Source organism: Leptidea sinapis, chromosome 18, assembly GCF_905404315.1.
Source record: "Leptidea sinapis chromosome 18, ilLepSina1.1, whole genome shotgun sequence".
Taxonomy (NCBI): Eukaryota; Metazoa; Arthropoda; class Insecta; order Lepidoptera; family Pieridae; genus Leptidea; species Leptidea sinapis.
The window spans coordinates 13,896,053-13,998,236 of record NC_066282.1 but is presented as its reverse complement, the minus strand read 5'-3'; the positions used below and the strand labels follow the sequence as shown (position 1 = coordinate 13,998,236).

General features: G+C 35.2%; 3 protein-coding genes across 9 annotated transcripts; 1 reads left to right on the top strand and 2 right to left on the bottom strand.

Moving 5' to 3' along the window:
• Positions 1-3,707: 3,707 nt before the first annotated feature.
• Positions 3,708-9,006, bottom strand: LOC126969362 (14-3-3 protein zeta). Of its 4 annotated transcripts, none has more exons than XM_050814741.1 (5): positions 8,845-9,006; positions 5,969-6,304; positions 5,167-5,290; positions 4,867-5,030; positions 3,708-4,313 (listed from the first exon to the last, which is right to left on the bottom strand). In XM_050814741.1, exons 2-5 carry the CDS (start codon positions 6,266-6,268, stop codon positions 4,158-4,160), a joined length of 744 nt encoding a protein of 247 aa, XP_050670698.1. In that variant the 5' UTR covers positions 6,269-6,304; positions 8,845-9,006; the 3' UTR covers positions 3,708-4,157. The 4 variants fall into 4 exon arrangements, with proteins under 4 accessions (XP_050670698.1, XP_050670699.1, XP_050670700.1 ...); XM_050814742.1 differs by lacking the exon at positions 4,867-5,030 and adding an exon at positions 4,602-4,765; XM_050814743.1 differs by lacking the exon at positions 8,845-9,006 and adding an exon at positions 8,541-8,721.
• Positions 9,007-10,765: 1,759 nt separating this feature from the next.
• Positions 10,766-13,116, top strand: LOC126969363 (mRNA turnover protein 4 homolog). The gene is made up of 4 exons (XM_050814746.1): positions 10,766-11,043; positions 11,123-11,367; positions 12,173-12,421; positions 12,903-13,116. Exons 1-4 carry the CDS (start codon positions 11,016-11,018, stop codon positions 13,107-13,109), a joined length of 729 nt encoding a protein of 242 aa, XP_050670703.1. The 5' UTR covers positions 10,766-11,015; the 3' UTR covers positions 13,110-13,116.
• A 5,518-nt stretch (positions 13,117-18,634) lies between these two features.
• On the bottom strand, positions 18,635-101,965 carry LOC126969349 (phosphatidate phosphatase LPIN3). 4 transcript variants are annotated; one of them, XM_050814706.1, is made up of 17 exons: positions 90,195-90,529; positions 67,465-67,739; positions 49,767-49,999; positions 48,810-49,271; positions 48,474-48,569; positions 41,845-42,218; positions 40,529-40,685; positions 38,622-38,814; positions 37,198-37,322; positions 35,106-35,317; positions 32,341-32,453; positions 30,554-30,702; positions 29,070-29,208; positions 28,448-28,663; positions 27,133-27,236; positions 25,717-25,827; positions 21,512-21,661 (listed from the first exon to the last, which is right to left on the bottom strand). In XM_050814706.1, exons 2-16 carry the CDS (start codon positions 67,642-67,644, stop codon positions 25,761-25,763), a joined length of 2,820 nt encoding a protein of 939 aa, XP_050670663.1. In that variant the 5' UTR covers positions 67,645-67,739; positions 90,195-90,529; the 3' UTR covers positions 21,512-21,661; positions 25,717-25,760. The 4 variants fall into 4 exon arrangements, with proteins under 4 accessions (XP_050670661.1, XP_050670660.1, XP_050670662.1 ...); XM_050814704.1 differs by lacking the exons at positions 25,717-25,827; positions 90,195-90,529 and adding an exon at positions 101,668-101,965 and having other exon boundaries at positions 18,635-21,661; XM_050814703.1 differs by lacking the exon at positions 25,717-25,827 and having other exon boundaries at positions 18,635-21,661.
• Between the last annotated feature and the right edge of the window lie 219 nt (positions 101,966-102,184).

Here is a 102,184-nt window from a genome sequence, read left to right as displayed (position 1 = left end):
ATCATAAACTCTATGTGAGTTTGTTAGGCTTTCTCGCTAGGGCGTGTCTACTCAAGCGATCTACAAGAAATTTTGCACACATATTAGGTAACGGATACAGAAAGGATACACTGTGGGTACTTTTTATCCAGATATTTTTAACTGCCCACTGCCACTAGTTTCGCAACCATATGGGCTATATCGATGACTGGTTATCCTACGCATCTCCTCATTTCTGATTCGATCTCGCAGGGAAACTCCCAGCGGGCTATGCTAAGGGACCATGAGATTTCTTATAAGGCCCATAGTTGGCGACCTCGTTTGCGTTCCGTATATCATCGTGGGCGTTTCCATAAAATCACTTCAAAGCTATCGATAATCAATGTAGCACCTCTGGAGAGGCTGAAACACCGCGCAGGTCTCGATCGAATCAAAGGCTTTGTCATAGTCTACGAACGCCAAACATAGTACCTGGTTATACTCCTCCTTCTTCTCTATAACCTGCCGCAGCAAATGTACCTATGTGGTCACCGGTAGGCAGAACAATTAATTTGGGATAAATGTTTACGGCGCCTTATCCGTTTTTAGGGCGCTGCGCAACATTATTACTTCGATAATGTGGATATCGTTTTCAATATTCTATATTAAAACACAAACTGTTATTCCAGTTTATGATATCTGATCTCTGCAGTGACCTCTTATATCTCCAGCTACATACAATAGGTACTACTACTACAGTAAAAGATAGCCACTACTCATCTGGAATCATAAAACACGTCGACATAAGTGCTGATTTATCTACAATGAAAATGTTTCGGCTCTATAACCATCCTGACTCTAGGATTAATTAACTACCTATGAAAACAACAAAAAAAAATTCAAAGAACATTTTAGTTTTTGAGAGTTTTGGGCAACTTGCCGTAGTTATATGCCTAATTTGGGAGACATTATTAGACTTAAGAATTAATTCAAAAGCTCCCAATTCAGCTCTAAAACTTGAATAATTCGAGGATCCCAAGATAACATATTCTTAGGCATCAGCTATTCCATTGCTAAACGATTTACTTGCGATAATTCAGTTATCTTGTTTCCAGAATAATTTTAAAATTGGAAAAAAAAATACTATAACATCATGGAAGGCTAGGAAGAAAAGGACGAAGTTTGCTTGTCTCTAATGAGGTAAGTAGCTCTTTTCAGATAGGTATCTGTGCACAACAAAATATACACATACAACATAGCTTTCATTGACATTGGACGTTTTAGAAAAACAGAACAGAATTTTCCAATAAATGGCCATACATTTCTCGCACACTACAAACACTTTAAAGAAATGCTGTCGAGTACAGAAACTTATGGAAATAATCGTATCATCTAGCATGCGAGTATGACGCCATAGAGCCAATGACATTACAATGTCATTGCATAGAGAACAAAATAATGAATTTCAAAACGACTGCTCTATCCGAGAACAGATAATGTAATTTTCAGTATCCAGTTCCATCACCCCCACATAAAAAAAGTTGGGAGCGAGGTGCCAATGATAGCTCGGGAACGTACCTTTTGATTGGTTTTGAAGAAGCGGCCAGAGGAGTTAGGTGTATATTATAATGCAAAGATGGAATATTTGAAAAAACGTGTTTTGTTTGAACCTCCTACAGTGGAAAAACTCTCATTATCCAAAATAGAAAATATTGTATTTTTCTTTTATATGCGCTAAAATCAATATTTTCACGTATGTAGGCACGTATGCACGTTTGGTCTGAAGAGGGTTTTCACAATCATGTATTTATATTTGTATTTTAGCGCCTGTTTTGCCTGTAATGCAATCGCTTTTTAAAATAATAACTATAAATCTACCAACAAAACACCATAGGCGTTTCGGTAGGTACGCGTAAAATGGAAACGTAACATCCACATTACATACCTACTTCTTTTGAAATGTTCAAAATAATTTATATTCCTATCAAAATATATTTCTTTTCAACAAAATTTTTGGTACCTTCACCTTTTTTTCACCATTTTTTTAGTTAGATCGTCCGGCACGAAAAATCAATAAAATTTCGTTTACTTATTTTTGCTTCCCTTCGTTTCACATCGGTTGTGGATAATCATAATCACCGCAACTAATACTTCATTGCAACAACAGAGGAAAAACAGGTATACATCATTTGGTAAACATATTCTATCGAACTGCAAACACCAGAAAGAAGTCCAGTCTAGTCTTTTCCAAAGTACAATGTGCTAGTTAGGTAGGTACTTGAAAATCGTATTATGGAAGAACGCCAAACATCAAGCTGGTAAGGATATTATGGATTTCCAAAGAGGGGGGGATATAGTGTTTAGTCTTAGGTACCTCAGTTATTGCCCCGACAACGAATGAACATTTCGGTGACAACCACTGTCTTATTATATTATACTAACGAATTACAATTTACAACTTACCTATACAATGTGTTATAAACGCAAAGTAAAGTTATTTTCATTTTAACTTTCTTTTTATATAAGAGGGGGCAAACGGGCAAGAGGCTCGCGGGATCGGGAGAGGTGAGCCAATCGCCTATGGACATCAGCAACAACAGGTGTCAAGAAATGCTTTGCCGGCCTTTAAGGTATGGTATTTTCTTGAAGGTCCCTAAGTTGTATCTGTTCGGGAAAACCGCAGCCGGTAATTTATTCCATCATTATGCGCGAGGCAAGAAATTTCTAGCAAAACGCGCGGTTGTAGAAGCCAGACGTCAACGTGATGCGGGTGGTACTTTGCACGTAATGTCCGGTGGTGGAATTCGGTTATTTTAAAGTTGGGAGTAACTTTACAGTGCGTTTATTAATAAGACAGCCTTTCGCGTGGTTATAAGACAATACCCTAAGATTAACCTTTTGTGTAATACCTACCAATTGCACAGTGCATCATTTCCATTCTGTAACGAGGAACGAAATAGTTATCCTGTATTGGCAATAAATAAGTAGCTGTAAGTGTAAGTCACAACTTACTAATTCAAGTCTCTAGTCCTAGGCTGTAGCGCCTAGGCAGCAGAGGTCATATATCATAATGCTAATTCAACATTTGAGATATCTGTCTATAAAGCTGAAATGCCTCTGAAAATCTCTAGCCAAATTTTCAGAGGTTAGCAGTGAAACCTAGAGAAAGAATCCAATTTTTGAACACCACCAACAGGTTCAATGAATACTTTGAATGAATCGTTTGAGTACATCAAATTTTTTGTTTGCTTAATGTGACAAGTTCTTTTAGACTAGTTTTCTAATTTTATCAGTAATAAATTTGGCTTACGAACTTGCATTTTTAGTAACTGAGATATCTATTATCTCAATGAGAAAGAAACATAAAAATCTTTATGGGGTTAATAAGGAGGCTGTTTATTCAAATATTGATTTCTAAAACTAAAAATTGTATATTTTAATACAAAAGTTTATTGGTGAAAACATGAAAAATATAATAGATTAATGGCTGGTAAAATGCAGCAGAAATGTTACAATATATTTTTTGTCCATCACAAAATCATAATAAATGCTTGAAATTTTAGAATGCTTAGTGATGGGCACAACAAAGTGGTTAATGTCAACAATATTATAATAGAATTCCTTTGGTGGAATATTAACAGTCCAAGGACATCACAAAAACCACATAAAGACACTAACAAGTTTTTTGTGCCCCAAAAATTAAATTTATAGCCATTATTTACAGTTGTGACTTTGATTTAATGAAAATCTATCTTTTATCAGTATATTGGGTATAATTTAACAATTTTCATACAACTAATAATTGCATAATTTATAAAACATTCACCATCTTTGTATCGACTCACTGCTGACAATTGTCGAACGGAATGTTATTCGGGGGCCGACCGGGCTGTTTGTTACACTGTATTATAAAGGAAAACACTTTTAACTTAAGAAACCGTAATTTTAATAACTTAAGTTATAAATATTTATATTCATCAGGTCAGCTCGATATCTGTAATACAGTTTAAATACAGAAATACAAAACCGTCAAGGGTGACACATAACATTTAATTTTAGACGGATCGCAAGGTCCGCTGCGTACGACATTTTTAACATTATTTTACAAGCGACGGCTCGCGCGGCGATCTCGAATGTTACTCGTTAAACACCGATGAGAACAAATGCGTGTGGTGGGAGGGTGCTGCGGCGCGGCGGCCTTAGTTGTCGCCGCCCTCGGCTGGCTCGTCACCATCCAGCTGTGTGTCTGACGTCCACAGAGTCAGATTGTCTCGCAGCAGCTGCATGATGAGGGTAGAGTCTTTGTACGAGTCCTCGTTCAACGTGTCCAGTTCTGCGATCGCGTCATCAAACGCCTGTAATACAAGCCATTCTCTATATTACATACCCCTGTTAATAATTCACTATGACTGATACATTTACAATACATTGTTAACAGGCCGATGCTGGCTGGTTCGAGTATTAAATTGTTAATAGCAATACATACATGCTTATATTAACAGGAATTTATTAGTGTCAACTGTGGATCATTATTAAGTGCCATGCGGTAATATAGTTGGGGGACAATCTAGATCACTGTTAATTGTGTAATAAAAAAAACTACATTTTGGTACAACAAACTCAGATCAGATTGTGCAATAAACCTGTTTGGCTAAGTGACACGCCCGGGCAGGTGAGTTGATAATCTCGTAATAGAACACGGAAAAGTTGAGTGCGAGACCCAGCCTGATGGGATGAGTCGGTTGCATTTTGGCTTTGGCAATGTCGAATGCCTCCTGGTAGGCCTTCTGGGAGTCATCCACGACGGCTGAGGACAAGTTTTATAATTACCAAATATGAACCCTAACTGTTCGCCCACCTCGCGCCAGCCAGCAAAGTCCCTATACATAACTTGACACAAATAATGACCTGTTTGGCGAGCTGACACGCTTTTTCTGGTGCATTTAAAATCTCATAATAGAAAACTGAGAAATTTAAAGCGAGACCCAGCCTGATTGGGTGTGTGGGTTGCATTTTCGCCTTGCTAATTTCAAAGGCATCCTGGTATGCTTTCTGTGAATCCTCTACAACAGCTGTAATATATAATTGGTGGTTAAATCAATTTCAAAAAGTAAATTTTACAAAGACAATGAAAAAATAACTTAAATTAAATATTAATATTACAGAAAACATATTTAACTCTGGACAGATTTAATAGTAATAGCTTACATGTTCTGGTTTCTCCTGTGGCCACTTCTGCGAGATACCTGTAGTAATCACCTTTCATTTTAAGGTAAAATACTTTACTTTCTGGATTACTAGCTTTAGGGATAAGGTGTTTGTCCAGTAAACCCTGCAAAATAAAAACCCTTGATAAAAATATAAATTTAAATACTATTTTATGTTATACCACTACTAACTACACAATTTTTTTTTAATAAAAGAATGTTAAAATTTATCTATGGATGGTGCAGCCTCCACTATTTTTTAAAATATATATCCCGGCCATAAAACTAAACAGCATATTAAAAGTTAGTTAAAATGTTAATTTTATCCTCAGATACATGACCAATATTTTGAATGCCTATGAATTTATCACTCATCATACAACTATTATTTTAGTCTTTATAATATAATTCTAAAATATCTGAATAAATAGCTGAAGGCATGTGAACTGTTGAATCTAGGTGGAGTGAGTAAGGCGGCGCGCGCAGTGACGCGGCGCAATACGTCACCCACCCACCCCCACACCATTCCTCGGAAAAGCCGCACCGCGCCCCATAGCCTTCACAAATCCCATATTCCATAGCCCCAATTTATTAATTTACTGCCCAATTTACTTAAGGCCCAATGATTGCATCATCGAATTGGCAATGTGCAAATATGATGACGTCATTCGCGTGGGATGACTTAGCTTGACATTACGCTCAATTTACTACGTTCACACGATATTCGTTGTATCCTCTGTCGTTAATTAACAAAACTAGCTGAAACTACTAAAATATTTTTTTAAGAATACATCCCGACTTACCAGAACATCGTAGCAGATTTCTCTGAGTTCCTTTTCTACTTTAACCCTATATTCCTTTGCCATTTGTTGTTTTCTTTCTGATCCCTCGGTTTTCTGTTCGATTGAGGATATTACCCGCCATGACGACCGCCGGGCGCCTACGACGTTCTTGTAGGCAACAGATAGGAGGTTTCTTTCTTCATTGCTGAGCTCGACCCCGGTCTCGGTGACTTCTTTCATCGCAAGCGCCATGTCGTCGTATCGCTCAGCCTGCTCCGCAAGCTTGGCGCGTTGCACCAGTTCCTCCTTGTCGACGGACATGTTTAATGCTGCGTGAGGACTATATTACTGATGCCCCTGCAATTAATTTGAAAAATTAAGTAACACGCAATGATCGGGAGTCACCTCTTACGCATTACGAACGTCCTCAGAAAGACTAATCGTTAAGCATCACTTTCACTTAAGTGAATCCAATTATTGGGTATGAGTCATCATGTATAAAGGCGCACCTTTATAAAGAGGTAGACAAGCGCACTCGCGCTGCGGTACAACTTTGCGTAGCAAGCTCAAAGAGCAATATCCTCACGCCAAACGCGACATCGACTCGGCGTCCGATCGGTTCGACAGCATCTCACAGACTCGATCGAGTGAGGTGCGCGCCTTCCTCCAGCGCCCGACCACTGCGCCAACAGTATTGATCCGCCGCGCCGACGGGATAAACACTCCAGACGAACTTCGACCAGCGCGACGCGAGCACACACCCCCTCGACCCCCGCCCTCACCCCATCCCACAGTCGCCGCCACCCCGGCGCCTACCTACTCTGCCCTTATTTAAGTACCTACTACTAGTTTTCTCTGTTCAATATCCTGTTGCTAGGTGACACTCCATTTTTAATTACTAGTAGTATTATACTGTACAAATTACTCTAATTAGTCTGAAATTCAATCTTTAATTTCCCCCTATAAAATATTACTTTACCTAAGAGAGGGTGTGGCATATTGTGGTAATCAATTGGAATATAACATCAGTATAGTGATGTATAACAAACAAACATTTTACCCCATAATTATGTATTGAAGGATAATCAAATGCTAACCACTTGTTATTTTAACAGGATAAGAACTGACAAGTTGGAAGAATTTAATGTTCAATCAATAAGTAATTTAAAAATTCTATTAAGAATGAAAATATTTGAGTTTCACCATACCTTGTCCAAGCAAGGGGTGTGTTTGAAAGCCTAATAGGTCACCTGATTTGACACAGACATGCCAATTCGGCCATAATAATAATTAGTATTCATCAAAACTTATTAAAGAAACAGTTGGTTCACAATGCTATTCAAATATAGTAAATCATTTAGCATTTATTGCAGCTAAGCGGCTTTGGTTATGTCAACATAGTGCAAAATACATAAATTTTGAGAACTTGAATTTGCTACTTAATTCATAGTGGCAATTGAGTACTAGTAATCTGTACTAAATATAAACATATCTGGTTTTAAAATCAGGTGAACTGGCATTTCATCCTATATTTTGTAGAACACTTGAAAACAATATACATCAAATTCTAATTATTAAACTGCTAAAATGTTAAAAATATAACTAGCTGAAAACAACCTGTCTTAGTACTAAGGGGACTTTTTATACCATATAGTGTACTGCTCACTAATACCTATTCTACACTTATACCTAGTTATATAACTAGAAATTGAACAAATTATAGCCATTGTAACACAGCATTTTAACATACAGTAAGATTGTATTGAAGTTATGACAATATTTAGCACTTTAGTACCATATTTATATGCCACACAGCACTTATATACTATATTTATATAGTCTCAATAACTTGTAGTAGTGTCAATAACCAAACATTGTGCATGATCAAATTAAATTAATTTTTTATCTGTTTTTTGAAAAATTCATTTCAATTTTATAACATTATTTTTTTATATAAATTATTGATTTATTAGGATTTTAGTAAACTATTAATAATATTGAAACAGATTCTACACAAAATTTACTTGAGTAAGTGACATTTACAAGATACTAAAAGTTGATAAATGACTCATTCTTTTAAAATGCACTTCCCTGATTGGAAGGGATGGTGTTAGCAACTGTAGTATTTACTACAAATAATACTCACAATTCAATTCACAAATTCTAATCAATATTGTTTGGTTATAGTGTACTAGTATAAAATAGGTGGCCACTATATATCCACACGTGCAAATCTATGTGATCTCACAGGGCGTAAATGAAAGAGACCAGAACAAGGTTATAGTTATCTTCAGACTAGCATAAAATAAAGTAGGTGTTTAGAATGTGTACACACATAATTACAAATTACACGACCAAATTCGGTTCAGGAATCTTATGACAATCGTTATCGTAAAAGATAACGGCGTGACTAGAGATATGGCAACTTACGACGCATTAATATATTTTCGTCATTTTCTACATTATATTCACCGTCACGATTTGTTTCTTAGGTTACTAATTACTATTTGGTTTTTAATTAATATTAAACACACATAGCCTAACATTACGCGAAACTATTTACTGTAAAATAAAACGTTTCAGTATGACTTACGCCTCTTAGTAGAAAGGTCACGAACGTGATGTTAGTCTTGCGATTTATATAAAGAAAGTATTTTAATTTTGTCCCAAAATTAACTCAAAACCACGAATATTTGTAATGAATACTGGAATAGTTAGTAGCTATAACCGCAGTCCGCACCGCAGTATCGTGGTACCGGTAAAGGCAAAATGGCTGCTGCACGAGACACTCCTTCTAATGCGTCACATTCACATTTGATTCAGTTATTAAATGGAACCAATTCTTTCTTGTTATTCACAAAAATATTACCACTCAATACTAAATCATAAGCACTTACTTGTTAGAAGGGAAATAAAGTAATTTAGCCAGCGATAGCTACACAATATCAATTTTTCTCTTCGGTGAACGATACACTACACTGACGATTGCGGGGCCAGAGGGGAAACAAAAACGGAACGGGGTTCTCAAATTAAGGCAGCCATATTGAAATAAACCATAAACATAATAGCACTCAAAAATTATAGACACCATCTGAAACGGAGAAATAATAGTATTTTAACGATATAATATTTTCTGCCGAATTTCTATATTGTGATATTATTCCAGGAGTCCTGTCCAATGGGGTTTTCACTATCCGAAGTTCTAGTGTTTGTATCAGCTGAGGTCATCCAAGTTGCGTGGGAGTGATTATATCTGCACTAGGCGTAAAGAATTAAAATGTGGGTGCATATGAACCCTTATGTCGAATATTGTCTTTCATTTCCCATCCTTTTCTCCATTTCCTATTCCTCTGGTGTCATCAAATTATGCACAAAATTCTTTAATTATTCGGTTACATAAAACTTAAAATAACTCCAACTCAGTAAAGTCAAGTTCAAAAATGAAATATTACGCATTTTAGTTGACACATTATTTTATTAACATACTTAATATCATGTTAGTTATGTATCTTTCCATAGTTTAAATTCTGTGTTTTATCACATTAAAAAGAATACACTTACACACGCCTATAGGTATATAGAAATAATTTATAACCTTTACCATTCTAATGAGATTTTTATATCTCTGAGTTCGAAACGATTGATTTTCGTACTCACATGGAAATGATTACCTCGACGACTCTTAAAAACTCTTTCAGAGACCCTGTCTTGTATGTTGATTTACATAATTAGCTTAACAAAAGTTCAGCCTCTGTCTAAATATTCTTAATAAATTTTTGTAACTCTAAAATCGAATTTTTGATGTGAAACATCTATAGCCACACGTAAAACCGATTTCTGGCGTGGCGACGCATGCCGTGGCGACGCATCGCCTTGTCACAGTAATACCGTCCTCAGAGGCAATATCGAATATAACTATTACCGAAGTCACTGATTAAACGAATTAAGTAGTCACGATTTGAAATAAATTCGTAAATTTTTGTATTTAATGAAAATAAATGTTTATTCAGTAAATAGTCATCGTTATCTGAAAAAAAATCGTAATATTTTATGTTATCATTATGACATATTTAGTTCCTATCACAATATGTTCTTTTCTGCATATTACTTTTACAAAATAATGTCGATGTTTCACATCTGCCAGGCGTCCCGTGACGGCTCACATTTTTTTTCATAAAATAATAAATTTTCAAAAATATTCTAATCAAACAAAAACACTATTTCAGCAATGCACAGTACATACACATCACATTGAACTTTTCACTAAATCCATTCAATTTCACTTATAACATATACACAGCACAACAGCTGATATGCTGCTGTAAGCATTTCGGTTACGCGATTTCACAAAATTTCACCCATCCAAAAAGTGCAAGTCTTACTTTATACTTACATTTATATGTATTTTTTAATTATTTATTTGTCGCGTGCGCCATCATGAGCATGTCGGTGACGCGAACCTATAAGATTTTCTCTACCAAAAGTGTCCAACGCAGCTAAAGTAGTTTTCACTTCAATAAATTGTACAGCGTTCACCTACACATAATTTTAAATTGGATCGAAACATTCATTGCTTGTGGAATGTATTTATCGACTTTGACTTTGAGTGAAGTTTGAATTATAAATTTTCAGGATATTGTGTTATCTTTTGTCAACATATGTTTTATCAACGTATGTTATAATAAATACTTAATAGAGGTTAATGAAAGAAACGCTATATCACAGTAGACATTTGTACTATGTCTACTGTGGATATATTCTAAGGAACGAAATGATCTAAGTTGTCTTTGACAAGTACAATGTTACAAACTTTAAACTTCAAAGAAAGCATGAAGGAAGTAGCGTAGCAACTAGCAATAGCAATTAGTATTTAGCAACTAGCAAGTACCAAGTGGCAAGTAGCAACAGTCAACACAATACACATGAACTCGGCATGGTATTTTAAATGATGAAAAATAAATAGGTTGCAACTTGCATTCTTATTTCTTAAACTTGTGTAAACTGTAAGGTATTTTATAACATAACTAGTGTGTGAATTTTTTTTAAATTGTAATTCACAAATCACAAGATGCCTAAATCAAAGCGCGATAAAAAAGGTATGTGTAAATGGTATAACCTAAGTTAATTTTTTAATTTCCTATTGATAATAGCAAGTAACATTGAGCCTGTTTTCAGTTTCACTTACACAGACAAACAAAAAAGGTCTTCTTTTAAAACAGAAAATGATTGAGGAAGTTAGGTCTTGCCTAACAAAATATGAAAACGTTTTTGTTTTTTCTGTTGATAATATGCGAAATACAAAACTTAAGGATTTACGACACCAATGGAAGGATTCCCGATTCTTTTTTGGAAAGAATAAAGTTATGGCTGTAGCTCTAGGCCGAACAAAAAGTGATGAAGTTGATGATCAATTAAATATGGTAACATAAGTCTATAAATATAAATACTTTAACTAACAATCAGTGTGGAAGTATAATTTCAAGGAAAATAATATTTGGCGAATTTCAGGAACTTTTTTGTGGTGAAGAATCTATTTAATAATATACCCTGCCCATTACAATACAGTGTCACCCAGGATTCATGAAAACCCAAAAATTCTGAGCGGCATTACAATGGCGTTCGTCACCTTGAGATATTTTAAGTCTCATTTGCCCAGTATATGCACTAGGTATGGTTCATACCGAAACACAATAATGCTTACACATTACTGCTGCATGGCAAAAATAGGTGCTGTTGTGGTACCCATAATCTAGCCCCCATTCTGTGCAAAGAAGGCTTCCACTGTTGAAAATGCTATACATTACAAAAATTCTTGAGCCACCTAAATCTTTTTTTTATTTCTCATGAATAGGATGGCCAAAAATACCTAGTTCACCTGGTTGTAAGTGAATACAACCACACACACATGAGTGTGCATGTGTGTGTGGTTGTATGAGCATCATAGGATGAACAAAGGGAGTTTAAGATGAAAAAACATAATATTAAAATTATCCTGCAAAATAGCAATATCTTTTCAAATCATGTATAACTCCTTATATGTGCTTCAATGTGATTGATAAATACTAAGTATCATACCCAAAGGTGGGAATCCTTTTAATTTTCTACTATAAAAAATAACATTGGATCTCTTATCTATTCTAAATAGCTTGAACCTTTTTCAGCAATTAAAATTAAAGGTATTTATGCATGTACATTACATGTATTTAAAAATTGCTTTGATTTTAGCTATCAAAAAAGTTAAAAGGACAATGTGGCTTGTTAATGACAAATAGAGATGTCATAGATGTACTGGAATGGTTCAAAACTTTTGATGATGCAGAATATGCCAGGTCAGGCTTTATAGCAACAAAAGATGTTATATTACCCAAAGGACCACTTGAAGATTTTTCCCATACAATAGAACCCCACCTCAGAAGACTAGGTCTTCCAACATCATTGGAACGTGGAGTTATTCATCTGATAAAAGAGTATCAGGTATAAATATATCTTGATTATTAAATATATAATGGCTCATTGGCAAAAACATCATATAGTATCTATAGCGCTTACACATACCTTGCTAGATAAGCATGAAATACTATTTAAAGTAAAACTTCTTTAGGTCACAACCTCAATCAAACACTTAAATGAGTAGGATTTTTACTTACCAAGACTACTTATACCAAGTACCCTTATTCATAACAGATAGTATAGAAGTACACTCAAATTCTAAGTTCACTAAAAGTCTATTTTACACTTTTTATGGAAGTAAACAGAGTAGCTTCAACCAAATTCATATGTTTTTATAAAATATTAAAATCAAAAATGGGCAAGATCCTCATGTTATGGGAAGTGGTGAAGGCAACTGCTCATGGATATCCACAATATCAGTGGTAAAGTGATGTGTTAAATAAAAAAAAAAAACAAACTACTAATATGTATGAATATAATTTCTTGATAATTTATTGAATTTCAGGTATGCAAAAAAGGTACCCCATTGACTCCAGAACAAGCAAGCATACTGAAGCTGTTAGGTATTCAAATGGCAAAGTTTAAAGTTGTAATGAAATGTCATTGGACTAAAGGTAAAGGTTTCTTCAAAGATGTCGATGTATCAAGTGATGAGGAAATTACAGATGGAGAAGATAATGAAAATGATGTTGATATGGAAAATAAAACCTAGTTCAAAATTTGTTTATATCTAATTCCTATTTTTGAACCATTATAATGTTATCGCTATTAACCCATACTATAAGTTCTTCATAGTATTCACTTTGGTGATCTCACCATATGTGGGCAACATGGGTATCCAATTATGCCTAAATTAATATTTCTTTTGCTATTTTATGGAGGCAAGTGGTAGGTCATGACAAAATTAGTAAAATATTTACTGAAGTTTTTGTATGTTTGATCAGATTTCAATTTGCTTTTGCAACAGGTATGCTCATACACATAAATTTATTTATATAAAGAAACCCTTTATGAAGTAGGGTTAGATTCAATAAGAAAAATATTTTTTTGACATTCATAAGTGTAATTTCCGTGACCTACATGAATATAGTGATTTTGATTTGATTTGAATCTGTTACACTCTTTTAAAATGTTACACTGGGCAAAATAGTTCCTAATGATACTTATTACGTAGTAAATTCTTAAGACTTATTGAAAGTTTTTTAATAATAAATTCAAATGTCCCGATATCGTCGACAAGACCAGGAACAAACTTGTGTCTGAAATCGAGACTATGGAATGGGGCTGACAAAATTTAGTCCAATTCAACCCCAAGAAGACAGAAGTTTGTGTGTTCACCGCTAAAAGGTCTTCCTTTGTCATATCCCCCGGATTATGGATCACTACACTTATTTCACTACTACTTATTTCTTTCGAGAATAAGCAAAATTCATAATATGTATTAAATTTTCTTAAAACTGCCGACAAAGTTCAGCAGAATTAACAAAATCAATCTTTGTGTCATCAGCATAAAATAAAATTTTGAAATGAGATGAAGAAAAACGTTGAAAAGAAGTGAACCAAGATGAGAGCCCTGAGGCACACCAGATGTAACTGGTGTGCCTATAACATAACTAAACGTATATCCCTATACTGCTACGGCTTGTAACCTATCGCGTAGATATGAGGAAAATCATCTCAAGAGGTCACCATGGATACCGATGTTATTAAGTTTACTTATTAAATTTGTATTAAATAGATAATGTGAAATTTTGTCAAATGCTTTAGAAATATATACACAACTTCCAACTGATATCCCTTCTCCATTGCATCTAATGTCAATTATAATAACTCACATAGGTTTGATTCGCTGAACTGCCACTAATTAATCATGTTGATTAGATTTAATGAACGATCTTATTGGTAATAATGAATCATATACTATTTTTCAAACAGCTTAGGCACAATGTGATGCTTATCACCTTATTTAAAAATGGGGACTTATTCGGCGTTACACTCTTGTCAGAGTGGTCGTGGTCGTCACGTCGAGGTTAGTGGCCTGTTTCACACTGCGACGCCACTCTTCGCGAACTGCCATTCTTCTCGTACATTCATGCAGAGAAACGTCGATAGCTTGGCTCACTTGGTCCGTCCACTTCATCGGGGACATGCCTCGTGGTCTAGTACCCTCGACTTTACTCTGCACTATTAAGCGTTCTATGGAATCGCGATACATGGCCGAAAAAAGTGAGAATGCGAGCTTGTAGGGTAGCAGACAGTCTCTGTTTGATGCCGAGCTACCGAAGAATGGACTCATTCGGAATTCCGTCCACGATATACCGAGCATTTTTCTCCAAGTCTCAACCACCACCAAATCTCAAGTGTTGATCTTTTTCTTCTCACTTTCTCGTAGGGTCCATGTCTCAGCAGCATAGAGGAATATGGGGAATATGAGAGCCCTTACAAGTCGTACTTTGGTGGTTTTGGTGATATTGCGATCCTTCCATATTTTCCTCAAGTTATCCATAGCCGATCTGGAGATTTCCATGCGTCGTTTGATTTCGTCTATGCAGCCGCCATTATTTGAAATCAGTGCCCCCATCAAGACCAACGTTTTCCATCCTGTGTAATAGCACTTCCATATGAGGCATGCTACTTGCGAAGAGGGTGGTATCATCCGCGTAGCGTAAGTTCGATATTTTTTGTCCTCCAATCGTGATACCTTCCAAAGCAATTCTCATAATCAGTTCTGTGTAGATGTTAAACAGTAATGGAGAAATTATACATACTTGTCGGACTCCTGCACTGGGGTGGAAACTGTTAGATAGAACCTCATCGGTTATTACTGAGGCCGTACCATCTTCTTAAGGTGCTTCCTAAGAAGTGATACCAGATGTTTTGGGGTACCCACTTCTAGGAGAGTATTCCAGAGCTTCGGCCACTTGACAGAGTCGAACGCCTTGGAGAAATCAACAAAACAGATATGTGTAGGTTTATTGATTTCTCGGGATTTTTCGATTATCTGGCGTACGGACAGTATCTGCTCCCGTTTACCATTTAATTTTACGAGCCCAGCCTGCTCTGGCGATATTTCAATAGATAAATAGGATTTCAGACGCTCATTCACGATGTGAAGAAGGATTTTGCTAGCATAGGATATCAGAGCAATCCGGCGGTAGTTGCTGCAGGATTTGGTGGAGCCTTTCTTGTGTAGTGGAATAAACACGGTATGCGCCCAATCGCGAGGCCAAGCGCAAGTCCTCCATATGTTGTTGCACAGCGCGTGGAAGATTTGTACACCATACTCTACAGACGCCTTAATTGTCTCTATAGGGATATAATCTCTTCCTATTGCCTTGCCATTTTTGAGGATGTTTAATGGCTGCTCTTAATTCATCTTCCAGTATGTCAGGGCCCAGTTCATCGGTATTAGGCTCAGTTGAAGGAAAAGATTTCGCCTGCGGATCATTAAGCAGAGACTGACAGTACTCCAAGTCTCGGAAATAACGTCCAGTTCTGTTGCCGTTTCTCCCCGGGCGTTCTCTATAGCCCACGTTTTGGACGAGAGGGTTTTCGTGATGGACTTGATCTTGTGGTGGAGGTCTCTGGATTCTTGCTTATCAGCATGAGCTTCTACTTCGGTACATATTTTTTTAAGATGAGTGTTCTTATCTCTCCTGCATGCCTCCTGAATACGCGCTAACTTTGCGTTAAGGTCTCTCACGTTAGCTCGAAGTCTTCATCAACATTATTTCCTCAACAAGGGCTAAAGTACTGTCACTCATACAGTGCTGTCGTTTTTTATTGACAGCTTTGGATATGAGAGCTTTCGCCTGATCCCAAAGTATGTCTGAGTTCTCTGTATGGGGATTCAACTCCGTCCATTGACTCTAGTTTTGCTCTAATACAGCTGAAAATTTTGAGACATTGTCTACTGTTAATAGCCTTTGATTGGATGGTTTTCGAGCTGCTCTTAGTTTCAGCTTTATTTTGGAGAACAAAAGTTGGTGGTCAGATCCACAGTCAGCCCCAGGAAGCGCGTGGGCGTTCCTGATTGAGGTTTTCCATCGTGACCTGATTAAGATATAATCTATTTGATTGCGATAATTCCCGTTTGTCGTACTCCAAGTATACAGTCTCCTTGGGTGGTTTTTAAAGAAACTGTTCGCTATAATCACGCCATTTTCTGCCGCGAATTGCATCAGACATTCTCCTCTCTCATTGCGCTGACCCAGTCCATACTTCCCTGCACCAACGCTTAGTTGATGGGCATTCATACCTATCTTTGAGTTAAAGTCTCCTAGTATTTGCAGAAGTTCTGTTTTGGGTATATTAGAGGTAGCCGATCCCAGCTTTGTATAAAAGTTCTCCAGATCTTCTTCACTCGCAGTGCTAGTGGGAGCATATGCCTGTATTATGTTTAAGTTCACGGGTGAAGCTTTTAGTTTTATGGTTAGGATTCTGTCACAAATGGGTTCAAATCCCGTTACACAGTCTTTTTGGTCTTTTGGTAGGACAACAGCGACTCCATTCCTGCTGTACGTGTCGTTCCCGGATAAATAAACGACATGGGTGTCTGTTGTGAAATGGCTGTTTACTTTCCAGTGGGTTTCACTTAGACCACAGATGCTGAGTTTGCATCGAGTAATTTCTCTTTCCAAAATGTCAAGCTTTCCAGGTTGGAGTAATCCGCGCACGTTCCAAGTACCCATCGTTTGGATGTGGCACATCTTCACTGAGTTTCCAGTAGTCCATTTTCCATGTGTTGCGTGGTTTCCTACATTCTCATGGCCGGTAGTCCATTTCCCACCGACTACCCCGGGCGCAGCACGGCGCCGGTTGCTAAGCGGGTCGCATGGCCACTTATTAGTCTATGCTTGTACTGACATGACGACTTACATGAACAAAAATGAACATGAAAAATGGGGACAGTGATAGATTATTCCATAATCTGGGCATAAATAATAATGAAAAGTTGAAAATAAAAGCGAGGTGAATTGCTAGCTGTTTTCGGCCACATTTCAGAAAGGTTGGATGTAAACCATCGGAACCAGTCAAGAATCTTTAGATATTTTGCAAAAATGGAGTTATTAATATAAACAGAATTTATAATACAATCCTTACATCCCGTACCTATCTATGGGTACGTCGCCAGTTGAAGAAGGTTCAAAAACAGTCTCTAAAATTGTATTTAACATATCAGCATAATGACTGTCACTTAAGTAAAGAGTATCAGGTATACCGCTGCTGTTATGCCGTGTAGATTTAATGAATGACCCGAAATACTAAGTGGTTGAATATATTTATCATTGCACTGAATCACATATTCTTTGACTTTTCAGCATGAAATCGAGCATTAGTTATAATCATTCCGCCTACCGAATGTTTTTCATTTGGTATGATGTTTCATTTTCTTATTTATTAATTTTACCAGATGTTTATTACCTACTTATACCAAATCGGGTAAGTAATTGTTGTTATTTTTAATCACTCTATAAGGCACATAGATACTTGTCTATTTTATAGGATACTACATCATCAATGTTATTTGAATCGCGATGAGTTGACCAATCAATATCCGACAGTTCCGAGTTACGGAGTTTATTTTGTCATAGTCAGCTGCATGCAAACGTCGTATCACTCGAGTAGCTGGGCGCAAACTCGACGCATAACTAATATTGAAATCTATAACAGAAAGAGGGATGATGACTGTCTTCAGGTAGTGACAACGGGTCAACACGTTGTACCGATCTATACATTCGGGCTTAAATATATATAGCGTACTTAGTCTTCGCTCACGTAAAATTAAGCAGTGTAAACTGAGCATAGTCTTTTGACAGTTGAAATTATGCTGAGTTTAAGCTGTGATAGCCCAATGCAAAAGTTAAGTTCGTGCTTATCAACCTCAGCTAAGTTTCGCGTAAGTAATATCTGAGCAAAATTTAACTATACGTTCTCTAGAGAATCTATAGAGTATATATATAGAGATATCTAGATATCAGCGAGATGCAAGGTCAAATTGTCGATTATTCTTATTGTTAATATAATTTTAATGTGACCACCTTAAAACATAAAAACTCAAAATCCTGAGATGTTAACGAATCAAAGTTATGGGTAATTAGAATCTGGCATCCATTCATTATTATTGTGATACTTGCCTATTTACTATATATAACAAAAACATGTTGATAACATGACAGTTCGGATTGTATTTATTACAAATAAATATGTATTGGAGACTTAATAAAATAACAAGAATTTATTCCATCAAATTTATTTTACAAGAAGCATAAATTGTTTGCAGTTCTTCTATAGTTCTATATTATGTTCATTAATCACAGAAAAATAAATTACAATAGTATAAACAGTTTAAAGTAAAACATGAAAAAATAATTACTAATCTAGCAAAATCAATTCTAGTAAGTATAAAAATAAACTCTAATCATTCCTGGCCACATCAGCTGGGATGAATAGAAACAAATCAATCGCAAAATGGACCCTACCAATAATGTGTAACTAATTATTGACATTATTTGTAAAAAATTGACACTGACAGCTTGTTTCTATACATGCCTGGGTCTTTCAGATGACTGTATATGAAATGTGCAATTTAATTTTAAGAAAAAAAATTGACACTGACTTGTTTCTTCCATGAAGGGTCTTTCAAATGGCTGTCTATGAAATGTGTAATTTTATTTTAAGAAATAAATTGACACTGACAGCTTTTTACGATACATGCCTGGGTCTTTCAAATGGCTGTCTATGAAACGTGCAATTTTATTAAGAAAAAAAATTGACACTGACAGCTTGTTTCTATACATGCCTGGGTCTTTCAAATGGCTGTATATGAAAAGTGCAATATTATTTTAAGAAAAAAAAAATGACACTGACATCTTGTTTCTATACATCCCTGGGTCTTTCAAGTGGCTGTATATGAAATGTGGAATATTATTTAAAAAAAAATTGACACTGACAGCTTGTTTCTATACATCCTTGGGTCTTTAAAATGGCTGTCTATTAAATGTGCAATATTATTTTAAGACTTACATAAGATAATCACAGTACAAAAGTAAAGCATCGCTTCATCATCAGACGACATCACAGTTAAAACAATCATCAGCAAACTTATAATCAACAACACTCAATCTAATATCAACTATGGAACTGCAGTCTTTGAGATGCAAATTCATTTGTTTACTCTCACACTGTCCTCCTCATATGTATTAATGGTAATACTCGTAAGGATAATTAAAATATAACATTTCTAACTGAGCGCAGGAACAGGTGTTTGTGTCTTGAGCATTCTAAAAAATATTATGTTGTAGTATTTAAAATCAGTCAAGCTGGTTTGAAATTTATAAACAAAATTGACAACCAAAACATTTGAAACCTACCATAAAATACTATTTCTTAAGTGAATTTTACATAGGAAACATTAACAAATTCATAAAAAAGAAAGCATCCACTTGTTTATTTGTATTATGATTTTGAACAGGAGTGGCTTGCAGTAAAAAGGTAAATTTAAATTATTCACGTAAGAAAATTCTCATTTGTTTTATTTAAATAAATATTTTAGTCAGCTAAAATATACATTGAAACAAAAAAATTATAAATCAATTGATACTTTTTGTCAGGATTGTGCAGCAGAATTCATTTACTTTACGAGAAGCGTAAGTAAGATTTAATCAGAATATTAATATATAATTCTCCATACGGCCTTCTACTGAACCACACCCTACTACATGTTCAATAATGCCTTATTTAGGGAAGGGGACCCAACCTACAATGACTAACAACTTTATGAAATAATGAGGTAAAGAAAACCATCTCGGCGAATAGTTTCAATTATTGTCCCGCAGAAAATAATAGTTCCATATCCCACCAGAATGGCGCTTTAGTAACAAGTTTTATTTTTAATTATTGCTTGACCATGGATGCTAGTCCTTCAGATCGAACAATAATGAGCTGAGTAGAAACATAATATTTTTGATGACATAACAATAAATGAACATTAATTTATTTATAATACAATATACATAATTTTAAATTTAGAGATCTTGCTTCTATAGCGCCACCCTAATTTTAGTCGTTTTTACGTCAATACTTTTGATACATGAAGGCTAATTTGATTATGTCCCTCCATAAACCAGGTTATATAGCAGGTTATATAGTGAACGGTGAGGTATTTATGCCAAGCTTCGTTGCTACACAAAAATATTAACTACAAAAATCTACATTACATACACTCAGAATTTTCATAATAATCAATGATATAATTTTCTAATCAATATAGTCCTTAACGAACTAAGTTTAAGAGCGAGGTTCGTGTGCTGAGTGTTGAACATGCGAAATAAGAAGTCTTGTATTTTGATTACTATTGAATATAAATAGTGGGAAAGCCGTCTTGTTCATAATAACGCCATCCGCTCATTAAGCCCATTTCAACCGTCGAACTTAATTTTGTCAAACAGCAAATGATTCTTAAACTAAAGATATAAACTAATTTTAACTAAACATAGATAATTTTAATGAGCTGATGGCGGTATTATGAATATGACTACTAGTAAGGCCAACAAGACGAGACAAAGAATGTAAACAAAGTTTCAAGGGTCCAAAACTGTTTCATCGATATCTTTGAATATAAAATAACTGATATATTTCAAAATGTTGTCTAGAGCTGCCAGGTTGTGATTACTTAAATAAAATCAACAAATACAATAACAGCAAAAATTTTCAAGAAATAAAACAGTAACAGATAAATAATAACAAAAAAGTAAAAACGCAAACGAAAAATTACGTATCACTTCGAACGCAATCTGAATGATGAATCAACAGAAATGAACTTGTTCGCAAAATGGCGGATCAAATGTTGACAACTGCTGTCATGTACCACGAAATACGCAACGATAGTCGTATCGCTAACTATCGTCGACCAACTGACGCTATTTCTGCGTACGAGTGATAGGACAGACATAATAATCGCTCCTATCGCAATGTAACTCAGTACCGGTCCGTTTTGTTTACATTCTTTATCTCCTCTCGCCGGCCTTAGTATACTTTTACACAAGACATGCTAGTTACACGAGCGGGGAGAGTTTACGAGTACAATTAAGGATTATCTATGGTTTGGTGGCTGTCTTCGGTTTGGAGGCGGGAGGTGCGGGCAGCGGCAGCTCCATGTCCAGCAGCGGATCACGCCAGTACACCACCTGGCAGAACTCACCGCTGGGCTCGCACAGCATCGGCGGGAACACCTGGTCCACCAGCACCGTCATGTGGGAGTACCTGGACGTACGACCAGTTAACATGAATTGAAATTAATACTTAATGCACACTATACAGTTTATAAAGTTTATTCTTATGCCGCATCAAAAGCAAATCACCTTACAGCTCCTTTGTAGGTATATTTTATCTCACACATAATCGAGACAAGTTTAGACGATGCGATGTAACAATTTTTACACATTATAGCAAACAAACTACACAGGAAACACCGAAGTGTCCGTTTCAACCTGAGTGACGGATGGATTACATTTTGTAAATAATTTATATTAAAATAGTAACTTGACTATGTACACTTACGGCCTTACAAATAAACTCGGTACAAAGTTATACTGAGAATAAATCAAGAATATGCAAAATGTTGACTATATCGCTGACAACACTGTCAATAATATAATTATGAAGTTTTCCGAATATCAAGCAGCCTTGCGAATAAACGCGGGAAACGTTATACGTCCGATTTAACCAATCACAAGCAAAATCGCTATTTCTAAACATTTTGCATATACTTGGTTTATTCTCACATATAGCTATAAATCAAGTTTATTTGTAAAGCCGCTAGTGTATATTATTGTAATTATGTTAATAAGTATCATTAAGTTGTTAATATTGATGTTAGTAAGGTTGATAGTTTTTGTTGGTTTATTAGCGGCGATATTTACATTCAAACTGTTTACTTCTTGGTTTTTAAACCTTATCAATATTATCTTTTGCTTTTATTAATATTTTCGTTTTTAAGGTAGGGTTCTTCCAAGCAGTACTTTAAACGGCTTCATCAAATAGACCGAAACCAGAAACCTATTATACAAATCGAGTTAAAAAGAGGGGAAAAGTTAAAAGAGTCCGACGCAGAATATTTACATTATGTCTTATTAATAAACGCAGTTACTTCTAGTTTAAAATTACTTCTCCCTGTATGTAATTCTGTAGTGATAAAGGTAAGCTAAGACAAGCAGGGTTTAACCTTAGAATAACTTTAATTCGCGTTTATTAATAACACAGAATGAGTTCGTTAAATATAATGACGTTTGGTTAAGTTTAATTTTAGGATAAGGATATAGTCGAGAACTAAACTTGATTAATGAGTTTGTACACAAAAATAATTTGAAGAACAAAATTTTATAAACGATGTGGGACTCGAACCCACGACCTCCGGCGTTCCGTGCCGGTGCTCTAACCAACTGAGCTAACCGTTCGAGTGACGTATCGTTATAAAATCTTGTATGCTCTGTTCAACTCTCAGGTAGTGGCTTCATTTACAGGATCTACTTTACAGTTAATAACCTGCTTAATCCTTAATATTTGCATATTAGGAAATTGACTTGAGATGTCGCTCTTGTAAATCTAAACAATTTGTTATGTTTTTAAATTGATAACCCACACTTCTAGGATTAATACAAAAATAAATTTTGAAAAACAAAATTTTATGAACGATGCGGGACTCGAACCGACGACCTCCGGCGTTCCGTGCCGGTGCTCTAACCAACTGAGCTAAACGTTCGAGTGACATATCGTTATAAAATCTTGTATGCTGAGAGTTGAACAGATGTTCATGAGTTATTGTCCCGACTACGTTAGCGCAACACAAATATTTAAGTAATGATAAAGTTCTTAGCTAATATTACCTCCTAAATAAAATGAACACTGTGTAGAACATAATAGCACATAAAGAAAAGTGTAAAGGCCAACCAAATAAAGCAAAAACATTAAAATGTGTACAGTCGTCGAATTGAAAGAATTTCGGACATTGACCCCCGTTCCTGTTATTCGCTTACGAAGAGTGGTTTGTAGGCTATAGTGGTATATAGGGCGCCGTAGCTAGTGAAATTACTGGGCAAATGAGACTTAATATCTTATGTCTCAAGGTGACGAGCGCAAATATTGAGCCGCTCAGAATTTTTGGGTTTTTCTACAACCCTGAGCGGCACTGCATTTTAATAGGCAAGGCGTTTCAATACTCATCAGCTGAACGTCCTGCTCGTCTCGTCCCTTATTGCCAAAAATAAATAAAGCTTGACGTCTTATTAGCTGTCAATTAATAAGGCGTTGATTAATAAAAACATGTTCGTAATTCAGACAGAAGACATAAATTCCTATCAGAACATGAATGATATACAACGATAACAAAAACAATGTACATAGAGTATTTTATAATTAATCAACATAATTATATGTAAGGTTAGCCCCCTGTACACACAACCACCAAGAAAACACGAGACAATGACATGTCGATGATTCAGTTGATTTGTATTAAAAAGAATATTATTAGAAATCAGTCCAATTTGCTGCCGGTAATTAAAAATTAAATCCTAATACTATATATGCCTATTATTTATAACACAAAACAATTTTACTATGAAACGAATTGATTCCATCCATTTATGTTACGAGAAGTTTGAAAATAGAAAAAAAAATACTTTTCTAAAGGACTAAAACGCGTGTAATTGTAGGTAAATGTATTATTACAAAAGTTTTTTGCGTAAAAGTTATATTTTTTATTATTATTTTATATATTTTAGTCCCATTGAAAACGTGCTCTGAAAAGGTTACGGAACTTAGGTTTAAATAAAATAATCATATAACTTAAACAATTACGCAAAAATAGTTATAATTATACGCGTTTTAATCCTTTGCAAAGTATTTTATTTAAATAGAAAAAAAGTGTTTGAAATGAGGATGGCCACAACATATAAGACGCCGTCGTCTTATTTTCATATTTAATTTAACGCATCATACATATTATGAAGTAAACAACAATAGTACTGTACGTATATTTACGTAATAAAACCGTACGTGCAATTCGCAGTCACGAGTCGAGGGCCTCAATTACACCCGGGTAAAGAAATCGCACTTTGTTCCGAGTGAATTATTAGAGTGCTGTATGCTATATATATAAACAAATAACAAAGAGGATGTAAGTAGTATGTAAAAACAGGCGGACTGCCTAAGTAAAAATTGCAATTTAGTTTAGTATGAAACGTGCAGTCATTAATAGTAGTAATTACAGTATCGCGATTGGCCACGAAGTATAATCCGGCTAAGTCTGAAATGGAACAGTTGCTTAAAACGTGGTGGATTTCGGTTATCTCCTTATTTACAAGATTATAGCCGTCATCTGTTTCCGTCGACTGCACGTTTCATACAATCGAGTGAATCCCTTTTTTAGAGAATATCGCTAGGCTGCAAATTATTATAAATTGACAGGTATTTGAAGACGTTTCGACAGCCTTTAAAAAAAAGACTAATACTGATATATAGTTTCTATTTACAATGTAACAAGCTATTAATGTTTACCGCCACAATATTCGATATCCAAACAAAGAAAGAACGCGTTAGAAATTAACTTTAATACAAAATCCGCCCGCTTTATTGTACGTAATAAATAAATAACGCACTTTTGAACCGGCTGTCGAATCCATACACACATATTCGGAGGTGTAATATTAGTTATTTATGCAACTGTTGTGTAATAAGGGGTATTAAAACACGTGGGTTTATCAGATAATTGTATCACATGAGAGTTTTAATATCAAATTATCAACAGTTGCGTACAAGACTTTATCTACACCCATAATATGAATACTCTACAAAAGATTCTGAAACAATTAGCTTACTGCTAACATTAAAAAAGCCAGCCCTAGTAACCATTACATCATCCAAACGAGTGTTGTAATGTTGCACTGAATTTCATTACAACTCCCGTTTGGATGATGTAATGGTTATTAGGACATTGGGTGTTTTAATGTTGGCATTAAGCTAACTGTTTTAGAATCTTTAATAGAGGATTTAAAGCATGGGGTAAATAAAAAATATATACCTACGTTTTATATATTTATACGAGTGTTTAAGTCAGTACTGTCGGCATAATAAGCAAGAAGATATTAATTATGAACGACTCACCAAAAAAACCGAGTTAAATATATATTTTAGCTAACTGAACCGAGTATAACAGGCACTCAAATTGGACTATCGGAAATGTTAGTTGAATGAGAGATTAACGTGATGGATTGCGCGTTCCGTAAGCAACAAGAACCTACGCAACATGCCGCCCGGCTTACCATAGTGGCGTCTCTCTAATTCCATTTATTATCTACAAAACGCGCTAGCTAACACTATCACTATTCATTGGCGGGAAGAAATCATCGACCATGTCACTTTGCACGTGGTAGCTGAAATAAAAACATTCATTTAGTTGGACAATGTTCACAGTTAGCGTAGACAGAGAACAACGTCATGTCCGGTGTTCATTAGTGTACCCAAAACCAGGCGTTAGCAACATTGTATTTTGGTCAATTTATTACAATTGATTTAATACAAACATTTAATATAATATGGAAAGGAAATTTAAGCAATATAATTAAATACTTATATGTGGATATTATATTATTTTAAATTTTCTTAAAGTCTCTATAATGCTGACGCATGCGAAACTTTCTTTGATCTTTAGTAAATTTTCCAGCATGAATGTTTATAAAACCTAAATGTACTGGACTGTGATGGGGTCTTTAATAGATCCAAACAAAATTAATAATTGTATATTTGCGTATTAAAAGCTTCGGTTAGAATAAAATTATACAAAACGAATAAAAAGCAAAACTTTTCTGGTAGTAACAGTGTACATTTTTTAAATATTATAGTATTATTTATTATATTATAGTATTATTTATAGTAGTAGTAATAGAAATGACATCGAAAGGAATTCTAAAGGAATCAATTTTGAGAAAATAAATGCCTTTTATAAAAATCATCTTCAATTTCAAATCGACTCTTGCAGTTGTAGTACATACATATTTACAGTATACATACGATATTTCAATCTCAAAATTGAGTCAATCTGTCTTCAGACACAAACTGAATATTAAAAAAAAAGCAAATACTACAAGTAAGACTACAAACGTGTCCTAATATTTTAAAAGAAAAAAAACTGGGTTACACCGGGAAATTAATAAAATACTAGATTTTATTACATAAGGTAATTCATTTGATAGTAAGTTTAAATAGGGCTTAATCATGTAAATCTTCACAATTTTTTCCAGAATATACACTTACTATCTGTATAGTGTTAAAGAGAAAAATATTTTAAGATAAATGGGCGCGACATTGATCATTTATACGTCAAGATTGACTGTGGCAGCTGTGAAAACGTCAAAAACAATGACGTTGACAGTTAAGTAACCAGTTGAGCAATGCACGCACACTTACACAAGTGTAAGTATGTAAGACGTAGCTTTAGGACACTAAAGTAATAAATCTGGTCTGTTTTCATCTAGCAGCATAAGGCTCTATCTCGACGTATAAATTATCTTAAGGGCGCGATGCCACATTATTCGAGCGGTATTTTAGAGCTGAACGCAAAAGCATAAATCAAAATAATGTCAAAGCACTGTGCATTCCTACTATATACTATACTACTGTGATGATTCGTTGCATAATGCCAGTAAACTGCTTACGTCATTGGCAAATATAACACTTACGTAGATTGGAATGTCTGCGTGAGCTCGTGCTTCAGTTCGCCTTTGTAGTTAATTGTGAATATCCTCACTATGGGAATGCCCACAGCTTGGTATGCCCATACATCCTGAAATTGTATTAAAAACTTTATTTAACACTTGCTAGTTCTGGTCTCTTGCCTCTCTCTTCTTATTGTGTATTCAGTTTTTTATAGCATGTTTTAAACTATTGAAGTACTATAAACAATTCAATCTCCTAGTAAACGATCGAAAAAATGTCCGAGTGGCGTTGACTTTAACAGAGATAACGTTAAAACATTCATTCAAATTAATACCTTATTTCATGCCAGTAATGTTCAAAGTCTATGAACGAAATCTAAAATTAACTTATACAGATAAAATGAAAACATTCATTTAAATTAACACCTTATTTCGTGGCAGTAATGTTCAAATTCTATGAACGAAAACTCTGCCTTATAGACGCGTAGGCAGAGTTTTGATTCGGACACTTTTTGAGCGTGATTGTGTGTCCGACATTTATTATTTTATATGTATATACAGGATATTAATAGGTATCTTAATTTCTGTAGAAAAAAACGGGAATTGTGGGTTGTCACACCACAAGCTCATTCAGATTATGTCCCACCATCATCTCGATCTCTTATATTGCTGGTGAAACAGACATAGAACATGTTTATTGGGTTGAGCAGGATTTCGACTTTAAAGTAGATCCTGTAGATGGAGCCACAACCTGAGAGTTGAACAAGACATACCAAGATTTACGAACCATACGGACCATACTCGGACGTTTGGCTCAGTTGGTAAGAGCGCTCGGACGGAACCCGAGAGTTCATAACTTTTGGTTACAAATTTAATTTGCATAATTAGTCCCAGAAGTAAGGGATATTTTAATTAACAAATCAATTATTAATTATAATTAAACTCCTTAAAATAAGGGGTTATAATCAGAACATCAATATGAGAAAGTTCTTAAGAACTTTTTTCAATACATACTGTAATTACTTTTTTGCTTTGATTGCAACCAGCTAATTTTGGTATTTGGCAAAATTGAGATAACGCTGTGTAAATGTATATTAACAAAATACAGTTACTTAATTAAGTTTTAATTGCGTTAGTGTAGTTATTACTTTTAGTTTATTTCTTTATTTGTTACGTTTTGGTAATAGCGGCTAATCACTAGTCGTTTGTATATTTTTATTTTCTGTTAATATTACTATTTCCCCCACGAGACCGGCAACACCTAGTGTAGGGTCAGCATAAAATGTTACTGTGTACATGTAAAGTGCGAAATAAAATCTATTGTATTTTTTGTACTTACGTTAACTCTGTTACCATATCCCGCGTAGAACGGAGTAGAGCCAGTGGGGAACAGAGCTTTGATATCAGCCAGGCATTGGATTTTGAACTCCTCCGGCTTTTTTTCGATGACCTCTCGATGGAAGGCGCGCAGTAGCGAGGTTGGGTTCAAGAGCAGTGGTCCGTCCGGCAGACACACTTCCCCCTGCTTTATTGAGCGCAGGTATTCGCGGGTCACCTATTAGGTTATGAAAGGTCAAGTAAAGTAATGTGTCTGATTTATTTTTTATGGTTAAATAATGATTTTTCGGTAATGATTAGCGAAAAATTTTATCAGGTCATTTTGCTTAAGGACGGATGGCCGTTGGGACAGTAAAGTCATCGAATGGCAACCACGTACCGTAAGACCCAGTGTTGGTAGGCCCCCCACAAGATCGACGATCTGGTCAAGATAGACGGAATACGTTGGATGAGGGCAGCGCAGGACCGATCGTCATGGAAATCTTTGGGGGAAGCCTTTGTCCAGCAGTGGACGTTTTCCGGCTGATGATGATGTCATGGGAAACCACCTTTTGGTTATACGTGTAAGACAAAATTTGTGAACCAATATTGAATTAAAGTAAATTAGTAAGGAATCATGTTACCCCAGCTTGGCCGATAGCCCTCGCTGACAGGTACAACAACTTGTAGCCATTGTTCTTTATCTTTGTGAACAGCTGCGCGACTCCGGACTGCGCCCAATCCTTGCCCACCAGTGGAAATATGTGGCCCAGCACATCAGATCTGAAGCCAAAACATGTGATTAGCTGTATCTAATATCTAATGTTATAATACAGAACATCTATAATAATAATTCATTTTTATTTTTATGAAAATAAGGGACGAGACGAGCAGGACGTTCAGCTGATGGTAATTGATACGGCCTACCCATTACAATGCAGTGCCGCTCAGGGTTCTTGAAAAACCCCAAAATTCTGAGCGGCACTACAATTGCGCTCGTTATTATTATTCTTTTTTACTGATTTCCTATTCTTTTCGACTTCTTCGAAACGTAAAAAGTTTTTTATTGCGTCATTTTGCATAAAGTCTATAAATATTTTGTCAAATGCTGCAAACGTAAAATGCCTACAGCCATGACGACCTACATAACCCAGTAGTTAGTGACCCTGCCCACTGAGTTAGAGGTCCCTGGTTCCGGTAGTTGAAAACATTTATATGATGACTATGGATGTTTGTTTCTAGGTCATGAAAGTTCATACGTATGTTTAAGTATATTGTATAAAATAAAATATTGTCCATAGAACAGGCTATGCCTAGTTTGGCGGAAGATAGTTTGTGTAAAAGTGTGTCAATATTTACGTAAGTACGTTTCAGTGTTACTACAGTGCATATAGCTACTATAAAATGCTGTCAATGACGTTCTATAGGTACACATTTAAGGACATATCATTTTCAGTGTTATAGCGGAACAGCAAAAGTGTGCTTGAAGACAATATAAGCACACTTTTTCTATAGTCGAGTGTCAACTGCCACTGTCCAAATCGAGTTCTAAATTCGACATACGTAACCTGAACCGAATAAATATTTTACATTGCTTCTTATTGAACAAGAATATTTTAAACATCTGGAGAAAGTATAAATATAGTAGTCAAATCTTATTATGGTATAATATGTGGCATGTTCTACATTTCGGTTTTGTTTTTAACCGATTTCAAATAAGGAGGTGGTTCTCAATTCGTTGTTTTTTTATGTTAGTTACCTCAGAACTTTCCACTGGGAGAACCGATTTCAATATGAAAGCTGGTGCTTCTAGCTACGATTATTATTTTTTGAGTCGGTGTCATCCAAGATAGGTTTGTTACTACATACATAGTTATAGGTGAGATGTGCTTGTGTCGCACGCGCAATGTGAGAAGGCGAGAGCGGGGCAGCGGCAGCAAGCACCGATTCCAAAAATAACAATTATCGTAACTAGAATAAGATTTGTGTGTAGTGTTTTTGAAGTCGGTTGTGTTTTTGTTAATTTTCTTATACCACGGGATTTTTCTATATGTAATTATAATTGTCAATATATGCTATTGAAAATTTCGGAGTGTCAAAAAAAACAGACAGCGAGCGAGGCACTTACTTGGTGATGGTCCCGTCAATGTCGGAAATGACGATCTTGTCGTCGTACCGCCAGCGGAACACGTTGCACTTGCAGCGTGTGGTGCCCTGGTAGGCCGTCGTCACACTGAAGACCATCTCATTGATGCCTTCGCGCAGGTTTAGGTTTTTCTACAAACAAATTAGTGACATTACTATCCGGTTACATTATCTCTGGACTTGAATTCGATGACGTCACAACGTCGTTTTGCAAAACAAGCATCACTAGGATATTATTATTAATATTTAAACAACGATTTATGTATTATAGATTGATGTAAGTACTAAAGGTGCTCAGAATTTTTTCGTTTTCAATAATCCTGAGTGGCAATGCCGTGCATTGCAATGGGCAGGGCGTTCCTACCCTCAGCTGAACGTCCTGCTAGTCTCGTCCCATTTTCATAAAAAAATTAAAAAAAGATGCTGTGTTGTGGTACTGATTATTATTATTATAATGATGATAAATCAATTTATGAATCTAGATTAAGTAAAAAACTATTTTATTTACTTTTCTTATAGGTACTTATTACTTAGTACTTATTATTTAACAAAAGTCAAAATGTAACAATGAAAACTTCAAAAAAAAACAGTGATTGCACGAAAATATACATAACGGTAATGAAACTGCGAACCGTACTGAGGCAACAGGACACTAGAGACGGCCTTGTGATCGTAATTGACACGTGTAAAGGTTAATATAATCTAAATCGAAAAAGGCGTCATTGTTTATCAGTACGTACTCTGTTATAAAGTATCTTATCTTTGAATTAATAAAAATAATAAAACTGGCAAATATTCTCAACGTTTAATCATGGCAGTCGGTTTTCTGATTTTATAAGAGGGAACGGTATTGCCAATAGTGCGCGCTTGCTCGCACGTACAGACCTTTCGCTACTATTACAATCATGTGCTTTTACTACTTTGTCTACTTTATAGAAAATTATGAATGATATAAACAGGGGCGTATATTGGTTTTCTAGCAAGGTAGGCACCCGTACTGTAGATATAACCATAACTCATAGTTGTGCTTTAATCCAACAGGTTTTGAGGTCTAAATATTGAAGTTGTTTGTACACAAATAAAATTTGAAAACAAAAATTTATGAACGATGCTGGATTCAAACCCACAACCTCTCGCGTTCCGTGCCTCGCGCTTGAGAGTGGAACAAAGCATACAAGATTTTATGACGATACGTAACTCGAACGGTTGGCTCGCAAAAACGCGAGAGGTCGTGGGTTCGAGTCCCGCGTCGTTCATAAAATTTTGTTTTCAAATTTTATTTGTGTATTAATCCCAGAAGTGAGGGTTATCACTTTAAAAACATAACAAATTGAGAAGTTGTGTGTGTTTCCGGACCATTTGGTCAACCTAATACCAATTTTAGTTTGTGTCATTCTAGGTAGTAATAATATAATAGTTCGAAATTTAGCTATTGCAAACCAAATTAAACAAAAACAACTTTCAACACTAGCCCCCTTATTCATAATAGTCTGCTAACTTAAAGCATTGCTAATTCTCACTCTGTCTTCTTCTATTGACCTAAGTCAGAATGAGAAAAAACACTTCTTAGCGGCTGTTTAAAGTTAGCGGACCATTATGAATAGTTGGGTAGTTCTATATTTATGTAGGTTCTTAACGAGGTAGGCACTGCTTAATTGCCTATATAGTATGCACGCCCCTGGATAAAAATGTAAACTTGTCTTACAGTGCAGATATATTCCTTGAGATGGTATATTCTGAAGGAATTAGGTGGTTAATGGTAATATTTACTATTTGTTCTGATGTCAGTCGAAGTGTTTTCCGAAACGTGGAATGTCGCCGGGAGTTGCCATTTTGCTGCGAGTCCTGGTCCGAGTCCGACGAGCTCTGATCGTGCCGCTCACCTGTTCCAAGAAATACAATTCTATTAAAGTTTATGGTGGTACAAAATAAAATAATCTATATGTCGTAGTCAAGAACGTCGAGCAGAAGAGACGAGTGCGAAGATGATTCGGTATTCGTCTTAGCTCGGGTATAATCGGCATGCAGTGCAAGTGCGGACGAGAGCGGGCGCCCGGCGAACGCCGAGCAGTCAGTCAGGGAAGAACTATCAAGCGAGGCGGTTGTGTCGCACGCACATGCCGGGAACACCACGCTCTAATTACATAATCATAAGGCTTTTTGAAGTATACCTACTATTACGATTGTAACGTTTGTTGCTAATAATGATAGCATGTGATTGTAAGATTGTGTTTTACTAGCTGTCGGGTTAAATGCGCACAAAAATGGACAACCACGAAGATCAGATGTTAAGGGTGGTCCACACGATTTTTTTTTTAATTTTTTTGACATTTTTTTCAAATTTGTTTGATTATAAGTCAGCATTAAAAAATACATACAACTTCAAATTTTCACCCATCTACGATCAACAGTTACTTTTGTATCGCGATTTTAATATCGGCAATACAATGTTTGCTGGGTGAGCTAGTATACATATATAAATAGGCAAATACAATACAAAAAACCCTCGAACTTATAACCCAGTAGACTCCAAATACCTATATATTCGCAATGCAAACAATTCCGTCAACCAATTGGGGTGAGCAGGGGAACCACATACGGAAAGCTCATTGGTCAGGAAATTATCACAGTATACCGTAGTTGTCCAGATATAAAAACCGCAACATATCGCAATCAATCGTCACTGGCTCCTGTGGATTTACGAAAATACTGTGATACTAAGTTGTTCGGCCTTTATCAGGTGTATGTGGGTTAAAAAGTGGACGGCGAAAACAGAAAGCTAAAACCAATTTGTGCAACATATGCAGTGAATTAATTAACAATACATACATAATTAATTAATTAATAATTAACAGCAATTACGTGACTCAAAGCGTCCTTCTTTAGACGTATTTTGTAGGTACGTACGTTTTAAGTACCTATGTCTTCTTACTCCCCTCAACACATGTGTTAGAGAAGCAACAGCCAGGGATAACTGGCGTAGAATCGTTCGTCGTTCGACGTGACCACGACTGCTCTGTCAAGAGTAATCCGACGAAGAAGAAGTCTTTTTATTTGTTATCGTTTTAATCACGCCATTCTTTTCACATTGCCTTGTGTCACTGACCAGGAACTAAACCCTTTTTTCGATAATTTTCATTTTTTGTGAGGATACAAAGTAACTACATAAATATCATTGCAGTATTAACTTTAATTACTTATTAGATGACTTTCTTACAGACAATATTATACTAGAGGTCTGAAATCAGACCATTGCCGCCGAGTAAATTACTTTTTGCAACAGCTATAACATTATATATTTTCAGTTCTGTCAGTCTATGGCCTAAAAAAGTGATCGTACTTTAACTTAATGTACTTGATGTAACTTGTAGTATTTGTTTGTTCAATTTAAAATTACTTAATCGTAGAATAATTATTGTATGCGACACGTTGTATAACTTGGTCAAAATGCGCTCGTGGCGTCATTCATTGCCCACACCATTCGTGTTGTATGACCCTTGTTATACAACTGTTGCATAAAATACTATTATAGTAATTCCACTAAAACCAGAAGCAATTATGATCTCTAGTGCTATATTATAATATGATATCCGACCATAGGGCGATCACTTGTAGGTACTTTTACCACGGTTCCCGAGTTCACAAGGGGTCAAACGATACTCTATTTATAAGCTTATGATAAAATGTTTATCAGTCACAGAGGGCTCTTACCTCAATTATACGAGAAATAGGGCTGAAGCTGTTACATTTTTTTTAATAAAAAGTTTAAATTGGATATTTCACTGAAGTAGTTCCGCGATGAAACACAAATTAATTTTTTTACAAAATAACAGATCTAATATATAAAATTCTCGTGTGGCGGTGTATGTTACCAGACTCCTCCGAAACGGCAGAACAGATTTGTATAAAAATTAGATAAAAAACGTAGGTCTGAGAATCAGCCAACATCTATTTTTCATACCCCAATTTTTTATTGAATTTTTTTAAAGTAATTTATAGGGCGGGTCAGCTAGTATATACCTACATCTGTAAATGTTGATTTAAAAGAATGGTAACGAGTTTCTTGTCACTTATTCTTATTAAAGCTCAACTTTTTCCGAAGTGGTTGTAAATGGAAAAAATATAACGGTTGAGCAGTTTTAATGATTAGTTGTTTTGAACGCCATTTGGAATACAATTAAAATAAGATAATGTATTGACATACATAAGTGTGTCAATGTTTAACCGCGATACAGCTACCTATCTGTGGTTTAGTCTAACCACGCATCTTCGCAGTAGCCGAATAAAATGAGCAATAGCAAATAGTTCACATAAGTTCACGGGTGCACAAAATGTACTCACAATGTCCACTATAAATCATCATTAATCCCTGATGAAAGGACTCCGAATAGTCGAAAACTAGTCGGTATCAACTCTGGCAAAACGGGACTATATCCGTTTAAAATAAATGATGTTAGTCATGTAGCTGATCTCCGTTATAAAAAAGCCTCTCGAGAGTGATTAGCGCGCAGATGTGGTCTAGTCTAATAAAATACCTGGTAGGTCAAACCCGTGGGGGTCGTGCGGCAGTTCGTGGACGCGAATAGGCTCCATAATGTCTCCGAGACTCATTTCTTCTGTCACTTCTGTCTTGCCATCAACCTTGTCTATGGTGGGAACATCGGCAACGTCGCGGGAAACAGGCTCTGTACGCATCTCAGTTATCGTACCGTGCTCCAGTGCACCTTTTGGCGGAGATGGGTCAGGTCTGGGGAAATTAACAAATTTATATAAATTAACCAACCAATATGAACCCGGATCCTCTCTGGTTCCGTCCGAGCGCTCTTCACGACCAACTGAGCCAAACGTTCGAGTGACGCATGGTCCGTAAATATTGGTATGTCTACTTTCTAAATTTAAAAAAGTAAATTTTTGTTACAAATTTAATTTGTATATAATTAAACCCAGAAGTGAAGGATATCACTTTAAAAATAACAAATTGTTTTGAACTAATTTAATTAAGGTGCAGAACGTCAACAAATATTATTTAAAGCGAGCTGGCAACTGCGCCTTTACCAACTTTAAATAAATAAATAAATAAATTTCGTTTATTTCAAAGATTACATATACATTTTTTTAGTGGTTGAGACTCCCAGTATGTTGTCTTAGGACACTTGTATTGGGAATATCTCGCAACTTCATTAGCAGATACATTTTATTTAGTAAACAATATAGAAATAAACAGAAATGATTGAAAACCAAATTTTACAATTTACTATTAATTGTGTGTGTGTGTGTGTGTGTGGTGAGTGAGAACTTAGATTTCGGCGTACGGCTATTTCAATTTACTTAACATTTTTTCAGGAATAAAAACGAATTAAATATGTTATCCTGTGTAAAGGATGCCGACTAAGCGCCCACTGATAAAAGCCCTTTGTCGCCTCATACGACACCCTTGGGCCTGGGACTTTCCTATACCATTTATGCCCCGGGGAAACACAGGGTGAAATAATAACAAGATACCCAGTAATTGGCTAACAAATTATAAAATTGTGACAAATCTAAAAAGGCTATCAGTGATTTGCGTCCTTGTAGGAGTTTAGCGAAAAATATGCAATAAACACGTAGATATGAGAATAATAACAGTAGATAATATCGTATGACTTTAATATGACGGAAATGATAAAATAACGTGAGTTAATGATAAACTATCACTTGGGTCACTTATGTAATGAATAATGGTCATTGTTTTAGTTGCGACAAAGTATCTAGATAAAAATTGGTTGACAATGTTTCAAAGACTGGTGAGAAAAATCAGGGATTTTTTATGAATCAATTATAAGTTGAAATTCAAATTCAAGATAGGACTTAATATCACTTATTGAAAGTCAAAAACTACCATCTATTCGGAAAAGTATGCCTCAGACCTGAGAAGAACGGGCACAAGAAACTCAGCGGACTTCTTTTTTTTTTTATAAAAATATGGTAACAATGTAAAATCGTACAATATAATTTATTATTTAATAGCCTGAGGGCGGTCCCTTCATTCCCAATCTGTGGTATCATTAAGAATGTAATTTATGTTATGCTAACCTTTACCTTCTAAACGTTTTTTTTTAAATTCTTTTGAATTTCGTAATACATTTGTTTTGAACATTTTTTGGGATCCTTTTTTAAAAGCATATACAAAAGACTTACTAACTCGACTTAGCCTAGTAGTAGGCATTATAAGTTTATGTTTTTTCCTGTTGTTAACATTATGGTTATAACAGTTTCTAGCAAAATCACTTATGTGTTATGTACATACATAACATTATTAAGAATATATTGAGAGGCAACAGTCAAGATCCTTGAGAACCTCAGATATGTATGAGCACCAAGCTTCCACCTGATGGTAACGATGATATTTGAGATTGAATTCCTTCGGAAGGTCCAAAGTACAATCAAAAAGCTTTTGCTCCAAATTGCAATAATAATCCTTCTATTACTAAAAATCAGAGTACTCGATGTCAGAATCGGTGACTGGTCGCACCGCGTGCATGGAAGGGAACGACCCTTCCCTCACCACAAGACATTTAAGCGAGCATATCGTGGCGTGCCAAGATATTTAATGACTAAAGGGCGCAAATGTTACCAGATGATACCAACCTTTTTGGGTCAGTAGTGGATCGCCTCCAACTCCACCAGGAGTACGATCTTGGCTTTGCCGCGTCAACACTTTGCTGTGATTCTGCAATATCCTTTTCGCCTTTCTCAAGTGCTTCCAGCACCCTCTGTGGAGTACAAATAGTCATTAATTGGAGACCGTAATATAACAAGAACTAAATAGTGTACAATTATTATTATTTTAATATTAACTAGCTTGTGCCGACGACTATGTACACGTGGATTTCCGCTTTTTTTTTAGTAATAAATGTGAAATGTGTGATTTAAAAAAATTTTAACAAATAAAAACAACCTAATTCACAAATAAATATTCCAAAACAATATAATAGGTATGCACTAAAAAGTAAAAAATAATTGCGTATTCTTTTAGAACTGAATAATCAACTTATTTACAGTGTCAGCCAAAGTTTGTAATTTCATACATAGTTATAGGTTTGATGTGCTTGTGTCGCACGAGCAATGTGTCGAAGCGAGAGACGAGAGCGGGGCCGCGGCGGGAGAACTCCGATGACACGAAATATGATAGTGTTTTTATGTAAGAAATAAGTATTGTTCTCCAATAACGGGGTCACGGATCTACAGAGCTGCTTAGAATGTAGAATTGCCCCGCTATACGGCAGTGTGCTAGCCCTTCATTATGCTGCAACTAGAAATATAGCCGGCGAAATGTGGGCTTCATCATCATCATCACTATCAGTCGGAAGACGTCCACTGCTGGATAAAGGCCTACTACAAAGATTTCCACGGCGATCGGTCCTGCGCTGCCCTCATCCAACGTATTCCGGCGATCTTGACCAGATCGTCGGTCCATCTTGTGGGTGGCTTACCAACACTGCGTCTTCCGGTACGTGGTCGCTATTTGAGGATTTTCCTGCCCCAGCGGCCATCTATGTCCATCGAACTATGTGCCGTGCCCAATGCCACTTCAGTTTCGCAATCATTTGAACTACGTCGGTAACTTCGCTTATCCTATGGACAGGGGCGTGCATATCATATAGGCAATTAGGTAATGCCTACCTTCTTATGAACTAAAACAAATAAATATAGCACTAGTGTTAAAGTTAATGTACTACTTACGGCAGGTATTCTACAGATTACATCTACGAAGCAAGCAGCGTTTCATACTTATGTAGTACTGTCCGACTAAAGCGCAACTACGACTAGTTACATCTACAGTGTCTTTCTTGCAAGAAAACTAATGCACGCCCCTGTCTTATTTTGCTCACCGGCCACTTTGAGAATATGTTTTTTTCTAGAGTATTTTCGTGTACTTTTTGCCTTTTTAGACTATATTTTTTAATCTACGCACGCCCCATCTGGGTGTTCTACTGCCCCCCCCGAAAGTCTCAAACGCCCACAAGGGGGCGTCATCGCCCACGTTGAGAACCTATGGCGTGGGCCCGTACCGCGGGCAGCGGCCGCCTGTAGGCCAGCAGCGACAGTAGCAGCGGGCCGGCGCTCCTCCACGGCAGCTGTCGCTCGCCCAGCCGCACCTCGAGGCGCCCGTCGTGTGCCAGACTCGCGCCGGCCCGGCAGAACTCCTCGTAGCTCAGCGCGCGGGACACGGCGCCCTCGCGGCAGTACACCTCCACCTCGCCCCTGCCACACCACACAATTACATTCCTTCATCCCTGCTCTAACAATATACTCCAACTGGGTATTCTCTTCCCGTGATAGCTGGCTCCCGAGATTGGCCTGAAGAATACGTCATCACAGTATTTTCTTTGATTAACACGAATCCCAGAAAACTCAGAGTCCCCCTGAAAACGAGACCTGGAAAGGTCTTGAAACGTCGGGTTAACTAAAATAAAAATGTAACTTTTACGCAAACATCTAATGTAAAACCGTTACAATTACACGCGTTTTAATCCTTTAAAAGTGTTTTATTTAAATACGTCATCAGTTGCGATGCCTGTTCTCAAACAATTTTCGAGTGAAACAACGCTATAGATGGGAGTGTTCCGACAAGTGTGGATATCATCCCCGCCATCTGAATGCGTTGCGATCCTCCACAGTGCGGTTTTCGAGGAGCTTTCTACCACGATCTACAAAGCTGTAGAATAAACTTCCTTGTGCGTGTTTTCGGGACGATACGACATGGGTACCTTAAAAATAAGCACGTACACCTTCCTTAAAGGCCGGCAACGCTCCTGTGACTCATCTGGTATTGCAAGATGTATGCGGCGGTGATCACTTAACACCAGGTGACCCGTACGCTCGTTTGTCCTCCTTTTTCATAAAAAAAATAGATGTGAGCGACACAACAACCGCCATGAAATGGCAAGCTGTCAGTATGACACTTGCAATAACACACAATGCGATGTCTTGCCATTGTGTGTGATTGAATTACCCGAGCAAAATGTGTTTTTTAACTTAATAAAGCAATTATGAACTAGTTTTTTACGTTAAATTTTTGCGCAAAAGTTACATATTTATTTTTATTTTGACTAACCCGACATTTCAAGACCTTTCCCGATCTCGTTTTCAGGGGGACCCCTCAGTCTATAATAATAAAAAATGTAACTTTTAAGCAAAAATCTAATATAAAAACAAAGTTACAATTAATTACACGCGTTTTAATCCATTAAAAGTGTTTTATTTAAATGTGTAACACTCACGTTAACCAAACAAAATACTAATGATGAACTAACAATTCACTAAATAAATTAATTTAAATCTAAATAGACGACTCACACGAATTACTAATTAGTTAAGCTAATTAGTATTTTTCATTAACTAGTGTATTTAAACTTATTTATTCTATTTAAACTTATTTTCTTTAGTTATTTTTACTACTGTAGTGTATTGACATCTAGTCTGAACTGAGTATGTGTTAACAGTCACTGTCATGACATCGACAGTGAAATTAGCTGTGTGACGTTGAGTGCTATTTAGGGAAAGCACAGTACAGCGGAAGGCCATTATCTCAGCGGATATTCCACAGGGAGTGCCGCTTGTGCCTCTCTCTCTCCAAGAGAAGGTCGCCTTCGATGAAGGCTTAGAGGGCACCTGCCCAAAGCCAACTGCAGGTGATGTTTGTGGGTAGGCACCTAGGTTTTCACGTGAGTCCCACATAACCAACGCAAGACTTAGGCTGCGTTGGTATGCATGACCATTCACCACCTCCCTCCCGTCGTTATCCCGAAGGGTAGCCCTTTCCCTTTGTTTGGGCGCAAAAAAAAAAAGCGGAAGGCCAGTTCTAATCAGAGCTATCGGTTGCGTGTCTCCGGGTGTAGTGCTGCATAGTAAAGATAGTAGTTGTTTCACTCGAAAGCAAACGAGGAACATTACAACTATATTACGCAATACTAACTTGGCGAGGAGTTTCTCGTCGTCATCGGAGTCAAGGTGCGGGGGTTCGAGCGAGACAGGTGAGGCGGGCGACGCGGGGGACTGGGGCAGGGAGGGGCCGTTGCCACTCTCGTACTCCTCCTCGGTGGGACCGGAGGGCACTCCCACTTCGCCACTCACTAAATATTACAAATAAATAAAACATATTGAGTTACTTAATAAAATCGCTCTTTTAGCGAACATTGCTCTTTCCACACGTTACCGGCTATATTAGGTTTTTTTTTTATGAAAAAGGTGACGAGACGAGCAGGACGTTCAGCTGATGGTTATTGATACGCCTTGCCCATTACAATGCAGTGCCACTCAGGATTCTTGAAGAACTCCAAAAATTTTGAGGGACACTACGAAGGAGCGTGACAAGCTACGTTTTACACTCGCGATTTGTATGTCACTTTGTGTAAGTGATTTGTATGTCACCAGTGGGAGGCTCCTTTGCAGAGGAAGCAGGCTAGATTATGTGTACCACAACGGTGCCTATTTCTGCCGTGAAGCAGTAATGTGTAAGCATTACTGTGTTTCGGTCTGAAGGGCGCCGTAGCTAGTGAAAAACTCGGCCAATGAGATTTAACATCTTAGGTATGTCTCAAGGTGACGAGCGCAGTTGTAGTGCCGCTCAGAATTTTAGCGATTTTTCAAGAAATCTTAGCGGTATTGCATTGTAATGGACAGGGCGTATCAATTACCATCAGCTGAACGTCCTGCTCGTCTCATCCCTTATTTTCATAAAAAAATCGTATATTAAAGTTTATGGTGGATACTGACTAGTAGGTCAATCCAGCGCTCGTTTTATATTTTACAAATACTTACCTTATTACTTTTCAGCCCTGATTTGCTACAAGTATGTGTCGCGTTCAGCATGATGTTATTATTAGATATCACCTGGACACTAAAGTCTTGGCAGGGTGATTACTAATTAATTATTTATTATTTTAAGACTACAATTATTAATAATCATTTGCATTGTTTTAACAAGAGTTCGATCAATTGAATTAGGCGTGAAGCCTATTAATAATAAAAAAAAACATATAAATCCGCTGCCTTTAATATTTGTAAAATTGAAATTTGAAAAGTGAATAATATAACATTAACTTATTATAAAATGCAATTATTGTGGTTGAACAGGTTAGCAATTACTGTAAAGTAGATCCTGTAGATGGAGCCACGACCTGAGAGTTGAACAAGACATGCCAAGATTTACGAACCATGCGTCAATGCAGTCTGTCAGTCCTGCATCCTTTATAAATATTGGTTACAAATTAAATTTGTATTAATATTTACCAGCTCTATATCGCTCCGCGTGGTGTTTGGGGAAGTACATGTCCGGGTCTACTTGGCCCTTGTCCAAGTCATCGAGGTACACGCCTTGGACAGCTTCAGTGGCGTTCGCATCTCTAGTTGATATAAATCGGAACATTCCGCTGAGGACGCCCCGTCGTCCGGGCCGATCTTCATCGGAGCTGAGGGGTTCGGCTGGGGACGCGGGCTCGGGGGGAGACGCAGGCGAGTCAGGGGTATTAACGAGCTGGGGGCGCAGGGGAGGTTCTGGCAGCTCCCCCCATCGCCACGACTGCGAGGACTTGTCCCCGGCCACGCTCCTAGCCAGCTCCATCTCTGTGTCTGACTGAACTGGAGTGCCATGACGCGACTCCTTCCTGTGCGACAATTTGATTTAAATTCAAATATTTTTATTCAGAAGAGGATATGATATCACTTATTGAAAGTTAAAACTACCACCCATTTGATATGCCTCAAACCTTAGATTATTTATACGTCTAGATAGAGTCTTTTGCTGTTAGACAACCGATGAACACAGGCCAGACTAAATACTTGTATGTCACTTTGTGTTAGTGTGCGTGAATATCTCAAAATAGAGGTTAGCTCTAAACTATTTTTTTTTATGTTTTCACAGGTGTCATAATCTATCTAGACGTATAAATGATCTAAGAAGATAGGATATATAATAATAAATACAAAAAAAAATTACTACAGACTCATAAATCATGTTAGTTAGTTAGACTTAAAAAAAATTACGTTAGTACTAAACCTAATCTTTACTAACTTATTATTACAATTTTGTGAGTCACTACTTCTCCATTCCATTACTCGTAGAGATAAAACAGTAGTGACTCATATATATATGTAAAGATATGATATTGCTTATTGAAAGTCTATCACCCATTCGAAAAAGTATGCCTCAGACCTGAGAAGAACGGGCGGAAGAGACTCAACGGGCTTCTATTATTTCATAAAAATATGGTTACAAAGTAATCGTATATAATTAATTTAATGTGTAAAGATAACTATGACCGAAAAGTCTGAAGGGCGCTGTAGAAGGCGCCCTAGAAGTTACTGGGCAAATGAGACTGAACATCTTATGCGCGCAATTGTAGTACCGCTCAGAATTTTTGGGTTTTTCAAGAATCCTGAGCTGCACTGCATTGTAATAGTTAGGGCGTATCAATTATCATCAGATGAACGTCCTGTTCGCCTCGTGGTCTCGTCTCTTATTGTCATTAAAAAAATTATTAGTTAATAGCCTGAAAGCGGTCGCTCCATTATCAATCTGTGTTATCATTAAGAAAGTCATTTATGTTATAACCTTTACCACACAAACGCTTTTAAACAATTCTTTTGTATTTCGCAATACATTTGTTTTGAATACTTTTTCATTATTATAAAATCATTACACCCCGAAAACTAAACTTAATACGATTGTCATTATAAATAATGCAGTTTCTATTTGAATATAACTTGACTTTATCCTATCGGAATGAGAATAAAATTATCTCTTTACACAAACATTATCATCAGATTACAACAAGTTTAAATATTTTACGAGCTTATCTTTATATATATAAACATTTCGTGGCACTAAGGCCGAAAAAGTCTAGTACTTGACTTTGACATTACGAAATGGATATTAATCCGCTACATCTTTATAATATTTAAACTAGCTGACCCAACAAACGTTGTATTGCCATATAAATTAATAAAAAAAAATTCAATAATTAAAATGTTTGGGGCACCAAATATATCGTAGATAAAATTTATCGTACGATATTAATCATTATATTCGATTGCCATCTTGCAACGCTTTTGCGTATACTGTGGATGGAATAGAATAATATTAAAATCGCGATACAAAAATAGGTGTTGATCGTAGACAGGAAAATTTGAAGTTGTATGTATTTTTTAATGCTGAATCAAACTAAAATAAAAATAAATGTCAAAGGGGTGGGTGACCCATATCATTTAGGGGTATGAAAAATATATGTTGGCCGATTCTCAGACCTACCCGATATACACACAAATTTTTAAACAAATTTGTTTAACCATTTCGGAGGAGTTTAGTAACAAACACTGGGATACGAGAATTTTATATATAAGATAAGATATAGTATTATTTCTATGAATTTAACATAAAAATAAAGAATTAACTTGATTTGCATTAACAAAGCAACAGTACATAAAATACAGTTAGGTAAAAAATCATTGATTGGCCTTCGCAACATAATTTTTTGCCGGCTTCTCAAGGAAGCACCCGGACATGACTCTTTTGAATAAAACGACATTTTTATAAAACAAAGATTTAAATAAATTACTCCGCGATTGTCCATTGTCTCCGAGTTTTATCCATGTGGGAAACAGTCGTGATAGTATGTATAAAAAACTTAATTTAAGGAACGAAAATAAGTACCTACTTAATAAAAGTTAAAAAATTTACAACAGTAACTTTTCGTGTCAATATACTAGCGTATAAACAAACGAGGCGTGCGAGAGAGAAGAACATATCTAACGGAGATTACAGCAAATAGAACTGTAACGAATTTTGACTGACAAGTAGTAAAAACCTTTTTGCTCTTAATAGTGATTTTCATTATTATAACACTAGAAATAAGGGATTGCTTGAAACTAATTCTAGTAGGCTTCATAAGATACATAGTAGCTTTAAGGGTAAATGTATACACTTCTATAATAAAGTCCCAGCCTCTGTTCAGACATTATTAGTAGTATCTAGTAGTTATTAGAAATGACATCAAAAAGAATTCTAAAGGAATCACTTTTGAGAAAATAAATGCCTTAAAGAGTCAGTCACGCTTAGTATTCCTCCTCGCGTCGTATTCCTGATTGCTGAGGGTCATGGTTTCATAATCTTTGCCTGTTTATGGCTACGTGCGGTGCGTCATGAAGTCCGGTATCCAGAGATTTGCGGATTTGATCAGACCATCTTAAAAGGCTGCGACCTCTAAGAAGGCTCGTCGTCCGTCTAACTTCCCAGTAACCATCAGTTGTTCGAGGTTGCGGCCATCTTTTCTGGCGATATGTCTGTAACTATAAGATTCTATGGAGGCAGATGGATGAGTGTCTGGTTTTTACACCTAGAGTGTTAAGGATGGATTGGTTGGTGCGGAATGCAGTCCAAGGGATTTGAAGCATCTTCCTCCAGCACCACATCTCAAAGGCATCAATCCGATCTCTGTCGGCCTACTTTAGTGTCCATTTCTCAACCCCATAGCTGAAGATGGAAAAAACGAGACGGTTGACTAGCCTTATTTTGGTTTTTCGTGAGATGTAACGCTCATGCCATATTATTCGGAGTTGCATTGCAGTTTTGGCATTTTCCAACACCTGATTTCGGAAGACCCGTTGTTACTGAACGCTTAGCATTAACCTCCTTAGTATTTTGGGTATTATACTGAATAGTTAAAATTGTTCACGCATCATCGGGCTGCCAGGTCGTTTATACGCTAGTAAATTATAAATCCTATGTAGCTAGTAGCATACTAGAACTATCTATGTCATTATAGAAAATTTATTGAAGTAGGCGTTATTTTGCGGAAATCCATAATTATCCAAATGTTTTGAGTTTTCTTTTGTGTTAATTCCGCCAATATTTGTCTTCAAACAATTCGACACGTGTTCCGCCCCTACACGAGGAATGCTCAGGAGATGTTGACTCGCCAAACTCTGGCACGAGACATTGACAATTAGTAGTTAAGAGTCAGTCACATTGATATTGAGTCTCGTGCCGAATTGAAAAAAACACGTGTCGAATTCTTTGAAGACACATATTGGCGGAATGAACACTAAAGAAAAATCAAAACAATTGGGTATGTCATTATATGTTTTACTTTTCACCGTCTCCCACAGCTTAAAACATCTTGAAAATATTGAATGAATTGAACGATTGCCACCAACTCAACACTTTTAGATTTTTAAACATACTATAGAACTGATAACCACGTGGATATATTCACGTGTAAAGACAATGTGTCTATACTCAATGCCAAGTGTAATGTCATTAGCGCGTGGTTATAATAATATGTAAATTTGCGCAAAAAATTATTACAAGCAAAATAAGTTTCTTGTTGTTGGGATTATTACAATCGAGCGAAAGACACATTTATTTCTACGCAACTACGATCGATAATTGAATAATATTTAACACTCCGAGTCATTCAACGATTATTTAAATAGCCATCACAAGATGGTATTTCTTTATTAGTGCGGGTAAATAACCAGACAGTTTGGTTGTACACTAGCCAACAACGTAGCTGGTAGGTATTTTATATTACTCGATGTTCAACGAAAAAACTGAATTATTGATGTAGTATGGGGCGGAAGTAAACAAGTAGATGCATTGTTTACGTGAGCTTAATGCTGTAGGCATGACATGGCAGATGAGCACAAAAACAGATTTTTATCAAACCCATAACCATGTGATTGCCGTCGCTTATAGTTTCCAGTAATAGGGTTATTCACAAACTAAGACCGAAATGATCCGAAATTCAAATGGTCCGCGTCGCTTCGTCAGAACTGTGCAAAATACTCGAATATAATTAAATCCACACCAGATGTGGGACAACTGCTTTTTTATGCGGAAATCGAACCCTATCTCCGTCTATGACCTTGTTGACAGGCTGACACCCTTTTTGTAATATAGTCTTCTTTTATGGAGAAATGAGATAAATGAGCGTACGGGTCACCAGATGGGAAGTGATCACCACACCACACTCTGCCAGCCTTTAAAGTAGACGTTTCTGATGTATGGTGCGAAGATGAAATTGACTACTGTTCGCTATATTGCGGAAAATTACCAACCACCTCAGACACGTCACAAATTAGAATTTCATCCCTAACATCTGGATGTGTGGCGTTCCTCCACAGTTTTCGGTCTTCGAAGAACTTTCTCCCACGTACAGCCAAGCTGTGGAATGAGCTTCCTTATGCGGTGTTTCCAGGACGATACTTCAAAAAAATTGCGTACATCTTCCTAAAAGGCCGGCAACGCTATTGTGATTCCTCTGGCGTTGCAAGAGAATGGTGGAAGTGATGATCACTTAACATCAGGTGACAATTCAGGTCAGGTACTACCCACACTACAAATATCTTATCTGATGAAAATTAATTTATCCAATTTAAATTGAATATTAAATGATTCATAATGGAATAAGTGCGAAAGCGTGAACAGTAATCACACAAACCTACGTCGACGCGTGATATAGCACAGTACCTACTAATGTGATTGTGTCAAAGCGAACATACAACAAAGAAATGTATTATGATAATGAATTAGAAACAATATCTTCTGGAACGGCGTTTATCAGACTTAACTCCCGTTAATTATCGACTCCCGAGACGCATTACTACGGGGAGTGTCCGGAGGAATTGTTGAGCTTAATACCAGCAGAAGCCTAATTTCACCACTGGATATCACGTCAAAATGCGTGCACCAAGTTGATGACTGATATTCCAAAATCGCCCGATTCGCAAGAAATTTCTTTCCTCGCGCAGCTACTTTGTTTGTTAATATAAATAATTATGACTAGAGACCGGCTTATATGCAAATGTATATTGCATATGCTTTTTTACGCTCGATCTCGCTCATCGTTCGATGCTTTTCATAGTTAACCCACACATTGCACCCAAATTTAAATTCTGCCCAGTAACCTCTGTAGACGTAGAACGCTCCTTTTCCGCTTACAAAAATTTACTAAGCGATCGTAGACACAATTTGTCTACAGAACATTTAGAACAGTACTTAGTAGTACATATTTATAAAGGCAAATCTTAATTTCATTGTTACCTAAGTAGGTATATCTTGTAATAATATTTTCACAAATACGATTGTCAGTACAAGCCTTTATAAAATAAAATAAAAATATTCAAAAATATGACTTTTTACTTTTTCCTGTTTAATTGTATGCATATTTTGGCCCTTTTTATGGATTTTCGTGCATATTTTATCAATTTTACTTGCATATTTTGGGCATTTTTTGTAGCATGTAATCCGATCTCTAATTATGACTGTTGATTTTTGACGGAATTATTTAATTAAATATAAGAAACGAAGAATTAACATATTAGTAATAACGAAACGAAAAGAAATATCGTTTCCATACAATTTGATAAGTCTTTAAAGTGATAACCCTCACTTCTGCGATTAATACACAAACAAAATTTTATGAACGATGCGGGACTCGAACCCGCTTCGAACGAACGACTTCTCGCGTTCCGTGCGAGTGCTCTTCCAACTGAGCTAACTGTTCGATTGACTTATCGTCATAAAATCTTGTATGATTTTTTCAACTCTCAGTTCCAACTTCGTTTGCATTACAACAATATGACTAATATGAAATTATTCATAATTGATTAAAATTATTCATGCAATATTTTACAATTCTAATAGTGGAAGGTTGATCCATTAAATATATGTTAGATTTGTTTAACAATACAATGATGCGTGCTGATGATGAAATCATAAACCTAAAAGACTACCCAAAACCAATAATAAGTGATTGAACTTTATACTGCGATAAACTTACATGAATGAATATATATTAATGGAAGTGAGTGTATTAGAATTAAGATGAATAAAGCGTTTGTAAAATTAAAAGGATGTTTACGAGTGTCTGGAGGCTGCATGCACCTCGAAGGCTGTATCGGAAAGCGCCAATGGAATACGGTTTTCACCATTCAGCTTCATATTCGACATTTCTTCACTGTAATGATGCAAATGCTAGCTTTAATGATAAATTAATCACGAGTGCCTATGATTTTAAATTAACAAAAAACCCTTAGCATGGAAATAATGATTTTAGTGAATAGTTTAAAATGTTCATATCGCTTTCCACTCGCATAACTGCAAGCAGGTCATGTCGATAACCTCATATAAATTTAAGCATATTTTTAGTAACGGTTCCGATAAAATGAATAATAATTAGAAATGATTCATAGCATACCTAAGTGTTGCCGCCTCGGTGTCACTAAAGAAGTTAATATCGGTGGTATTTGGTATGACAGCCGGTTGGCAGGTGAGATCAGACTGACCAGACATTGAACTGTTCGACGGTTTCCTTTGGTGCTTCTTCTTCGTATTAACTTTCCTCGTCTTCTTTTTCTTCTTTCCATTACCGTTTGGCTTCACATCATCTTGATTTGCAACGGAATCAATTGGCCGGAAGTCGTTATGTTCGCTGATCTTTTGCACAGTCTGATTAGCTTCACTTTCAGCGGGTCCCAGTTGCGTGGCTGAGAACGTTTTTGGCCTGGAGTCCGTCCAGTCAGAGCTTGACTCATTAATGCCATCCATTTCGAACAACGCATCATTCTCAGGATCGGTCTTACTAATAACTTCTTTGGTAATATTCTTTGTATGTTTACTTAGGTCTGGTTTCTGCATTGTTTTTCCGTCGGCGGTATATCTGTGGAGAAATTATTTATGTACTATAAAAGAGTATAAGTAGATATATCATACCTTATTATGTATAAATTTCGTATGATAAATAAATAATTACGCTGACTTTCACTTTGACTCGATCTTGTACTTGTACATCTTGACAGCTTGTGATCTCAATTGATTTCATATATTTATGTCCAATATTGGAAATATTAGCAGGTGGCTGGCAGAATTAATATATTTTCAATAATAACGCCAATTTAATTTCAAATATTATAGAAACATATTAAGAATTATTTAGGTAACCTTATAATTAATAGTCGAGGTAGCATTGATAAATAGCAACAACTCTTCTTCCAAGCACACATAAAGTATATCCGACTCATATTTCGCCTCAAACGAATCATCTTCGCGTTGAGTTGATCGCACGCACGTTTTGTTGGCATTGGCATAGTAATGTATAAGCAATTACATAATTGGTGCTTAGTTCTTTTGTTTCTGGTACATCACATTTACTTACCGTCTCTTTGTGTAGTCGGAGGCCTGTCCATGATCCGGCTCCACTGCAGACAGTGAGTTCCTTCGCCGCGGTTCGTACAGGCCGTCGAACCTGCTGGCGGGAATGGGTGAGGTGGCAAGGTGCGCCGAGCATTCAGCCTCATCTTCTCCCACTTCTACCACAAAGAACGCCTCGCCAGACTCCCCTAGTTTCATATGAATCGGAAGTGTTTCGCCATTAAGCTCGAGATCCACCTAAAAATAAATTGCAATATACAGGATTTATTCATTAAGTGTGACCAGGCGATTATTCCATAACTATTACAGATATCAGACAACTTTATACTGATATGGAAAGTGCATTACCTTATCGGTAAAATGACATCAATAACGTTTCAAAAATCAAACGAGAAGTATCCAAAATTTTGATAATAAGCACTCTCATATCAATCTCACTCACCTGGAGCTGAACTTGAGCATTATGCATGCACGTGAGATCGAAAAAGTGACGAGACTTCCTATGTGAGAACAAAAATCACCAATATAGCCCAAACGCTTGCGACTTAGTATGAGATTGGTACAAATTCATTAGTTTCCTTATTCTAAAAGGTTGTTTTAGCTTTGTACTGATATTAAAGGAAACTGTTTATTGACCCAACGAAGTAATAAAACTATCTTTTAATAGAATAATATTTAATTCTTAGTAAGTACCAAATTTTGTATTCAATGCAGCTGAAGTTCGAAGTGACGTCCTTGTTGTGCGATATAATGTATTACATTACCTTTACTAATCTCATACTAAATGTATAGGGTTTCATATGAAAATTTGGGATACTTCTCGTTAAATTTTTAAAAATTCATGTCATTGAATTGATTACTTTCGATATCAATTCTAAGTTTTTTGATATCTATTATAGTTTCGGTATAATCGCCTGGTCGCACTTAATGATTATATCCTGTATATTCAAGCATTTTCATATTCATTATACTTATCTACGATTACTGCTATACTCTTAAATTTCTTACAATATGCTACACAAAAACTAAATTCATTTCAATAACCATATTCACTTTAAAAATGTTGTTTCATATAGAAGCAGATAATAATTATATTCAGAAAAATAAGGAAAATAAAAGGCTCGTTTCCCTCAAAGCAGGTACGCTTTCTTTCATTTATAACGGCCATTAGTTCCGCAGTTTAACGTTCGCAAACAATTCGAACGCTCACATTTAAATTTGCCATCTTTAAAGTACTTTTTATAAATAACAGGTGTCCCCCACCAAGACAAATATTTGTGCCAAATTTTTCATATAATTCTCGAATGGATTTGTTTCCCACATTTGGCAAATTTCCAAATCCACGGCGTGATCGCCCGCAGATTTCCTCTGTCGTTTTGGCAAAAGATAAGGGTATGATGCATAAATCTAAACAAAACTAAATGTATACATAATATTAGTGGCTATAGCTGAAAATACTTTTGTCTAGAGTGCATCATTTGAAAAGTTTTAGCATTTAATACAGTTCGTTGAGCATGAAGTTTCTTTAACAATAGCGACTATACAGACCAAAGAGTATTTAACTAGAGCTAAAAGTGAATATTCCAGCTGCGTAATATTTGAATATTTAACCAGTGGGAGGCTTGCACAGGATGCCGGATATATTGTGGGGAACCCAACGGCGCCTTTGTCTGCTTTCGGTCTGAAGGGCGCCGTAAGTAAGAATTTACTGGGAAATGAGACTAAGCATCTTATGTCTCAAGGTGATGAGCACAATTGTAGAGCATCTCAGAACTTTTGGGTTTTTCAATTATCCTACACTGCATTCACATGGGCAAGGCGTATCAATTACCATCAGCTGAACGGTCTGCTCGTTTTGTCCCTTATCCTTATCTCAGGGTCGTGCTTTGGTTTTCTAGCAAGGAAGGCACTGTAGATCTAACTAGTCGTAGTTGCGCTTTAGTCTGACAGTACGACATAAGTTGTATGAAACGCTGCTTGCTTCGTAGATGTAATCTGTAGACTGCCTACCGTAGGTAGTAAATTAACTTTAACACTAGTGCTATATTTATTTAGGTTTATAACGAGGTAGACACTGCCTAATTGCCCATATGATATGTACGCCGCTGCCCTTATTGTCATAAAAAATGCGACCTTAATACAATATACAGTACTAACTAGTATCTACTATTAATTGCATACAAATTGTGTTGTAACTTGTTTCCGTTGCTGATATCTTGAAATAATAATTGTTCCAGTTATTATGACAACAAACTCTCTATTAACAATATCATCATTTCCTTTGCAACAATAACAGTAATTACATTAATTAATATTATTGTAAATGTCTGTCATTAAAAACATTGTAATGCGAACGTCACCGATATAATTTTATTTATTTGTGATTAATACAAGTATTTTAACTGACTGATAGAAACTCGACTATTTTTTTGTAAATCTGTCTTTACAGAGAACGCCCAAGAACAGGTCACGTAGACGTAATGTAACTAATTCTATTAGGCTTCATAAGATACATAATAGCTTTAAGGGTTAATGTATACACTTCTATAATAAAGTCCCAGCCACTGTTCAGGCATTGTCTATAAATAAATTTAAATGTTTTATAAAAAAAAAATGGCTCTGTCGTAAATCCTATTACTCCACTGCTGAATATCTAAATGATCGGACACCCTGGGACTAAATTGTGATTATTTTATAGCGATAGAAATGACTGTACAATATTGTATATTTTTATTGAAAAGAGCGCAAAAAAAGAATGCTGGGAGAGTTTCTTGCACCGCTTCTTCTCTCTCAGAGCGCCATTTGTTTCCGAAGCGGTAGTAGTATCTAGTATATTAGAAATGACATCAAAAAGAATTCTAAAGGAATCAATTTTGAAAAAATAAATGCCTTTTATGCCGTTTGACGACCTATACAAGGAAGATTTTTTTATTCGGTTATTTTTGTATGTATGCTTAAGTCCTAAGGCTATGATTAACAGTTTTGGTTAGGTCCTTTAAAATGATTTATAATAAATAAGTTAAAAAAAAAACAATAAAAAATATCAAGTGACTAATACAATATGTAAAACAAAACGTTTGAAACTACTGGCTTGTAGTATTGCCACGCTCTATTTATGATCTACAGTTTCTTCGGAGGCTTTTGAATTTGAAACCTCATCTTATATCGAAACTAAACCTCGCTGTTCCAAAAACTCAACCGAGAGCGTGTAAGAAATATAATCAATTTCTCTGTAATTATGCAGGATCTAATTTAGGCTATTTCTCTCCCTTGAATAGAATTACCAGGGAATATAATAGTCATCACGATGAAGTCGACATATTTGATCGTTACTTACATAAATTTAAAAAATATATTAAAACGGTTCTTTCAAGGGAGGGATGACCTCAATCGTTATTTTTCTTTTTTGTGTAAATTTATATTAATATTGTACTCATAGATATATAATAATTTATAGTTCTTATTTTATTTTGTGGCTTAATTTAATTGAATAGCATGTCATTTTCGCCTATAATTGAGGCATCACTTACCATGTGAATGTTATTGTTTTTGTATTATACTGTGTTTATATTAGTGTATACCTTGTTGGCGGAATTTAATAAATAAATAAATAAATAAATAAATAAATAACACTATCTGGCCAAAGTACAATACTCTGACCAAATAATGGACTGTGCTATTTTAAACAAACTTATTATTAATTGGCATAGGGCAAGAATTCCATATATTGATAAAACATAATATATCTCTTACCGCCACTTTTAATGTTCGTTCTATATATCAAGAGATTTTTTGGAAACCAAATTTTATATCAACCGACACTGGATCCTAAATCTGCATTTCAATATTAGGTACGTCAATCTTAATTTTCAAGTCCATACAAAAACAAAACTAAAAATACTAATAGGTCATCTTATTGATGAATTGAAAAAGACATCACCATAATATCCATACATCGGTATTGAAATGTCAAAAACAGGAGACGTGTTTAACACTGACCTCTACTATATACCACTGGACTGGCGGATGTCAAAGTGCTTTTGTGCCTGTTTGATATTCGCCATTTTGGCGCTGTTGGCGCCATATAGCGAGAGTCTGCGGTACTAAAACTAGTAACTAGTAACCTCAGCAAAATCGATAGATGGTGGGAAACTATTTTACAACAAAAAAATTATGTACTTTATTACGTTGATTCTTGTAAGTAAGTATACATGACACGGAAAACGAACGAAATGCAAAAATACTTCAGACGTACGTTCCTTTGCCGCCATTTGTATTATACATCAAAATTAGTTCTCTGGACGCTCGCGAGTTGCGCTTCAATAAGGCATAAAAAATTTGCTGTCAAACATATGGAACAGCCTGTCCAATGGTATTTATATAGGTCAGCGAAGTTCAATCATCTTAAGTTTTCTACGCATTGTTTGACAATTAAAGCCAAAACACAGTATATCTATTTGTAAATGAATGAATTGTAAAGTGGTGTTGCATCATGTCAGTTTTCGAAAAAATAAAACGCAGTGAAATAAGTCTAAGGGCTATATTTCACCGGGACACCACGGTGACGCAACCAGTCGCGCCACCGTGACCGTGGTGTCCGCAAGCTACCAAATTAGACACCAGAATCATGACGCGTCCGAGCTGGTCGCGCCACCATATTCTCCCTATAAAGCTAAATAATATATTTTGTTCGTAGCGGCGACTGGTTGCCCCACCGTGGTGTCTCAGTGTAATATAGCCCTAATACTTTAGACTTAATAACGCCGGAGATTAAAAACTCACAAAAATATAGAATTTTTATAGAATTTTATTTACTTGCTTCCGAAGTATGTGATAATTTTATAATGTATTGCATTCTTCCTTCACATACGGGTTCATTTATCACATCAAACTATAATCGCTGCAATTTGATATAATGGTTCTCTAGTTACTGAGAAACACACCATGAAGTCTCTTACGTAAGCTTTACGTATACCTAACAGTCTAATAATAGGCACTATCATATAAAAACATTCTAAGGAGAATCATATTATTATGTTAACGTCACAATAGCACTTAGGTTCGTGGCACATTAGTTTAACAACCAGTGGGTGGCTCCTTTACACAGGATGCCGGCTAGAATAATCTAGCCATAAGGGTACAACAACGGCGCCTATTTCTGCCGTGAAGCAGTTATGCGTAAGCATTATTGTATTTCGGTCTGAAGGGCGCCGTAGCTAGTAAAATTACTGGGCAAACGAGACTTAACATCTTGTGTCTCAAGATAACGAGCGCACTTGTTCAGGCTTATCAAAAATACTGAGCGGCACTGCATTGTAATGGGCAGGGCGTATGAAATACCGCCAGCTGAACGTTCTGCTCGTCTCGTACTATATTATCATAAAAAAAAAACTGAATGTATAATAGAAAAGGCACATGAACCACACGATAGAAGTTACAACATAATATTGCACATCTAGCCGAGACACACAGGTATATATTATGTGGTTATTGACCTAGTGGGATATTTTCGACATAATCGATAGTATTTTGGATGTGGCAATTTCCTAATTATATAATCTGAATGTAAGTTGCAGCAACCTTATGATTGCTGATAAGAACAATAATTATATTTGTAATTTTTAATGTGACAGTATAGGAACTATTTTTTTTTTATATATTTAGTTCAATATTTTGTAATCTGCGTAATAATTTGGCATTTAGCTAGAGGTTAAACAGTTTTAATTGGTCTTGGTATCAGTCCATAGACCAATCCCTTTTTTTAATGCCAATATTTTATAAAATATTGAGATCTTAAGGTAATTTTCTCTTTAGTCTGTTGTACGAACTTTTATTCATCAGATTGCAGGCGAATGCGTTTGGGGTGGGCTTTAATACGTTTTGCGTAAGACTTTAGTTTATTAAGTAATTATCTCCTGTTATAATAAATATCCGGACGACGATTATTAAGAATGTACAAAACTTGATAAAAAAACACTAATAGGACATCTGGATTCGAACTGTTCTGTCATCTGTTTTCCGGATCACCAAATGTCCCATCTGAGATATATATATATATATATATATATATATATATATATATACAGTCTTGTATATAGTGGCGAAATTTATCTTTGAATTCTAATGTTATTGTAGCTGTTTCTCATCAAAACACGGATAAAACTACATTTTTTAAAATTGAAACCAAGCTAGATCGATTTCTCGCCCCTGAAACTACCTGTATACTAAATTTAATTAAAACCGTTGGAGACGTTTCCGAGATTCAGAATATATGTATACAAGAATTGCTTATTTAAAGATATAAGATTTGTAATTTTTATTGTGACAGACGGGAACTCTTCACATAAATTATTAGTAACCAAAGGAAACGTGGATAGTTTTCAAACATATAGCCAATTATTCCCTTTTATTATCAAGCCATCAAACGAAAGAGAAAGGGTGTTTAACGAAGCGTGAAAAAAAGGGAGATCGCTCGCGTTGTTCTTTGAAGTGGATGAGGCCTATGATATTTGCAACGAGTTTTACTTCACGCTTATCGCTATGCCAAGGCTGAGATCTAGGCTAGACCGTACTTAGACTTTGCTCCGACTTTACTTAAGAAAACTGATCTGAGTGTAGGCTTATCATAATCTTTGATTTCGTTTTGTATAGTCATTTGACAGCTGAAATTATGGTGAGCTTGTTCTTAGTGAGCTTACGGCCGTTCCCAATATACTATCTACATATAGAGATAAATTACTACCTTCTACTGTCAGTAATTAGCTGTCAATAATCTGAAGCTGACCCAATATATCCGATAAGTCATTCTTATCGCCTTATATTAGAGCGCGTGAATTGCAATTTCCATAAGCTATCCGTCGTCCGATTGACAGACAGCGTGTACGGATGAGTTACCGTCGATAAGTTTATTGGGACAGAGAAGTCTACGATAGTAACGATTTTTTATCTCAGGTAGGCCACAACCGGAGATAGACTGAATACTGGGAATGGCCGTTAGTCAACTTCGCATTTATCGCACCAAGCAAGTTTTACGCAAGTAAAGTTTGAGCAAAGTCTTAGTATTTACTTTGTACATAAACTAATGCTGAGATCTATAGATCGTTGAATCGCTTTCAAATATAAAAGGACAAAATGTAAATCACTGTGGGATATCATATCATAGCAAGTTTTACAGGCAACCCTTGTATATATTTTAAGCGACTGGACGTTCAGACAGCATTGTAGATAGCTATAGAACGAAGGAGTTAAGAGAAGAAGGAGAACTTGCTGCTAGATAACCGATGAAAGCCGGCCAGGTTTATTACTCTAGTGTGCGTGACAAGCTACGTCTTACACTCGTGATTTGTATGTCACTTTGTGTTATACTAAAAGTTAATTCTTATATAATTTATATATCTAGACAGAGCCTCTTGCTGCTAGATTACCTATGAAAACAGGCCAGGTATATAACTTTAGTGTGCGTAGCAAGCTACGTCTTACACTCGCGATTTATATGTCACCTTGTGTTATGCTTAACAGTAAGTCTTAGATAATTTATATGTTTAGGTAGAGCCTCGTGCTGCTCTAGACAACCGATGAAAACAAGCCAGGTTTATTACTTGAGTGTGCGTAGCGAGCTACGTCTTACACTTGCGATTTGTATGTCACTTTGTGTTAGTGTGCTTGGATTGCTCAAAATCGAGGTTAACTGTCAGTCGGCAACCTCAATTTTTTTCGACGTTTTCACGGCTCTCACAGTTTTTCTAGATTCGAGACGTATAAATGACCTAAGTAGTTAGTATCTAAAGATGTGAAAAATAAATGAAAGCTAATTCTTGTCTTACGATAAAAGCAACCAAGATCACTCTGTTACGGCCGTTCCCAATATACTATATCTACAGATATAGATAGAGATAAATTACTACCTTCTACTGTCAATAATCTGCAGCTGTCACAATATACCCGATAAGTCATTCTTATCGTCTTATATTGGGACGCGTGAATTGCAATTTCCATACAAACTTCTATCACTTGTAAGCTATACGTCACCCCATTAACAGACAGCGTGTACGGATAAGGTCAGTTAGCGTCGATAAGTTTATTGGGACGAAAAAGTCATATCTCAAGTAAGAGAAAGACTGAATATTGGGAACGGCGGTTAGGCATTTACGTATTAGATTATATACCGTTATATGAATTGATGTAATTAACAGCGAATAACACTTGCATATTTATTAATTTTGTTGGCTGCCTTATTTCCGTTCTTAGCTTTAGGCTCCAGGATGTGATCAAAGATGAACGTGACTTGAAGCCTTCTTGTTCGTACAAGCTCTTTGTCTACACAATATACTCGTAATACTCTCAATACATGGAATAATGAATATTATTTGACAGAGCCATCTCAGACGCCTTCTCGATCGGTGATTGCTTTGTGCTGAGCCCACGAAAGCTATCGTGCTCGAAAAGTAGAAAATAATAACTAACGTATTCTATAATTCTTGACGAATAATTTCGTATGAACCCAATAACTATTTATTATGATATAATAAATATACGATACGCACGGAACTGAACGGCTCTTATACTATAAGAATGAAAAAAAGTGAGAACGGTCAAGCTAGTTTTCTTTAAGGAAAAAGTGACGAAACACGTTCATCTTATGCATTATTTCATTAAAATACCGTGCCACTCGGGATTCTAGAAAAACCAAAAATTGCGCTGGACGCTTTGAGACTTAAGGTGTTAAGTTTCATGTGCCAGTAATTTCAGTGCCTGTTTCCTTCAAATCTAAACAATAATGGTTGCAGCTATAGACCTTGAGGGCCGAAAAGGGGGGCCGCTGTGGTACTAATATACCTGGCATTCTGTGCAAAGAAGCCTCTCACTGGTAGGGTTACCATCCGTCTCAATTAATCCGGATTTTTAAACTCTAGTCCGGATTTTGTCCGGCTGTCCAACTTGACTGGATTTTATTTTTAACTAGCTGACCCGGCAAACGTTGTTTTGCCATATACAGTATAATTCATGCGATAGTTTTATAAATAATAGCCTGTGTTATTCTGGTGTATAAGCTTTATTATTGTAAAGTTTCATCAAAATCCATTCAGTAGTTTTTGCGTTAAAGATGTACAAACATACATCCAGACATACAAACTTTTACATTTATAATATTACTAGCTGACCCGGCAAACGTTGTTTAGCCATATAAAGTATAATTCACGCGATAGATTTATAAATAATAGCCTGTGTGTTATTCTGGTGTGTAAGCTATATTATTATAAAGTTTCATCAAAATCCATTCTGTAGTTGTTGCGTTAAAGAAGTTCAAACATACATCCAGACATACAAACTTTCACATTTATAATATTAATACGAAAATAGAATTAGATGGAATATAGTAATAAAACTACATACTAACTAATATCAAATAAGTCTTTTATCTTTACAAGAAACGAAAACTAAACGAGATCAACTAAAAAGTCCGGACTTTTATCGTAATATCAGGCTAATTTTCAAATTACTAAATGGTAACCCTACTCACTGGTAAAAATCTGGGAATAATGACCGTTGTCTCGAACTCTTCTTGAAAGGATAGGGGAAGAAAGCATCTACAGTTGTGAGTTTATGAACCAACTGGGGAATGTCAAATTAAAGAAGTGTTTGTTTTTTAGAACTACCCACTTTCTTTGTAGAAAGCAAAAACAATATCGCTCAAGTCGGCATGTGTCATTCGACCTTGCGCACTTCCGCGTTACTGACGTGACGATAAGAAAATAGAAAAAAATGAACTACATTCTATCAAGGACAACATTCCTGGTACAGTACAGTATTTTCATTATCAGCTCAAATATCATTCATTTAAATACAAGATGATTTTCGCAATATAGAGTTTTTATTTTTGAATTATTATTTGTTTTTGCAGCAGTGTATAAAATCGACAATAAAGTTTGCGGCGGAGAAGTTAGTGAATTTCAGTTATTTTCATATCATCAAAACATCATAATAATTGCGTTATGGGGTCTAACAGCTGAGAATATTAAAGTACCTACGTGCGTTGCAGAAGAAAACTGTTCGGCCAATAACATTATGTTATCAGTGTTGTTATAAACTATCACTCAAAGATAAAAATATACCTTAATAAAAATGGTCATTTGTGTTTGTAATAAATATAGTAATTTTTATTGTTACAACACTTAAAATAACGAATTGATATGATCTATTCAGAAGGCTCTAAAAAATATTAAAGTATCAATATTAAGTTCCAGGATAAATAGACACTTACATAATACTCGTAGTGTTTCATTCGTTGTTAAGGCGATATATCTACAGGATGGTTTTTTGAGAAGGGTGGTGATGGCCAAGTCGGAAACTACGAGACTTAGAGGAAAGTCGTAAAAGGAGTCATGCCCTCGATTTATAGGAAACCAATAACTTCATTTTTAGTTTTGCCAAATTTCTTGAAATTTTGACGGAAATACCCGAATGATTTTTCAAAAAAATTACAACCTGTATTATTGGACAAATAGGCTCTGTTGCTAATAAGGATCAATCTTTGCAAAGATATACAGTATTACTTAAAATGAAAGGAAATACCAAATTTTTTGTATTATTATTTTTACACGGAAGAAAACTCACCTCCTATTCAAACTTCTATTCTATTCTATCGAGGATAAATCCTATTATAGTATCAAATACAGTAAGGTCATTAGACGTATAAACTTATGCATTGGTGTCAACGGAAACCATTTTGAGCAACTTATTAGTTAGGTAAAAGTGAGATATGAAAAGCAATTTGTACAATTTCGCTATTTGCTTCCATTTTTAGTAATTCATATATTTCCAAAGTTTGATCCTTATCAGCAACAGAGTCCAATAGTTCAATAATACAGGATGTATTTTTTTTTAAATCATTCGGGTCGATTTCATCTAGATTTCAGGATATTTAAAAGACTAAATATGCAGTTATTAGTTTCTTATGAATCGATGCCATGACTCCTTTCACGGCTTTTCTCTAAGTCTCGTAGTGTCCGACTTGGCCATCACCACACTTCTCAAAAAACCATCCTGTATATCTCGTAGTCAAGAACCGAGTACGAAGATGTAATAGGAGTACGGTGCAAGTGCGGGCGAGAGCGGGCGCCAGGCGAGCGCCGATCAGGCAGTCAGGGAAGAACTATCGAGCGAGGTGGTTGTGTCGCACGTGCATGCTGGGAACATCACGTTCTAAATACATAATCATAAGGCTTTCTGAAGTGTACCTACCATTACGCTTATTGCTAATATTGATACCCTTGTTTGTAAGGTTGTGTTTCACTAGTTGTCGTGTTAAATGCCCACAACCATGGAAAACCACGAGGATCTTGATTCCTGACCATGGGACCGACCGTGCCCCGTCATATATTAAAATACATAAAATTAAAGAATTTATTTAAATCACTCAGACCTATTTATTTCCGAAGCGGTGGCAGTGCGATAACAAATTCCTTCTTATTTTAAAGTAATAGAGTTATGTTACATAGCTTTACAAACTATATTTGTTTTAGATCACTTTTTGCACTTCTTCCGCATACACACAGGACTGAGCACGCAGTAGCGGCATTTCAATTAAATTTTTAAAATAAAACAATACGTATAACATAATATGCTCTTGCAAATTTTTTTTGTAAATAATGACGTGTTCTGCAAATACGTAGTACATAATATTATTATACCGTCAAAAGTTTTCGCAGCACACATGATTTAAAGAATATCTTAGGTATTTTGTTACACCTTGGATTGCATTATTGGAGTTTCAGTGAGGATCCCTAATTAATTGAAAATATAATATAGCCTATACCCGGGGATAGTGTAGCTTCGAACAGTAAGAGAATTTTTCAAATCGATTCAGTAGATTCGGAGCCCATTCAAAGCAAACAAAGAATCAAATCCCATGATCTAGTTGCAAACCCCTAACTCCCTGGAATCTTGGTTAATTCTCGGTTTTAAGGCGAAGAGTAAGCAGAAAACACGCAAACATGGTGTTTTTAGACAAGTTTTGTGGTGAAAGTATAGCATTTCGAGCTATGAACATTACTTAATCCTGTTACACATACCCTTAAGTCTTATTTGTAGGTTGCTAATGCTTGCTGTTGGTTATAGTTAACACTGCCGAGCCTTTTTGAACTACCACTTTTCTTTGAAGTTAAACAAGTTTTTTGGGATGGCGTGACGCATTTTTTTGGCACTTCTCTCAGAAAAGTTATTCTTATAGCTTATACTTTTTTGTGTAGGTTCATTTATTCAGATTAGTAGTGAATAACGATCATTGTAAGCATATAAACTGATTTCCACCCAAGAATTTTGAAAACATTGGCTTTGTTACATAGATGGCGGGCCGGCAGGCGTGAACTCATATCGCTCAAGGTCGCTGGCATTTAGTGTCGCCTTAAGTGCTCCCTATGGATTTCTTAATTATAAGTTTGGTGTGGAAAATCCTTATATTACAGCGAGTTGTATAAGCAATTGACGACAACGTTTTTAGCACTTGGTAGATAATGTTTACTTGTGTCATTTAGATAGTTAATTCCTCATGTACACTCTTAAATGTTCTGTTCAACATTCAAGTAACCACAGGTGATAAATAACTAAAATATTTTTTTATAGAATTCTATGTTTATAAGTAGAGATACAAAATGTACAGTTAAATAGAGATTTATACAGTTCTATGTATACCAGTGTCAGTATGCTGTCTAGTATCTACAAGACTATTTCTGGTATTAGTATTTTTTTATGGAAGATACGACAAACGAGCGTACGGGTCACCTGATGTTAAGTGATCACCGCTGCGTTGCCGGCCCTTTAGAAAAGTGTACACGCTTGTTTTGTAGGTACTCATGTCGTATTGTCCTGGTAGCACAGCACAACCAAATTCCACAGCTTGGTGAAAGTAAGTTAAGTGACATAGTTTTTGTGTAAAAGTACAGTAAAACTATTACACGTCTACAAGTACTGTAAAGGTATTTCAGCAATGTAAAGTTGTTGTGATGCTGATTTTTTTATTATCATTATGAATAAGCAATGAAAGAATCTGGGTTGAATGGAAAAAGTACTTAATTATTCATTTTTCTGGCAGTACTATTATAGCGTCACAGTACAACAGAAACTACAGAACAATTAACAATAATTGTCCGAACGCAATAATGAAAACTTCAAAAACAAAGCAATGATAGTACGAAAATATCACGACATATAGGTACCTAACGGTAATGAAACTGCAAACAGTACTGACGCAACAGGACGAGACGAGGGGGTGAAAGGGGAAAGGGAGGGGCTTCACGTTCCAGCGAGGTCCAGAAATAATGTGACCGTGTAGAAGTAACAAAATGGCCGAGTTCTCCGGATACTGACTAATAAAGTAGATAAGAAAACAAATTGTGTATTTGGCACATCTCTGAGTACTTACTGATATCTGTTGCTCCAATATCTTTAAGTAGGTGAGTAGTTTCAATTGAATATTTCGAGTGGATAGTTTATATTTGTAATGATAAGTTCTCTGCTTTTCGGTATAAACTTGCTAGACAGGAATATAATTTGCTGTTCAACAAAAATTAATCATTTAATGTGATAATTTAATTCTGCGGTACTTAAGTAAAATAAGTTTTGCTAATTTTAATTAATTTTCACAATATTATATTGTATCTTAGTATTAGTTCTTATGTTGTACAGTTAAAATTATGTGTATGTATGTTATATTTACTATCACGTGGTCGTTGTCTGTAAGTGCAATAGCACTTAGACTTATTTAGAATTATATTTAATAATAATAATAATATTTACACACTGTTACACAAATTAACTTGCCCCAAACTAGGCATAGCCAACTATGGGTGCAAGACAACGATATATTTAATACGATATACTTACTTAAACATACATGACTCGGAAACAAACATTCATATTCATCATATAAATGATGCACCTACCGGGATTCGAACCCGGGACCTCTAGCTCGGTTGGCAGGGTCACTAACCACTGGGCTATATGGGTCGTCAATGTAATAAGTTAGTGATAATTTTGTTGGAGATGCTAATAAATCTATACATACAAATAAAATTGGAATGTCTCTTTGTAATATTGAAATAACCGTTTTTTTACTACGTGTATATAAATATATATACGGTTCATACACCAAAATAACATTTTTTACAATTTTTGACTGTCTGCTCCGGCTAATCTCTGAAATGGCTGAACCGATTTTGAAGGGATTCTTACTGGCAGGTAGCTGTTGTAATAAGGAGTAGCAAAGGCTACGTTTATTTTAGAATAATTCATTTATTTTAGAAAAATAAAGTAATGTTGCAATGTCCAAGAACGGTCTAACTCTAAAAATAATTTATATGGCAAAACAACGTTTGCCGGGTCATGTAGTAAATAAATAAATTAATATCGAACTGGTGCCCGAATATCGTTCTCCACTATCTAGTGTGACAAATCTATTTCTATTATATCGTTATGTATTCGAGTATGCCAAGGTCATCGTCGGAATAATTCGCAATACGTAGAGACAGTTGTTTAACCGCCGCTTAAGTGGCGACAACTCGGGCCTCTGTCCATTCGAATAACTCGTTTCTTTTATGGCCAACTATTTTTCCACTTATAATGAGATAAAGAGCTTCACATTAGCAGCAGACATGCTTTTTGTCGATGATAATAGATTAATTTTGTATTCGGGCGGAAATAAGACGCATTAATAACATTTAATTGGTTTTGTTTTGACATTAACACCTTTATAAAAGAGAAGAAAAAAAAGCATTTATTTTCTCAAAATTTATTCCTTTACAATTGTTTTTAAAATAATAACAGACATTTGATATTAGGTATAATGTCTACCTTTGGAGAGGTAGGCAACACTTGTTTACTAAAATATTCAAAATGTTAAGTCTAATGACAGTACAATATTAATTTGATAAAATTATTCCATTTCTCAATTTGCAAACTAAGATTTTTGTTGATTTATGTAATTTTTTTATCTATCCTTTGATAAGGCAGGAATTGATATTCATTTAAATTTCAACAATTATCTTTTCAACAAAAGCGTGTTTTATAGTTTTTTTTAACTATTTTTATTCACTTTATATCACGTGAACTACTGTGCCTGTTTGCCCCCCTAAAATGAACTCCACTATTTTTAAATTCACTTGTGAAAGTCAAAGCTTTCAGAGTCTAGTACAGCCACTTCGTCGCAATGTTACAATCCCTCGCCCCATCAACATCCCTTTTCTTCTTACTTTATGCCATTCCCCTTTCATAAAGATTCTTTAAAAATTGATTTCCCGCAATAATATTAAATTGTAATTTCTATTCTCCCTACTTTCTACGCTTCTATTAGGCACATATTCCCACTTACATTCACACATTTCTCCCTTAAACTTAGATTAGATACTAACAAGATAGTTAATATTATGGATGTTTATTACTAACCGTACTAACCCTTTGTTGCCTATTCTTCAGTTCACAAAAAAAACGACAGCTATATCAACCGATCATTTCCTTTTAAATCAGCTCTTTATATTCTTCAATCAGCTAAATTAAAATAAAAAATCTCTCCACCTTGACGTTGGCCGAATCGTCGACATTCAGTCGACGGAGCCAGTTAATATAAAAAAAAAAATAATAATAATAAAAGTTCTGAAATGTTTTGTTCCGTTTTGGAGGGCATTACTAGCGAAATTATACTACTGACCTAATGAGACTTGCAATCACAATGTATTTGAAGGTCACTGTAGTTGCATTATCATTGCATTGTGGATCGGAGCCTATATTTCACATTGTGTTTGCATGTTTTGTTTTAGTATCGAAGAAAGATAATAAATAAACACAAATAAAATTTGAAAACAAAATTTTATGAACGATGCGGGACTCGAACCCACGGCCTCTCGCGTTCCGTGCGAGTGCTCTGCTGAGCTAACCGTTTGAGTGACGTAAAGTCATACAATCTTGTACACGTTGTTCAACTCTCAGACTGTGGATATTATAATAAATATAGTTTTCTAAGGCAGTTATAGCTTTTTGTATTTAGATGTTAATCCTGTTTGACACGGATACGATCCAAACACTAAGATAAATTAGTTCCCGCAGATTTGCAAGTCATTACTGATGAGAGTCATTACTATACTTATTACAACTAAAATATTTATTCACAAATCGCAAACCTTAAACGAATCCAAGGCCTGATGGATTAAATAGTCTGCACTTGAATAATGTGCTTTACTGATTGTACTTAAGGTTTAAATCACCTGGTCGGAACTCACACAATAATAGAACGACAATTTCTTAACGATGATTTTCAAGTATTGGTGAAGATCAAAAACCTTCGCAACAGAGTTATAATTTTCACTTACTTGCGTTCCTACACTAACTGTCTTATTCATAATGACTTAACCGAGATTCAAAACATCGCTAATATACGCTTGTTAAAAAATGGTAGTCATAGTCGCATATTAGAGCTAAAACGCTCATTATCTCTTCGATAAAGCTGACGTGACTTATAGGAGCTAGGACCATTCTATGAACCTATTTTAAGCACTCGAACGCAGAAAAACATGGCCGACATCAATCAGCTGTTCGTTAAATAATGTGATAAATAGTTTCCCGCCTAAAGTTGTTTGATATCCGTCATACATTGACAACCGACAGACTTTAAAACTTTGATTTTTGAAGTTTGAAATTATTTTGACATCGACCTTTGACAACTGACTAGCCATTGACATTGAAAAGATGTCTGTTTCCATTGACAGTTCCTACATTAGTTAAAATCATGTTTTTTTGTACGAAATGGCAACATTGCGTACTATAGGGACGTATTAGTTATGGGAGATTTATCTAAAGAATATGAATAAGGAATTTTATCGAACGTATGATAGGCTTAAAACACGTTTTAACTAATATAGCTTTATACCTTCGAAAAGTGTTTTATTATGAATAAGGCAGTAAAGTTTTATGCCCCAACATGAACCTTGAATGGTGAGCATTAAGTTCGCTCACAGCTCGGATGTCACCCGCGTTGCACTCGCGTGAAACTTTGGTCACCAGAATACTGTAACTGGAAAGACGTAGGTACTGTAGGCCGAAGAATGTTCCTCGAAAACCGGACTGTAGAGGAACGTCACACATCCAGATAGTGGGGATGATATCCTCATGAGTCGTGCGAAGGTGGAATTCGCCGGTAGGAATCAGGTGAAACAGCTCTTCGGAAACTTCCCGTGATAAATGCGGTAGAAGACACAATGAAGCGACCATATCTACCTACGCAACGCCATATGATCGAGCCGTCCCGCTCGCCCCGTCAATAATATTATAATTGTAGTTAGGTATTAATTTATCATTGTTTTTAATCAAAATAAGGGATGAGACGAGCGGGACGTTCAGACTGATGGTAATTGGTACACCCTGCCTATTACAATGCAGTGCCCCTCAGGGTTCTTGTAAAACCCCAAGAATTCTAAGCGGCACTACAATTGCGCTCGTCACCTTGAGAAATAAGATGTTAATTCTCATTTGCCCAGTAATTTCACTAGCTGCGGCCCCCTTTTGACCGAAACACAATAATTTTTTCACATTTCGCTTCACGGCAGAAATAGGTGCCGTTGTGGCCACCAATAATTTAGCCGCATAGCTGTACAAAGCTGCCTCCCACTATCATCGGTAGTAATTACTGCTACATGCAAATAAATACTCATAGTTACCACTTTGAACCTGGAGCGAAGAACTCCGAGCTTCCCGAAGCGAACGTGGAAGGGCGAGCAGGTGAAGCTTCCATCTGGCTGTTCCACCACGATGACGTCAATGGCTCCGGTCAGCGTCGCACTGTTGATCTCACTGTAGAACTTCTTGAAGAACGTACCGATGTAGTTCATTGAATACATGATGGATTTCTTGCTCTCCTCTCTTTATACGTTAATTCCCATTTAATTTGATGACCCAAGGGTCATTAACCCATTTCGCCGCACGGATGGGACATCTAAAACAAAAAAAAATCAGTGAGTCTTACATTTTTATGCCGTTTGGTGTCGAGACACTTGGCCCGTGGGGCTACTATCTAATATCAATGCGCCTCAATAGGGCTACTGGAAACCCGAGTCCTGGCAGCTATTTCGGTCAACGAATCAGCCTAGCTATCCAACGCGGAAATCCTGCCAGTATTCTTGGTACACTTCCCGGTAATGATAGTTTTAATTTAATGTAATCATAGGTACCTACTATTGTAAGTATAGTTAGTTGTTTGTTGCAGATATGAAGATGTACGGAATCATTTCTCCGCAAATGCTTTGCAAAGTGCTGTTTTATTTCAGTTCAGCCGTCATTCGACAATAAAACGGGATAATGGCAGTAGGGTTGTCAACCGTTCTTTAATAAAGAGAATTGTAATCAGCGCATGCCAATAAACACAGCACCAAAATCAGTCCCTACTTCTATTTAGTGACCTCAATATACTGATTGTACACAATGCTCATAAAACTCAAGCGGGTCTGAACAGAGCCAACAACGTCAAACTATTACATCGATGTAAATAATTTGTTATTTTTATAAAGTGATAACCCTCACTTCTGGGATCCATTACTTAAGATGTCGCTCTTTCAAGAAAGCTTCTCTACTTTGAAAGAGCGACAATTCAATTTCCTAGTCTGCAATTATTGGGGTTGAGCAGGTTTTCAACTGTAAAGTAGATACTGTAGATGAAGCCGCAATCTGAATAAATGAAGTAATATATTTAGGAAACGAAATTTTAATCACCCTTACGTGGTCGCATAAGACGGCACAAAGTGGGTGACAGTCACTTCACACAGACGTTCTATACATATGGACATATCATTCGCAAATTGATAGCGGAAGAGCAAAAGTGTGCGTAAAGACAATATAAGCAAACTCTTCTCCTTAGTCGTGTGTCAACTTTGTGTCAGTCACCAAGTCTAAGTGTGCTATAAAAAAGTCCTCAAATAATACCCTAACGACGCAAAGAAAAGAGTGTGACTTATCACCGATAAGTTGATATCATTTATTGAGATGGATTGGCCAATAGCGTAAATCAACTTGAGTAAACGCAGAAATGTATATACATAACAGTCGAAGCTTATTATAGTGTCATTAATTATGGCATGTGTCATATTTCGGCTTTGATTTTGTATGACGTGCATTGTATATATGTATAGAACGTCATTGATATCAGTGCCTACGCTAGCCTGCGGCTACACTAGATTTCTTACGGGTTGTTCCGAAATTATTATGGAAAATTGATTTATTACCGTTAAGTATATCTACCCGTACATATAAAAAGAAGATCTAGCAATAGCTGGAGTAGTCTGGTCACATCATGGTATCCGAGAGACGCAAAACGTTAAAGAGGCAGACCTACCACCAGGTGGATCGACGAATTGCCTTTGTAGGAGTACTCTGGACCCGATCAACAGCTGACAAAATATTATGGAAGAAAAAGGGGGAGGCCTTCGCCCAGCAGTGCGATGAAGTATAAACTATAATTTATATTAGAATAACAGTTTTTTATACTTAGAAGAAGTTTTAAGGCTTGAATAAATAAATATCTACGCGTGTGTTTATATAATGTCGGCATTGTAGTGCCACGCTGTAGAATTGTTGATACAGTCCATATCTTGCTAAGCAATTTAAGTTAGGGTGCGCCCTCAAACTGTTGCTTAGCATTCGATCATCACAGATGGCTTCCTAATATTTTATATCGTATTATAATAATATACTACGAATCACGTAATCCTCTTTCCATCGTACGAGTATTTGATCGTAAAGGTCACCCACGTGAGCGAGGATTACGATAATCTTATTAGTTATTGCCGCCACAGCTATTCTTGTCGTAAAGATTATTGAAAAAACATTTCAATTACACACCACTACCATTTCATTTTACTAACCTAATGCAATACTCGCTAGTTTAAGAAAACTGTGGTTCCCACGAAAATTTTTAGGCTAGGTTGCATCATATAAGCTGTCATAGTTAAGGTTTAAGTCAAATTTAACATTGACAGTACCACTGATTTTAACATAGACTGCGGAATGTGTTACATCATTGTATTCCTTGGCATAGTTAAAATAACGTTTACATCAAGACAAAATCGAATATTTATTTGAAACTTTTCACAGGTCGCTATCTAAACATTAAGAAAAGCTTTAACCGGCGAAAATTGCACGGTTACTGTTAACAGTTAAAGTTATGACGTCATCTAAAAATTGTCTAATCATGCAACAATTTTTTTTACTTAACCGGTACTTTAACATGTTTATTATTGCTAAAGTTAGTTATACTTTATTTTTGGCATTTTTGTAGTTTGTTCGCGTTACAACAACCAGTGGAAGCTAAATAACAAAAATCTAAATTAATAAAGTATATTCCAATACTATCATTCTCTCATATGCACAATCAAAATATATTCTTACGACACGCCAATTTTTATCAAAATTGATGAAGTCGTTCTTGAGTAACAAAAGGACGTACAGACCGACCATACAAATGAATATAGCCGTAATTCTTAGATCATAAGTTATACGTCTAGATATACCTACAGAGACAGTTGTGTAAATGTCTTAAAAATAAATGAGATTGACAATTGAACTCTATTTTGAGCAATGCAACCTTAAAGCAAAGTGACATACAAACCACGAGTGTAAGACGTAGCTTGTCACGCACACTAAAGTAATAAACCTGGCCTGTGTTCCTGGTTGTCTTGCAGCAAGAGGCTCCATCTAGACGTATAAATTATCTAACGGCCGTTTCCAATATAGTCTATCTCTTACTTGAGATAAAATCGACTTTTCTGTCCCCATAAACTTATCGACGGTAACTCAACTTATCGGTACACGCTGTCTGTCAATGGGACGACGTATAGCTCACCAGCGATATAAGTTTGCATGGATATTGCAATTCACGCGTCCCAATATAAGGCGATAAGAATGACTTATCGGGTATATTGGGACAGCTTTAGATTATTAACAGTAGAAGGTAGTATTTATCTCTATCTGTAGATAGTATATTGGGAACGGCCGTAAGCGTAAGTATACATAAAAACTTTTTACAATTAATACGAAGCTAATATAGGTACGTGTCAAAGTATCGCTTGACAGAAGCATATTATCGTCTCCATTGTACGCCAAAGTGTTTACGTTAACAATAATTATTATTCATTCAACATGGCTGAAGTAGGAAAAAACAATAAACAATCTTGACTGGAAAGTTTAACTGTTCATGAATGAGTCTTGTGTTGAATCATTATAATTAATTTCCATTTTCCTTTGTTACATGTAACTACACAACATAATATAATATATGTATCTTATATATAAAATTCTCGTGTCACTATGTTCGTTCCCGTACTCCTCCGAAACGGCTTGACCGAATCTCATGAAATTTTGTGAGCATATTGAGTAGGTCTGAGAATCGGCCAACATCTATTTTTCATACCCCTAAATGTTAAGGGTGGTCCACACGAAATTTTTTTTTTAATTTCATTGACATTTTTTTTTAAATTTGTTTGGTTATGAGTCAGCATTAAAAAATACATACAACTTCAAATTTTCACCCATCTACGATCAACAGTTACTTTTCTATCGCGATTTTAATATCGGCAATACAACGTTTGCTAGGTCAGCTAGTATATTATATAACTGTACTTTCGTCTAATCTTAGATCACTCTATTCTATTCTATTCTTCCTACAGTGGCTTCTGTGGAAGACACACCACAGATTTGCCAGTATCACGTTAAATTTGACTACCAAGCTTTGAGTATGTGTCTCCTAAGTTTAACGGTAATATTCGGTGTTAAGATTGATCGCCCTTCAGACCGAAACACAGTAATGCTTACACATTACTGCTTCACGGCAGAAATAGGCGCCGTTGTGTTACCAATAATCAAGCCGGCATACTGTGCAAAGGAGCCTCCCACTGCTAAAAGTCTTCTTAGTCCTGTGTCAACTGTAACTCGCCGAAACAAAACCGAGCTGAATGTTTTACATTGCTGCTTATTACCAAGAATATTTTAGACAACTGGAGCAAATGCGTCAATGTATAGATATATCAGTCAAAGTTTACTATGGTGTAATTTGTGGCATGTTACATATTTCGGCTTTGTTTTTATTCCACGTGTATGTATATGTATAGAACGTCATTGCAATGACGTAAAAATGTGTTTTCTGATTCATATTACGTGCGTTTATTCGACGATTATATGTTCTGATTCCTCTGTAGTCTACTACTACAAGATGGTATGAGCCGAGGTGATCAGTAATAATCTCAGTTTTCTACTCTTCCATAAAAACTAATAATGAGACGTCTGGGTACGCAAACGGCACTTTTCATTTGTAATTATTGAAGTGTACGTAGTGCTCTGACGTCACAAAAATGGCAGCCTGTCCCTATATCAACGCGCGGAGATCGTACAATCCATTTGCCTCACAAAATTACATTCGCAAAGCGGTTATGTGACTTATATTATCAAAGACTTCCGAAGCCTACCTTTTGGCTTCATCGCCAAATCGGTATGATGGTGCCATTTTTATAAGACTGGTTAGTTATAGATCTGATCGCCACTCGTGAACTACTCCCGTCCCGGTAGCCTTGTGATCTTCATCAGTTTCACATCACAAAATTATGCGGTTCTTTATGGAAAAGGAGCACAAACAAGCATACCTGTTGTTAAGTGATCACTGCCGCCCACATTATGTTGCAACACCAGAGTATTCAAAGGAGCATTGCCTTTAAGGTACCGTAGGTACGCGCTTTTTTTCAAGGTACCCTGTCGTATCGTCCCGGAAACACCGCACAAGGAAGCTCATTCCGCAGGTTTTTGTATGCAAATACTTAATATTTTCTCTCTTGAAGATACACTCAATAGAGATCTACTGTATCTTATTAATAGTTCAATTCTAGTAAGCGATGTTATTAGTGACGCATGGGAATACGACGTGCCAAACGACAGAGCTGCCTCAATGTCACGGATGTATGAGGTGAATGAAATACGAGAGTCAAGAACAATAAACATTACATATTATCAAGTTGTCTCATTCGAATCCGTGTCATCTCATGATCTTTGACCCTGCCATATAGTATATAACACTATTATAGTACCTGGACAACCGAGCCTTGCTCAGATTTTTAAAAAGGTACACAACTTGAACAAAAGAAAACCTAATAGGACATCTGGATTCGAACCGGGGTCTTCTGCTTTCCGGATCACCCAATGTCCCATGTGGCGATATTTACCTTTGTGTTCTAATGTAATTGTAGCAGTTTCTCATACATATTTTTTAAAACTGAAACCAATCTAGATCGATTTCTCGCCCCCGAAAATACCTTTTACCTAAATTTCGTTAAAATCGTTGTTAGCCGTTTCCGAGATTCAGATTTCAGATTTTTTTTTACTGTCAATATGTGATGTCACATCCTATTTTGAATAAAAATATTTGAATTTGAAAGAAAATAAATATATATTTATATACAAGAATTGCTCGTTTAAAGATATAAGATATATAAAACTAACAGCTTTCGGTTGAAAATTGGAAATAAATATTTAAAAAGTGTTTCATTTAGTTATTAATTTAACAAAACAAGAGAATGTGGGAGAAGAGAGTTTAAGCTTAGCATAATCTTTGATTTCGTTTTTATAGTTATTTGACAGCTGATATTGCAAAAGTCAAGTTAACGTTTAATCACACTCAGTTAAGTTCTACTCAAGTAAAGTCTGAGCAAGTTCTAAGTACGCTCTACAGATTAATATATTTTTATTCGATATTATCTTTATATATATATTTCTTGTGTGCGTGTGTATGTCACTGAACTCCTCCTAGACGGGTGGACCGATTTTGATGAAATTTTTTGTGTGAGTTCAAGGGGATTCGAGGATGGTTTAGATTCACAATTGAACTACCTCCTAAACGGCTGGACCGATTTTGATGAAGTTTTTGGTTGTTCCAGTGAATTTGAGATTGGTGTGTCTTCAGGTGGATTCGAGAATGGTTTAGATTCACTATTGAACTACCTCCTAAACGGCTGGATCGATTTTGATGATTTTTTGTGTGTTCCAGTGAATTTGATAAATAGATTCTCAATTCCGTATAAATATTATATATATAATTCTCCTGCTCATGTGTATGTTAGTGAACTCCTCCTAACGGCTGGACCAATTTCAAAATTTAAGACGTGTGTACAGGACAACGTCTGTCGGTTCCACTAGTATTATTATTATTATTATATTCGCCTCAGTATTTTGAATATTAAACCACTAGCTAACGCACACATTGACATATCAATATAGGTCATTCATAATCGGAGTGTCAGCTCGTCTAGTCAGAGACTGAGTCTTAATTGAGTCTCGCGACAGTTTGGCGAGTCAACATGTCCTGAGGATGCCTCGTGTACAGGCGAAACTCGTGTCGAATTGTTTAAAGACAAATATTGGCGGATTTAACACTTAAGAAAACTTAAAAGATTTGGATAAATATGGATTTCCGCAAAGTAACGCCTACTTCAATAAATTTACTATATATATTCTAAGTTTATGGCCACGACCGCTCTGCCAAGAGCGGAATGCGACTAAGTTAATAATTTTCATAAAAAATACAACCCAATATGTCACAGTAACAATAGCTTCACTTAACTTTTCCATCTTGCTGTATCTCCGTTTGTGATGTTCTTCTCTCATGCACGCTATGTTTGTATAACACACTAGCTGACCTGTCAAGCGTTTTTTTGCCATATAAATTATATATGTAAACCTTCCTTGAGCTTCAACGAATCTATCACAAAAGATTTCATTGAGATCGGTCGAATAGTTTAGGAGTTATTAGGGAACATACAAAAATACATTCTCTTTTATATATATATACAGATATATTTTGTATACGATATTTATTCACGATAGTATATTGTAAGTCATGCCTGTAATGGATGGCAGCTGATATGACACCTTCAAATTTGTCGCATCTTTTTTTATAGCAATAAGGGACTAGACGAGCAGGAGGTTCAGCTGATGGTTATTGATACGCCCTGCCAATTACAATACAGTGACGCTCAGTATTCTTGAAAAATCCAAAAACTCTGAGCGGCTCTACAGTAATTGCGCTCGTCACCTTGAGACATAAGATGTTAAGTCAAATTTGTCTAGTAATTTCACTAGCTACTTCTTTGTAAGAACTTCGAGGTCATTCGAATAATCTCTATCACTGGTATATTATTGTGACTAATGATTTAGAAATGTATTTTATAAAATTTGCACGTCATAAATGTGGCAAACATGGACTTAATAATATTTATGTAACATCAATCTAACATGAGTAGTAGGGATTCGCCGGTTCTGGCTCACAGTAGTAGGGATTCGCCGGTTCTGGCTCCTCGATTCTGGCTCACTTGCTCGTGATGCCTACTAAAAAAAAAAAAAAAAGAAGTTTGGTGTCAAACTGGGGGTTTTGATGTATTTCCGAGCGATTGCGCTGATCCGTTTTTCGATATCTCTTATAGTTTCAAAGTTAGCTTTTTAAATTAAACAGATCCATAATCATTAATAATCACTGGTCATTTAGCTAATGATTGGTGAGCGACTCAATGTCTAAATTTCCATGAACGTGATACAGGTAATTTACTAATTACCTCTATCACATTCGTTACTACGATTAAAAAGACAGTTTCTGTATTTATTATTTATTTTTAAAACATGATTTAAATAAAGTATATAATAAAACATCATTGCAGATTGTATCATTTTCAAAATATTTGATGAAATCATTCAAACTCTTCTTATTAAACTTAAAGTATAGATACATTATGCAGTACTCGCCACACACTGCGGTATATTCATTCTGTACTCTTGCAGTATTGTAGTTATACATTCTGCAATTCCTTTGTAAAAACATCAGCTGGAATCCCTGAGGTGGACGACCATATGAATCGAAGTATTGTCCAATACCCTGCTCATCAATGTGTATTGCAACCCAGTGAGTGCCTGGCTTATTATCACTATCTAAATTGCTGACAATATAACAGGGCGTTACAACATATATCGGCAATCGGTTTGCCGCGTAAACATTATTTTTAATACTGGGATCGATTTTGTTCAAATAATTCTGTATCTCGATTGTATTCATATTAGTTGAGAACAGGGTCTTGTCAGTTGCGAGGATTGAATAGTTATGTGGATCATAATAACATAAGCACTCAATAAATAAGGCTTTAATGTATCTTATTCATGTATTTAAAACTTATATGGTTACAATAAAACAAAATATCATTACAAGCGATTCAAATATAAATCTATGAAATTATATTTTCATCAATTTTATTATAATATAAAAGCTGATTGAAAACGAACTTTGTACCTACATACTTACGTAGTCATTAGTACAATCTGGAAATGTTGACTCCATTAAACTATCAATAATTGAACTTATCATTTAAGTGCCATTATGTTTCACCATAATAAAACAAAATATCATTTTATATACATTTTTTATTATATAAATTTATAAGGTAGTCTAGTATTTAATCAACATAAAAAATACACAAGGATACAAACGATTCAAACATTAATTATTATATTCTAACTGCTGTAATCTACAGAAATATTACGATTTTTATCAATTTCAATAACATTATCGAATTCCGCATAAACAATACAGTTAATTGTTTGTGTAAGAGCTGATTCAAAACGAACTTCTAATCTTACACTACCATGTTTTATAAGATTCCAATGACTTGAAGAATTTGCTGATAAATCGGGTGTTAAGTCGAAGGCTAGCAAGCAAAACCCTTTGGCATATTGCTCTCTTGATACTCCATTGCCTTCATTTAGGAAATGTATACCTGTTCCTGAGAATAACGTATGATAGACCGTAGTAAAAATATTATTGTCAAACGATGGCTGTAAGGCTTTTGAAGGTATCTGTTGTCCATCTATGTATAAACAAAATGTATTAATATCATAATTTTCGAAATTGAATGGGTTTTTTGTGAGACTACCATTAAAGGATGCATTATTCACAAAACCGACTATACACCTTTTGGGTATTTGACCAAGGAATATGTTATCAAGGGTTTTCCCCTGAATGCCTGATGGTATAGTTAAAACTTTGACTTCTGCTCGCGTGATTGGATATTTTGCTGTGGTAGATGATAAAACTTTTTGATGTGCAAGTAGCACAGTTGGGTTGATTCGTGCTCTTCGAATAATTAGAGTTGCATCTGTAATAGACACTTTAAATTTATGATCAGTTGATGAAGCCATGAGATTGAAATTTTCTCTAGAACGAACTAACTTTACGCACATGTCAACGCCATTAATCAAAAATTTTTCTTGGTTGAATAAATCTCCATGTAAATGTCCTATCATTTCTATTTCTTTGCTTTCACTAGCCAATTCTTGTCTTTTAATAAATCCTTTATTTTGTTCATCAGTTGCATCCATTTTTCCAGCTGTATCTTCATACCATAGACCACAAGTGAGATGAGATTCTTTTGCAGCAGGTGCATAATTCAATAGAGTTTCAATATAAGCTCGATATGCATATGTATTATTCGGTGGCGATACAAGTTTTTGATTTAAATATACATCAAGTTGACTGAAAAGTGTATGTAACCAATTATTAACTGGGGCCACAACTGTCGGTACTGTCAGTTTTGTATAATCTTGATTCAAAACTTTAGCTTTTATATGGAGTAAAGTATGGGATAAATCCACATAGTCATCACCTGCCCCAGGTACTTGAAATTCTATTGGTCCATCATCAGCAAGTGATGAAATGGGCTTATAATGAATCCATAGTCCACTTTCAATGCTAGTTTGAGTTGATGGTAATGCAAATAAATCCAATTCGGACTTAATGCATTCACAAGACTGACTATGTAAAAATGACATATTTAATCAGTAAATATATCTTTGATTTGTTTTTGATTCAATTTTAATTTCTTAATAGCTTTCGCTTTCGCAGTCACTGATGGAATGATCGCAGAACGACGTTTTCGTTTTGTTATATACCCTGATCCAAACATGTTGATATTATCTATTTTAGCATCAGCTTTTCGTTTCAAATTTGAGCTGACTTCTTTTAGACGAGTTTTTATTGAATCTTCCATGGGGCGTGCATTAACCATATCTGATAATATACCTACACCGGTACTTAATGCTTCTTTACCAATAGTTCGAACACCACTAGACAGTAGTGGTAAAATAGATCTAAACAGCCCCCCAAGAAAACTTCCGATTCCATGACCTCTTTGATACGGTGCTCCTTTATAAATAACTCCGATACCCGATCCGGCCTGGTGAGTATAATAGTGTTCATATGGACATGAAATATTATCACGTTTGCCGTACATTATAATTTTTGAAAGTGGAGTTTAATGCACACTGTTCCAAATTGGAATGGTATCTTTTGACCGGTGCTTGTTCTTATATCTATTTCAATTGTATCAAATTCTCTACGCATCACAGGTAGGTAATGGGGAGGAGAGAAAACGTGCATTTTGTACGCTCCATATATGTATTTTGAGGGATCCAATGGTATTATTCGTAAAAGGGGTGTCATAACATCTCCAACGATTTGAGGCTCCACTATGTCACAATAAACAAATAATTGAGACGGTAAACCCAAATGCAAATTAGCTGGACACTTTCCAAAATTTTTTTCAACGAGGTTCCTGTTTGGTTCGAACCCTAGTTGAAGACATAATTTAGGTGATAGAGTTACAGATTTTATGGATTCATCCGTTATCGTAGCAACTACAATCCTTGAAACCTCATCGCACTTAAATTTAATTTTTTCACGAGTGTTATTCAGTGCCGTCAAAATATGATTTATGTTATCGTAATTTGTGGCTGGAATATGTGTCTTGTAATAAACATATGACGGTTTACTTTCATTGGGTACTTGCATCAACTTTGTTATATAAATAATGTTTTCATGTTCTTGAACGGTGAACATAGTGCATGGGTACTGAAATTCTACTACTCCAACCCTCCATTCACCTTCTAGTATTGTTGGTTTTGGCAGTTTCGTAGAAAATAATGTTGTTGTATTATCAGGAAAATAATCCATAGAACTATTGCTTAGTAAAGTTAAATAAAAACTATCTTTATTCATATTTTTTTCAAAGTAGAAGCTAATATCCAGCTATTAAATTTATTTGGATAACCTCTCCACTTCACCAACAATTCTTTTCTGTTACCGGTATATCGAGAGCGTATTATTTTATCTATTTTGTATTTAGTAGTGGGGTCGAATATGATTTTTTGTAACTCTTTTTCATAAAAAGTACCAACTATCTCTTCGCCTTCTAAATCCTTTAAAGTAAATACTACAAACGGAGATCGGTGTATTATGGTAGATACGATGAATATTTCGTCACTCCAATTTGATTCATATCCTTTTTGGAAAATATGTTTATGTTTTGTTATTCTAACATAATCTCCAACGTGAATTCTTGGATTCACCATACTAATTGATGTTTTTATCTTACTTTCTCTATCATATAAATTTTGCCATACACTCATTATATTTGTATTATTAACATCACATGGACACATTTTTATACTAGAATGAAAACTATGATTATATGAATGCACTAGATCTTGTAAAACATCAATGTATTTATGAGTATTTTTGTGTGTAAAATAGCGCCACATTTTCATTTTAAGAGTTCTCTGAAATCTTTCGACAATACTTGCTTTAATATCTGGATTATTGGTTGTATAATAATTTATGTTTTTTAATTTAAAATATTTTTGTACATATTTGGAAACAAATTCAGTTCCTTTGTCAGACTGTATATGTGTAGGTGTAGTATTAGCTTCAGCAAAAATACTTTCAAAGCATTCCTTAACTGTTTCAGAGTTTTTCTTTTTCATTGCTCGAACATACGCATATTTACTAAAGACATCAATAACACAAAGTATGTATTTGAAACCATCATTATATTCAGAATAAGATCTCATATCACTTAAATCGGCCTGCCATAACTCATTAATATTAGACAAAATATATCTGTTGCGAGGAAATTTTCTTTGAACAGGTTTATGTAATGTATATGTTTCTTGTGATTGTAACCACTTTAAGACACTATTTCTGTCCATTTTACCCTTCATTGCTTTTGACAATTTATCAATAGTGCTGTAGCCAGCAGGATGTGATGCATCATAATAAATTTTATTTATTTCTAATATGGGGTCCATTTTTCCCAGTCCGATCTTTTTTTTAGTTTCCCTGTGTACTTATTACTTGTTGGTGTAGAAAATTCTTCGTCAGGTACTGATTTAGATGCAACCTCTTTTAATTGCAAATGGTTTATAAAATCCACTCGCTTTGGGTTCCCGATATAAGTGAGTGGTACTTTTATTTCCTTTAAAGTTGTTGCGAATTTTTCCCAACCTATAGGTTCACTTTTCTGAAGAGCTCTCAAGGTATCACTCACCAAGTCCACAATATTACTCCCAGGTATTTTTTCATTATCTATAATCACGGTACCAGATTCATCCCAGCTTATTTTATTTTTATTCAAGGAAATCAAATTTAGTAAAAGTTCACCTTTTTTAGCATATGTTTTCGGTATTAGTTTCAGTATTTCAGAGCTCGTGTATATTTCTCCAAAATTTTTGTTAACCTCCACTGATGTTTGAGAAGGAACTACATTTATTTTATTCACATCATGATTTATATAATCAGTATCGATTTCATTATGACCTTGATTAAAACCAATATATGAATCATTATCATTTATAAGTGGTATGTGGTATGGTTGTCGATCCTCTTTGACGAAGTTTAGATATCTTTGAAGGGTTTGCAAATATAAAATACATTTCTTTCGATCTTCTATGTCACTGTTTAAGATATTTTGCATATCAGTATCTAATCGAGATCTTGGCGTATCATTTTCTTTGGGTTGTTTTAACTTCTCCAATAACGATGGTTCAATAAGTAACATTTTTTTAGCATTATCCATTTTCTTAAATAAATGAATTAATCAACCCACTTAGAATAGAACCCAATATTATCGGTAGAAATGAACCTCCTTTTTGTACAATTATATTTTTTCTAATTTTATTCGTACCTTTTCTTACCAATTTTCGAAGAATATTTTTATATTTCTTTAATTTAGATTTTTCTTTCTCGGCCAATTCAACGTTACCCCGCAGTACGTTATGAATACATTCACAAATGTAATTTATTTCTGTTTTGTTACATGATTTTAATAAAGCTTTTTGATATTTTGGCTTCAGTTTATGTAGAGCAATTAACAAATCTTTATGCGTCTTTAAACGTCTATGCATCATTTATAAATGATCGAAATTTCTTGATTCTTACCATATTTAAACCCTTTTGTGGGTAAATAAACAGTGCAATATCCATCGGATGGAAATATCTTTGTCTTAACGCGACACAATTCATTTGTTTCTTGTTTCAAATCAATCATTAAATAACCATGAGCTTCATTGGTAGCATCTCTGTAAGAATCTTCCAAATATTTCGGATTTTCAGGGAATACTTGACGAGATAAGTATCGAATTTGGGTTTTATCTCGAGGATTTTTGAAATATATTATATAACTTGAGTTGAGTGATATATCTCTTTGTCCTTTACCTTGATGAAACAAATTTTGAGATAAATAAAACACACTTAAGTTTCTATGATGACTTCCTTTCGTGAATATATCAACAATACGACCATCTGATTCCCTCATCAGGTCATCAATTATTACAAGTTGAGGATTTTTTCCGTCAAACATAGATAAATCAGGTAAACCTTGAAGATAATTAATGTGGTTAAGATTATATAAAGGCTGCATTTCATCAAAGCACCAGGTGATTTGGGTAAAATTTGTATCACAGAAATCATTCAAAAATTTTATAAAATTATTTACGAAAACTGATTTTCCACATCCACTTGGACCAGCAACAATTGCAGTGAATGGATGATTGAAATGATGCATTATCTACTACGTCTATGTGTGTTAAGGTTTAGTATAGTAATGAAACAATCTGTTATTAAACCACCATTTATTTAAACAGAAAAATCTATAATTGAAACAATATACAGTACATCATGTTTTACTCCGCAACTTATACATCTAAATACAATAATCTCTCATTTGGTTTTTTAAAACTATAATAATTTATTCTTAAAATTTAATATAATATTTATTCTATTTTATGATGACCCCAAGCTAAGGTATCAATATTATTCGGTAAAATGTATCGTTTGGTATCATTAAATGACAGACTAGATTTATTTATTCTTTGAGTAAAAATATTATGCTTTATCGACTTAAATCTAAGCATTGAACAATATTCGTTCTTATTTTCAAATAAGCAAGTCTTATAATTATCCATTTTCATATTCTTAGTAACACTTTTATTAACCCCCTTAGCTTTAGCTGTGAATTTTCCCTCAACATCTAATGCATACATTTTAGATCTAAGTCCTACAAATTCATTAAATATGTTACCATTGTTTTCATCTTTAAAGTAGCCTAACTTCTTTTTATTGAGTTTTGGATAGCCAAATATATTTTTTTCTGTATAGTCAGAGGTATCGAAACGCAAATGTAAATCAGGTTTTATATCTCTGTAAAAATCATCTGTAAAAATTTGATATATTAAACTATCAGTATCTGTGTACAATAATTTTAATTTGTTTTGAAACTTTTTAAACATATAGTTATAGTGAAAATCGTACATTAGAGTTTTAGAAATATCCAATATACAAAATCCCAGATAAATAGGTTTATTATGGAACAATTTCGTCTTTCGTAATTGAACTGCAACCAAATTTTCATTAAAAATAGATAAACTATGGAATTCTGGCTTAGCAATTAAATCTTGTGCGCCTAGAATTTTACCCTGATTTTCCCAATGACTCAATAATTTTACATTTACTCTTTTTTCGATATTTTCCATTGTTTTTCCAAACACTGAGTTATTCATTAATTTATAAAAATCTTTTTCGAAATCAGATGTGGCTAGTTTACGCATGTTTGTATTTAAATCTATATAATATTGTAACCATGCGCATTGTTTGAATTTTAAAATTCTATGAATTTTTTGTAATTTTAAACCCATTGTCAGACATTGCTTTAAATTTCTGTAGTGAATCACATATTTAATTTTATTACGAAGGTTTGGAACTAATTTTATGTCTTTTGTATTACCAATACATATATTCTCGGGACATAAGGGTAGGTCAGAATGTAAATCATGCAGTTCAATAGGATATTCTAGATCTACTTCCAAAATAAAACCATATTCATGATCATCAGGGACATCAAAATTAGTTGTGACATCTACCCACTCAAAACCTCCTGTAGGAAGGAATTGAGACATGGCCCATCCGTAAAGGTTATTAGCATCAAGATAAGTTAAAAATGAGTTTGGTGTGTCTTTATCATATTCTCGCATATATTTGTTATTAGCTTTGGCATAACGATTGCTACATTGAGATACACCTCCTCGAATGCCCGATCTAATAAAAGCTATTTGTTCAAAGTCTTGAAGTAATTCTAATTTAATTTTTGTGCATTTTAACATAGCATCCCAACTTAACCCAGGTGCTGTATAATAATGAGCTGGATCTAGACCATATGTTTGCAAACATAAGGCTCGGAAATTTTCAAACACATCTGTTAAAAGTAAAACATCGGTTTTAAGATATAAATCAGAATAATCTGACATATTTTGACACTGAAAGTGTTGCCAAACATCCTTGGCATGTTCATAATCTTCATCGGAAATATGTGTGTCGGTTAATGTATTGTAAAATTTATCGCGACTAGGGAGTGCTGAAAGTTTTAAGGAATCATGTGATGACATAAATTCATATGGATAAATTCCTTTTTTTCTAAGACGTAAAAAATCATTATTATTTGGAAAATTATATTTTAATGTTTGAAATTGTTCATCCTTCAAATTTTGAACAAGTTTGTCTAAACTACAAGGCAAAAATTTAAACGAATCAACGAATCTCAATTGAATTTTATGATTATTAAATTTTATCGTTTTTGTGAAAGAAATGTACTTTTCTTTCGTTTGTGGAATAATATCAATTTCCCCATCAATAGAATTTAATGCATGAACAATAAAATGAGAGTCATATTGACTAAGATTGTGTAAAAAAACTGGGATGTGATAGGGGATTCTAAACTTTGTCTTACATACTTCGTGCGCAACTCCTCTAAAATGTCCTGTATGCGAGTCAAAGTATAATGCACATTCACCATTTAAATTAAATTGACATATAAAGCAGTCTTTACATTGCGAAATAATTTCATTATCATTGGAAGTCAAAGGCTTTGGACTTATGACAAAAGAATTCTTTGTGCAAATCACTTCTAAATCTTTATACAACTGATTCATAAAGACATGAGTACAATGAGGACCACTATATGTTTCATATTTTGATAAACTATCATCATATGAACATTTGATATAGTACCCAAAACTATAAACTTCATGTTTGTGAACATTAGTTGTATAAGGTTTTGATGGATCGTTAAAGCATGTCTGAATTGGATTAAGGAAAGCTTCAAAGTCCGCGTATATAACAAAGGGTATTTGTAACATCTTATTAAATTTATCAAATTTTAAGACATTGTTTGAAATTGGTTGTCCAAACCAATCTTTTAAAGTTTTTTCTGTACTAGGCAATTCCACTTTAATATGACAACAATCATTCAATTGATGGGCTGATAACTTATCATTTGTTGAGAAGTGTAAAAGACAACCGTCACAGATGTAGATTGCATGTTCATGGTTTGAAATTTGACCACTTACTAAACGCGATAGGTTTTTAATGTAGCAAAAATGATTAATTGTTCCGTGCGAAATAAATAATAAATTGATATGAACAATTTTCCGTGATTTTGTTAAATACAATGGACCAACTAATTCATGTACTTTCTTTTTACAATTGTATTCAAGACCAAAAACATTTACACTTAAATTATTTAACCTTTCTACTTTTTGTATATCTGTCATTTTAACAGGAAACGTAACTCCGTCAAAATTTAATTTATTTGAATATTTACTGTAAGATGAAACTCTCTGAGAGTTCTTAGTAACTGGATATAATGCAGAAAGCAAAGCCCATTTAAAGCATAAATCATCCGAGTTTTGTACATTTATAACACTTTTTTTTAATTTGATTTCTTTAGGTAATTCAATGTATGATTTTCCACGTAATGGATTGAATTTGTTTATATTCATGTCTAATGCATTTATTTTCTTAAGACTCCAACCACTATCTTTTTTCTCAAATGTGCTAATTTTACTCATCAACATATCACATAAGGACGAAAAGAAAAAATTTAAATCCTCACCCTGCATTATAGTATAACTACATGTTTGAAATTCAAATTCATTAGAAATATTTTTTGTTTCTTGAACAAAATTAGCGTGCAGAATAAAATTAACTTTAAAAATTGTAAGCAATCGAACAGATTCCTCAAATAGTAAAATAATTTCATTTTTAATAGAATTCAAAAACATTTCTGGTGTTTCGAATGTTTGTAATTGGTTGGATTTACTCTTAATTTTATATGATATAATTCTATTACCAAAAGCCGATTCATGTACTGTGACATTTTTTAAAGTATTGTGTAATTGCATTACGTTATTCTTATGGAGGTTACTTCTAAGATGATTTGCATAATATCTTTTCCGTATTAAGATTTGACATAAAGAACAGTTCACCATTTCATCGTTCACACTGGTGAGCCCCGATGATGTGGATGGTTCCCCTTGTCTTCCTCTCTTTGTACTTGTATCATTGTCTTCACTGTCTTGTAATACTGCACTTCTTCTCTTAAAACCTCCTCCACTTTGAAGAATAGGTTGACTACAACATAAGTGAATGATATTAACCACATTCCATCAACAATATATTAAAAATCTATATTAAATAATTTACAAAGAAAATTACTCACTTGATCATTTTTTCAACCTCATCACATACAAGGCAGAGTTCCATATCGAGGGTATCCTCAAATTCTGCTTGAATACAAGCATTACAAAGTTCTTCATCAAAATCATCATCAAAAACCAATCGTGATTCAACTTGTTCACAAACTTCACATTGTTGAACATCCAAGTTGCTATACAATATTTTACTTTTTTCCATTTTACTGAGAGTATGTACAGAGGTAAGTATGTATACTAGCAATGAACTCAGAAATCAAATGACACCATAATGTTCCCATACACACAGTTTAAATATGAAGAATCCGTAAATTATAAGATCATTACCTAATTTGTTCACTAATACAATTAGCAATGTGTAATTAAATTATTTGTAACACGTAATTGCTTCATAATAAATTTGCATTTCTAATATAATATTTTGATGTTGTTAAATTTTCCAAATGATAATATTACTTGTATGAGAGAATAAATATACTAATAACTAAACTGAACTAATATTTATGTATTTTTCATAGCTACCTACTTATTGTTAAAATGATATTTCTTATAATTTTCTGTTTCTAAAATTTTCTTCGTAACATTGTATAAAATCTTTTTTGTCTCCTTATAACTTTCATTATTGTCGATCGTATAATATTTTAATCTATAATCAGCGCATTTCCATTGTTCTTTTGCAGGCGTGTTTTTTATTTTATTGAGATCATAGATTTCTATTTTAACCAAATGTGATGCATTTCTTCCGTCATCTGCATTAGTTGTAATGTAAATACTTCCATTCTCATGTGCTCTGGATATTGATGATGATATTTTCTTTTGTTTATTTTTTTTCACTTCAAATAATGCATCTATATTTTCATTTGAGCTGGCTCTCTTCAAGGATTTAAGTTGAGGAACTTTTAATGAATCCTGACTATCTTCAGACAATGGATAGTAAAATGTTTTATATGTATTTTCTTCCATTGTTGGGTTGAATGCATTCTACAACAACAATAAGACTGCTTTAGAATAGTATTATACATACATATCTTAATATATCAAATGATATTACTTTTAAATTTCAAAGTGAATAATAGATAAAACTTACCTCCATTGTAACAAATCACTCAACAATTACACTACGCACAAAATATATAATTATTTGACTGAATACGTCACTTCAATGATTATGTTTCTGAACAGTTCTAGCATTTTATACTAAAATATCGTAAAACTAAATTTGTTTATGATTAGTACTGGTTTTCAAATATTGTGGTGAAACATAATGGCACTTAAATGATAAGTTCAATTATTGATAGTTTAATGGAGTCAACATTTCCAGATTGTACTAATGACTACGTAAGTATGTAGGTACAAAGTTCGTTTTCAATCAGCTTTTATATTATAATAAAATTGATGAAAATATAATTTCATAGATTTATATTTGAATCGCTTGTAATGATATTTTGTTTTATTGTAACCATATAAGTTTTAAATACATGAATAAGATACATTAAAGCCTTATTTATTGAGTGCTTATGTTATTATGATCCACATAACTATTCAATCCTCGCAACTGACAAGACCCTGTTCTCAACTAATATGAATACAATCGAGATACAGAATTATTTGAACAAAATCGATCCCAGTATTAAAAATAATGTTTACGCGGCAAACCGATTGCCGATATATGTTGTAACGCCCTGTTATATTGTCAGCAATTTAGATAGTGATAATAAGCCAGGCACTCACTGGGTTGCAATACACATTGATGAGCAGGGTATTGGACAATACTTCGATTCATATGGTCGTCCACCTCAGGGATTCCAGCTGATGTTTTTACAAAGGAATTGCAGAATGTATAACTACAATACTGCAAGAGTACAGAATGAATATACCGCAGTGTGTGGCGAGTACTGCATAATGTATCTATACTTTAAGTTTAATAAGAAGAGTTTGAATGATTTCATCAAATATTTTGAAAATGATACAATCTGCAATGATGTTTTATTATATACTTTATTTAAATCATGTTTTAAAAATAAATAATAAATACAGAAACTGTCTTTTTAATCGTAGTAACGAATGTGATAGAGGTAATTAGTAAATTACCTGTATCACGTTCATGGAAATTTAGACATTGAGTCGCTCACCAATCATTAGCTAAATGACCAGTGATTATTAATGATTATGGATCTGTTTAATTTAAAAAGCTAACTTTGAAACTATAAGAGATATCGAAAAACGGATCAGCGCAATCGCTCGGAAATACATCAAAACCCCCAGTTTGACACCAAACTTCTTTTTTTTTTTTTTTAGTAGGCATCACGAGCAAGTGAGCCAGAATCGAGGAGCCAGAACCGGCGAATCCCTACTACTGTGAGCCAGAACCGGCGAATCCCTACTACTAACATGTTTATGCAAATAAAAACTTTGACTTTGGGCCGCACGTTTTGTGAATGTAAGATTTGAAATGATCAGTACATAAAGTTCAGCATCGTATCTCTTGACGAATCACGTGAGCCTCATGCCCGTTTTCCTCCTCTTATATAAAAAAAAATGCTAGTCCTAGTATACCGCTCTATGGACTGGCTGCCTCGCCTCCATACTTTTTTTTTTATGAAAATAAGGGAGGAGACGAACAAGACGTCGTGCCGCTCAGGATTCAGAAGAAACCCAAAATTTCTGAGCAGCACTACAACTGCGCTCGTTACCTTGAGACAAGATGTTAAGTCTCATTTGCCCAGTAATTTCACTAGCTACGGCGCCCTTCAGACCGAAACACAGTAATGCTTACACATTACTGCTTCACGGCAGAAATAGGCGCCGTTGTGGTACCCATAATCTAGCCGGCATCCTGTGCAAAGGAGCCTCCCACTGGTAATATATGTTGGTAAAAAGCGAGTATGCCAGACGATACTACTTATGGCAGATAGACCATGCTTTTTTAAGGAAAAGAAGTTCAAAGCAGCGTTCGGGTCACCAGGTGACTGGTGTTAAGTGATCACCGCTGCCCACATTATCTTGCAACACCAGAGGAATCACAGCAGCGTCGCCGCCTTTAAGAAAGGTGGACGAGCTTTTTTTGAAGATACCCATGTGTGGCGGTCCTCCACAGTGCGGTTTTCAAGGAGCATTCTTCCACGTACTACAAAGCTGTGGAATGAACTTCCTTGTGCGGAGTTTCCGGGACGATACGACATGGGTACCTTCAAAAAAAGCGCGTAAACCTTCCTTAAAGGCCGGCAACGCTCCTGTGATTCCTCTGGTGTTGCAAGAGATTGTGGGCGGCGGTGATCACTTAACAACAGGAGACCCGTACGCTCGTTTGTCCTCCTATTCCATAAAAAAAAAATACCAGGCTTAGAAATAAACTTGGTAATAAGTTATACCTGAGAATAGACCAAGACATGCAAAATGCTTACAAATAGACATTTTGCTTATGATTGGTTTATTAAGAAAATTCAAAATTATCATTGTATCGACAGAGTTGTTAATGATATACTCAAACATATTCTTGGTTTATTCTCAGGTATAACTTTATACCGAGTTTATTTGTAAGGTCGCAACTGTCTCATATTAATAAACGCAGTGTAGTTACTGAAAGTTTAAAATTACATCTCCCTGTCATGTAATTATTCTGTAGTGACAAAGTAATGATAGAGATAGAAAGTGTTAAACTTGGAGTAACTTTACACTGCGTTTATTAAGAAGAAAGTAAAACTAGAAGTGAAAAGTAGACTCGAGTAAATTGTCTTATGTTCTATAAATTAACATTAGATATTTACAGAATTCATTGTGAATGTGAATAATAAGGCACGTAGGTACTATCAATGTAGTATATTTTATCATGGCGTGTTTTATTACCAATTACATTTAATATCAATGCAGACGATTATAGACATCCGGGTGTACCCATACCAACTTCAAAAAGTAAACAAGATAATGATAATTATAGACATTTCTTCTAGATTCCTTCACTGACAATTCATGTACAGGTGGTGTTGCCAACCGACCGGATTAATCCGGACATATCCGGGCTTTTACACTCTAGTCCGGCTCTCTTACTGGTCTGGATTTTATTTTTAATTATACGGAATATATTAATAAACCTATATATTAACGAATATCAAATACGGCTTTTATCTTTTCGTGAAAAGAAATATAAGAAGAAAAAATAAAGAGTCCGGACTTTTATCGAAATGTAATGTTTTATGTACGAGTCAGGACTTTTCTAATTACTAAATGGTACCTAACCCTATGTACAAATGACAAAGTACCCATTCAACTACGTTGAGATTATTATAAAAAAAAACAATAGTTACAAGGGTTCGTCTAAAATACTGACAGCAAGAAACCCTACCATAAAGTCTACACATAATATACAGAAACGAAACTATTCACAAAGAAAATCCAATCTAACTGCCAATAAAGAAAAGTATAATTCGCCTATGCATACATTAAAAAATAAAAAAAAGTAAAACACGTAGATAAACAATAGAGACACATAGGAAAACATACATACCAAATTCAGTTCTTTGTTACGAAACTGGAGATCACTGAAGCTCCCAGTTCACAAACATTAATGTTTTATCAACAAATAGTCGTAATTGTGTGCACAGCGAAGATCGTTCACTGCGCTAACAACGAGGTATCGGTTAAGATATCGAAATGTTTATAACAACCGTTTGACACGACGACACGGCAGCGAGCGCGGTAACAAACTGATTGTGATTGGCGATTGCTGAATGGTACGACCATCCGTGTAGTGGTGTGCTCACGAAACGTTGACGGTTGACGTCGATCTTATCACAAATACGTGTACACCCACACATTCAAACACGCACTCATACGTCTACACTGACTGACACTGAGTGACTGAGCATAGCGCAACACAGACACAAGCGTTCGGTAGTCGCCAGTCGGTAGGGAAACGAAGTGGGCCAATGCATACGAGTTAATCGCGTGTTGTGGCGTGATCTCGAACCATTACGAAATTTCTATAAGATGTTACAACAAAAGGTCAGCGGACACCTTAACATAAAGCACACGCCATAACTGTAGATTAAATAAACTTTAGTTTAAATAAACTTTAGTTTAAATAAATTTTAGTTTAAATAAACTTTAGTTTAAATAAACTTTAGTTTATTTAATCTACAGTACATGCTAGCTTATTTAATATGAGTACAGAGTATAGTTAGCTATATTTAATATGAGTACAATACATATATTTTGGGGCTGTTTCATAATATACAAGTAAAGTTAAGAATAGGCTACATGCTACTTATTTATCGAATCATTTGCGTTTCACAATGTATAAAATAGTGTTATCCAGCAGATAAGCGCCATTTAAATTATACAACAATCATAGTTATCTTCTGGATAGCCAGACAGAGTGACATGCATTTGACAAAATAATGCCAATTTATACATGGGGCACACTAAAAGTTTTGCACTTCCAGGTAATCGAAACTATTGGAGTTTCGAATATTATATTCTTTGAAACGTTGCAACCTTCCTAGGAATAAAAAAAAAACAATTGGCGGGAAATAATTTGTCAATTGTTTTATATCACACATCAAAGTTCGAAATTACGTCGAAAAGATTTTAGAGCGATCATTTTATATGATTTTAAAAGTTCTCTCTCTCCGCAAGACTGTGCCGCTCGTCTCCAAAATGCTTTTTGGAAGAGAAGCACCTTGCTTAAGCACCGTGAGTCGATGGTTTGCTGAATTTGAGAGAGGTCGAGTTTCTTTACATGACGTCAACGAAAATAATGTGGCTACTGTTAAGTAGCCACATTATTTTCGTTGACGTCATGTTCATTTTCGCTTAACAGCGGCTAATTGAAGGAAACCCGCGGAGTACCTATGAGACAATTCAAGGACTATCGGGGATTGGTATGAGCCAAATTCAGAAAATTTTACACGAAGAATTGAAAATTCGGAAACGTTGTTGTCGTTGGATCCCTCATGAACTGACAGCTGAGCAGAAGCGGGCTCGCGTGGAATGGTGCTCACAGATGCTAATGAAGTACGACCGCGGACATTCTAACGCTATTTATGACATTGTCACAGGAGGCGAAATGTGAATTTATTGTTTTGAACCCGAAAAAAAACAGCAATCTTGTGAATGGGTGTTTGAAAATGAGAACGGGTCCCATTTGCACAATTCCACTTGAAGATCAAAAGAGTGTTAATGCTAAGTGGTATTCTACCATTTGTTTACCCAGGGTGTTAAAGAAAGTTCGCGAAAGACGACCAAAAAGCCGCGTTCTCTTACATCATGACAACGCTTCTTCACACACGAATAAACAAAACTAAATCATTTTTAGCTTCCGAAAAAGAACAACTCGTCACCCATCCTGCACATAGGCCCGACCTAGCACCCTGTGGTTTCTGTATATTCACCAAAATTAAAGATTTGATGAGGTTTCACTTTTACCAATTCCGAAGAGGCAGTGATAGCGTTCAATCAGCACGTGGAAAACATGCCTTCAGATCTGTGGTCCTCCTGTTTTAAAAAATGGTTCGATCGCATAAAAATGTTTAAAATGTAAAGGAGAGTATTTTGAAAAGCAATAAAAATAATATTTTGGTTATAACATGTTGTTTTTTAAGTTACGCAAAACTTTTAGTATGACCTACGTACGAGTATAATGGTAGGGGAGCCCAAGAGACTATATAGGGATAAACTCGAGCATCATGAGCATCTATAATTATTAGACCATCCGCCGTACAGCCCCGACCTAAGTCCTAATGATTTCTATACTTTCCCTAAAATAAAGAATAAATTGCGTGGTCAGAGATTTTCATCACATGAAGAAGCTGTGGACGCCTATAAAAAGGGCCATTTGGGAGACCCCAACTTCCGAATGGAATGGTTGCTTCAATGATTGGTTCCATCGTATGGAAAAATGTGTCAAATTTCGCGGAGTATACTTCGAAAAGCAATAAATACATTTTTCAATAGTAATGTTACGTCACTTCCTTGATTCCCGAAATTTACAGTGCTGCCCTCGTATAATGGTAGGGGAGCCCAAGAGACTAAATAGGGATAAACTCGAGCATCATGAGTATCTATTGGATTGTGAAGGTTAGATGCTAAAAATAATAAAAGTTTATATTATGTAAAAAAAAACACTCACAAAGAAATAGGTACCTACTCGAGCGCTTCAGATAGTAATAGTGTATGCGCCCCACGTGTTTCTGATATCGGAAAAATATTAATCTGCTAGTCTGCATGGTGGGGGTGGCCATACGAAGGGGTAGGAAATAGGAAAAAAAATCTTATAGGGCGCGTCGGAGATGTTAAGGCGAAGAGTAAGCAGGAAACACGCAAACATGGTGTTTATAGACAAGTTTTGTGGTGAAAGTATAGCAATTCGAGCTATGAACACTACTTAATCCTTAAGTCTTATTTGTAGGTTGCTAATGCTTTCTGTTGGTTATAGTTAGCACTGCCGAGCCTTTTTGAATTACCACTTTTCTTAGAAGATAAACAATTTTTTTGGCATGGCTCGACGCATTTTTTTGGTACTTCTCTCAGAAAAGTTATTTTTAGAGCTTGTACTATTTTGTGTAGGTTCATTTATTCAGATTAGTAGTGAATAACGAGGATTGTAAGCATATAAACTGTTTTCCACGCACGATTTTTTTAAATATTGGCTTTGTTATGAACTCATATCGCTCAAGGTCGCTGGCATTTAGTGTCGCCTTAAGTGAACCCTATTGTAGCTAAATAAATATAGCGGTGAAGTAACATAAAAACGAAATCTCTAGATGACCAATTTGCTACTTTACTTGTACATTGTGAAACAGCCTCTTAGTAATCTTAATTCAAATGGTCTTAAATTAAGAACATTGAATCGTCATTTATTTTTTAATTACAGGGTGTACGGAAACTTTCGAAAAAAAATATACCGCCAAGAAAGTCACCGGCAACTTTCATTATTCGTCAACCGTACAATTTCAAAGTGCATCAAATGAATATATGTACCTACTTTAAAATAATATGATATATTTACAGACATATATGTATCTTCAATCGTTAAAATATTATATTTAAACTATAAGCGATATTATAGCATTACAAAAAAATTGTGTATTTCGATTCATTACATTATTATTATATTATAAAATTAAAATTTTGTCATTAGCCTAATGCTCTGTAAAGGTTTAAAAGGCTAACGAGGTTTACATAATGTGATATACTTTTGTGAAATAAAAAGCATCCCGCGAAATAGTAGTTTGACAAACACGCTATAATATAAAAAAACATACCGACGAATTGAGAACTTCCTCCTGTTTTGAAGTCGGTTAACTAACTTGTTGTTACGTAATAAAAATACCTATAAGTACATACATACATCGTTTATATACCTATAAACCTATGTATTTCGGTGAACCTAAAAATAATATGAAATATTGAAATTTCTATCGTAGCCAACACTCATATTTATACAGTATATACTTAGCAAATATGCAATAAATGTAGGTTACTTATATAGTTGTTAGCGCAATTGCTGACGATATACAAAGAACGAAGAAATCGGTGCATTAATTTTCTAAAGTAAACTTTTCATTTTGAGCAAATTTTAACGTGCTGTAGAATTGGGCCACTAGGTCACTGGGCAATGATTCAATGAACTTGAATATTTTAAAACAAAAAGTGACGTTTCTAGATTATCACGCAGTGTTATATCCTCACGATCGGATTTGGTACGGCCGGACCATCGGACGGTTCGGTGGGAGTGGATGGGCGCCTCGCAACAATTGCGTGATACTCGGTATAGTCTGACCCACTGCTGTGTTATTAATAAACGGGAAGTAAAGTTCTTCCAAATTTAAAACTTTTTCGGCCTTACAAATAAACTTGGTTTAAAGTTATACTTGAGAATAAACCAAGAATATGCAAATACACTTTTTGCTTATGATTAGTTAATTCGGACGAATAACGTTTTATTTGCAAGGTTGCTTGATATTCTTTCAAAACTTCAGAATTATCATCATTGACCGTGTTGTCAGCGATATACTCAACAAATTGCATATTCTTGGTTTATTCTCAGATATAACTTTACACCAAGATTATATTTTGTAAGGCCGTTTGTCTTTATCTTACCTTTGTCACTACACAATTAATACAGGAGCAAGTAATTTTAAACTTGGAGTAACTTTTCATTACGTTTATCAATAAGACAGTAAAAAATAATTGATCCTGCATGAAAAAAGACCTCAGCTACTTTTTAAAAGCAGATAGGTACGATCTATGTAAGGCGAAATGAGTAGCGAAAAACAATAGGCATAGCCACGGGTATACCATGGTACTTACGATACGAAGGTTTATTTGATACACACTGTAAATTAACCTTTTTGAAACCATCCTAGAATTTTCGTAAATATAAATACCAATGACCGTGATCCTACACAATATTGTAATTGAAATGATTTGTAAAACTAAAAAAAAATTTAAATGTAAATCTTGACTTAAAAGAGTGGCAATGAGTTTCTTGCTACTTCTTCTCGTTAGCTAAACCCTTTACGAAGTAGCGGTAAATTCAATAAGAAACAATTTTTTTTTCGAATATCAACTGTATACAGGTGGTTTTTTGAGAAGGGCGGTGTTGGGTACTTTTGACATTCTAATAATATATTTTAATGGTACACTTTTATGAATAACTAGCTGACCCAGCAAACGTTGTATTGCCGATATTAAAATCGCGATACAAAAGTAACTGTTGATCGTAGATGGGTGAAAATTTGAAGTTGTATGTATTTTTTAATGCTGACTCATAATCAAACAAATTTAAAAAAAAATTTGGCGTGGACCACCCTTAACATTTAGGGGGATGAAAAATAGATGTTGTCCGATTCTCAGACCTACCCAATATGCACTCAAAATTTCGTGAGAATCGGTCAAACAAGACAACAAAAAAGTTGTGTGTTTTCAATATTAACAAAGAATTTGTAAAATATTATTTTTGCTTGCCTTGGCAGATTGTAACCAACTATAATTATTACAATGTAACACCAATGTACGCACTCAATCTATGCATATAAATGATTTGATTAATATTTCAATGATTAGCACCTATTTAGAAAAAAATAATGTTAATTCCGCGACATTTATAGTTATAGCATCCTTGAAAGTAGAATATATTGGCATTTGCAAAACCATACAGGATAAGGGACTACGTGCACTTATTCAGCTCCATTCGCGTTTCGCTGAACGATTTTGGTCACACTTATACAGCTCCGCTTCTATCAGCCGCGTACGGCGTCGTAAGAATGAGAATAATAACTTCAAATCACGTCTGCACTCTTTAATCTTTGCGTGCTTACGTCAAATCAATGCAGGAACAATACAGGTCGCAACTTGTCGACAAGGAGGCGCGAACCATCCCTGTACAGAGCTGTTCCGCCGCATTCGACGGCGAACAGCGCTGTACGCGGCGGAACAGCGCCGAACGCTCTCTATGGCATGCGCATAATAAAAACACATTAATCCTCATTTTATGCTGGTTTGCCGCGAAAGCAGAATGGACGCGGAAAGCTGGATCGACGCGTACACGTCCCCATACAAAATTGTTGTTTTCTATGGACAAAAGCTGAAAAGTGCGCGTAGTCCCTAAATCACCGATCGGCTATTCGTGAAAAAGTGGGTGTGTCATGTGTTTACGAGACGTGTTACTACGCGCTTGATGCGTGCCTATTATTTAAATTTGCAAGGCCACCTTCCGACCGTGGGCAGATAATTCAATTTTAGGCTTTATAGCCCTGGCAATATGTATCAAACTCAGATTGTAGAATCAAGAGAAATATGTGCTCAGTTACAGTCAAAACAATATTATGTTGTTATCAGCAATGCTATGATTATATTGTAGCCGTCTAACGCGCAGTATATGAATACGCTCATTTAATAACAATAAAGACTCGAGAAAAACAATAACATGTTTGTGACTAGTCCGTTACGTAAACGTCTATGCTGAACTGATAATTATATTGCAATTTTATAGGTCAAAGTTTTTGAATCGCGTTATTTTAAATACCAACATCCTTAGTCTATTGATCGCCGTCACCTAGCCTCAACAGAATTTAAGGTGTGTAAGTTGAGTATCCAAAAAGATTAGAACACTCTAACTTCGTTCGAAAGCTTAAATTTGCCGACGTAAGAACACAGTATGGAACTCAAAAGCCGCATGGTTCATGATAGTCAACAGGTGGAACTGAATTTGCCGACATTTAAAACAAAGATACGGATCGTGTAAGGCGGCGTGGTTCATGGTGGTCAACAAGTGGACCTCAATTTACCGACATTAGAACAAAGAAACTGATCAAGTAAGCCGCATGGTTCATCGTGGTCAACAGGTGGAACTCAATTTACCGACATTAGAACAAAGAGACGGATCATGTAAGCCGCATTGTTACGTAAGTCTAAAAGACTTACGTATTAATCACTGAATGTAAATAATACGCGGCTTTGTGACGTTGATATGATTTTCGATTCACTCAATTATCAAGATACGATATTTTCAAACGAAAAAAATGCAGGTATAAAACGCTATGTACTGATAATAATTAAATTGAAGTGATGAAATAAACCAGTTTTACCTTGCCAACAGATGGCGCTGCGCTATGTTGATGTTTAAAAAGGAACGCGCTATATAAGTTTACTGTCACTGTATGACTATCATTTGTTGCCATTTTTAATTTGGATGAGGGCAGCGCGAAAAGCTGCTTTAAAGGTTATGTTTTTTGGAATGGAGACTTATGTGCGCTATGCTTATAAGTGCTCTGATAAATAGTAAAATATTTAATTAACTGTTCAGAATAAGAGTTGAGTTTAGGTAAAGGTGTACAGACCTATATTTTTTTTTTATTGTTTTGATGTAATAAAAATAATCATTAATATCTTTCGTATTCATTATGATTCAATGCTACCTATGCTTAAATAGTGATCCTAACCTAGTACATAATTAAAAAGTGCCCTTAACATACAAATAATTCAAGAATAAAGTAGAAATAAACATCATAAAAATATATTATTCAGTAGGTACTATCAAATTACCAATATAGGTTTTTTCTTACGAAGAGGTGAGCCGTATTTTCCTGCTCGTAGGCACAATACAACTGTGAATAAACTCGAATACGAAAAATGATATCAGAAACAAAAGTTTTAGGTAGGTAGATACATAATGGAAATAAAAACAGGGTCTTCCATTTGAAATTTACTTCAATATCTTAATTACCTATCTTATCTAAATAATAGTAAATGTATGAAAGTGATGTATCTATTATTTACGAATATGTCTGAAAGAAAAATATTCAGTAGACAATTTAAGTAAACAGGGTTTTTCTTATCCCACATTTAAAAGAAGAGTTGAGCCATAACTATTTTATTACCTATTGTATCAAAATAATATAACATATCTACAAATCATACAATTATAGCTGTAACAAAATACTCCTAATCATTTGACCAGTAATAGCTATTACTTAAATATCTGTTGTTACTAAAATACTAGTTGTTATTAAATAATTGTTCAGTAACAGTTGTTACTCAAATATCAGTCGTTACTAAAATACTAATTGTTATCAAATACTTGTTCAGTAACAGTTGTTACTCAAATAACAGTCGTTACTAAAATACTAGTTGTTATAAAATACTCCTAATACTTGTCACTGTTATTTTTGATATCTTGTCACAGTGACAGCCGATGATATTTTAATACCTGTTACATATACCTGTGACGATAAATACGTCTCACTCCTATTTAGAATATTATATAATAACAATAGTGTGTCTACACACTACAGTTGAGACTTTGAGACGTACACGATACACGTACTAGTCAAAATGCAATACAAAAAATACAACAACGGCGGTCGGCAACTGTAACACAAAAGTAAGTGACAAATACCTGTTACAAAATATTAGTTGAGTTGAATATAATACTTACTACCCAACGTTGGCATGATATAGAACTTCAAAATTAAAATTAGTCGGATTAAAATAATGTTTATTTCAATCGATCACCATTCTCTATGGTTCCGAACTTCGTTCAATGTGTCCGAAAATATAATAGAGTAAGGTGAATAAGAAACTTCATTTAAATTTCGTTCGTTTACGAAGTTTCGTTTCGGAGGAAGAGAGTAGACCTCCATATCCGATCGTGACTTCAGGCTATACGAATGTCTAATTACTAAAAGGGGGACATGTCACATTTCTAACCAAAAATATTTTATTGGGAAGAATGTACTTCAAGGGTATTTTGATGAGAGTTTGGTGAGTTTATGATTATGGGATCCATGACAAAGTAACGGAACTCTTCAATTCTTAGGGGCAAATTAACGAAACTCGGCCGAATCTTTTATATTATGCTATCCGGATATTTGAGCCACCTACCATGACGTCGTTATGGTCAATTAATCATAAGTCGGTGTCAGCCAAGGTAGGTTTGTAACTGCATACATGGTTATAGGTGAGATGTGCTAGTGTCGCATGCGCGATGCGACAAGGCGAGAGACCGTGGCGGGAGTACATCAATTCAAAAAATAATAATAACTACATTATAGTGTCGACCATAATTTGTTTGACTTTGAAGTAGTCTAATACTTTTCATTTTACTTGGAACAGTAAGTTGATTATTAATTTGTAGAAGAATACGCAAATATATTATTAGTTTTTAGTGCATAATATATTGTTTTGATAAAGTTTTTTTTTAAAGTCGGTTGGTTTTTTCTATAACTTTTTTTATCTAAAGAGTATATGTTTAAACCCAAACTGTGTTAAAAGTAGACAAACTATAATGTAAACACGAAATTTTGTATGTATCAAAAAATTTAATTTAAAAAAAATTATAAAGATGGCTCGTTTAGACTTTATATGGTAGAAAAACGTGTTTTTCTTGCTAACAATCATTTCTTTATATAATATGGTTGTTACACATAACCACAGTAACAGTGTAAAATTGAAGTCACAGGCAGAATTAGACAACTCACCCATTCAAAGAATATAATATAATAGTACAATTATGGAAATCTCACTCTGCAAAATCATTTTAAGAAATAGGGACTCTTGTGATCATACAATAAGGTGTAATTCAGATCGCACAGTGCTACTAACCTACATTTTTATTCACCTAGAACAGGGGTGCTCAAACGGTCGATCGGGATCGACACGTCGATCGCGAGTGCTTTTTGAGTCGATCTCGAGAAAAACATCCGGTATAATAAACTAAAATCGGTAATTACGTACCGTCTTATGAAAAGTACGCTCAGGACATGCAGTGTCACGCTTCAACATCCAAAGTCACTATTTAGTTAAGCTTAGAACTTTAGAACGCGTTTGTTTTGTAAGAACCAATAAACTCGCAATTTTGAATAATAATTATGAGTTTTTTAATTGACATTTAAGAGCAGACCTACACTTACCTTGACTAAAAAAATGCATATTTTTCGCAAAACTAATATATATGTCATCGTGACACTCTATCTAGACGACAATCCATCATCACACATACTTGAAGCCTCTCAGAGCCGATCGATCATAGTCTAACAATTTTGAGGTAGATCGCCAGCAGTTCAAGCTTGAGCGCCCCTGACCTAGAAGTTGCCTCTCTTTCTATTGCATGACTCTTACCTCTTCTACAACATTAACTTTTACACAAATCTTAAGCAAGAAATTACTGTAATTAGGTGCCACTGATGTTGATGCCTCTCATCCTAGGCGGTTCTGTGCCTTCCCTAGAATATGACTGGAGGCCCAATTGAGAATGGTTGGGGAAGGATTCTCTGAGTCTAGCAGAGCTGGTAACCTCCTGGGGTAAAAATCTCTTTGAGGACTGCTGACATATTCTGCTGGAGAGATGGTGGATGGGATCTGGTGTGGTAGGTACTTAGTCTGTACAAGTTAGCCCTTTCATGCTGTTGTCATATGGTGGCAGTGTGACTCTCCTACCTCTAAAAGCCTTTAGTCATCTCATCCAACATCCTACAGCCTGGGGCTACCCTAATCTTTCTTCGTCCCAGGGCAGCATAAGGGGTACATTTATTTTTAAATTATTTTGGGTATCTTTTCACATATGCAAGAACGAATAACATCATAAATAATAAAATTAAATAAAAAAAAATATTTAAAGATCACTCACTATAACTATAAATCATGAAGCCATTGTCTAGTCTTATGACTACAAACTGTTGCCTAATTATTTAATGACAAGAGACCACCCTAGTTGACTGTCTTAGGAGAAAATATAGAAGCCAACCCTGTTTTAATTATTTGAAATAACATACCATACATCTCATTAAAATTACAGTTATAATTCTAATACAAATTTGAGAGTTTAACTGTAACAATATCTCTGTATTTCTCCAATTGCCTATTATTCACTTGAATAAACAATTTTTACCTCGATATTAAAAGATGCTAATTAACCAAAGTGGTCTGATGACTGATCTCAATTTACTAATTATTGACTGAGAAATAGGTTTATAACTGAAAATATATTATACAGCTTTAAGAGGTGCTGGCTACTCCAGTCAAGAAGATTCTAAGAAGTAGTAGTATATTAACAGGGGGGGCTAGAGTGGCCACAGCATCAGAATAATCTTCTCCTCCTGCTCAATTCTTGGATGATTTTTTAGTAGACTTAATTATTGTGGTTAATATAATAATAATTACTAGTACTTAACAATATGTATTGCATTTGATTAAAGTATTTTACAATATTAATTTTAAGACCCATTTAATTTGAAATTAAATTATTTTTTTTTATTTTAATTTGAAATCACGAAACATATTTGAAGCCTACTCAACCAATTAATTAAAGAGATGCCTATTAACATTTGCATACATAACATAAACAATATCTACACTCAGGACTGAAATGGAATGTTTGAACTTTGAGCTGTGGGTGCCCCTTTTACTATAACGTAAAGAAATATATTTGATTTTATATCACTAAGTATTAAGTAATAAGGGAATTATTAACGACTTACAATAAAACTTGGAACAAAGGATCTGCTCAGCTTGATTTTCTTCAGTTGATTTGATAGATAAATATTAATTAGACACTTAACACAACACAAAACCTAATACACATTCGTCTATTTTAGTACACAAATTAAACTTAATAAAATAATAATACATTTCATATTATTATGATATTGTTTTCTATTGGGGATTTTTGATCAGTCAAACCGAAAAAAAAAAATTTTTTGCTTAATTTACAACGTAATAATCAACAATTAAATACGTATTTAAATAGAAAAATAAACGAACACCATCAAAATTATTGCACTACTTTTGAAATAAAAATTATCTGAATTCTGAATATGATCTGAATCTGATTACTCTCTTCAAGATCAGCTGTCATTCGCTGTCACTTATGCTTAGAATATTGACACTATAGAAGTAGTACCCGCGTGCCCCTTTTAGATAGGTAGCAATAGTTTTGACAGGAGTAGTCTTAGGTGTATTAGTCATTTTTTTATGGAATAGGAGGACAAACGAGCG

Bases quoted from the DNA above. Each gene is read 5' to 3' on its own strand.
- LOC126969362 (XM_050814741.1), bottom strand. From the start codon at position 6,268: ATGTCCGTCGACAAGGAGGAACTGGTGCAACGCGCCAAGCTTGCGGAG. The intron at 5,291-5,968 runs GTAAGTCGGGAT...TTTATTTTGCAG, and splicing joins AAATCTGCTACGATGTTCTG to GGTTTACTGGACAAACACCT. The intron at 4,314-4,866 runs GTCATTATTTGT...CTTGTATTACAG, and splicing joins CGTGTCAGCTCGCCAAACAG to GCGTTTGATGACGCGATCGC.
- LOC126969349 (XM_050814704.1), bottom strand. From the start codon at position 67,644: ATGTATTCAATGAACTACATCGGTACGTTCTTCAAGAAGTTCTACAGT. The intron at 50,000-67,464 runs GTAACTATGAGT...ATTTATTTTTAG, and splicing joins TTCGCTCCAGGTTCAAAGTG to GTGGATCTCGAGCTTAATGG. The intron at 37,323-38,621 runs GTACGGGCCCAC...TGTACTCCACAG, and splicing joins ACAGGCGGCCGCTGCCCGCG to AGGGTGCTGGAAGCACTTGA.
- LOC126969363 (XM_050814746.1), top strand. From the start codon at position 11,016: ATGCCTAAATCAAAGCGCGATAAAAAAG. The intron at 11,044-11,122 runs GTATGTGTAAAT...GCCTGTTTTCAG, and splicing joins ATCAAAGCGCGATAAAAAAG to TTTCACTTACACAGACAAAC. The intron at 12,422-12,902 runs GTATAAATATAT...ATTGAATTTCAG, and splicing joins ATCTGATAAAAGAGTATCAG to GTATGCAAAAAAGGTACCCC.